Genomic DNA, 144179 nt, shown 5'->3' with positions numbered 1-144179 from the left:
TCTGAGGCTGCCGCACGGATGTCATCAGCCACAGCCTCTGCGGGGAGCCCTTGTCCCCAAGGACCCAACCCTGCAGCCTCTGTGGACCCTGGAAGACTCCAGGGATCTGAGAGCGACTCAGGATGTAGGTGTTGTGCACACTCCCTGGAAACTGTGCGCACACCAGCAGGATGTGCTTCTGATGGTCGTATACCAACTGCCCGTTCAGTGAGTGGAAGTCCTTGCGGTTGATGAAGTCCACTGAGTGTAGCAATGGAGACCTGAGTGCCACGAGTGCAGTCTATTGCACCCTGCACCTGTGTGAATCCCGAGATCAGGGCGAATCCAATGGCCCTTGCATCCTGGCTGTCCCAGTCCCGGGCGAAATGCATAAAGTTGTGTGCCATGGAGAAGATGGCACCTGTGACCTCATGGATGCATTTGTGGGTGGTGGATTGTGAAATCCCACAGAGGTCACCTGTGGAGCTGGTGACCTATGGTCACCTGGTGTAGAAATTGAGTGCCGCAGTCACTTTCACAGCCACTGGCAGTGGATGCCCTCCATTTCCCCTTGGCGCCAAGTCCTGCAGTAAGTGAGCCACCAGCTCCCTAGACATGCGCAGCTGTCGGCGACACTGGTTTTCAATCAACTGCAGGAATGGCAGGCAGCATCTATAGACCCTGGGAGTCGCTAGGTGCCGACCAGCCACAGCTCGCTGTTGCTCTTGGGCAGCGTGTGCAGGAGCCCTGCTGCTCCTTCTTCATGAGGTTTCTGATCCTGCCTTTGCACGGCCATGAGCCTCACACTCCTTCCTCCATCTTCTACAGTCTCTGTAGGCCATCAGGCATACAGCTAGGTCACCAGGATCCACAATCCTGACCTGGTCCTCCTGCAGCATGAGAGAGAGAGAAAGACATGGTTATCATGGGTGAACTTAGCACCTTTCCTGGCCCTGTGTAACTGCCCCTTAACGCTTTCCAGAGAGTGCTGGTCACCCCTCGGATGGCCAGAGTGCGTTGCCTGACTGCCCTGTCAACCTGTGACATGGGGGACACTGGTCCACACCGGGATGCTGAGATTGCAAGGGGCTGTGAGCACCACCAGCAGTGACTGATACATGGCCAGTGCTGGCGAGATTGTACAACGTGTGCAGTCCAATAAAGTGGTGATGGACTTGAAGTCTGAGCCGGTGGAGTGGGGGGGACAGAGGGGCAGGGTAATGTGTGGAGTGCTTAGTGACCCTTTGGTGCCTCCGCATTGCTCGCATGAGCTGACTCCAATTACATCGTTGTGGCTGCTCCTGATCTGTCTCAGTTGCAGAGGCCTGGTCAATTTATACAGGTGTCCCTAATGCGTGGCCACTTCCCTCGCCTGCCCCCCACCTCGATTGCCTGTACGCAGGATGCAATGCCAGAGCAGCACTTGACCACCCCCACTCCCCCTTCAGTCGTCACCTCAGAGGCTGGCCAGCACTTGCCCCCCAGACACCCCCCCATTCCCCAGCAGCCGCCGGTGGGACCAGGCATCAGTTGCCCCCGCCCCCGAGGCCTGTAAACAGTGGGCGAGCTGTGGAGAACGCTGCTGCTCGCTCACCTCAGTTTCCCCAAAGCGAAGGCCCCCAAGTGCGCGTCGCCCATGTGCTGTTGTGGAACACGTCGGAATGTTTTCCCACCGAGGTGGACGGACAATACGGTGGGGTTTCTAGTGCCTGGCAGGATGGCCTTTTAATTATATGCTAACGTATTACAATTAGCTCCCCGCCAGCCAATGGTGGAAAACCCAGCCCACCGGTCACGATCTGTCAGCACGTTGTCATGAGGTGGGTCCTGCCATATCTTCCGTGCACACCACCTATCATGCCCACCGCCAGCGGGCTTGGAAAATTCCACCCTATACTTCAAACATACTTCATTAGTTAGAAAGTTCTTTGAGATCTTCAGTCCTGTTGTGAAAAGTGCAATTTAAATGTAAAGTCTTTCTTTTCAGATTCTCTTTTATATCAGCTGTTTCTTTTGGCCCCTTACCTCTTTGCCTCACATTTCCTTTTTTGCTTGCCCTCTGAACTTTATACATTCAAGTTGGTTCTCACTTGTATTATCAACCTGACATCTCTTTCTGCTTCAGCTCACTCTCTCTGTATTGTCATCCAGGGAGCTCGGACTTTGGTTGCCCTACCTTTCCCCTTCATGGGAATGTACTTCGACTGTACCCAAACACACACACACTTCTGTAAAGGCAGCCATTTCCCCATTACAATTTTGTTTGCCAATCCACAATTCTAATTTACCCAGGGTAGATCCATTCTCATCTCACTAAAATTGGCCCTCCTCCAATTTAGTATTTTTTACTCTAGATTGCTCCTCGTCCAACTTAAACCTTAAGATACTATGATCACTCTTCCCTAAAGGTTCTCCTACTGACACTTGATCCACCTCATTTCCCAGAGCCAGATTCAGCAACACCTCCTTCCTTGTTGGGCCAAAAAACTTACTTCAAATTCTCCAAATCACACTTCAGAAGCTCTTCCCCATCTCTGCCCTTTGCACTATTATGACACAGCTGATGGTGAAGGCAGAGTTGTTCAAATCCCAGAGAAAATTTTGAAACAACTGTCATAACCCATTTTTGCAATTTGTATGTTGAGATGCAGGCTTTGAATTCAGTAGTAATAAGACCGAGTCTCAAGGGTTTGTTTATAAAACTAAACATTTATTAATGCAAGATTGTAAGTATATACATATATCTACAAAATTACTATAATAACTACAAAAATTCCCTAATTAATCTCTCAGTTACACCCCCATTAAAGCAATAGTAAATCTCAGATTTAAAGAGAGACCTGGCAAAGCACAACCTGGACAGTCTCATTCAAAATGAGTTTCTTTCAACTTTGGGTCCTTGCAGACAGCAGCTCGGGGCTTACAGACTGGAGGCTCCTCTCACTTGTTGAATCTTAAAATGCCTCTCTACCTTACACAATCTCCTTTATACATATCTTTCTCTTTGAACGTACATTTTCCATTGTATCACTAGGCTTTTAACTTTGTCTCTTCTAATAATAACATCCTTTCATTCCACCAATTTTATTAGTAAGCTGAAAAGAAACAAACACATTGCTTGGCGTCTTCTAGCCAGGTGTGAGATTTCAATCGCAATTTTGAATGGTTTAACAAATGCAAATTTACGCTTTACCTTCTACCCTCCTTACATTTATCTAATTAACATCTCAAAATACTATACATCAAAGCATCCAGATTAGCTGGCTTTAATCCAATTATGACACACATAGACACAGACCCCGCTAGAACTCTATTTTAAAATAATTTACAATAACATTATATCTTCTTAACACTATTACTATTGAAGTCTATATCAGGATAACTAAAACATCTATCATCACTACTCTAGTTCTTGCACTTCTAAATTTCCCTGTAAATTTGCTCCTCTGTATCATTTCCGCTAGTTGGTAGCCAATAAAATATATTGAGCAGGGTAACAGTTGTTTGTATCTTAACTCTAACCAAATGGATTTGTCCTCAACTGATCCAAGACATCCTCTCTCTCCAGCACTGAAATATTCTACTTTAAATCAATATTGTCATTCCACCTCCTTTCTTTCCTGAATACCTTGTAACCAGGAATATTTAGTACCCAATCTTGCTCCTTTTGAGCCCAGTCTCTATCATCTTATTCCCATTTGGCTATCTGCGCCTGCTGCTCGTCAACCTTATTTACCACACTTTGTGCATTTACATAAGTAAACAGTAAACCTAATTCAGACTTTAAATGATCCCGTTATTAGATAAGCCTTAAACTTATTGAATGGTTTACTCCTGTTGAGTCCAATGCTCCTCCTTAGTCTGACCTTCCTATTTCTAATAAAACTCAGCAGGTCTGGCAGCATCGGCGGAGAAGAAAAGAGTTGATGTTTCGAGTCCTCATGACCCTTCGACAGAACTTGAGTTCGAGTCCAAGAAAGAGTTGAAATATAAGCTGGTTTAAGGTGTGTGTGTGGGGGGCGGAGAGATAGAGAGAGAGAGAGAGAGAGAGGTGGGGGGGAGGATGTGGTTGTAGGGACAAACAAGCAGTGATAGAAGCAGATCATCAAAAGATGTCAACGACAATAGTACAATAGAACACATAGGTGTTAAAGTTAAAGTTGGTGATATTATCACCAACTTTAACACCTATGTGTTCTATTGTACTATTGTCGTTGACATCTTTTGATGATCTGCTTCTATCACTGCTTGTTTGTCTCTACAACCACACCCCCACTCCACCTCTGTCTCTCTATCTCTCCGCCCCCCACACACACCTTAAACCAGCTTATATTTCAACTCTTTCTTGGAGTCGAACTCAAGTTCTGTCGAAGGGTCATGAGGACTCGAAACGTCAACTCTTTTCTTCTCCGCTGATGCTGCCAGACCTGCTGAGTTTTTCCAGGTAATTCTGTTTTTGTTTTGGATTTCCAGCATCCGCAGTTTTTTTGTTTTTATTCCTATTTCTAATTCTAGTGCTGTCTCTCTCCATCCTTTGGTGCACCTAATTTCTCTTTTCTATTGCTATACCCTAGTTCCCACCACCTCCCAAATTAAACCTCCCCAACAGCACTAGCAAATCACCCCAAGAGGACATTGGTCCTGGGTTGATTTAGCTGCAAGCTGTCCAGCCTAAATAAGTCACACTTCCCTCAGGATCAAAGTCTGATCTTACTGAATCATAAGATTCTGAGGAGGCTTGACAGGTTATGTGCTGAGAGGTTGTTTGCCCTCATGGGGCAACTAGAACCAGGGGCACATTTTAAAAATAAGCAGTCTCCTATTACGACAGAGATAAGGAGGCATTTCTTCTCCGAAAATCATTAATCTTTGGAATTCTCTTCCACAGAGCAGTGGAGGCTGGCTCAATGAATATATTCAAGCTTGAGTTAGACAGATTTTTGACCTGCAAAACAGACTCAAGGGTTATGGAGGACCAACAGAAAGTGGACTTGAGGCCACAATATCAGCCATGATCTTACTGGATGATAGAGCAGGCTCGAGGATCTGCTCCTGCTCCTATTTCTTATGATATTGAGAACCAGTCTAAAGTCTCAGAATATGAAGCCCTCCTGCACCATCTCTCCAGCCATACATTCATCTGCTCTATCTTCCTATTTCTATACTGAACAGCATGTGGCATTGGGAGTAATTTGAAAATTACTACCTTTGAGGTCCTGTTAGTCTTCAAAAACATGTCTGCAGGACCTTATCCCTCTTTCTACTTATGTCTTTGACATGGATATGAACCAAGACTCAGTTGCTGCCCGCCCTCCATCCCCCAGAATATTCTGCAGCTGCTCAGTGGCATCCTTAACCCTGACACCAAGCAGTCAGCATGCCAATCTGGATTCATGTCAGCAGCCACAGTAACACCTGTCTGCTCCCCTAACCATAGGGCATCCTATCACTATTGCTTTCCCAATATTCCTCCTGCCCACCTGTACAGCTGATGCCATGAACTTGGCTCTGGCTGCACTCCCAGATGGGCCATCACTCTCACTGAATATTTGTTGGAGAGTGAAACGCACTCAGAGGACTCTTGCACTACCTGCTTGGTCCTGCTAGACAATCTGGCAGAAACCTCCCCCCTACACACCCTTAAGCTGTGGTGTAATCACCTCTCGAAACATGCTATCACTCAGCCTCAGAAACACCAGTGATCCCAGCTGCTACTCAAGCTCTGAAGCCTAGAGCTCAAGCTAGCTGCATAAATAGTTGTCCAGGACATAAGAAGCATCATGGAGTTCAGACATGGAACAGGATGTGCATTCCATGGGACTGAAGTCCTTAAATAAACACACACCAATCAGCTCAGCCCCTTGTGCTAACCTCACATTTTATAGGTTAACTTAATTCATTTTATGTATGCATCAGATATTAATTTAATGAAAATGAGGAACGCTTTAATGTTACAACCTCTCTTTAGTTAATTTCAACTTTATCCCAATAGACCAGATTAATTGAACATGGATTGTAATTATGATAAATTGTATAACATACAATGTAGAAAAATGTTAAAATTTGAGAGTTGTCAAATTTTCTTACTTTTAGTTTTATGCCAACTATTTTATCCAGCTTATTTTATAGATTAATTAAATGCTTTCCAGTAGGCTTAGCCCATCACACCACCTGTTGCAACATCACTATGGATCTTTTTCCCCCCATTATCACTCAAAGACTCAGAGGGAGAGACACAGACCGTGCTCTATCAGCACTCCATTCCCTGCCTTGGCGACCACCCCCATCCCCAGTAATAATGACCAACCTGTGACTGCTCCCAGCCATTGTTCAGCTCTTGGCCTCGTCCTGTATGATTACTCTGCTCTTGGCCTTGCCATCTCACTTTCCTCTATCAGAGTTCAAAACAGCAAGTAGAACTGACTATTCTCCTTCCATTTCAAAAATCTAGTTATATCCCTTACCATGGTATCTACGTGGCAACATAACATTCAGGGTCTTGATATGCAAACAACTTTATTCTCCTGGCTGGAATTAACCATTATGGTGTTATTCTGCACTTCACTGGCCCCTTCTCCAGCCACCACTTGCTCATGGTTGCCTTCCAAGTTGCGATTGTGTTCAATGCACAAGAGGAAAACAAGATTTTTGGAGGCAATTTGATTGATCCTGACTCGTCAGGAGGTTCCAGTAGCTACATCCTGGTCAGCCCTGCAAAATTGTTCTCGCTCAGCCTTATAAATGCCAAGACCATGCAAGAGTTGAATATTGTTCCTATGACAAGGCAGCTCTAATGTCCCTTTCCTTCCCGGACAGAGTACAAAAATAGGCAGGTTTTTAAAAAAAATTAAAATCCATTACTTCTAGCATCTAGATGGTTCCAATTTTTAAGAGATCAGGATTTGTTTTCTGCCCCTACAAAGTTGATTATTTGAAAATAGACCATGATCAGATGCCAAACATTTCCTCATCATCCTTCTGCCGTGTTTCCCGCATCATAGTACATGCTGGATAGTTGTCAATTAATATGAAACAAAAAAATTCTGATAATTTGAAGTCAATGAGATGACCAAACAATGCAAAAACTGAATAAACAAATAATTTGAATTAAATAACTTTGAATTAACCGTGAACAACTAATTCACCACAAAGAAGGAAAATGTTGCCTCTATTGGTACTTAAAAATTGCATACCCTCCTACCTGAAACAGACCACCTATTTCCTAGATGTCAAAACGAAGTGTGGCGGGGATGTCAGGTATATGGACAGTAAGTGCTACAAACATGATTTTCAAAGGGCTACAGCCCCTTTCCCACATTGATTTCCTCAAAATGGCCAACATTTACAATAAGTACCAATTTTCAATATGCAATTGTGAATTATGTCCCTGCACTTGTAGTATCAGCCAAAAGTTCTCAATAATTTAACAGAATTATACATCACACCAATAGAGGATAACCAAGGGGCTGTTAAGGGTGAGGAACTTGCAGAGGAAGGGACTAAAAGCTGACAAATCCAGAAGACCTGACTGCCTACTTCCTAACAGAGGTAGCTGCAGAGATAGTGGATGCACTGGTTACGATTTTTCAAAATTCCTTAAATTGTAGAATGTTACCAGTGGATTGGAAGTTGGGGAGAGGGGGGTAATCTCATTGAAAAATACAAGAAACAGAAAGGGCTTGATAGGTAGACAAGGAGACTGTTTCTCCTTGTTGGGGAATCTAGAGCACAAGGGATATGCCTCAAGAATGTTGTGAATCTTTGGATTTCTTTATTTGAAGATTGTGAATGCCCCATTGTTGAAAATATTTAATGTGGAGATAGACAGATGTTTGGTCTCTTTAGGAATCAAGGGAGATGGGTAACAGGCAGGAAAGTGGAGTTGAGGCAGATCAGCCATGATCGTATTGAACGGCAATGCAAACTTTGGGAAGCAATATGGACTACTCCTGCCACTTATGTTCTTAAACGTAATGGCACACAAACATCTTTTCTCAAAACAATGCAATGAGCTGTTTTAATGTATGGTTACAAAACAATTGGTTTAGTACAATGGCCCTTCACCTCCAGATCCAGTGTCTTAATCTAGCACAGAGTCACACTATGACTCAACCCAATTCTTCAGACACAAACTAAAAAGCCACTAGTTCGGTACAAATAATCTCACTTAAAGAACACAGTATCCATGGAGAACATTAGCAGATACTTCATGGGCAAAGTACATTGCAGACAAAAAGAATGAAGCTAGTTTTATTACTGGTAATTTAGAAGTGTTGCATCCCTCAGTGCCAACTTATTCTGGCAATTCACTTTAAATTTGTGAACCATAGCTCACCTCATGTGGTTTCCTCTTTTTTCCAAGAGTTCTTCAGGGAAATGCAGCTGTTGCTGGTCTCTGCTCAGACACTAGGTGAAACTCTCTGATCCTGAACATGCCTTGTATAAGGGATTTCCCAATCTTGTGGCAGTAAATGTTTCTCATCACCTTCACCCCAACAATTTTTTTGGGGGGAGGTGGGGCTGGCCATTACAACAAAATCTAATCAGCCAATGCACAAAACAAAACACCAAATCCCACCTCTTCAGTTCACTTACAAATGCTAACCAGTATACAAGCTCAGTCTTAAAAACTGGGAACAAAATGATTTCCTAAGGCAACGCAGTAAAAGTCATCAAGTTGAAAGTTCAGTTGAACTACATACTTCGTTAGAAGGTATAACAATGGCAAAGCAGCTATGTTGAAATGCCTCGAATCATGGTACTTTGATGCAGGTTTGGTTTCAGAAAGAGATAAGTAACAATTCTTTATTACACAATGTTTACTTTATTTATAATTGCCAAGAAAACCCAAATCGATCATTGCTACATTAAAACTCATTAAAACATTTGCATTTAGTCATACCATGTTCCCAACCACTATCTAAATAAGGGGGCAAAAGCTACAAACAGAAGATTTTCTTCATCCCATTTTGTGGTATATTTTTGTCAACCTGGTATAAACAATTAAAAAACATTAAAAAAAGTTACGTTCAGTGTTGTTCTATTTATAAATTTACAAAAATGTTATTACCAAAATGTCTAATCCCCCTTTCCCTGCTGCACATATTAACTCAAGTCCAGTCACAAACACATGCTGCCCCAAAATAACTGTAGTTTCTTCAACTACACAAATTATTTTTCACTGGTTTCATCTGTAATCTTAGGAAAACCATCTTCCATAGGTTTAAAAAAAACCTGTGATTCACATTAGTTTGGTTTCAGAATTACACACTTTTTTAAAGTCTAGACCTTGTAACGTTCTAAAAAAAATCTCAGTAATAGTATAAAAAGCCCTGAACCAATGCCATGTGTACAAAAAGAAATTAACAAAATATCTAAAATACAAATTACTGAAATACAAAAATAGTTTGAATTTCTAGATATTAAGTTTAATGTAGGCAGCGATGAGTTTTTGAAGAAAAGTTGTCTTGCAAGACGTTCACATTACTGCACAGCTCCTGTCAGCTGCTCTTGGGTCTCCCTAAAAAAGGACCAATACAAGTTTAATATTTTAAAGTACCAGTTTTTGGTGGATTGGTAAAATTCAGAACAAGTCCATTCTTCCTAAATTATGATTTTACTCATCCGGTTTTTACTATTTTGATACTCTCAGCAGTAATACAATGATTTGCATTTATATATCCTCTTTAAAACAAAAAAGGCTGGTCTTCATTAAAGCATAATCGATCTAATTTGAGCCAAAGACACATTAGGGTGGGGGCGTAGGGGCAAACTAAAAGCTTGATCAAAGAGTTGGGTTTAGGTGGGTCATAAAAGGGAGCTGCAGAAGCGTAGGGGAAGAATTGTAGAACTCAGCTGAAGGGATGAAGATGCCAAAGTTGGATGATCGCAGACTGGATTGTGAAGGTTGCAAGATAGCAAGCAGATTAGGCAGTAGACAGGCTTGGACACAAGGGTGACAATTTTAAAATTGAGGTCCTGGGAGCCAACGTAGGTTAGGTAATATAGATAATAGGCAAGTGAAACTTTGTGTGGGATAAGAAACAAGCTGAAATCTGATGAGCTGAAATTCATATTGGAGTAAAAGATTCAAATTTGTGTACTATGTTAGCTTCCTTGTTACCACATTACAATTATATGGTCAATTGCCAGGTGCTACAGGAAAGTTATGGATTCATATAAATATTTCCATTAGTAACTGATCTATTTTCTCATTCAAAAGTTTCTATGTGCAGTCATTTTCATTCTTTGAACACAGTTCAAACGCCCAAACAAGGAGTTCTCCAAGTGACCTGGCCAGCTTTTATCCCTCAACCAGATTAACTGATTATTTATCTCACTATTTGAAAGATCTTGCTGCACAAAAATTGGTTGCCTTGTTTGTCTATATTTCAAAAGTAATTTGTTAGCTTTGAAGCAGTTTGGGACATCAAAGAACTTGAAAAGAAATACATAAAAGCAAATACACTTGGAAGCACAGTGTACAGTGAAGCTAGTAATAACCTTAAAAAGGACACAGACAGACTGGTGGAATGAACAGACACATGGCAGATTAAATTTAATTTAGAAAAAAGTCTGAGGTGATGCAATTTGATAGGAAGAACGAGATCAGACAATACAAGCTAAATGCTACAACAGACCTGTGGATGAATTTCTAGAGCGTACATGAAATAGTTTTTTAGTCCAGTACGTCAAAAGAACCAACTAAGGAATAGGCTGTCCTAGAGAAGGGGTTACTTAATGATCTTGTTGTGCCCGGTCCTTAAGGGAAGAGTAATCATAACACAGTTGAATTCTTTATTAGAATAGAAAGTGAAGTAGTCCAATCTGAAACTAGGGTCCTAAATCTAAACAAAGGAAACTACGAAGGTATGAGGGGTGAGTTGGCTTCGATAGATTAGGGAACTTTATTAAAAGGCATGACAGTAGATAGGCAATAACTAAAATTTAAGGAATGAATGCAGGTATTGCAACAGTTATACATTCCTTTCTGGTGCAAAAACACAACAGGAAAAGCAACCCAAACATGGCTAACAAAGGAAATTAAGGATAGTATTAGATTCAAAGAAGAGTCATATAAAGTTGCTAGAAAAAAATAGCAAGCCTGAGGATTGGGAGCAGTTTAGAATTCAGAGGAGGACAAAGAGATTGATCAAGAAGGAAAAAAGAGAGTATGAGAGTGAACTTGCAAAGAAAAATAAAAGCAGACTGTAAAAGCTTCTAAGTATGTAAAAAGAAAAAGATTCATGAAGACAAATGTAGGTCCCCTCCAACCTGCAACTGGAGAATTTATAATGGAGAACAAGGAAATAGCAGAGCAATTAAACAACTACTTTAGTTCTGTCTTTATGGAAGAACACACAAATAATTTCCCAGAAATGCTGGGGAACCAAGGGTCTAGTAAGGAGGAATTGAAGGAAATTAGTATCACTAAATAAAAAGTGGCTGGAGAAATTCAAGGTACTGAAAGCCAATAAATCCTCAGCATCTGATAATCTATATCTCAGGGTACTAAAGGTGGTGGCATGGAAATAAAGGATGCATTGGTTGTCACTTTCCAAAATGCTATAAATCCTGGAATAGTCCCAGCAGATTGGAGGGTGGTATATGTAACTCCACTATTTTAAAGAGGAGGAAAGGAGAAAACAGGGAATTACAGACCGATTACAGAAATAAATAAATAAATAATTTTTTAAAAAGTCTACAAGAAGGGAAATGCTACAGTCTATTATAAATGATGTGATAACAGGACACTTAGAAAATATTAACCGGATTAGACAAAGTCAATGTGGATTTATGATAAGGAAGTCACACAAGAGGTTAGTGTGCAAAATTAAAGCACATGGGATTGGGAGTAATATATTGGGAATGAATTGAGAATTGATTAGCAGACAGGAAACAGACTAGGTGATGTACAGAGGGACCTGGGTGTTCTTCTATACCACTCACCGAAAGCAAGCATACAAGTGCAACAAGCAATTAAGGTGGCAAATGTTATGTTGGCCTTCATTGCAAGGGGATTTGAGTACAGGAGTAAGAATGTCTTATTGCAGCTATTCAGGGCCTTGGTGAGACCATACCTGGAGTAGTGTGCACAGTTTTGGTCTCCTTACCGAAGAAAGGATATACTTGTGAGAGGGATTGCAGCAAAGGTTCACCAGGCTGATGCCTATAATGGCAGGGTTGTCGTATGAGAGATTGGGTCGACTTAGCCTGTATTCACTGGAGTTTAGAAGAATGAGAGGGGATCTCATTGAAACGTATAAAATTCTGACAGGGATGGCTAGACTGGATGCAGGGATGACGTTCTCTCTGAGTGGGGCATCTAGAACAAGGGGTCACAATTTTAGAATATGGGGTAGGCCATTTAGGACTGAGATGCAGAGAAACTTCTTCTGAGGGTGGTAAACCTGTGGAATTCTCTATCACAGAAGGCCATGGAGGCCAAGTCATTGAATATATTCAAGGAGGAAATGTATAGATTTCTAGACACTAAAGAAGTCAAGGGTTATGGGAAAAGAGCAGGAGTATGACATTGAGATAGAGGGTCAGCCATGATCATATTAAATGGCAGAGCAGGGTTGAAGAGCTGAATGGCCAACTCCTACTCTATGTTTCTAAGTGGGAGCATGTGCACAAACCTTTGAAGGTAGCAGGACAGGTTAACAAAATGGTTAATAAAGCATATGGAATCTTGTGCTTTACAAATAGAGGCAGAGTGTACAAAAGCCAGGAAGTTATGTTAAATTTGTATAACACACTAGTTCGGCCCCAGTTGGACTATTATGTTTGATATGGGCACCACATTTTAGGAAGAAGGTGAAGGCTTTGGAAAGGGTAAAGAAAAAAAAAACTTACTAGAATGACTCCAGGAATGATGGATTACAGTTATGTTAGATACAGCATGAAAAACTGTTTCCAATGGCTGAAGCGTTTATAGCCAGAAAGCACAAATTTAAGGTGATTGGCAAAAGAATCAGAGGCAACATGAGGGAAAACTTTACTGATGGGTCATTTACAATTTGGAATGCACTGATTTGAGCAGTGGAAATGGACTCAATAGTATTCAAAAGGGGATTGGATAAATACTTGGAGAAAAATTACAGGAATATGGGAAAGATGCAAGGAAGTTTGTGGAGCTGACTGGGTTGTTCTTTGAAAGAAACAGCACAGACCCAATAAGTGAATGGCTTCCTTCTATCCTGTGCTATTCTATGATTCTATTAAATAAAACACGTTGGTTTGGAGCCAGCATATCAGACTGATAATAGCACATATACAGTCCTCTTCTGAAGAGAAGGGAATCACATTCAAGTAGCTGATATAGAGAAAAGCTTTTCTCAGTGGTGAACATTTTCCAGATTTATTGGTCCTCCAATTACACAAAAATTAAAATTCACATTCAGGATCTGCGTCAGAACTGGTGTACGATTGCATTAACCACTTCCCTTTCGCAAGTATTCACTTATTCAAAAAGAAACCAAATGTTACAGAGGATTCACAATAAAAAGTTAAAAGGAAATGAAGCTCAAGACATTTCAGTCCACATGCATAATGCCTGGATGTATAGACATATGTTGTCTTAATTTTTAAAAAAACCTTTAAATGCAAGTTTTTGCTTCAATTGCAGACATTCCATCGCTAATGTGACCTAGAAGCTTTCAAGCTCCCACAGCTAATTTATAACATGGCATCTGCCCACAAAGTCTCCCTGCACTTTGTCTGTGATACAAATGTCAATTGTTAGATCAAAACATACCTGTTGATGGAAGAGGTCTTCATCTTTAATCTCAACTTCTTCCTCCTCCTCCTCCTCCGGTACAGTGGTTGTGAAGATGGTGGTTCTGTCAGCCACCTCCTGTAAAACACGAGAAATCAATTGCTGATGAAAGTTAAACCTAAAACTGTGGCCACTATTCTATATGCAGTGTGTGTTTTCTTAAATATAACTGCACATTTTAATCTTTACCCTCTGTGAATTTTAGATAAAATACCCCAGAACTTTGACCTCCCATTGCTTAATGCATCCAGCTGTTAGTTACTGAGACTAGGATTTAGTTACTGAGACTAGGATTTAGTCAGCATTCAAATTATAATAAGGGGGAGTTATTTCAGCCTCCATAGCTGCTGCAAATTTCAGCACTTCTCGTAATAAACTATACATATGCAACGAGCTCCCTGACATCCTTTCTTTCTGCCAGTATGAAAAAAAATACCATTCAAACCTATGAAACATGCTCCTAACATAATTTAAAGACTGTTACAGCATTAATTTTGATTGCTTGGAACTGGTAAGAGAGATATTACTGGCTAGGTACCACAGACACAAGGTTTAAGTACCGCTTTCCCACTGATTGAAAGAAGCATTACCTCGCCCTGAGAATTCTTGAGAACTACTTTTACATCTGCCCCAGTGCCCCAAGCATTTTGGTTCTTCCAGATGAGGTTGGCAGGAGGCGCAGAGGTCACACCAGCATCAGCAGCCCAGATCTGCAGTATAACAATTATTGAATAAGCAACTTTTACATCAGGCTATCACACAATCCTTAAAAATGAGTCAACCTCATGGCAGGGACATCATTGGAAAGTCTCTACATAACTATTTGAATTAAGCAGTGGGTATCATACATCAAGGTAACTTTTTTTGGCAAACTGTGCTTGACTTCGTCCATCAGCGGCAGTCACACAGGTAGTGTACAAATTTAAGACTTCAAGGCTGCTGGAACTTGGAAGCTAAGAACAAAAACATACATGCAAACCTTTACATCTAGAGTTCAGCGCTTAAATTGATTGGTGAGAGTTAGGAAGCAGCTGAGGTTCCACTTCCCAACTGACAGATTAACTGTTTGGGTACAGTACAAAGTTAATCATGAATTGTTTATTATTACATCACTCGTAAGAAACTTTAATTACTATTGCTAGGTTGACAAGTATTAAGTCAATCACTGAACCTATGAGTGACTATCTCTCTCTAACACACGCGCGCGCGCACACACGCGCGCGCGCACACACGCGCGCGCGCACACGCGCGCGCGCGCACACGCGCGCGCGCGCACACACGCGCGCGCGCACACACGCGCGCGCGCACACACACGCGCGCGCACACACACGCGCGCGCACACACACGCGCGCGCACACACACGCGCGCGCACACACACGCGCGCGCACACACACGCGCACACACACACGCGCACACACACACGCGCACACACACACGCGCACACACACACGCGCACACACACACGCGCACACACACACGCGCACACACACACGCGCACACACACGCGCACACACACACGCGCACACACACGCGCACACACACGCGCACACACACGCGCACACACACGCGCACACACACGCGCACACACACGCGCACACACACGCGCACACACACGCGCACACACGCGCACACACACGCGCACACACACGCGCACACACACGCGCACACACACGTGCACACAAACAAACAAATGTGGGTTGGGAAGGCAGGAAGAGTCTCTTGGGTCAAGAAAATCAGCTGGATGATGAATAGAAGGCAGTTGTTCTTATGTGGCTGGCTCAACACCCAAAGTCTAAACCAGATAGATCTGCAGCAGGTGCAGATCAGTGATGAGGGACTAGGATTCTTCCCACTTGGCTGCAGATAACCCTGAAAACTAATGCCATAATAGGCAAGGTGAACCTATTGGACAAGAAGAAAGTTCACTAAAGTAGGGATCCCACCTTTGCTCATGCCATACTTCTCTAAGCTTAAGTGAGGCATGGCCCTCTCCAGAGAGAGCGTAAGCACTCCTCAGACAAAGAGGAACTGCACGTTAGTCATCTGAAAGACTAAAAAAAAAGGGGAAGGGGAATTTAGGGGATCAATTACTGGAAGCATTCTTGCATTAGGAATATTAACACATTAATGATTAATATCCAGCCTCCTGTTATGAAAACTGTAGATTTTCTTGTTACAGGGCACATGCAGATCACTTCTTTCCTAAACCAACTCTACAAACCAGTCTAATTTCAGCTCCCAGAGAAAATCAGCACTCCAGCCCCCCCAAAAAAATCAGACTAATCATTTCAGCAAGGGTCACTGGATACCAAAAGCAGGATCTAGGACCCTGGCTGATTTTTCTAGCTCAGCACATTGAAGCTGACGCTGTTGGTCCCTGCCACAACCCCCAATTGAGATGAACTAACTCTCGGACCTGATGCTAAACATAACACCTTCCTGGTTTTTATGGGGCTGTATCTCACTTTAAACAAGCACCTTTATTGAACTTACTGTGGTAGTTTGTGCAGCTTTCAACACTTACTGTAGTAGTCTGTCCAGCTTTCAACACATACTTTGGGGTAAATTTGTAAGAGGCAGCTGCATCACCAATATTCCTGGTCAGCTCCCAGCCACCCATCAGTTGATCCTGTTCAAGAAATGTTTGAGGAAATAATAAATTTTAAAAATCAGCACACCTAAAACTTAAATAATTTGAGGAACCCTATACTTAATTTTGTCTCCACTCATACCTGCTCAGAATTGTTCTTTAGGCGAATAAATTTGCCATCTACATCCACTTCCTCAATGACAACATTCCCTGTGGCAGAGGCATGATGGGAGATACTAACACTGCTGCTGGCCTCAGATTCCTCAACATCAACACGCTTTCTCTTCCCGCGAGTTGTGCGGACACTGCGGCTGGACGTCGCACGAGAAACAGTCACACGGGAAGATGGACTTGGTGACAACTTCAATCTGAAAGGTTAAGAAAACTAGATAGGCAAAAAGTCTACAATAAAAGGGACAAATTCCTACAATTTACATGTTTCACAGTCCCTCAAGTTAAATTGTTGCATAGTTCAAATAGCTTGTACAAAGTCGGAATTTTAAGAAAGTCATCCAGAAAATCAAATGAAAGCCTTTACCCAAAACATTAACCAATGTTATTGAGACGCTGTTGTGTATTCCAACATTTTGTGGATATAAGTAATCTTGATGTATAGTATTTTGGGTATTGAAACTCAGCTCAAGATATTAAGTGTTCCTCATGCCTCAGGAAATGACTGATGAGGGGGTTAGGATCAGATGATGTCAGCGCATATACATTCTGGTGTGCCCAACTTGCATACATGCAGGTGGTTCGTAAAATTGAGGTTTTGAATCATGATAAACCACTTTTACTATTTGACTCAATAAAATCATGTCCTAGAGTTACCGGCTCCAAACAAAGGGAAAGGCATCAGGAGGTTTTCCCCACCAGAATCCATAATAGTTTGTAAAGAGTGACTAAATACCTTAAACAAAAAAAGGCTAGAGAGAAAATGAACAGTTTTCGGAGATTAAGCACAGACTAAATGGCCTCATTTTGCCATAAAATGCTATTGACAAATGTTCTATGAGCATTAAAATTTAAGTTCCTGGATAATCTAACATAAATACGGAAATATATTTTAAATGTCTATCTTTCTCAGATGACAAACCAAAAAAAAAAGCCCACCTCATATTTGGATTGCCTGATTGATTAGCAATCCAATTTTATTGGATTTTTTTTTTGCCAGTGAAACTCCAATATAAGAGCAGCACAGGGATAGCACTTTGTACTAGGGGAGGTGATGTCAATGGGAGATGATGTCAATGGGAGATGACATTTTGCAGAGCTATAAAAGGTAAATATCAGATGCCACAGCATGGCTGTGTTCCAAACAGCATACTATATCCTTTACATTAAGCAGAGTACTGTGCACTCATCTTTTAAAATCTATTGCTTATGTGCATATTGTAACTATTATCTACTGTAAGAATCATATTCAATATAAACAGATCCAGCAACAAGACAGACATGGCATTGCAAGTGTATTGATATAGGCTATGGTTGTCTGAATACTGAACTATATCCTTGCCATTTGCTTTAACATTACACTGTTTCCCATAATTGAAAAATGAAAAGGGAGAGAGGAGGCTTTGAAGTGCTTATTCACAAGGATGCAGGATTCGAATTTAATCTACTAGAGACATGCAGCCAGGGGATGTCAGTAAGGGAAAGTAAGGGATAAGGATATGGGCACTGTAAAGAGAAGTGGTATTTGCAAACTGACATTGCAAACTGGACATTGGACTTAGGTCTGGAGAGATCAAAAAAAAGTGGATAAAATGTTAAAATATGATCTTTCACAGAAGCTCCTTAAAAATTAAACTTAAAAATACAACATTTCAAATTTTATCAGTCCGAAGATCACCTCTCCTCTTCACCCTCCAACAGCTTCCTGTACGCACTGATTTCCATATCCAATGCTAATTTAACATCCAAAAGATCTTCATATTCATTTAGTTGCTGCTGCATCTGTGCTCGGATCTCAACCATTTCTTTCTCCTTTTCCATCAGCAGCCTGCGATTTCCATCCCTCTCTTTTTCCAGAGCATCTTCCAACTCCTGGACCCTTTCCTGCCAGGCTCTAGCCTACGGCAAGGAGGCAGGATGAGATTAGAATAGTTTAAAGCATTTAAAATTACTGATTATATTTTTAAATTCAATTAATAAATTTGCTTACATCTTTTTGCATGCTGAACAACTGACTGCTGAGACTCTCTATTCTCATCGAATTTTCTTTTAGCTCCTCTTCAGCTGCCTTGGCTGACCTGGTGTTCATCTCTGAGGCAAGCCTTGCATTTTCAAGCTGAAAAACACATACTACTCAGGAAATTTCAAAATCTGCACTTCCTCAAAATGGTTTACAGCTGAGTCTCCTACACAGTTATGATGTCAATTTACCCTACATTTGAGTACCATTATTAGATAGTTATAGAATATAGAATTTTGAGGCTGAAGAGTTTTAAAACAAATTACTAATAATCTGAAGGGCAATAAGGATACTGAGTTATTGCTAATAATTAGTTGAACTTTTAGAAATAAAAAGTAGAGATTTTCCATTAAAAAATTTAAAGTTAGATGACTAGTACTTGCAACTCTTCAGAATTCCTTCAGTTTAAAGCATTATCACGCTTGATCTATTTCTAATTACTGGCCATACAAGTACTGTACACCCAATCTACATTTTGCATGTTCCTACCAGACCAAGGTTTTCTTTCAAACTAATGATACACAAAGAAAACTGTGAACCGCTCAGTCACACCCATCATTGCTTCTTGACAGTAGGAAAATGCTGAAACCTATTATTAGGAAAGTGGCAATTTAGAGAATCATTGACTAATCAAAGGGAAATAGTCTTTAACAATGAGGGTTTGAGAGTGAGCTAATAGGATGGATAAGGGGAACCAGAAGATTTGCATTTTCAAGAAGTTCCTCTTGTTCCATTAACTAAAAAGTGCTATACAAATAAATAATAATAATGATGAAGTATTGTACTAAAACATCTCAAAGCACTTCACAGGAACGTTATCAAGCTAAAATTTTGACACCGGAACACGGATTTAGGACAGGTTTTCAGAAGCTTCGTCAAAGAGGTTGGTTTAAAAAGGACCATTTCAAAAAGGAGAGAGATTTAGGGAAGAGAAATCCTATGCAGCTGAAGGTACAACTGTCAATGGTGGATGCGCAAGAGGTCAGAATTGGAGGCATGCAGAGATTTGAGGGGATTGTAGTAGGCTGAGATTGGGAGGGACAATGCTATGAAGGGATTTGAAAACAAGGGTGAGAATGCTAATAGACATCACTGGACTGGGAGTCCAAAGACAGAGAGTTAGCATGGGCAATAGTTTGGTCACGGATAGCAGAGTTTTAGATGACTTTACGTTTACGGGGGATGGAAGTTGGAGGCCAGCCCAGGACAGCACTGCGACAAGAGTATAGGGGGTTAAAAAACACATGATGAATGAGTATTTCAGCAGCAGATAAATGAGGCAGGGATTGAGATGGGCAATGCCACTTAGGTGCAAGTAGGCAGTCTTAATGAGGTAGAATGGGACATTAGCTGCAGGAATTAAAGTAAACAGCAGTAAATAAACAAATCAAAACACACTGTTCAATCCCTGTATCTCTTAGCTATTAAGTCAAACACAAATATTAAAGACATTCTGAAACAACGGTCAATAAGATATTTCCACATGGACAGAAGAAAAGTCACATATGAATTTGTTCACATCTCTTCCAGTTTTTTGATGTTGCAAATGCAGCCATTTCTTGGAATGTAACTGTCTAGAATCAGCACCACCTACAGGTCAGTTATCACAGAGGAACACAAAAAAATTGTCAGTGAACAGCTTTTGGTCAAGGTTACTCGAAGCTGCAGAGTGAAATTTCATCATTACAATTAGTGTCACAACTCACTGGGGATAGTGCACTGCAGTATCAAGCCCCACACTTCCGAGCCGCAACAAATGTGAAAAGTTTGACCAAACCACCAGAATTCCCCAATTCTACCTAACTGTTTAATTTAGGTTCACAGAATATGACCACCAGGTTTGTAAAGTTAAATAACTGTTTATTGAACAAATCGTCTTTAACTCTACCCCTTTCTGGCATGCACAAGGCATTTCCTCAAAGAAAGCGGTTATAGAGATATATGAGGAAAAGGGATTTTAGATGTTTTCTCTTGGCAGGCCAGGAGCTTTCTACATTGCTCTCACGTGAAACCTTGGTCACCTTGTCAGTAGCCAATTAAAATGCTGTTGTCAGGCAGCTCTCTTGGTCCAGGAATCCTTTCTGGCATCATCCTGTCTTTCATGGCACACTGTTCCAGGACTGCAACGTTGTATATATCTCTCATCCTGTTCCAGTGGACAAATCTCTCAAACTGCAGCCATTGCAAACCCAATCCACGGTCCAACAGAAATAAAGATATATTTCTTACATTAGTGAGTTCTGATGTAAATATTTCTGTACAAGCAGGGCCATTTCCCATTTATATAATCTTAGTGCATGACAGAAACGTAATTAAAATTAGCATAGCACTCACGTTTGAAAAAAGTAATGGTAAAATGGTAAAAGTAATGCAAATGGTAAAATCTAGGGAGCAACAGATTCATGAATGTAAGCACATAGGTATTCAGAGGTCAAAAGTGCACGTTAAAAAGAGCTAGAAAAAGGACTGGTAGTTTTTCTGTTTCATACATAAAGATAGAATTTGCATAACACGCATTGGGAGTACTGTAAACAGCTCTGGACAGGCCATCATATGAAGGATATTAAAGCCATAGAAAGGGCGGTAAATACTGACTAGAACAGTTCCAGGGCTCTGAGGTGAAATTCAACATGAGGAAATGGAAGCTTTTATGCCCACTAGGAAAAGATAGTTATACAGAAAGATCAAGGGTAGTTTTTTTTAAAAGCTGTGGATAGCTTTGAGAAGTAAAAACATGATTCTTAAACCTAGGCAGTGATCTTCCTTGAATTATCAATTTTTGATGCACTGGATTAGTCTTCCCTGTACAACACCAGTAATTGGTGGAGGGGAGGAAGGTTTTTATTACCTTATCGTGGAAGTTTTTTTCTAGTTCATCTTTATAGATTTTCACTTGTTGATCATGTTGTTCTCGGAGTTCCTGTAGAGCTTTGGCCAGCTTGTGCTCATATTCAACCAACCGACCTGTATCCACCTCAACCAGACGAGTCTCGTGTCTCTTTCTGGTTTCTTTGATTTCCTGGAGTCATAGAAAAGAGCCACAACTATATGGAGTAGTGAGACTAAACAAATACTGAAGTTCACACCCTGAAGATTTTCCAAAAACACTTACTTCTCTTCAAAAATACCTACTTAACATGATTTAGAATAGACATGGATGGAATCTGAAAAGAAAATAATTGAATAAAATAATACACTACAGGACATTACTTACTCCAGATGGAGTGCAAGGATGCCCTTCCTTAGGAAAGGAGGCCAAAACTGCACACAACTCTCCAATTGCCAAGGTCTTATACAATTTTAGTAAGACTTCTTTGTTCTTACACTCCAGTCTTTTGTAACTAAAGCTAACATACCATTTCCTTTCCTAACTGCTTGCTGCACCTACATGATAACTTGTGATTCAAAGCCACACAGGTCCCTTTGAAAGCAAATATTCCCAGACTCTCAACATTTTAAAAACATATTATTTTATATTTTTTTCCTACCAAACTGGGTAACTATATATTATGCCACATTGTATTCCTTCTGCCATGTTCCGGCCCACTCAGTCAGTCTGTCGATAGCCCTCTGCAGCCTCTTTCATCAGCAAACTTGAATATGTTACATTCAGTCCCCTCATCTAAGTCATTCATATTAAAAGTAAATAGCTCAGGCCTGAGTTACAATCCATACAGGACCCTGGCCAGTTATTTGCCAACCTCAAAACGTTTTGTCTATTCCTGCTCCCATTTTGTCCTTTAATCAATCCTAAATCCCTGCCAATGTTGCCCCCCCATCCCAGTCCTAATTGTGTGGCATCTTATTAAATGCTTTTCAAAAAATCAAATATACTACATCCACTGTCTCCACCTTATTTTAGTAGATACATCAAAATTTGAAATAGATTTCTCAAACATAACATCCTTTTCTGATTTTCTAAGTGCCCTGTTACCACATTTTTTCTAGTATTTTGCCTAATACTGATGTGAGAAAATGGGGAAGTAAGCTAGTTAGCCTCTCTACCTCGTTTCTTAAATAGCATGGTCACGGTTGCTGCCTCTTTATGCTTGGGAGTGGTTCTAGAACCTGAGAAATTCTGGAGGATCAAACCCGACGCATCCACTGGTTTTTGCAGCTAGCTTTTAAAACTCTCAAGATGCAAGTCATCAAGTCCAGGCAATCTGTCGCTACTTAAGCCACAACAATTTCCCCAGTACCATTTCTTTACTTATACTGATTTCTAAGTTCTTCATTCTATACCCTTAGTTCACCATTATTTTTGGAATCTTTTGTTTCTGTTTTCACAGTAGAAGACAAAGTTTTGTTTAATGCCTCCACCTTTTCCCTATTCTTCATCATAATTTACCTGCCTCTGCTTCCAATGGCCCAAGTTTTCTTTCACTAATCGCTTCCTATAAAAATGTTTGCGGTCTAGTTTTACGTCTGTTGCTAGTCTACTCTCATTCTTTTTTCTTTCCTTATCAATATTTTGGTCCTCCTTTGCCAAATTCTAAAATCCTTTCAACCCTCAGGCTTACTACTCTTTTTAACAAAATAAGTTTGATCTACTGCTGTTTAACACCTCACGTTAGCAACAGTTAGCCCACTTTGCAGGCTTTTTTGCCTTTACGGAATGTACGTTTGTCGCAAGTTATGTATTAATTCTCTAAATGCTAGCCAGTGAATGTCTACTGTCATATCTTTTAACGTAATTTTCCCATCTATCTTAGCCAACTCATACCTGCATACTTCACTTTGTTTAGATTTAAAACCCTAGTTTCAGACTTGCCTAAAGCAGTTCAAACAATACAAAATTCTAACATTATGGTCACTCTTCCCGGCTTCTTTACTACAAGATTATTGATTAACTCTTTCCCAGCTCATAATACTAAATCCAAAATAGCCCGTCCCTAGTTAGTTTTCTAGCATGTCAAGAAAACCATCTTGTATGCATTCCATGAACTCATCCTCCTTACTCTTACAACACTTTTGCAGTATTACTCTTATTATATACAACTCCAATTTTATGATTTATACTCTGCCCTATATTACAACTATTGTAGAGGAGCTTATAAACAGCAATCTTTTCTGACCATTGTTGTTTCTTAGCTCCACTCAAACTGATTCCACTTTTTGATTTTCTGAGCTAAGACTCTGTCTTTATCAAGGCTACCCCTCCTTTTCCATTTTGCCTCTCTAAAAGAGAAGTATCCTGAGACATTTAGTTCCCAAACTTGGTCATTCAGCAACCACATCTTCACAATTTCTACTAGATCAAACGTATTTCTGTTTGCATTATTAATTCATTTAAATTGATACAATGCTTCAAGCAAATATAGGTTTCTTGAGCTTTGACTTTTTCTAATTTCCCCGAATTCCTACTTCAGTCACTAAGTTCACACATTTCCCCTCTTCTCCCTACAGTGCACTACTCATTTTTCTCCTTCTGCCAGAACTCCAATCCATGATTTAAAATTAAACCTTTACCTAAACCCCTTCTGCCAATTTCTCTGTCCTTATTCTCTTCACCCAACACAGTCTCAATATCACACAAGATCTAAGGTTTCAGTCACTGACAAAGCCACTTCTGACCTTCAACTTCCTTAATGTACAGAAAAGTCAGAAAATTGCATGACAGGTCATTTGGCCCATTGACCTGTGCTAATTCTAGTTCTTCAAATGGAGCTATTTATACTAATTGCACTTAATAGGATATGGGAAACAAACAAACAATGAACTTCTAATTTTTCCAATTTACTTAACATTATAGGCCTAAAAATTCCTATAGAAGGTTTTCCTGTCACACTAACACCAACAAGATTGACAGGATAATAGTAGTGCCCTCAAAACAGTAGTCATCATCCATTTCTCCTTCAAATCATCCCATTTCAAATTTTAGTTCTATATTTGTCTATATCTCAAATCTGTTTAGACTGGCTTGGAAGGTCAGTTTGGAAGAGTCCGAATACTATTATTGGCCTCCTCCCTTTCTTCCTCCATATGTTGTCCCCTAAGCAGCATCATCTTTAAGAATGAAAGTTAGACCTGTGCTCACCATATCCAGTTCTACATCACCACCAACCTCAATAAGTAATATGCTGTCAGATTAATGGTTAGATATCAAAAGTGGCCAGAAACTTCCCAATACAGACAACACAAACAAGCCTTTCCCTACTCTGGCATGTTATTGCCTGTTCCAGGGGCAATATTCTAGACTGTTGCGAAATAGTTAATTTAAAGGCAGGGTGGGATTGTGTCCATACTTCACCACTTACGGTAGTTCCATTTCAGCTGCTGAAAGTTATCCATATCTTTGTTACCTCCAGATTTGACTATTTTAATTATTTTAGATTTTATTTTAATGATCTGTCTATAATTTGTGTTATGAATTTTGATTACTTGTTCCATTTATATCGCCATCACAATTCGAGACCTGCCACTACATTTTTTCAATAAACCAATTACCTGTCAATTCTGTTCCACTCCTGTCAAAGACTCCCTCAACTTTAAACCCCAATTCCAACCTCTGCCAGCTAACTATTCAGACATAACCCAATGTGCAACTTTCAAATGGTATTGCACTCAGCTGAACTTCAAATCTTGTATCGTATCACTGAGACAGTCCAAATTCACTTTTGAAACCTGTAACCACTTTTATCTCATTCCCCCATTCCATTTAAAATTTCATCCACTCCTCATTACTCCCATTGCTACCATCATCCCCAAAAGTTTCCCAGGCTTCACCCAACATGAACTACAATTTATCAAAAATTTAGTTGCATGCAACCTATTCCATACAAAGCCCTTCCACTTGCACATCACCCCTGTGCTTTGCAGCCTTCATTTGATTATCACTTGCCTCCCTAGTTCAATACTCTGAATTCCAAAACAAAAATAAAAGTACCTGGAAAAACTCAGCAGGTCTGACAGCATCTCCAGAGAGGAATACAGTTATCCACAGATGCTGTCAGACCTGAGTTTTTCCAGGTATTTTTGTTTTTGTTTTGGATTTCCAGCATCTGCAGTTTTTTGCTTTTACTCTGAATTCCAAGATTGAAGTCTACTAAAAATCACTCCATAGCTTTATCCCTTAAGTTTACAATGCCCGAGCCCACACTCTTGCACATGACCTCTTGGCGTTCCAACTTTGGCCTCCCCACTTCATCTTCAATGTTGCTTTTCAGCCATCTTGATCATACACTGAAATGCTCTCCCTAAATTCCGCACCCAATCCCCTAACCCCACCTTAACACACTGCAAAACATAGCCCTTCAGCTATTCATTAGTCATCTCCACTAATTGTGCTACCAATGGTCAGCTTCAGTCTCCTTTTCTTCATCAAGCATCAGTTATTTCATGAAAAAGGCACTATAAAGATGCAAATAATAGCTCATCTGTTCAAGGATCGGTTACTCAAATACATTGTCCGATGATCTCCCCCTTCCACAAACCTCAATTAATCCAGAACGCTATTGCTGCATATCTTTCTTTTGCAATCTTCACTGGCTCACTATAAGCTAGAGTCTTAACTTCAAATTTTCTCATCCTCAAAAGTGGCTCCCTGGTCTCACTGTTAAGTCTCACTGAACCTTCTCCATTTCTCCCAGCAGACATTTGCTTTGCAACAAACTCCATAACTGCTCACCTTTGCCCCTTCTGCTGAGGTAAACATTTTAACCAGTAAGCTCATGTTTACTCTTCAAAACTACTTTGTCTCTGGCCCTTTCTCCAAAAGTTTTAAAGACCTCTGTACTTTCTTCCCACTAAACTTTCTTAACTTGCCAAGTTCCCCAATCTTCCCCTTGTTCAGAAATTCTATGCAAGATGTGCAAGCTATAATAACAGGCTACAAACTAAAGATTTCCTTAATCCCTTAGCACAAGGAGGGTAGCTTTAGGGCTGCAGGGAGGACGATTATACATTAATTACAACCAACCATTTTAGGAAAATGGCTCCTATAACAAAAAAATTAAATCCAGTAAGACATTTCATTCAATTTTGTTCTGTAGGCAAAAAGAAGTAATTATCATTTGACATTCAATAAATGTATGTTGCCTAAATAAAATTCATAATTAACTTGACAAGCCAAATCAGAAGAGAGGCACATTCTTCCAATGTGCAAATTCAAAGATTAAAATTAATAAGTTTTATTCACAGGCTGAGTTTTAGGAAGTGTTGGCTGGTAGTTTGACTGATGCTGTGGCCAAAAACCATGTCCTAAATGGTCTCCACCACAGTTCATTCAAAAGATTATATTTTTGAGTCTGAAATTATTACAAAGGTAAGCTTTACTGGCAATGGCCTTTGGAACTTTCCTGTTCATTCTATAGGTATGAATCGAGGGTGTAAGAAATTGAGACCCAAATTGATTTCCTGAACCTTACAGTTTTTGGGTGATTTAAAATAAGTTTCCTACAGCAGTTCCCTCCTATATATCTCACTTGAAATTGTTGCCTGGAATTAGAAAAATGGTAATGACAACAGCCCAGGGTTGCAGGATTTTTGGCTGTAAACTTTCAGCGTTTTCCACCATTACCCCTCTGAATTTGACCACAACTTCAGGACTTTGTGCAAACACAAGTATAGATTAACTCAGTGATCCTGAATTTACAGTTTGTCATTTACTGCTCAGCAAAAGACTGTGCTGTGAACATGCCCCCATGCCCCCAACATGCTGGCAGTGGAATCAAGTAATTAGCAATAACTTCCCCTTTTTCCACTCTCCTATCACTGTTACAAACCCCAGAAAAGTCAAGTCTTTTCAATGAACTGCAACTAGGCTTATTATTTAATCACCATTTTATAATTGCTGCTGATCTGGCCCTCAAAAGAAGTGGAATGATATTAAATCTCCCCATGATTTATCACTAGCTGTTTTTTTGTTCATATTTCAATCTCTACCTTTTCTTTGTGAGGAAGTATGTCCCAACCTTTACTTTGTTCTCTAATTTTTTTTTAAAAAGTGGATTATCAGTATTTCTCATTTCTTGGTGCTGTGTCAGTGAAAATTCTTTAATGTGATTGGCTAACCAGACAAGGTTGATGACATCACCGCAGCACAATGCTGGGAATTTCCATTAAATGCTACACGTCGGCACAGATCGCTAGTACCATCCATGCAGCTTTGAGGCCAGCTATGATTGCCGCCGCTTTGCTGCTAACTGCAAATTATGAATCAATAAACATCGAATTCCATTTAATTGCATTCTTACCTCCTCATATATATTTTTTCTAAACTCCAGTTCCTCTGTGAGGCTCTGACATCGATTCTCAAGATCGACTCGCAAGAGGGTCTCTTCTTCTAGCTGTTTCTTTACAGCTGCTAAGGAAACTTCCAGCTTCAAGAAAGAGGGATTTTAATTACATCATTTTCAAGAATTCAATTCTATCTTTAATATGAAAAGACGCTACTCATCCAGTCTATTCAAAAAATTGCGACATTATTAGATTTTAGGACCATATTTGTTATAATAGCATGGCGTCTGCAACATATGAACAGTGAAGACTTCTGGGGGTAAGAGTCATTCCTTCGGCAAGTTGCATTAGTAGAAACTTCTCCATGCGGAAAGTTATTAGAGCTTGGAGTGATTTATTACAGGCTGTTGCATCTTTCACAGGAGAACACAGAAAAAGACTAGACTATGGGGAAAAGAGTAGAGTAGCTGAATTAATTTTGGATTGCTCTAGTTAAAAACCTGAACAGACAGGTTGCATCAAATAACTCGCTTCTGTGCAGTAAACTTCCATGGTGAGGCATTCCCTATGCTTCCATTTCCTTTAATATTTAAAATTATGAGAAGGTTTTAATAGAATGGATACAGGGAGAGAATGTCGCCTCTTGTGAGGGAGAATATCACTAGGGGCCATCAATATAAGATAGTCACCAAGAATTTGGAAGAAACTTTACCCAAAGAATGGCAAGAAGGTGGAACTCATTACCAGAGGGTAATGAGATAATTGAAGCAAGTAATATTAGGTACATTTAAGAGAAAGCTAGACAGACATTTGAAGGAGAAGGGGTTACGATGGTAGATTTAGATGAGAAACGATGGGAGGACGCTCAAGTGAAGCAAAAACACTAGAATGAACTGGTTGGGCCAAATAGCCTATTTCTGTGCGATATACATCATGTAACCATATTTTAAATACAAAAGAATTTTATATTAAAGCATCATCTATCAGTTCACTAAACTTTCCTACCCTTTGATTAGTTCGTACAGATCAAGCTCATATGCATCTGATGAAATCCAAGGACAATCGTTTGCATCATGGTTGTTCAGCATTCTACATAGTTATCCTAGTAAAAGGATGATTTATCTTGGCAACCAATGTTTGTCTGATCAATTAAAGAAACACTCGGTTAAGGGACAGTTTAGAACAAACTGGAACCTGCGTAACAACAACTATGGTACTAGGTTTTCACTGAATATCTTTTAGAACAGTGGCATAGGTCATCTGACAGTAACATACAGCACAATTATTTTCAAATAAGACAAACTGTATAATGATTTACAAACAGTTAACCTGGGAGAAACCTGTTACCTTTTCATCTTGAGTAGTAGTAGTTTGTAATTATTTGGGGCGGGGCAGAGGACTGTACATGAGTGACAGCTGGAGGTGGGGATAGTGAGCCAGAAGGCAAGGAGTGCAGTGGGGTTACCACATGTGATGCAAAGTGGGCTGGCTATTGCTACTAGAGGGGAATGCAGGGATACCAAGTTAGAAAAGCTATTGCAGAAGAGCACTATAGGATATCTTATGAATACATAGAGTACTGGATAAAACATCCAGTGCTTTCCAAGTGAAGATGGAAAAGTATTTTAGACCTTTCCTAAGCCACAGTATCAAGATTAAAACAAGGAGAAAGGGAAGAAATGGCACCTCTCCAAACAAAATTTTGACGGAGAGAAAAACAGCAGCCTGGTAGAATTACAAGGACTTTTCAGTCCAACAGTCACAGTGCTACCTTTGAAAGACGAGCCTGCAAATCCTCAACTTCCTCCTCAAGGGCTTCCTTTCCTCCCAGTGCAGTGGCGAGGCTAGCCTCCTTGGAGTGAAGCGCAGTTTCAAGATCTTTAATGTGAAGTTGGGCCCCATGAAGATCAGATTCCTTCTTGTTGTAACTGTTAGAATACCAAAAAATAAATATTCAAACTTAAATTTCCTGCCAAGTTAACTAAGGTCGGATCTAGTGATTGCCCACAGATCTTAGAAACAGCAATTGGGCATCGAATGCAATAAGTTTTCCTTAAAGGATGGTGAAGTTAGTTATGATCAAATAAAGTCATACCACATGAAAAAAAAGGAAAAATTCAGCAGTAATGGCAACTTACAGTTCAAGAACCACTTTGCCTAGAATTACTCTACTCTTGGCTCTAATACAAAGAAAACGCCACATGCTTCAATTTGAGAGTACATTTTTAAATTCAATGATTTCCTTTTACTTTACAAAGCATTAAAAATTCATGTATTAGAGAGTTTCCTCAAGTTTCAACAAAAACGCATTTCCAAATAAGAGAATGGAAAGAAAAACACACAAAAGAGGAAGTACATTCTTAAAGGAGAATTAAAGTAACTTGAATGTGAAAGCCACGTCCTTTTAAGTTCACCATTTAGTACTAACTTAGCAAATAAAATCAATAGCACAAACAATCCAGTCTTTTGATCCTATAAGCCAAATCACAAACTCACAAGGCATACCAATTCCATAACGTGCAAGTATTAACCAAGAATTCAGTATTTGGAAATAGTCATATTTTAAAATACTACCTTAAAATATACCCAATACAACAGCTGCAAACAGAAGAGCTTTGTACATGGACCTAAACCAGATGCTTCAAAAAAAGGGATGAAAGATTCATGATGGAGACCAAATCCACAGACAATAATACAGATGATTGCGCCCACCAGTAACCCTCAACACTCCCCAAAGTGTATGCAGATTCAGTAGGGGTCATGCATTTTTTTTTTTAGTTTATTTGTGGGATGCAAGCATCATCACTGGCAAGGCCAGGATTTGATGCCGATAGCTAACTATCTTTGAGAAGATGGTGGTGGGCCACCTTTTTGAATTCCTGCACTCGCACGGATGTTAGGAAGGAAGCTCCAGGTTTTGACCTATTGACAGAGAAGGAATGACAATATAGTTCAGAGTCAGAATTAAGTTTGGCTTGGAGGGGAACTTGCAGATGTGTCTGCTGTCATTGTCCTTTAAGGTCAGAGGTATGGAAGGTTCTGTTAATGGACACCTGGCAAGTTGCTATAGAGCATTTTGTAGATGGTGCACATTTCTGCCATTGTATGCCAGGGAGTCAATGTTGAAGGTGGTGGATGAGACACTCAGACTGTTTTGTCCTGAATGGTGTCAAGCTTTGCTTTAAGTGTTGTGGGAGCTGCAGTCATCCAGGCAAGTGGAGAGTATTCCATCATACTCTTGACATGTGCCTTGAAAATGGGGAGTCAGGAGAGAAGTAACTTGCTGCAGAATTGTTACCTTCTGGCTACTGTAAACACAACATTCATATGGCTGACTCAGTCAAAGTTTCTGGCCAATGGTAACTCCCAGAAAGCTGACATTTGAGCTTCAGTGATTGTAATGCCATTGAATGTCATGGGGAGATGGTTAGATTCTCTCTTGTTGAAGATGGTCATTGCCTGGCACTTGTGTGGTATGAATGTTACTTCCCATTTGATGAAGTAGCTGAAGACGGTTGGGCCCAGGAAGCTACCCCGAGGAACTTCTACAGCGATATCCTAGAGTTGAGGCAAATTGGACCACAACAACTACAATCATCTTCCTTTGTGCCAAATATGATCCCAGCCAATGGAGAGTTTCCCCCTCTTCCCCACCCACCAATTCCTGCTGACTTCAATTTGCTAGGGCTCCTTGATGTCACATTCTGTCAAATGCTGCCTTGATGTCAAGGGCAATTACTCACCTCACCTCTGAATTTCAGCTCTTTCAATGTTTTAACCAAGGTTTTAATGATGTCTGGAGCAGTGTGGTCCTGGCAGAACCCTTCCGAAGCATCAGTAAGCAGGTTACTGTTGAGTGAGTAAGTGCCACTTGATAGCAATGTCAATGACATAGCTATCTACTGCTGGTTCTGGAGCTCAAGGCTTTAGTACCATAATGGGGTGTTGTCAGAGCTTTGCTCTATTGCGTACTGCTTCTATCTTTTGGCATGCACATGTTGAAGCTTCACCACATTTACACTTTATTTTTATGTATGCCTGGTGCTGCTCCTGGCACACACACCTGAACTCTTTATTAGATCAGAGTCGGACCCATGGCTTGATAGTAATGGCAGAATAAGGGATATGCAAAGCTGTGAGGCTACAGATTTAGGTTGAATACATCTGCTGAAGGCCCACACCATTTCATGGATGCCCAGTTTTGAGCTGCTAGATCTGTTCTGAACCTCCTTTAGCACAGTGGTAGTGCCACATAATACGAAGGAGGGTGTACTCAGCATGAAGGACGTTGTCACCACAGGACTGTGTAGTGGTCACTCCTACCAATACTGTGACGGGCAAGAAGTGTCAGCAATAGGTAGATTGATGAAGATGGGATCAAATAGGTTTTTCCCCCTCTTTGGGTTCCCTCACCACCTGATTCAGGCCCGTCTGGAAGATATGTCCCTCATTAGCATCATTTCTAAATGAGCTGACTGTGTATTGAGCTACTCATGATGATGGATAGTGAACCCCCCACCCCTGCCCTCCCCCCCTCCTAAGTACATCTTTTCCCTTGCTACCCTTAGTACTTCTTCCAAATAGAGTTCAACATGGAGGAGAGCCAATACATCATTTGAGGGAGGGCAATAGTTGGTATCAGCAGATTTCCTTGTCCATGATTGACCTGATGACATGATACTTCATGGAGGTCTGGGGTCAATGTGAAGGACTCCTTCCTGACTGTATACCCTTGTGTCACAACCTTCACTGTCCTGCCAGTGCAACAGGACATACCCAGTAGTAGCTGGATAGTGAGAGCATCTGGGACCTTACAGCCCATGTCAGGCTGTTGCTCAACTAGTCTGTGGGAAATCTCACAATTTTGGCACAATCCCCAGACGTTCATGAGGAGAATTTTACATAATCAACTGGGCAGGGTGTGCCATTGTTGTTTCCTGCACCTAGATCGATGCTGGGTGGCACACCCAGTGTGGTTCCTTCTCAACTTTTCTGTAATGAATTGCTACAACTGAGTGGTTTGCTAGGCCACTTTAGAAGGCAGTTAAGAGTCAACTACATTTCTGTGGGTCTGGAGTCACATGTAGGCCACACAGGGAACGAGGCATATTTATTTCCCCGAAGGTCTTTTGCATGGGTCAGTGTGCAGAAAAGCCATTGTAGCACTAATATTAGCAACCATCTGCCTCAAACCAAAAAAAAAAAGATTCAGCTAGCCAGCCAGCCACTTGTGGAAGTGATGAGTTTGTCCTGGCCCTTCCCCAACCCTTGGCAATGCTACATTCAGTTCTGCAACCTAAAAAAAATCAATCTCAGTATCAACTCTATTTTTTTTGCCCGTCAGTGGATTCCGAGTCAGGCAACAGACCCACATCCATGCTGGAAACCGCTATAACTCTTCTCTCATGCACAGGTTGCCACTATGTTGCATCCTCCATGAATAACACAAGCCAAAAATAAGTTCCACAAGAGTAATTTTGACTTTAGATTACTGTAAAATTTCAATTCACTCTCTTATGCATCACTCCCAACTTTCATTTAATGAAATTTTAAAGATGAAATTATCCAACCTCCTCCAAGCATTTATTGTAGGGAGCTCACAGAAATTATGTAGCTTAAAAGGCAAACAGGAACCTCCCAGAAAAATCTAAGATAAATCAAGAACCCCCCATTTACCTGTGGTTCTGCAAGGTTCCAACTAAAATTAAAAGGTATGAGAGCACTCCATAAAATGTGGTCAGTATGCAATGACCAGCTAGAAAGTGTTTAATTTCAGCATTAAAAGCACAAGTCATCTCACTCAAAATACTATTTTATTCCTACAATGTGGGTGTGTAATTAGTACAGAGAAAAAAGGTAGTGGGGTATAGGGCTTTGTTCTTGTTATGGAAGAATCTAAACTTAAAGTGAATACTGGTCTAGCCATCTCACTCAAATCACTTTTCTGAATGATTGGAAATGCCCATTTAGTTCTTATATAGATCAATTAAGATTTTGAAGCAAGGTATAGGAGCTTCATGTTGATTGACAATTCAAGTAAGGCTATGAAATTACAAATGCATATTAGGCTATATATTCCAACAACTTATGGTCAACTTCAACAATAAGATGTCAATTCTTGGGCATAATAGATTTTTCCTCAAATTTGCTGGAGCAGAATATGCTGCATCGCAGCTCAGCTGCATTTTAAAGTAGCGATGTCTAGTCTGAAAACAATTTCAATTTTCCCCAGGTTATTGCCAGCTGATTTTAGAGTGCCAAATCCATAAAATAACTGCTGAAATAAGGTCTCAAAATCAAACGTTGATCATCAAAACTCAGTAATTTGAGTTCCATGACATGAATAGCCTCGTAAGAATAGAAAAGTAAAGAGAAGAAAGTTAATGCCTCACAGGAAGAAACACCAGAACATTGGTTTGTTTGTACTGAATCTACCATTGCTGGTACTAACAGCATTTTAACAAGTCCAAGCGAATAGCACCCATTAAAACTTCTAATTCCCATGCTGTTGGATTCCAGTCAGCTTCTTAGAAATGAATGAGGACTGACAGAATGGCCAACTATTTTCCATTAGTAAAGATTTTTTTAAAAAGCAAACCACTTTCCATCAGTTGTGGTACCATCGTAGGTTAATGAGATATTCTGTTGTCATCTGACTGAATGTATATTTCCAAGCAGTACAGAATAGCCAAACAGGTTCTATAATCTGCAAGATATGGTTTGCGTGTTTTTTTTAAACCATACTAAAAACAGATTAACTGACAATGAATCTGCAATTATGATGGATACATTTTATCAGTGATGTGAGGCATATTGAACTATGAGCAGCAGTAATTATAATATTGTATTTTACCACCTCAAAAGTACAAAATTCAGAACGATTAACCACACTTCCTTCCTTATAATTTTAAAAAAACCTATTTAGTGATAGATTTAATGGACACATGGCAGTTTGTGGTCAACAGTTTTATAAATTCAAGTTGCTGCTGAAGAGGTAAACAAAGATAAAAGAATATCCTCAAAGTTAGGGGGTCACAGTTTAGGAATTTATGGGATTAAGCATCATAGAATTATTAAAAAGCTAGGTGGTAGAATGGGAGTGAATTAGCACACCCACCTTTGACACTCAAATTCAAAAATGGGTGGGTTCAAGTCGCCATTCTTAATAACTCAAGAATTTGTATGAAACAAATGGCATTTGGGCATTCTTATCCAGCAGTCAGGTAGGAACAGGGCTTAACAGCACAGAATAACCCATGATTCAGCATATTTAAGAGTCCAAAAGAGTGCAGTAGAAAAGTGAACATTTAAATTGCACAAGCATTTGAAAAGGGATAGAAAGTGAAATTTTGATCACTAAAAAGTATCTGCACCACATGATCCAGAATTAAAAACAATTAGGCAGCTAACTTCTTAAAAAGGACAGCTCCAAAAGAAAAAGAATTCACATACAAACACAAACAGTTGACTTATTTGATGGTTAAAATCTTTAGCAAGCGCTCAAAACAAATTTCAACAAGCTGTACTACTGAAGCCAGTCATTGCAAGTTGCCCAATAGCCTGTGTCATAAAAACAGAAAATGCTGGAAAAATTCAGCAGGTCTGACAGCATCTGGGGAGATGCCCTTCAGAAGGGTCATATAGACTCGAAATATTAACACTGTTTCTCTCTCCACATATGCTGTTAGACCTGTTGAGTTTTTCCAGCACTTCGTTTTGTTTCAAATTTCCAGCAGCCGCAGTATCTTGCTTTTAGTCTATGGGTCATGTTTTGCAAGAACCTTGCAGCAGTGCAGTATATTTCAATGCAATTCCCCCCTCAACGGTTTTCCCTAGGATACTCACCTATGTACAACTCGCTCCCAGCCTTTTTGCAACATTATTCCAAATGTAAATTAATGGAAATGAAAACTAACCATCCAGCCAAAGAACATTTAAAAACTGGTGGATCCAAATCAGCTTATCTATGAAACAAATCACTTCCTTCCTAGTTCTGCAACCAGCCTGTCCATCTAGCACTCTTGCACTGTCAGATTTGCCAATATAGGCAAACTAAAAATTGCCACTAAGAGGCCTGCGATCTCTGCAGCAGGGTTAGGTCTCAGGAATATGCAGTGAACACAATACAGTTTTAGAATAATTTCTATTTAACTGATCTGGTAATTTAACTAATTACATGCATTTATATAGCACTAGTAAAAGTTCAAGGCACTTTGCAGCAATATCAGACAAAATACATAGGGGGATATTACAACAGGTGACTCAAATGCTAAGGAGCATCTTACATGAGGAAAGGAACAGAGGTTTAGGGAGGGAATTCCAGAACATGGGACAAGGCAGCTTAAAGCACAGTCAGTCAATGGTGGACTGATTTGAATCAGGGGTGCACCAGAGCAGCACAGAGCTGGCTTGTAGGGCTAAAGAAGTTAGAGATAAGGAATGGGAAAGGTTACAGAGTTGAAAACAGAAAAAGGAGAATTTGGTCGAGATGGTGCAATGCTTGGTTTGCTCATTTTTGATTATGCCAAGTCTGAATCTTCCGTTGACATCACTAAGCCCTTTCCACTACAGCTAATTCTACAAGCTTACTTTCAATGTGCAGTATTATGCATTCATCTGTATTGTACTTCATCAGTCACTAACTCACTCATTTGTGTATTTTAATTAGCTTGTTTTGTAGGTCCCTAACTAGACTGGTTCTTCCCCCAGTTTATTGTCCTCTACTTAATTAATGTTTGGTTTCCAAAGTCATTAATCTAGATTAGGAACATTAACGACTTCAAACCACAATCCAAAGATAATCCATTCAGCAACTACCTGTCTGGATATTATTTTGCAGCAAGCACCTAATATTTTCTTTTAGCCAATTTTGTACCCACACCCAGGTTAAGGCTGCTATGCAATGTTGCTGGAATTCACAAGCAACTTTATTTAAGGAATTTTTTTTACTATCTACAACATGTGGTTTCCACTATACTATCTGGTTCACCAATGCCCTTCAGGGAAGAACTTTGCCATCCTTCTCCAGTCTGGCCTACATTTGACTTCCAACCCACAGCAACACAATGTGGTTGACACTCAATTGCACTCAAATGGGTTAGCAAGCCACCTTCGAACTTCAACCACTTCAAGGTGGTTTTCACTTCTAAAACCATATTAGCTTTTAAAGCATCACTCTCACACATAACAAATTTGGGAAATAGATTCTATTTTCCTCCTACCAGATACGATAAAAGGAGGAAGTATTCTCATATTTCCCAAGTGAATAATTAGATAAAGCAAACGCTTAATTGGTTATCAAGTTTTGCTTGTATCTTAAGAGTTCTTCCAACTGCCTGCTTACTATTAGTACTTAAAAAACAAAAATGATAAAAACAATCTGAAAACTTTGGTTCTTCTCTGGTTCATCTCGTCTAAAAGCCAGTTTAGCAACTCTGAGTGGCTCCAAATCATCTCAAAAATGCAGTTGCATGTTACTTCCAATAGTGAGCTTTCTGTACCACAAACTCAAATAATGCAGCCAGTAAAACCAGCCTAACACTACTAAATAAACAAAAATGCTGGAAACACTCAGCATCTGTGGAATGAGAAACAGAGCTAACTTTGCAAGTCAGTTATCTTTAATCGGAATAGACAGGGATTATGTAGTGGTCACTCCCATACCTAGTCATGGACACATGCAGCTGCGACAGGTGATTGGCCAGGACAAGGTCAAGTAGGTTTTTCCACTTGCTGGTGTTCTCACCACCTTCTGGCAGATACATCCTTCAGGGCTCAGTCCACTGGTGCTTTATTCTTTCATGGGATGCAGGCATCACTGGCAAGGCCAGCATTTGTTGCTAAACCCTAATTTCCCTTGAACTAAGTGACTTGCTGGACCTTTTAAGAGCCAACCACATTGTTGTGGGTCTAGAATCACATGTAGACCAGACCAGGTAAGGAAGGCAAATTTCAATTCCTAAAGGACGTTAATGAATCAAATGGGTTTTTATGTCAATAATAGTTGGCATTGTCAATACTGCTGAGATTAGATTTCAATTCCAGATTTATTAAATGAGTTTTGAATTCCACCAGCTCTCTTTGGGGGATTTGAACCCATGGCCCCAGAGCATTAGCCTTGGCCTCTGGATTACAAGCCCAGTGACAATATCACTGCGCCTTTTGTCTCCCTGTAAAAGAGACTACCGGGCCACTTCTGGTGATGTACACTGGAGTCCACCCCCCCCCCCACCCCCCCCGAGTACTTTGTTCTGCTCTCGTTACCCCCAGTGCCTGCTCAAAATGTTGTTCGGCATGGAGGTGCACTGATTCATTAACCCGAAGGGAGGACAGAAAATAATAAGTAGGCTTCCTTACACATGTTTGCCCTGATGCTAAGACTTCATGGGATCCAGAAACAGTGTTGGGAGCTCCCAGGGACAATTCATTCCAGCTGTAAGCCAGTACTTGTCCTGATGAACTGTGGGCTTATTTAAAATAATGGTGGAATCCTAACCCCAAGAAATGGAAATAGCAAAGTCAAAGAGAGGAAGAGTCAGGTATGGACCATGTGAAGATAAGGGAGGGGGAGGGCTGGAAGTTTGAAATTGTTGGTTTGGGGGTGGGGAGAGGGGGGAATTGTGCAATTCTTGCACTACACAGTCATGATGTAATGGAAAGGTTAGGGAGCAGTCTGGAGAAGAACAGGAACAAAAAAATCCTGCAAAAAAAAAAAAAAACAGGCATAGCCAGGACCCATGCAAGTTCCTATAGGGACACATTTTATTTGAAGGAAGTGAGTGGAGTTAAAGGACAAAAGGCAATCCTTCAATACAACAAACTCAGCCAACCAGGTGGTGGTGGCGGAGGATGAGGACTGATTGTAACTCTGTTCAAGGAAGAATGGAAAGCCCACCATCAATCATGTTAGGTGACAGAGGTGTAGAGGGGCTGGATATCCCAGATGATAAAGGAGACACCTGGGGTGAAGAAACTGCTAAAAGTAGTGGGGGGTGTCAGAAGATGGCTGTAGATGGGCAGAGACTGTACAAGGAGGGAAAAAAAGCTGAGATAAGAAAAAAGATTTTGCCTATTCTACCTGACTGAAAGTATGGGTCTACCAGGGCAGTCCTTTTTTTTTTGTGGATCTTGGAGGAGGTAGAAGCAAGCTGTGCAGGGTTGGTTGTGGGGGTTGCGGGGAAAACCATGAGGTTGAAGTTCGTGGCTGGAGGTGGGTGGTGACGACCTCCAGAGGTGAGAACAATGATGGTCTGGGAAATGATGATGGCAAGATGTTCAGTGGTCAGGTTCTGATGTGGGGGAGGTCGGCTGTGGTGTCAGAGTTGGTAGGCAGCCTCCACAAGATAAAAGATCTGTTTTACAAACAAAAATGCTGCCTGTCAACACTTCAAAAAATAAAATAAATATCAGGGTTGAACCTGAGAGAATAGAACTGCAAATTCAGAGGGAGATAGGTTAGAGGAGCAAAGGGAGCAGAGAAATTGAGGCAGCCAATATCAAACTGGCAGTTCTCCCCCCCACCCCAACCCCACAAAATAAGATTGGAGAAGGTTTAAGAGGCCAAAGGGAGCCAGGTACAACATGAATTCTGAAGACAAAATTACACTTGCATACCTCTGGACCAAAGAAATGGTTGCAGAAATGAAAGAACTCTGGGTTCTCAAAATTCATTGAGGTGGAGATTTAAGGGGATGAAGCCAAGATTTCTATTGAGCTTTTGAGCTCCTAAGTCTCTGAACTTTTCAAGGGCTGAGAGGGAAGGTCAGGGGGGATAGTAAAAACATGGCAAAATGACATATGGAAGGAGGGATGGGTTGAGAGGAGAAAAAAAAAAAGAGAAGTTCATTCTAGAGGGGTGTTACTATCCAATAGTTGAAACATAAGCGTCCTGGACACTGGATGAAGTGCAATTGCAGACTAAGACAACTCTAAAAGCAAGTGAGTCAGTCAGTCTGAAGGCGTGAGTGCATGCATGTGGCAGTGTCTGGTACTGAGCATCAATCTCAGGAAGTAGCATGAGCAGCGGTTTAAAGGACAGCAAATATGATGGAGATAGGTATGAGATAATAGGCGGGTGGATCAGTAACATGAAAGGGTGGAATTTTAATTAGAACCCATGTGGATAAGTTGTTGACACAAGAGATGGGACTGTGCATGATCAAACACAGGAAAGGAAACAGAAAGCAAATAAAAGTAAAGGTGAGACACAAACAGAAATCCCTTCAGACAGACAAAGTGGGCATTCCTGGAAGAGCAGCAGTGAATCAAACACTAATACAAAGTCAAAATACTGCAGATTCTGGAAATCTAAAATAAGCAAAAAAAAAATGAATACACCCAGCAGGTCAAGCAGCAACTATTAATATATTTTTTGCAAATTTAGAAATAGCAATCCAAGATCTGGATTCTGCTCCAGAAGGGTTTTAATATTCAAATTGGAATGAATATGATACTGGGAACGAGGGATGGGTTAAGAGGTACAGCAGATGCTGATTGGCAATGTCCAGATATTATGCCTGGTGTACCAGCCAATTAAGTTGCAGGAAAGAGAACACCAGTCATAACCTGCCCACAATTTCCAAGGTGGTACTTCCTGGACTATCACTGTGTGCCAGGATCAACTGCAACAATCAGTCCTCATTATTTCTGGGGGAAGTTAAAGCTTCACCAAAATGGTACTAATGTACAATGTTTGACTTTCACACAAGATAACATTGATGAATCAAATGTATAATTTGTTTCTTTCCTCAAAAATCACAGTTAGCTGTTAGCCCATCAGCATATTCCAGATTTTTAAACTCCTATGGAAAGAAAAAAAGGAGGAACTGACTATGCTTTCATGCACCAAAATGTTCATATTTTAGTAGATACTAAATAAGGAGAATGTAAGTCCTTTGGAAGTAGAAAGAATTTTCACTTGACCTTAGTGCTAACTATTGCAATATAATCTGGCTTCTCACCACCTACAACATTCCTTGCATACCACTGTGCATTATTCTCAGTATAGAACACATACAAGTCAAAATCAACACAATATTGAATAATTGCAGAATTACAATCCATACTCATATGGGAAATGTTGTGCTTGTAAAGTTCACAGTATCCTTTAGTGGCATTTGTACAATCTACAAGTTGGAAAGGTTTGTAAAGGAAAAATAAAGCTAACAGATACAATAGAACTAAGGCTTATTGCTTGTACTATTATTCACTGTATAAAGAAAAAATTAAATTTACTATCATTTCAAGCATGCTTCAGAGGCAATAATTTTATGTAGGTGAATGCAGCAGTCATTTTGCAGACAGCAAGATCCCTGAACGGCAGCAATGTATATTAACTGGCAATTGACAAGTGCTGATTGAGGGAGACAGTCGTACAGAACAGGAAAACTCCAGATGGAAACTGGATCCATTGTCAGTCCCTCAAAACAAGGATGACGTCAGCCAGGCTTCACTGTTGCTCAAGTGTCTCAACCAGCCAATCCTGCAGCCACAGGTCTTTGGGCAGAGAGGAGAAAAATTGCCCCGAAGGCGGCAAGTGAGCCAGGGTTCTGCTTTCTCTCCTTCCGCTTTCATCACTTCTGCAGAGTTTAAGCAGTCCCTTTCAGCTTGCTGGATGAGGCGCTACCAACATGGCATGGTTTGTGGCAAGTTCTTCTCATGCACTGTTCTTCTCATTCAATTTGTTCCCTTTTCAATCTGGCCTTCAGCTTGTCCTTAAAAACACAAAGTCCTCCTTGAGATCAGGTGCCATCCTTAAGTTGAGAGAAGAGGATCTGCTTCAGAAGATTGTCATGCAAATGCAGTGTCCAGAGCAGCAGAGCCAACTTTGTATACTCAGTTATGGTGGAGGAATTGGTTTTGGTGAGGATGCTGTAGGTACTTCACCAGTCCTCCACTTGATTTTGAGTATCCTGCAGAGACACCGCTGGTGGAAGTTCTCCAGCACTCAGCAGATCCTTTGGTAGCTGACCAAAGTCTCACTGCCATATAGAAGAGCGGTGACACCAACAGGGTTGTAGACAAAAGCCTTTGTCCTCTTATGCAGATCCCTGTTCCTGAAGACTCGGTTTACAAACTATTGGGAGGCTGCAGTGGCACAGCAGATTCTGTGCTGGATCTCTTAAATGGTGACCTTTTGAGAAAGGTAGCTGTTGAGACATGAGAAACGTTCAATAATCGTCTCCCCTTCAACAATAATTGGAGATGTAGCTGCTTGTCTGGGGTGGGGTTGGGGGGGTTGGTGGTGGTGGTGGCTGGAGGAGGATATTGGCCTTGCTGAGGTTTTATGGGTTGCCACTTTGCTCCTTAGCTACATGAAAACACTATTAACCATGTGATTGCTGGTGTAAAAGTGGTCAGAAGGCTGGCAAGCAAAATCAGAACATTTAATATTGTACACAAAATTAAGATAAATGTTGCCAGAGCATGTACAGAATGTGTTTAAAAAAGTTAACGATTTGTCAAATAAAATCAGCTTCAAGTGCTCAGGCATACACTGCACTACAGTCAGGAAGCAATTAACTACCATGTTTCTTTTGATCAAGTACTTCGATACAATTGCACAGAATGGTGGCAAAAGCCAAGTCAGTCTTAGCTTTTGCATCTTTTGAAAGGATTTAATAAAAAGCTGTTCTTAATGACCTCCAGGAACCAAAGCTAACATTCAATTTGACAATTTTACGCAAGTTTTATTTTTGGAGAATTGTAATTTTTGTCACTACCTTAAACTATAAAGTGCAAAAGGCAAGACAGAGGCCTCCTCTGTTGATTTGATTGGTTAGTGACATGCAAGTCATAACCAGACAAGCCAGTGGGGGCCAAAGAAGAGAAGGAACACCAAAACTTAATTTGTGCTTAATTGAGTTACCACTTTAAATTCAGCTTTCAAATCATGCATATTCTAATCAGCAATGGAAATACTTTTGCCAAGATGTTACAAATAGCTCCTAATGTTAATTATTCCCACAAGTTGTAATGGATAACATATCAGTCATCAACAGGAGGATAACAACATAGTTTGAGTACAACTGCTTTAGTCAGTACACTTCCTTGGATAGAAAGGATATTATTCAAACATCTGTCAAATAAAGCAGTTGGCTCTTTTAACTTGCAGCTGCTTTACCCCATCAACATTTGACAAATTAAAAGACAAAAGAGCACTATTATTTTAAACCTGGTTTAGTGTTACAGATATCGGACTAGTTTGAATTAAAACAGTGTATAAATTATTGCTGTGCTAAAGATCTCCACCCCCAAAAGAGGGGACAGCTGAGATTACAGCTAGACTACAAGCATGCCAACAGCTTGCGGCGTCCACCTGTCCGTCAGTAGTCTTGAATTTCTTTGCCTCATGCACTTTTTTAAACATCTGCCAGCTCCTATTATTTTGCCATACAGGAAAGAAAACAAAAATATTTTTATTACATACATTTTCCCCCTACCCCTACCAAAATATAACAAGACAGACCTGGGCTTGCATTACTTTTACACTAGCACACTGATACATGAAGAACTGAAAAAGATACACAGGTCGAGTATCCCTTACCTATAAATCCAGAAACCAACCACACCCAAAAAAACCACACTTTTTATTGAACCTCATTGATCTCTAGTGCAGGAAGTCCCTGACCCAAGCCAACACGAACCTCACCACCCGCGGGGTAACCTGACCTTTCGCAGGGTAAGTCTGGCTCTTGGTCTGCATTTCAACACTCTGCACCTTCTTCTACAAACAGAAATGCAGATAGAGCCAAAGGCAGGAACTTATTACAGGTACCCTGTATTTATCATTCAGTGATACAGCTTACTTATCGAGCCATTTTATTTACTTTAGACTACATTAGCCTAAGCCTAGGCTAGCTATAACGTAAGTTTGTAAGTGGTATCTGAAAACCAGATTTATCCAAAACGCGACCGGTCCCAAGGAATTCAGATAATGGATACTCAGCCTGTAATCCTTTTGCGTTTGTGTTTAAGTCTCTTTTCTTCATGCAAAATTACTGGGGACCATTTTTAGTTTTGCTCCGTTGACCAAACTCTGACACACAACTTCACTCAGTAATGAGGACAATCTCCGAAACTCAGATCAATTCCAATTCAGTGGATACCAGTTTTCTCAAATCAATGCCTCTCCCCTCACTCAACTGGATGCAGCAACAGGCAGAGAAATAACTTATCAGCAGCAAGTTGGGCCTCCCCATCCATAGAGACCTTTAAACCACACCTATCCCCCCCGCCCCCAAACTAAATTTGCCATATGGCTCTAGGCAGCAGCCTCTGGACACGAATCAAACACCATAACATTAATGAAACCCTGAAGAAAGCTTGAGCAGAAAATACCCTTCCAAATAAATATCATCTCCAACCCAACATCTCAATAACCAGGCTCCAATCTCGCCCGGAGCATGTGGACAACCCTCAACAGAATACAGACTGGACATGTGACCACATGATGCACAGGTGGCACCTCAAAGCTTCACCTGGCTGCGACTGCAGAAACCATGACCAAACCATGTTTGAGAGCGATGCCCGGGAGGGAATTGGACTGGTTAGGGAACTTGACATTAAAAAACTGTGACGACAGCTTCTGCTCCTAAAGACGTACAAAAGAAAATGAGAGCGCCAGGGACCACCGAAGCCAAGTTTCCATCACTGCACCAGTAACCTTCTGAATTTTGTCTGCGTGGCAATTGAGAAATTCGAGAAGATCATTTCCCATTGTTTTTATTGAAGAATCAAGATGATACTCATGACATCCAGAATATCAGGCTGTACACTGCATAAAACATTTAATCACTACTGCTATTAACAAATGGATAAACTGCATACAATTTTAATATATTGCTTATAACACATACTGCAAAATTACATTAAGTCAACTGTTTACAATCAAATTTCATGTAGCACTTTCCCCATTTTTGAAAATTTGCACTATGGCACCAAGTCCTGGAAATCATGCAATTACATACACCACACCATAATTTGCTAGGATATTCTAGAACATTAAAAGCAAAGTATTGCATTTCAAAAACAAAAATAACTGAAAAAACTCAGCAGATCTGACAGCATCTGCTGAGAAGGATACAGTTAACGATAGAAAAGAGGTGAAATATAAACTGGTGGCGGGGGGGGGGGGGAGAGAGAGAGAGAGAGAGAGAACAGGTAGAGCTGGATAGAGGGCCAGTGATAGGTGGAGATTGCCAAAAGATATCATGGACAAAAGAGGTGTTGACGGTGATAATATTAGCTGAGATATGTGCTAATGATGACATTAAGGGTAAAAAACAGGACGAGCAAGTGACAGATAGCCCTAGTGGGGCTGGGGTGGGGAGAAGGGATCGAAATAGGCTAAAATGTAGAGATAAAACAATGGATGGAAATACATTTAAAAATAATGGAAATAGGTGGGAAAAGAAAAATCTATATAAATTATTGGGAAAAAGGGGTATTGGAAAAGGGGTGGGGATGGAGGAGAGAGTTCATGATCTAAAGTTGTTGAATTCAATATTCAGTCCGGGTGGCTGTAAAGTGCCTAGTCAGAAGATGAGGTGATGACCATAGCCAATTAGGCCACTACAAAATAGTACCAAAGGACTCAACCAGTAAAGTATGTTGCTTAGGGGTAACAGTTATCGGCTTATGCTAAGAACTTGACAGAAATAATAAATTTCTATTGTGTCACATGTTCCGATTTCACCCCCCCACCCCCACCCCAACCCCAACCACCTGACTGATATTTTTAATGACTCAAATTTTGCAATCAGAAGTGAAACAGCAGCACTCCCTGCTGACTTTGAAGAAAGTTACCCATAAAGATCTGCTGAATTTGTGCTGTGGTTTTTCCCCTTTTCTGACAGATGCTTAAATCTGGCACCAAGTCAAGGGAATGTCTTGCTGTGCAGTAAGCACCCAATCACATTGAACCATTTACATACAAACTAGGAAGTAAAATGTTTAAATGTTCAGATAGTGTAATAATTTGATTATGGCGCAAGTTCAAAAAACCTTTAATTTTGTAAAATGTGGATTTCTTGTTAAAAGCTGAGCAATTTGACACTCCACAAATAAGATTAGTTTCTCAGTTGACAGTGTTTAGCAGTAATTATGAATTTACTATGCAGTTAAACGAGTTACACCTCATTCAACAAGGTGCAGCTTTTTCAGCAAGAGTGATTTTGCAAGAATGGATATTCTCGATTTCCAATTGATTGCCGTCTGAAAGGCATCTTAACACATCCTTTGGATGCATCACTGACAGCAACTTATGGATTTGGGCATTGTTTTGCACACGAGCACATTCCAGAAGTTGCTGTCAGATTTAGTGGAGCGACGGTGGCAAACACTGACAGTTGTCATGATCACTGCAAAATGCAGGCCAAAATTCATTGAGCCTATATGCCAAGTATGGTTGCAACCAGTACCCAAGTATGGGCAGGAATAATTTGCAGTGCAGGAGATAATGCTATGCATGTAGGTGCCTTCTTGGAGCTAATTTTTACCATTAACATGAACTCAAATTAAACCTGACCATGCTGTCTGCAAATACTGCAACCTACCCCACATTACCAGATCGAAGTAATGATTCTCAAACATATCCCCATTTGTTCCATTCTATATCAGGCCCCAGTATCTTGTGTCAGAAGGGTCCGATTTACTGCTAGGCTTACCGAGGCATCAAATAACTATTTTTCCAGCAAATTGGGCTGCAAATTCACTACTCAAGAACTGGGGAGTGTAGGAGTCTAGTTATCATATTTGGTGCTAATGTCCTCTTTGCATCCAGTTCCAAGTCATGAGATGAGAAGTTTTGGGAGTGGGAGCCTTCAGTAAAGACTGGGGTAATGGGTAAGTGGACCAGGTATGTGACAGGATACAGGCAGCACAGTTTGAAGACTTGGGAGTTTTGGAGGTTAGTCAGAACAATATTTGAAATCAAATCTAGAGACAATGAGGCATGGATTAGTTACCAATCAGAAATTGCTCAATTGCCCCAAAAAGGTGACAAAAAAATGTAGGGTTAATAATAGCAGAGCAGTTCTATTTTTTTTTAAAAGCCACTTCACTTGTCCTGTAGAAGCTGGATTAACCCCAGAGAATGAAGAGGAGAAAAATTGTTCAACATATCACAGCTAACCAAGAAATACATAAAGCAGTAACCACTCAAAGCAGAAAAAAAGTGATCTCTAGGAAGCACTGAGTAACACCATCTATTCCTTAACAATTAAACCACCATTATGCATCAGTAAAATTACAGTGCAGTAACTGGCTAATGTACCAAGGGGGCTGGAATACAAGGGGGTGAAAGTTATAGTAAAATTATAGAAAGCTCTGCTTAGATATCTGGAGTACAGATATCCTGGTTTAGAGCATGCTCTAATAAGGTGATTTTGTTTCACAACATTTCAAAATAAGAAAACTTCCCCAAATAGTGCTGCCGGTCACGTACCTTGATTCTCACAAGTGCACATGCATCAAAAAAATACATTTAGTCAGTTATTGCTGCACATGTTTGTGATCTCACTACAATATCCAAAGTCATGGCTATATCACCTTATTTAAGTGCCATCTTGAGAGGCTAGGTATTATGGCAGCGGGATAAGAAGCTCTTTAATAAAAAGCAAAATACTGCAGATGAAGATCGGAAATAAAAACAAAAAGTGATGGAACAACTCTGTTCTTAACAGTCCTATCAGGCTATAAACTTTAACTGTTTCTTTCTCCACAGATGCTGCCAAGCCTAAGTTTTTCCAACACTCTTTAGTCCACTTCTAAAATTTTAGCCTGCTGCCCAAATAACTCCCATGATGTTGATAAAAGATCAAAATTTGACCCTTAGCTGAGCACCAGATCTGCCACACCACCCTGACATCACGGGCCACTTTAGGGGTGGACAAAATTTACACCCACCCAGGCCTATGCAAAATGGCTGCAGATATCATTTTGAGCAAAGACATTGCTTTCTCTGTCCCTGCCAGAAAGCCCAACTCTACTAGATCCCTTGGGGTTCAACTTCCAACTAAGTTTACTAGGCTAACACCAGGAATGGGTAGGTTGTCTTATGAGGAAAGGTTGCACATGTTAGGCTTGTATCCAATGGGAGTTTAAAAAAGTAAGAGGTGGCTTGATTGAAACCTTTGAGATCCTGAGGGGTCTTAACAGAGTGGAAGTGGAGAGGATGTTCCCTCTTGTGGGAGAATCTAGAACTAGGGGGTCGCTATTTAAAAATAATGGGTCACTCATTTAAGACACAGATGAGGAAATGTTTTTCTCCGCGAGTCGAGTGTTTTAGGAACTCTCTTCCTCAAAAGACAGTGGAAGGTCTTTGAATATTTTTAAGGCAGAGCTAGGTAGATTCTTGATTAACAAGGGGATGAAAGGCTATCAGGGGTAGGCAGGAGGTTACAATCAGATCAGTCACAATCTTATTGAATGGTGGAGCAGGCTTGAAGGGTCAAGTGCCTACTCCTGCTCCTACTTCGTATGTTTGGTAAATCACTTATCGCCTTGCATCAAGTTTGAAACACTGTGGCAAAGTTAAGTATGCACTTGACGTAAATACATCAACTCCCACTCATATCGGAGGGAAATATTTTAAAAAGTAGCTTAATTTTTTTAAGCCTATTTGAAAAATGTAATCTGAAAATACAAGCATTAACACTTTACCTCTCTCTCCAAAGGTACTATCTCAGGTTCATGATCTTTCATCAGAACTGGGTCAAGTAAGCCAGTTCTGATAAATGGTCATCAACCTGAAACATTAACTGCTTCTCTCTCCACAGATGCTGCCAGACCCAAGTGCTTCGAGCATTGTCCATTTCTATTTCAGATTTACAGCTTCAGCAGTATTTCACTTTTGTACAAGCATTACCTTGTTGCACTGAAATAATACTTTACATGTATCGTATTGCACGCAAACCAGTCAAATTTGCAGCAAACCAAAAGGACAGGGTGGAAAGAAAAGCAGCTGAATCTGACAGTTGTCAGGAGGGTTAGCTAAAATACATTAAAAGCAGACCAGTGAAATTCAATGCAGTTAAATTCTGCATACTGGAGGTAAAATGTGAGCATTTACACAACCCATGAAAGGTGAAGTAACTAACAGCACATGAATAGGTCATTAGCCCCTCAAGCCAGTTGCCAGTGACCTGTGATTTAACTCCAAATATCTGCCTTGAACCCCTTCTCTTTCAATATCTTTGGGGTAATAAAAATGTGTTTTTCTCTTTTAAAACTAATTAATCTAGCATCAATTGCCATTTGTGGAAGAGATTCCAAACCTGTGTAGAAGTCTTTCCTAATTTCACTCCCGAGAGGTCTGGCTCTAGGGTTTAGACCAAGGGCCCTACCCAACCAGCAGAAACAGTTTATTTCTCCAGCTAATCTATCAGGTCCCCTTAATGTCTAAACCTTCTAAATTCTAGGGAATACAACCCTCATTTGTGTAATCACTCTTTGTAATTTAACCCTTAAGGTCCAGGTGTTCTGGTAAATCTACGCTGCACTCCCTTAGAGCCAAATCTAAAAGCAACATACCTAGGGATGTATCACTGCATTAAAAAGGGTGCTAAATGCACATAATAAAAGCTAGAAAAAAGACAGGCATGGTGTGCTCGTATAGTATTCCTACCTCCATAGAGACCGATAATCTTTGAAAAGAAATAGCTATAACAATGACAAGACTTAATGTTCCAAGAAACAGACCAAAAATACAACTGACTAAACTATAAATTGCCCACAAAAAGTTTAAAACTACAGAATAGAACTTTTAACAAACGAAAAAACACCATCAGGTAGATGTTACAATGCCTTTTAAATAGATACTCAATTCTCCCAGAATCAGTCCAAAATGATTCTTAGCTTGAGGGATAACTTCCAATCTTTTTCTTTCCCAACCAGAAACGCTAACCTCCAAAGCTGCCTATCACAATGAGAGTTTTCCTGGAGGCTTCTCCTAACTAAAGCTAGGCTAATCTTCCAACCTCGTTTTAACCCTCCATGAAATTGGTCTTGTCGATTTGGGCTTGAGCTTCCACCCAAATTCCAGCACAATGAACCAGAGACTTTTGACATCTAGATGCTCGCAGACTAACTTGTGATATTCAGTGATATTTATAAAAAGCCTGTAACCCGATATCACAATGACTTTCTCTGTACCCTTCCCATCTCAAAGTAAATTACCATGGTAACATGAATCACATAGGCCTTGTATCCAGGCAGAGGTGATGAGAGCTTAGTCCTTTCATCTTGGAAGTAGAGGGACAGTTTAAATAACAACCACTTATGAACAAATGAAATTGGAGAAGAAATAAGCCATTCAGCCCCTCGAGCCTGCTCTGTCACGGCTGATCTGTTTGTGTTGAGTTCTACATTCCCATTTACCCCCAGTAACGGCAAGGAAATCATCTACCCCGTCTTAAAAATATTCAGTGACCCCACTTCCACTGCCTTCTGAGGCAGTGTTCCAAAGACACACAACCCTCGAAAAATTTCTCCTCATCTCTGTCCTATAAGGACAACCCTTAATTTGATAATAATGTCTCTTGGTTCTGGATTCACCCACAAGAGGAAACATCTTTTCCACATCCAACTTGTCAAGATCATTCAAGATCTTTTATCTAGTAAACTCCCTCTGAACTGCCTTCAATGCATTCACATCCTTCCTTAAATAACGAGATCAAAACTACACGCAGTTTATCGAGAAGCAGTCTCACCAATGCCCTGTGTAACTGAAGCATAACCTCCCTACTTATGTTCAATTCCTCTTGTAATAAAGGATTACACTTCTTGATTACATCCTGTATCTGCATACTAACTTTGTGACTCATGCAGGAGAACACCCTGCACCTTGGAATTCTGCAGTCGTTCTTGGTTTAAGTAATACTCTACATTTTTATTCTTCCTGCCAAAGTGAACAACTTCACATTTTCACACATTATACTCCATCTGTCAGATTTTTGCCCACTCAACTTATCTATATCCATCTGCAACCTCCTTTTGGTCTTCTTCACAACATACCTATCTTTGCATAGTCTACCTATTTTTGTTTCATCTTCAAATTTAGCTACCATGCCTTCACTCCCCTCATCCAAATCATTGATGTAAACTGTAAAAGGTTGAGGCCTCAACACAGACCCGTGCGGTACCCCACTTGTCTCATCTTGCTAATCAAAGACCCATTTATGCATAATCTGACTGGCTGGCAGAAAACAATCTTCTATCCTGGCTAATGTTACCCCCTACACCATGGGCTTTTATTTTCCACAATAACCTTTGACGCAGCACCTTATCAAATGCCTTCTGGAAATCCAAGTCTACAGGCTCCCCTTTATCCACAGTGCATGTTACTCCTTCAAAGAACTCTAATAAATTGGTTAATCATGATTTTCCCTCTCACAAAACCCATGCTGACTGTTCCTGGTTACTTTGTGTTTTCCTAAGTGCCCAGCTATATCCTCTTTAACGACAGACTCTAACACCTTCCCCACAACAGGCATCAAGCTAACTGGCCTAGTTTCCCATTTTCTGTCTCCCTCCCTTCTTGAATAGAGGAGTTATGTTTGCTACTTTCCAGTCTGATGGAACCTTTCCAGAATCTAGAGAATTTTGAAAAATTAAAGCAACGCATCGACTCCACTTCTTTTAAGACCCTAGGATGAAGTCCATCTGGACCCAGAGACTTGTCAGCCTGCAGCTCCATCAGTTTGCTCAGTACCGCTTCCCTAAAGATTATAATTTTACCAATTCCTCTCTCCTCCACCTCCTGATTTATAGCCATTACTGGAGTGTTTTTATACCCTCGACAGTGAAACAGAAGCAAAATATTTGTTCATTTCATCCACCATTTCCTTATTATCTATTAACTCCCGATTCTCACTCTCCAGGTGATTAACACTCACTTTATCTCCTTTTTTTTTTGTTTAAATACCTGTGGATACTCTTGCCATCTGATTTTACCTTTCTAGCTTGCTTCCTCTCATACATTTCTTTCCCCAATTAACCTTTTTGTCATTCCCTGTTCTTTATATATTCCCTGTTCTTTATTTTCTGACCAATCATCTGACCTGCCACTCAACTCTGTGCAGTTACGTTACTTTTCCTTAAGTCTGATGCTTTCCCTAACTTCTTTAGTTAACCACAGATGGTGGGTCTTCCCTTTAGAATTCTTTATTAATAATTTACCTACTGAGTATTTTAAAAAATCCCTTTAAATGTCTGGCACTTCTCTATTGATTTATCCCCTAGCCTAGTCTCCCAGTTAACTCCCAGCTAGCTCAGCTTTTATGCCCACATAGTTGCCCTTATTTAAGTTTAAAATACTAGTCTTACACCCGCTCTTCTCCCTTTCAAACTGGATGTAAAATTCAATCATATTGTGGTCGCCGTTACCTAGGAGTGCCTTTACCCCGAGGTCATTAATTAATCTCTGTCACATTACATAATACCAAATCTAATTTAATCTGCTCTCTGCTTGGTTTCAGAAAGCGCTGCTGTAAGAAACTCTCTCAAAAGCATTCTATGAACTTCTCATCCAGGCTACTATCGTCAATCCAATTTTTCCAGTTTATATGTAGATTAAAGTCACCAATGATTATTGCTACCTATTTATCACAAGCACCCAATATTTATTTTTGTATACGTTGTCCTACATTGTGGTTACTGTTAGAGGGCCTGTAGAAAACTCCCACTAGTGACTTCTTTCCCATAGAACCATAGAACACTACAGCACAGAAAACAGGCCATTCAGCCCTTCTAGTCTGTGCCAAAATATTATTCCGCTAGTCCATAACCCTCCAGACCTCTCCCATCCATGTATCTATCTAATTTATTCTTAAAACTTAAGAGTGAGCCCGCATTTACCACGTCAGATGGCAGCTCATTCTACACTCTCACCACTCTGAATGAAGAAGTTCCCCCTAATGTTCCCCCTAAACCTTTCCCCTTTCACCCTAAAGCCATGTCCTCTCGTGTTTATACCTCTAACTTTATGTCCTCTAACTTTCCCCTACTATTCCTCATCTCCACCCAAACCAATTCTACATCCTGATCTCCTGCACCAAGGTCTTCTCTAACTATCGCACAAATGCCATCCTTGATTAACAGTGCTTCTCCTCCACCTTTACCTAGCTTCCTATTCTTCTTGAATGTCATATACCCCTCAATATTCAGGGCCCAATACTTGTCATCCTGCAGCCATGGCTCCATAATGGCTATCATTTTTATTTACTTCAATTTTGCTATTAATTCATTTACTTTGTTATGAATACTACACGCTTTCAGATACAGAACCTTTAGTTTTGACTTTTTGTTACCTTTGTGACATCTAGTCTTGATTGTTAGTGCATTCTTAGAATTTTTTCTTCTATCCCTTCCTGCCATTCTCAGACCCTCATCTCTCATATTACTATTCTCCTCTCTCACCTCGTCTCTACCTTCTGATATACCACATCTTTCCACATTTGATCCTTTGCCCCCCACTATTTAGTTTAAAACCCTCTCTACTTCTCTAGTTATGTGGTTCACAAGAACACTGGTCCCAGCACAGTTCAGGGTAAAAACAAAAACAGAATTACCTGGAAAAACTCAGCAGGTCTGGCAGCATCGGCGGAGAAGAAAAGAGTTGACTTTTCGAGTCCTCATGACCCTTCGACAGAACTTGAGTTCGAGTCCAAGAAAGAGTTGAAATATAAGCTGGTTTAAGGTGTGTGGAGGGGGGGGCGGAGAGAGAGAGAGAGAGAGAGAAGTGGAGGGGGGGGGGTGTGGTTGTAGGGACAAACAAGCAGTGATAGAAGCAGATCATCAAAAGATGTCAACAACAATAGAACAAAAGAACACATAGGTGTTAAAGTTGGTGATATTATCTAAACGAATGGGCTAATTAAGAATGGATGGTAGGGCACTCAAGGTATAGCTCTAGTGGGGGTGGAGGGAGCATAAAAGATTTTAAAATATTTAAAAATAATGGAAATAGGTGGGAAAAGAAAAATCTATATAATTTATTGGAAAAAAAAGGAAGGGGGAAACAGAAAGGGGGTGGGGATGGAGGAGGGAGCTCAAGACCTAAAGTTGTTGAATTCAATATTCAGTTCAGGGTAGGCCATCCCAATGGTACTGCTCCCACTTTGCCCAGGTCTAGTGCCAGTGCCCCACAAAACAAAACCCACTTCTTCCACACCAGTCTTTGAGCCACATACTCATCTCTCCAATTCTACATACCCTATGCCAATTTGCATGTGGTTCAGGTAATAATCCAGAGGTTATAACCTTTGTGGTTCTGCTTTTCAATTTAGTACATAGCTCCTCATACTCTCTATGCAGAACCTCTTTTCCAGTTCTACCCATGTCATTGATATCTTCTTGGACCATGACAGCCAGATCCTCCCCTCTCACTGCAAATTCCTCTCCAACCCTCAACAGATATCCCAAACCTGCACTAGGCAGGCAACACAGCCATCCTGACTCTTGCTCTTTGTCGCAGAGAACAATGTCAATCCACCTCACTATACTGTCCCCTACCACTGCATTCCTTTTGCTCCCTCCCCCACCAAATTGTATACCATTTTACACTGAGGAAGAGAATAGACCTTAGCCACTCACCAAACAGCTAGCTGCTTTCTCTATAGCAGAGCAAGAACCATTCCTACAGGATAAGGAAGATAGGAAAAGGAAATGGACACAGCCTTCCCCCCCACCCACCCTCCCTCCCTCACCAAATTACAGGTCTGCACTTAGTGCCCTCAGCTGCACTAATTTGCCTTGGCTGCACTAAACAGGCCTGTATTTATATCCAACTGAACTGGAGCTAGAGTAACCAGATTCGGTTAACTAATTAACTACTCAGATCTCACAGTAGACAGTGAGTTTACCCTGTCTCGACTGCAAGAAAAAAAAAACAGCCTGCTTACACAGTACTTTCTAGTTACTGCTAATTAGAGACTAGATTGGATTTTAAGAGTAAAATTCAAGAACAAAATTAACTCTTTAGACTCTCACCAGACTCCAAGTCTGCACTCAGTTTCCTGAGCTGTGCTCTGTTTGCCCACCATACAACCCAACGTTATTTACTGGGACTTGAGACCCTCAGTTTATTCACTGTTAGCTCGGGCTGATGCCATTGTGTCCAAGCAAAAACAAGTTGCACCTTCTTCCCAGTAAAATAATCTGGGGGCCCCCTTTTTATCTCTTAACAATCAAACCACTCAAGGTTTGCTGTCAGGCAGATTTCAGGTGACTCTCTTCCCTTTATCTGAAATTAAATACGGTCCCAAAACAATTTTTTATAAACCTCAATTTAACAATAAAAGGTGATTCCAAAACACTTTTTGAACGATGGTGGTGATCTTCATATTGTGATCACAAGTTTGAACAGGCTTTGGAGTAGGTTAGTACAAGGAAAAACATTTGAACCATTTAACTAACAGCTAGGTGTGAGATATTGGGTGCAGGAGCAGGAGTCTGTATTGATGCCTAAACAAGCTACAATGTATCTAACAGCCTCCCTTTATTTGCAACTCCTGTGGGAAAGATGGGAAAAGAGCATTTGATCAATGACTGAGGGAAATAAAGTAAACACATGAGAAAATAAACACCAGCCCCTTGCGATTTCACAAAAATCTCATTCTTTTCAAGGACTGGGAGGGGGGCGCTTATCGTAGAAATTGTATTCGTTTGCCTGTTAAGTAAAAAAAAGGTTTCATCCGTTAAATCAATCCAAAATAAAAATGGCAGATAGCCATCACCCCTCTCCAAAGAGCTTCTTTGTCATCGATACACACTAATTGGTCAGCCAGCCTTCTGACCCACACAGCACGGTATAACAAAAAAAACAGGGGGGGGGGGGGGAAGAGGGTGGAAAAGGTTACAATATAACCCGACGTGCAAGTTTGTTCTTATTCAAGACATTTCAGGAAAGTTGCCATTTATTTGGCTTTAAAACTGTAACCGTTGTATCCCTGCGTGGGGTTTCGCAGGGAACCAGCTCCCGGCTGAATGGAGCAGCTCTTTGTCTGTACAGCGGCTCTCCCACGCGACAGATGGCTGTTGTCCAGCTCACACATTCACTCACCAGTTCCCTCAAAACGCACATTTTTTTTTTTAAACTACATTTACTACCGACGTTTCATCGTTAAACAGTACAAAAACAAACTGACTGCAGGGTGGGATATTCGTGAAAGAACTGAGACTTCAGAGGCTTTCCCTCGCCACCAGGAAAGCGCGATACCCGCCTTCAAGCCCATATATGGTCAGCCCGTGTTAGTAACTTGACAAACTGGTCCATTCAACCGGCGCCAATTACACCCGGTAGACGATTAAATGTATTTTTGCCTTGCATAAGTCACCAGAATCAGCTTTAATTAAAGATTCGGATTTCACATCAGACTGCACAAGATCTCTTGGTTCAACACAAGTTCCTACGTGACACGTTAACCATCTTGGGAACTCTGACCGCATCTGCACACTGGTTTACTCGGAAAAAGGTGGGAATTCCGTACACTGTAAAACGCGCTCAGCAACAAATCGAGCAACTCTACATCTCGTGATTTATTCCCCGCGCAGTTTACCACAGATATTCGTCCGACCACCGACTCCACTCTTTTATAAACAGGATATAGTAGGAAATATATTGATGAAATTAACTTAATGTGCCTGAAGGAGATGTCGGTCTACTCAAGCATGAAAATCAACCCTAAAAATCACTGCACACAGTCACAAGAGGTCCAACCGTATGTAACAAATATATTGGGAGATATGAACCACGGTTTAACGGGGATTTTATCAAAACGCACAAATCTCGTGAAATAAGATTTTTCCTCCTCGAAATTCTTGCTCAGTACTGTATAGTTACAAATGTACACATTTTAGCCTTGAACCCATCACATGCAAGGAAATGGGAGAGGAGGAGGGGGGGAAAGAGAGAAAAAAAGACAGGTAGATTATTGCGAAATCCTAAAGTACAGATTTAGTCACCTAAAAATGACATTTTACCGATTTAAAAAGAAAAAAATTACCCTGAATTTCAGTCACTCTTACTTTTGCAGCACGCTGTCGTAGTCCCCGCGGAGTTTGCCCAGCTCTATCTGTAAGCGCGCTCTCTCCTTGGCGGTCTCATCCAGAGACTGGCGAGCGTCCGCCAGCTCATTCTCGTACAGGTTCCTGATGCCGGTCAGCTCCCGGGTGGTCACTTCTTCCCTCTCGGAGATCTGCAGCTGCAGGATACTGTTCTCGGACTCCAGCGAGCGCACCTTGTCGATGTAGACGGCGAGCCTGTCGTTGAGGTTCTTCAGCTCCTCTTTCTCCTGCAGTCGGGAAATGCGGGTCGGACTCAGCGGGGAGCTGGCTGCACTCCGGCCGCTCGGACGGTGCTGGCTCTTCGGAGTAGCCATCGCCATAACTTACATACAACTGTTTTTTTTTTCTCTCTTGTACAATGAAGTTCAAAAAAAATGTGAACTAGAATTATATATTTTTTTTAAATAAAACCCCCAAAGCAATACGAGAAGCGCCAACACCTGATTTATCTTCCTTCTCCTTGTGCCTGCCCGCGCTTCCTTTCCACAGCTACTGGTTCCCGCTGTTAAAATGGCTCCTCGTTTGAGATACACAACGTGACCGTCTGCAGGCCAATTGTACCGCGAGACTAGACCGGGGTCTTCACAACACCATCCCACCAGTTTGAAAGTTTGGAAAAGTATTCATTTTCCTCCGTAAATTACGACATAACCGCGTGTATTTTTTTTTCTCCCATAAACTAGGATAAACCAGGAGGCATCTGTTGTGAATTGCTTAACACTTGTAAAATCCAGCCTGATCGTTTGAGGGCATTTTTTTTTCTCTCTCTTGGAATCAGTGCTGCTGCGGTGCGGTGATTACTGTAGATGGTGGAGCTGCTTATTCAATTATACGGGCCCTGTATCACCTCATATTGAAGCTTACCCACATCAGGATAATGAGATAATAGGTTGACTGGGAGGGTGAAAGAAGTTGAATAGATTTGTCTAAATTATTTTTAAGCATGATTTAAGTTCAGATTTTTTTTAAAGTGATGTTAATTCGAACAGTTTCTCACCTGTATTTCCCGTGCTGACGATAAAATATTGTTTAGGTCGTATGTAGAACGTCCTATTGTGAATGCTTACACCTTTAGATTATAGACAGGGTCAATGATTATTAGTAAATATTTGTTTCTTTTCATAAATGCCGCGAACGCTTGAAATTTGAAAACAAAGGGCTGGAAACACTCAGCAGGTCAGGCAGCGCCAGCGGAGAAACAAAGCAGTCGACGTTTTCACGTTTAAACTTAATCTTTCTTCGCAATGTGGTTTGTTACGCTGCTCAGGTATTGGCAGATAAACGAGCCACTGCTCAAAATCATTAGTTACCATCCAACCTAAAAAAAAGTTTCAATTTCAATCTAGTGTATGGGACCATTTTCTTTGATTTTAGGCAAACCTTACGCGCATGCAAGGCAATGGATCGTATAAACCTGCACTGCTCTTCTGTAAGATGCAGTACGAAACAGCTTCTTAGAGTCAGATTTTTTTAAAACTAGGGCAACTCTTTGATATACCATTGGCACCACGTGAGATTAAAGGCCAAGTCTATAAACTTGCCTTTATTGAATTTATATTTAGCGTACAAAATTAACAACAGATTTATTTCAATGTTTATAAGAGCACGTAAGTACCGTATTCAAGTTCCATATGCAACTAATTGCAAATATGTGAAATAAGAGTGTGGATACGAAATAACGAAGCGGATCATTTGACTACAAGGCATAAATTTCGCATAAATCTTCACTGCTGGTGGATCTCCAAATGCACACATTATTTTGAACAGCTGTTTCACAGCTTTGTGTTATGTGTTACTTGTATACATTATTAAAGTGAGAATATTTCAAGTTTATGCCATAACAAAACACGAGATTAAAAAATATCACCCATTCCAGACACAGAAAATCGAACAAAATGTACTGTACTAAACCATTTTGTTGCGCAGAATAGTAAACAAAGCATAACATTGAAATCTAAAATCCTAAACAAGGCATAAAATATTCCTTAATCTGTTATTTTAATAAGCATGCTAGTCACCAGCGTTTTCAAACAGACTTAATCAACTTTCCAAGTTCACCTTTTGAGGTTTAACTATTCCATGAATGAGAAAATAATTACCAAATTCTGTTAGGAAAAACTGAATGGGCTGAGCTCTTTTTTCTAGAAGAGTAGAGCAAGAAGTGAGGTTTTATAACATAAGAAATAAGAGCAGGAGTAGGCTCTTTGACTTTTCTGGAGCCCACTCCACCAATCAACTAGATCTTCTAACTAATCTTAACCTGATCTTCTACCCAAACTGCATCTTCCTGTTCTATTCACATATCACTTGATTCCAAACATCTGTTGATCTCTGACTTGAATTACTCAACACATGAGAATCCACATTTCTCCTAGTAGAGAATTTTTAAGATACAGAATGAAGAAATTTCTCCTTATCTCAGTACTAAAATGGTCAACCCCTTATCTTGAGACTGTGTCCCCCTAGACCTGGACTCCCCAACCAAGGGAAAAATCCTCCCAGTGCCTGCCCTGTCAAGCCCCTTAAGAATGTTATATGTGTCAATGAGACCACCTTTCATTATTCTCATTGTTTTTGGTCCCCACACCAAATTCCATTCCCTAGTTACAGTCTCCATCCCTTTCCCTGGCAACAGTCTAAGACTAAGCCAGTCCATTGCAGCCTTGGTGTCACATTTGATCCTGAGATGAGCTCCCAACCTCGTATTCTTGTCATCACTAATATTGCCTGTTTCCACCTCTGTAATATCACTCAACAGCACCACAGTCCCAGCTCATCTGCTGCTGAAACTCTCATCCATATCTTTGTTACCTCTAGGCATAGCCAAACCAAAGCACTCCTGGCTGTGCTCCCACAGTCTACCCTCTGTAAACTTGAGATCCTCCAAAACTCTGCTACCCATGTTTTAACTCTCAGCAAGTCCCATTCCCCTCTGCTCGCTGACCTACTTTGGCTCCTGGTCAAGCAATATCTTGATTTTAAAATTCTTATCCTTGTGATCAAATTCCCCCATGGCCATGTCCCTCCCTATCTCTGTAATCTCCAACCCCACAAACCTCTGAGGTATTATAATTGCTCCACCACTGGTAGCCATGCCTTCAGTTGCCTGGGTCCCAAGCCCTGGAATTCCCTCCCTACTCTCCAATTGTTTACCTCATTTTCCTCCTTTAAGGCAATTCTTAAAACTTATCTGTTTGACCAAGCTTTTGGTCACCTGACACTTTTTCATGGGATGCGGACATCTCTGGCTAGGCCATCATTTATTGCCCATCCCTAATTGCCATTGTTCACAGGGCATTTAAGACACACATTGCTGTGGATCCGGAGTCACATGTGTGTCATACCAGGTAATGAAGTCAGATTTGCTTCCCTAAAGGACATTAGTGAACTAGATGGGTTTTTACAACAGTCAGCAATGGTTTCGTAGTCATCATCAGACTTTTAATTCCAGATTTTTTATTGAATTCGAATCTCACCATTGGCTGTGGACCCAGGTCCCCAGAGCATTACCCTGGGTCTGCTGGAATATGAGTCCAGTGACAATACCACTATGCCACCACCTCCCCTGAATTATCCTTATGTGTCTCTATTTTATAATGCTTATGTAATGTGCCTCAGGATGTTTCATTACATTAAAGACACCATATAAATGTAAGTTGTTGCTATAAACTCTAGGGAATATAGACTTAGTGTACTCAACTTCTCTGTGTTAGACAATCTCTCATTTACAGAATCAATCTAATGAACCTATGTTGCACTCCCTCTAAGGGTTGTCCATCCTTCCTTGGGTAAGGAAACCAAAACTGCACATAATAATCCAGGTGTTGGCTCACCAAGGTCCTATGCATTTGTAGTAAGACTACTCTACTGTTATACTCCAATCCCTGTGCGATAAAGGCTAACATTCCATTTATTTTTCCTAATGGTTGGTGCATCTGGATGTTAACTTGCTGTGATTCATGTTCAAAGGTTCCCAGGACCCTCTGGATATTGACATTTACCAGTCTCTCAACATTTAAAATGTATTCCTCTTTTCCATTTTTCCAGCCAAAGTGGACAATTTCACATTTTACAACATTACATTCCATCTGCCATGTTTTTGCCCACTTACTTAATCTGTCTAAATCCTTTTGCAACCTCTTTATAGGTCACTTTACCACCTAATTTGATATCATCGGTAAACTTGGACACCTACTCGGTTCCCGTATGTAAGTCACTGATATACACTGCAAGTAGCTATTGTTCCTTACCATAGCCCATCAGTCACAACCTGTCAACCACAAAATGACTCCTTTATTCCTATTCTGTTTTCTGTCTGATAACCCAATCCTCAACCCATTCTAATATATTACCTCAATCCCATGAATCCTAATTTTGTGTAATAACCTTTTATGTGACTCTTTATCAAATAACCTTTTGAAAATCCAAAGACACTAGAACTCCTATTTTCCCCTTATCTATCATATTAGTTATTCAAGAAGGCCCTGCCTTCTTAACCTCATCGCTCACTTGAGGTGTGGTGACCCTTAAGTTAAACTCACCACCAGTCGTCTTTTTCTAATGACAGAGCAGCCTATGGTCCTCTGAGACTATGGCAACTTTCATTTTTTTTTCTTTCCTTGACATACTGATCTAGAAAATTATCTTGAATGCATTCCATGAACCTATGCTCTGCACTAGTATTACAAATTTGCTTTGCCCATGAAGATTATAGTCCTCCTTGTCACATGCACCTCTAATTTCCTTGTTTATATTCTGTTCAACACTACAATTACAGTTGTGGGCCTTTAAGCTACTCCCACCAGTGTTTTTGGCTCTTGTTGCTTCTTAGCTCAACCTAAAGTGATTGTATACATTGATTTTACAAACTAAAATCCTTTCTCTTTATTGTCTTTATCCCATCCTTTATCATCAGGACTATCCTCCCTTCTGCATTTTGCCAAGTGTTCTAGAATGTTTAATTTCCAACCTTGGTCACCCTGCAACCATGTCTCTATAATGGTTATTACATCAAAATCTTTCATTTCCACCTGGGCTATTAATTTATCTCTTTTGTTGCAAATGCTTCAAGCATTCAAATATAATGGTTCTGGCTTTCTTTCCCATTGTTCTCTAATATCACCTAAATCTCTAATGCCCTTTTTCCATTTCTAAGCTTGCTTTCCTTCCTGATTCATTGTGCTTACTTTAACTGGTGGAATTTGAATTCAATAAAAAAAGACAATCTGGAATTAAAAGTCTAATGATGACCATGAAACCATTTTTGATTGTTGTAAAAACCAATCTGGTTCACTAAGGGAAGGAAGTCTGCTGTCCTCACCTGGTCTGGCCTACATGTGACTCCAGACCCACAACAATGTGGTTGACATTTAAAAGCCCTGTGAACAAGGGCAATTATGGATGGGCAATAAATATTGTCCTAGCCAGAGACACTCATATCCCACGAATGAATTAACAAAAACTCAAATTACAATTCTGCCCTACAGCCTCAACATTTCTCTTATTGTTTATGAATTTATCTTTTCCTGAATAGTCTTACCAGTTCGCCCCTTTATCAATTTAAAAATTATGAAGGGGTTCCATTGGGTAGCTGTTGAGAACAAACGCTTGTGTCTTTCTTGAAGCCACATCCATAAGCACTCAGGCAAGACTCCTGCAAAATTTACTTTGATGGATGAGCCACTGTATACACATTTCTGAAAATTGTCTGTTTTCTCAATCCTCAAGTGACCAACGTTCTGGGGAGAACAAAGAAAACACTTCAAAGACACTCTGAAGTTCACCTTGAAGCATGACGGTATTGACCTTAAAGACTGTGAGGAATTTGCTACCAATAAGTCAGAATTGTGACAATGTATCCATCAAGCAGCATCTTGCCTCAAGTCCTACACCTTAATGATGAGGCAGAGCGACAGCAGAGAAGGAAAGAAGAAAATCCTGCATCGTGGATCCCACTATCTTGTGGGACATCCTGCCCCATGTGCCCAAAGATCTGTGTGTCGATAATCAGCATGCACAGACACATGGAGACCCATGGCAGAAACTCGCGACCCTCATGGCATCATCCTCAAATCAAGGGACAGCTGAAATGACAGCGTGGAGAAGATGTTTCCACTTGCGGAGGAGTCTAAAACTCGGGACCATAAATATATTTCAGTCACCAATAAATCCAATAAGAAATTCAGAAGAAATGTCTTTACTAAGAGAATGGAATAGTTGAGGCAAATTGCATAGATGCATTTAAGGGAAAGTTGGATGTCTACATGAGGGAATTACAGAATCTCAGAATTGTTACATTGCAGAAGGAGGCCATTTGGCCCATCATGTGTGCACTGGCTTTCTGAATGAGCATTATGACTCAGTGCCATTCTCCTGCCTTTTCCCTATAACCCTGCACATTGTTTCTATTTAAATAATCATCTAATGTCCTCTTGAATACCTCTCTTGACCCAAACCACTCGCTGTGTGAAAAAGTATTTTCTCACATCACATTTGCTTCTTTTTAAAATCACTTTAAATCTCTTTCTCGATCCTTTTCTGAATGGGAACAGTTTCTCCCTATCTACTTTGTTCAGCCCCCTCATGATTTTGAACACCTCTATCAAATCTCCTCTTAGCCTTCACCCCAAGGAGAACAGCCCCAACTTCTCCAATCTATCTTCATAACTGAGCTTTCTCATCCCTGGAACCATTTTTGTAAACCTCTTCTGCACTCTCTCCAATGTGTTTACAAATTCCTCCTAGGGTGTGTCACCCAGAACTGTACACAATACTCCAGCTTGAGGTCTAACTAGTGTCCTATACAAGTTCAGCATAGCCTCTTGCTCTTGTACTCTATGCCCCTATTAATAAAGCCTAGGAAACTCTATTCTTTATTAACAGGTCTCTGCCACCTTTAAGACTTAGGCACGTATACACCCAGGTCCCTTTGCTCCTGCACTCCCTTTAGAGTTGAATCCCTAATTTTATATTGTCTCTTCATGTTCTTCCCACCAAAATTAATCACCTCACACTAATCTGCATTGAACTTCAACTGCCACCTATCTACCCACTCCACCAACTTGTCTATGTCCTTTTGAAGTTCTGCACTGTCCTCCTCGCAGTTTACAATGCTTACAAGTTTTGTATCGTCCACAAACTTTGACATTTTCCCCTGCACACCAAGATCTATATCATTAATATACATTAGGAAAAGCAAGGATCCCAGTACAGACCCCCGGGGAACTCCACTACAAATCGTCTCCAGCCTGAAAAGTATCCATTAACCATTATCCACTGTTTCCTATTACTCAGCCAATTTTGTATCAATGTTGTTACTGTCCCTTTAATTCCATGAGCTATAACTTTCCTCTGTTGTATGGCACTGTATCAAATGCCTTTTGGAAGTCGATGTACACCACATCAAAGCATTACCCTCATCAACTCTCTCTGTTGCGCCTTCAAAAAACTCCAGCAAATTACTTAAACATGACAAATAAATCCACGCTGGCTCTTCCTAATCAACCCACATTTTCCATGTGACTATTAATTCTATCCTGAATAACTGTTCCTAGAAGCTTCCCCACCACTGAAGTTAAACTGACTGGTCTGTAATTGCTGGGCTTATCCTTACAACCTCTTCTGAACAAGGGCCTAATGTTTGCAATTCTCCGGTCCTCTGGCACCTCCCCTGAGTCTAAGGAAGACTGAAAGATTATGCCCAGTGTCCCTGCAATTTCCATTCTCACTTCCTTCAATATTCTTGGGTGCATCTCATCCAGTCCCAGTGCCTTGTCAACTTTAAATATGACAGTTTAACCAATACCCCCACCTTACCAACTTTGAACCCTCTTGGTGACAGAGTTTCCTCCTCTGTCACCATAGCCTGGGTAGAATCTGCTTCTCTAAAGACAAATGCAAGGTATTAATTTAGCACCTCGGCCATGTCCCCTGCTTCCATCTGTAAATTCCCTTTTTGGTACCTAATCAGCCCCACCCCTCCTTTTACCATCCTTTTACTGTATATGTGCCTGTAGAAGACTTTGGGATTCCCCCTTATGCCGGCTGCCAGTCTTTTCTCATAATCTATCTTCACTTCTCTTATTTTCTTCTTCACCTCCCCTCTGAACCTTCTGTATTCAGTTTTGTTTTCAATTGTATTTTTACCTGACACCCACCACTTTTCCTTCTTTATCTTAATTTGTATCTCCTTTGTCATCCAGGGAGCTCTAGATTTGTTTGTCCTACCTTTCACTTTAATATATCTTGACTGTGCCTGAACCATTTCTTCGTTGAAGGCAGCCCATTGTTCAGCTACAGTTTTTCTCACCAACCTTTGGTTCCAGTCTACTTGGCCCAGAACTGTCTTGCCCCATTGGAGTCCACTCTCCACCAATTAATTATTCTTACTCTGGATTGCACATTGTCCTTTTCTATCGTCATCCTATACCTTATGATCACTGTCTGCTAACTGTTCCCCCTACTGACACTTGATCTACTTGGACCACCTAATTTCCAAGAACCAGGTCTAGCAGTGCCTCCTTTCTTGTTGGACTGGACACGTACTGTAGTAGAAAATTCTCCTGAACACAATCTAGGAACTTTTGCCCCTCCCTGCCCTTTATACCACCACAATTCCAATCTATATTCGGGTTATTAAAGTCCCCCATTGTAACTACTGTATAATGTTTGCACCTTTCTGTAATTTTCTTGCAGATTTGTTCCTCTACATCCTTCCCACAGTTGGTGGACTGTAGACTTCACTAAGCAATGTAATTGCACCTTTTTTGCTCCTTAGCTCAAGCCAAATTGATTCTGTCCTTGAAACTTCTGGGACAACCTCATTCTCAACACTGCAATGCACTCCTTAACCAATACAACTATCCCTCCTCCTTTTCTTCCTGCCCTTTCTCTTCTGAACACCTTGTACCCAGGAATGTTTAACATTCAGACCTGCCCTTCTTTGAGCCAGGTCTCTGTTATCGCCACAACAACAGGCAAGAATAGAAGGATATGTTGATAGGGTGAGATGAAGTAAAGTGGTGGAATCTCATGTAGTGTACAAATACCTGCATAGATCTGTTGAGCCAAAAGGCCTGTTTCCATGCTGTAAAAATTCTATAACCTGATTTCACAAAGGATGAGCAATGAAATGGAGTATGATGTAAAATCAGAACATATTTGAAATGTGCAGTTGGATGATCAGTTTCTATAAAGAGAAAAGAGATGCTAGCAACTGGTTCTAATGAAGGATCTCACTTGAATCTTTAACCTGACTTTTCTCTTTATAGATACTGATAAACTTGTGTATTTCCAGCATTTACTTTTAATTTTGATTTCTAATATTTGCAGTTCCTTTCCTCTTTTCTTACATGAGTGTTACATGCAGCAAGATCTACAAACTTTATAAATCTATCATAGAGGGACCCATGTGGTGTTTGCCTGAAATGAGTCATTAGAAATTTATCCATTATAATAAACATTTTCCTTTTTGTATTTTTCTTCCCCAATTTTCTGACCAATTTCCCTGAGAACTAATGGCAGCTTTCTGGTACCTCACCTCATCTAAGGAACTATTCTTCACATGTGAGCTTTGATAGTGAGTATTGTTAGGACATTTTAGTATCAAAACTATCATTGCCAATTCTATTTCTACTTTCTTCCTCTGTTGACAGACATGCAATTTCACCAACTGTCACTAAATGGCAACAGAAATCTTGGATAATTTACTTTCTCCGAGTTAAGGAACACAGGGACCAAATTTAGCACCAGCTGCCACTCTGCCTCAGATCATCCAACTCATGTATTAAAGTTTTGACTCTCCTGGTTTGTACTACTCTGACAGATCACCTGACCTTCCTTCTAAGGCAGTCCTTCAGGATCGAGGATGATTTTCTCTCACTTCAGTTTGATGGATTCTGAGAAGGCTGATAAGTCCAATGCATGATCATCATACTCAGCCGCATGCAGGGCGGATGGTGCTTGAAGGATTGGGGTAGATGAGTTATTTGGAGGTTTATATCTCTGTCCAATGCCTTGACTTGACCTCTGCTAACTCCTGACAAAGTCCTTCATTATGTTTGGTGCCTTCCTGAATGAACCTTCCCTATTTTGGTTGGTCACAAGCCAGGACTCCCATGAGTCAGCAGGGATGCTTGACCTTTCACAGATGCTTTGAAGACATCCCTAAAGTATTTATGTTGTCTGCCTGGGAGTCTCCTGCCACGACCAAGTTCTGAGTAGAACAGTTGCTTTGGGAATCTGGTGTCATGCATATGAACGACATGTCCTGTCCAATGGAGCTGGTTTTGAATGATTAGCACCTCGATGCTTGGCATATCGGCTTGGGAATGGACACTGCTTTTGGACCGCCCTTCTGGCCATCGGATTTGGAGGATCTTGTGAGGCACCACTGATGGTATTTCTCCAATGCTATGAGGTGTCTAATGTAGGCTGTCCAAGTCGCCAAAGCATATAGGAGTGCGGGAAATACTGCTGCTTGATAAATCATAACCTTAGTCTTCAAGGTGAGATCCTGGTCCTCAAGTACTGACCTGACCCATTTAGCCATCAGAATACTATATTTTGACATATTTAGCTATAATACATGTTTTAGTATTGGTATGAATTTGCTCAGTGTTTTTTCATCAAAACATGACTTGGGCTCCATGATAGGAGTTGTGTCCTGTTGAAGCCAACAAAATAACTTTATGAATAATTAGAATCGCATCGCTGTTGAGCCCACAATTTTTAAATATTAAGCATTTAAATGAATAATGGTACTAATTATTTGTTTATGTAATTTTGACACAAATATAATGCCAAGTTAAATATTTTTCTTGTGAACAACTTGTTTTTTTTTAAAATCAGGCTTTAGTTATTTATTCATTCATGAGCGTTCTGCCGAAGGCAGGTCTTTCTGATTGTCTTCATTGTCTTCTAATGATTCATCCTGAGCTGCTTTCTTAACAGATTTTCAGTGGTGGTTTGCCATTGTCTTCCATCCTCAGGGCTAGGGCGAGGTGGCAGGTTCCAAGTTTTCAGCTGGAAAGGGAATCAATCCGCGCTGTTGGCGTTATTCCAAACCACATGCTAGCCATTTAGTCAATTGAGCTAAATAATTGCAGATAATATTAGCAGGTACTATCTGAATTTAAGTAATAAAATGCTAATGGTTGTTTAGCACTTGCCGCTTACCTATGCGTAATGTTGTTAGATAACTAATTGAGACCATTACTGAGCCATTAAACATGGAATCTCTTCCTTATAGCCTTAACTCAACAAGTACAATAATTTGCATTAATACAGCATCTTTAAAATAGAAAAATTTCCTAGGTGTTTCACTGAGGCATGAGGAACAGGGATTCTAATCCAAAGGAGAGATTAGAAAGGACAACCAAAAGCTTGGTTAAAGAGGTCAGTTTTAAGCAGGTTCATAAAGGAGGAAAGAGAGTTGGAATAGCTGAAATAGAAAATGTCAGAGTGTGGGATCTAAGCAGCTGAAAGCATAGCTATCAATAGCAGGCACAAAGAAAGGGGTTGCACAGAAACCTAGAGTCAGAGGAACAGAGAGTTTGGAAGGGATTGTATGGTTGGAAAGAGTCACAGAGATAAGGGGACAAGATATAATAAAGGACATGAATTTGCAATGTGAGCTTTTGAGGGATCAGGAGCAAACGTAGAACAGGGAGGATAAGAGTGATGGCCAAGCAGATCTTGTTGCAGGATAGGTATAGGCAAGAGGATGAGCTGGTGTTTATAGAATAAAATGGAAGATTAGGAAGGAGAGCATTCAAGTAAGAAAGTCTGGAGGTGATGCACATATGTATCAGGGTTTCAGCAGCAGATTGATTGAGATAGTAGTGGAGGTGGGCAATGATACAGAGAGGGGCTGTCTGTGATAGAGTGGATATGGGGTCAGAAACTCAGTATCGGGTTAAAGAGCTGGACTGCAAGGTTGCAAGCAATCTGGTTCTTTCTAGTAAGGGGAGTGGAGTCATTGGGATTTGTGGCAGATTGTGACAAGGCTTCAGTGTTCCCAATGTTTAATTGGAGGAAATATAGTAAAGCCACAAATCATTCCCCTCGCCTGAGACAAACTATATTCAATGTTTGATGTTAATCATTCTGCTTAATTTTATTATATCCTAATTTTAAAATCTATTATCATAAGTACTCTGCTTTTGTACTCTGCAGGGCCTTTTGATAGACAGCAAAAATAGGTGGGAAGGCAAGTGGTGAGGATGACACAAAGAGGCTACAGAGGGATATAGAAAGGTTAAGTGAGTGAATGGGCAAAAAAGTGGCAGATGGAATATAATGTGGGAAAATGAGATGTTATGCACTTTAGCAGGAAGAATAGAGGAGTTGAATCTTATTTAAATGGAGAAAGACTGAAGAAGGCTGCAGCACCAAGGGATTTGTGAGTCCTTGTGCATGAATCCCAAAAAGCCAACACACAAGTTCAACAGGTAATAGAGAAGGCAAATGGAATGTTGGCCTTTATTTCAAAGGGAATGGAGTATCAAAATAAGGAAGTCTTGCTAAAACTATACAAGACATTAGTTAGACTACAACTAGAATACTGTGAACAGTTTTGGTCCCCTTATCTAAGGAAAGATATGCTGGCATTGGAGGCAGTCAAGAAAAGGTTCACTAGGTTGATCCCGGGTATGGAGAGATTTTCTTATGAGAAGTTGAGTAGGCTGGGCCTGTACTCTTTGGAATTTAGAACAATGAGAGGCGACCTTATTGAAACATATAAGATTCTTAGGGGGCTTGACAGGGTAGATGCTGAGAGGTTGTTTCCCCTTGTGGGAGTGTCTAGAACCAGAGGCTATAATCTCAGAGTAAGGGGGCACCCATTTAAAACAGAGATGAGGAGGAGTTTCTTCTTTCAGAGGGTAATTATTCTGTGGAATTCTTTACTGCAGAGGGCTGTAGAGGCTGGGTCGTTAAGTATATTCAAGGCGGAGATAGACAGATTTTTAGTCAGTAAGGAAATCGATGGTTATGGGAAAAAGACAGGAAAGTGGAGTTGAGGATTATCAGATCAATCATGATCTCATTGAATGGTGGAGCAGACTCGATGGGCCAAATGGCCTACTTCTGTTCCTACGTCTTATGGTCTTCTGTTTCCTTGCTACAGCTGCTAATTACCATTTTGGAAATCCTTTAAATGGGGACAAAAGTTACCATTTGGATGAGCTATTGTCCCTAAACTAATGTGAACTCATTTCAATTATTTTTGGAATATAAACAGAAAATGCTGGAAATATTCAGCAGGTCAGGCAATAACTGTGGAGAGAAACAAAGTTAACATTTCAAATTGATGATGACCCTTCATCTTGTCTTCAGTAGGCTAATTATGTAAAGTTAGTGTGGAAATTTGAAAAATTAATTTTAAAAAAATAACATTTTCTATTTGTCTTTCACCACGTTTGAGAGGCACTCTGAAATATGCCTGAGATTTGACCTTTGACCAATATCATGAAAGACGGGACTGAAAATCTGTGAGTTCTGCATGTTTGATTGAACATTTAAGAATGAGAGTGATTTTTGGATTACTGAGAGGATGAACAATGCCATTGTCTAGTGCCTATTCTTTGCAGTTTGTTGGTCCTGCCAGCTTTGATGGTCAGACACAATAGATTGATATGTAGTAGGCTCTTTCATCTTCTGATTTTCTGCTTGGCATGGCTGTAGTAGTAGGGATTTTCATCATGTGTCTTTTCATTCCCTTCCTCCCTGGTTTTAAAGTTCTGGCCTCAAATATATTCTACTGAAATAACCTGAATGTCATTATGCAGTTCTTTCAATGGGGGTACCTTTTTTGTTTGACAGGGAGAAAACTTGTAAGTATTGTACTTCACAAAAGTCTCAGCTGGATGTACGCTCAGTGCTGGGGTTAAACACAATATCCCAATACAAATTGTCCACTAATATTCTGGTGGGGGCTTTGTTTCCCTCTGCCTCTTGTTAATTACATTTGAGTGTTCACATATGTTCAGTCCTAATCCTAGAATATGAGTTTAATATTTCTGAAAAAAGAGACAAGCTGTCAAAGCTTTTTGCCTTGTGCTCATGAGAACAATTTTGCAAGAATAACAATTGTAAAGGGAACAACAATTTGTACTTCATGAAAAGAGAGTGCTGACTGGTTGGCAAGTGGACTCTGATTGGCAGAGGCATTGACATGGAGAATGCACTAGGGAACAGTTAACTGCCAAGTTTTTGCTTAAATTCAATCCAGGCAGGACAACTATGATTGGCCAAGGCATTGCCATGGAGAATGAACCAGGGAATGGCTGTTCCCCCAAGTTTCTGTTTAATTGAAAAAGGTGCAACACATGGACATGCTCCTTCTGGCTGCAAAGGACAGGGCTGTGTGTGTGGATATATGTAGCTTCCAGCACACATATGTAAGCTACACTGCAAGCCCGTCTGATAATCTTAGATTGACTGTCAGTGTAATCCTTAGCACAATCAGGATTGTTTAGCAAGTTTTGTCCAATCATGGAATCACATTTTATGTTGAACACTATATTTTGAGGTTTACAAGCACAGGCTGGTTGGGTATGTCAGTACTTTGCCTCTTGCAAACAGCCCAAGGGATATGCGGTTTGATAATGATCCACCAGTAATTGGGACATACAGCCTACATACCTGGCAACACGCTGGAACTGAAATTCATATGCACATTACTCATTTGTGTGACAGACAGAAAGTCTTATTGGCTTGATGACAACATCCTGTTAATGGATAATACCACTCATCTTGCTACTGCATAGTAGCAACGTGAAACTGCTAGTTTCACCTGTTGCTCAAATTTTTTGAAACATCTTACCCCTCCAGGGTAATCTAAGGTAGACTGGGTACTTTTCAGGACCGAAAGTGAAGGCCTTAGGCCCATTCATGAGTTTGTACGATATACAGGAAGCAATGATCTGATTAGGGTAGCTATTATACTGCAGAGTGGCTTTGATATGCCCTATATCAGCATCAAGGTTACACAGTGAGCAAATGACTCAGGCCTGATATATGACGTTGCTGATAAGGCCAATCTTATAACACATGAAACTGTAGGAATCCTAATGAATATATTGACCAGTGAAAGTAGGCTTGTGATAAGACAGTAGTACAGAAACAATTAGCAAATTTCTCAACTAGCACATTGAGGAAAGGGACCTCATTTGACCGCTCCATTTCAAAGGTGAATTTGAGCGCAGCATCGAGCACATTAAGGTGTGCAAGGGAATTCTTACAGGCAGCTGGGGATTCAAAAATAGCAAACGCATCACCTACATTATCAGAAATATGCAAGGGGTAGGAGGTTAGGTGTCATTCCATCAAAGACGTGTTTCTTGTGGAAACTGACAAAGATGTTTGCGAGAGCTGGGCTTAGAGGGGATCCCATGGCAACACCATCTATTTGGGGATACATGGTGTTATTAAAACTGAACTCAACTGCTGAGTTCATAAGTTCAATGAATACAGATTCAGACAATGGCGGTGCATCTAGATCGCCATAATATAGTGATGGAGTGCAAATGTCTACGACTTCCTTGAGCATTACATTGGTGAATAGGTTAGCAATGTCAGACGAGCGCATGAACATAGCATTGCTATCGATATACAAGTCCTGTACGGTCTTCTCAAATGCGATGGAATCCTTCACCGTATTTGCGGAAAACTTGCTCGAAAGTGGTTGTAGCAACTTACCCAATTCATTGTGCAGAACCAGGCATAGATAATTTAGGGTGTAAAGGGACATCACTTTTGTATCTTGGGCAATGCACACATATGTGGATGCAGTGAACTGTGAGGATGGATCCCATCATATATACCACCTGGCAGCTCTTCACCCTTACACTAGTTCAACAAGCAGTTTATTGGTAAGTGCTACTTGATGCCGTTACTGGTGATTCCTTCCATCACTTTCCTGATGATTGAGAGGATGTGATGGAGTGTTAATTTGTTGAGTTGGATTTGTCCAATTGTCTATGTTGCAGGGTAAATACCTGCACTATAGCTATATAGGTAGAACAGCTCGGCTAGGAGTGAGGCTAGATTGCATCACTTCTGTTGCGAGGGCACGTAGCCTTCACCAATGTAATAAGTATAGATTTAATAATGAACCTTTTACATTTGCTGCAAGTGGTCTTCCATATGGAGGAATAAGGATTCATTAATTGAGGGAGGTCAGTGGGTGGCAATCAGTTGCAAGTTTCCTTACTTATGTTTGACTTGAAGCCAAAAGACTTCATGGGGGTCTGGTTTCAATGTTGTGGGAGCCCAGGGAGACTCTCCCATAAATACCACTGTGCCTCTATCTCTAGTAAGTTTGTCCTACAGGTGGCTAAGACATACCCAGAGAACTTGATTGAAGATAATAAAAACAAAGAGCTGGAAATAGTCAGCAGTGCTGGTAGCATTGTGGAGAGAGAAACAGATTTAACATCGAGTCAAATATGACTTCTTCAAAAATACCTCCTCTCCATATTTAAACTGTGGCTGACCCTAGTTCTAGATTCCTCCATGAGAGGAAACAGCCTCTTAGCATCTACCCTGTCAAGCCTCCTCAGAATCTTATACGTTTTAATAAGATCACCTCACATTCTTCTAAACTCCAGTGAGTATAGGCTCAAGCTGCTCAACCTTTCCTTATAAGACAAACCCTTCAACCCAGGAATCAGCCTAGTGAACCTTCTCTGAACCACCTCCAATACAAGTATATCCCTCAAGTAAGATGACTAAAACTGTACACAGTACTCTAGTTGTGCTCTCACCAATGCCCTGTATAACTGTAGCAAGACTTCCCTACTTTTATACTCCATCCCCCTTGCAATGAAGGCTAACATTCCATGTGCCTTAATTACTTGCTGTACCTGCATTCTGATTTTTTGTGATTCATGTATAGAGTTACCCAAGTCCCTCTGTACCACAGCATTCCACAGTGTCGCTCCATTTAAGTAACATTCTACAATATCGATCAAGCTCTTAACAGGATTAACCAAATGTTGTTGAGGAAATAAAATGCAGAGTGGTTAGATAAAACCTTTTACTTTTGGGGAAAAAATAAAAGATAGCTATACAAGACCTAACATGCATAGTGTTACTTCTTGTTAGCTATGCAGTATTTCTTAAAGAACTGACAGCTTTTATGACTTTATTCCAAACAAACATTGCCAAAGAGACAAATTACATGCATTCAAAACTGCATTTATTACAATATTTAGATTACACTCCTATGGGGAAAGAAGGGACACAGTGGGGAAGGAATACAAACAAAGTGCAGCACAAAGTACAAAGTAGTTAAGACTAGTACAAGAATTGTAAATTGAAATCAGTGCCAATGTGCAGTTTTATTAGTTGTGTACAAAAGGAAAAGATACTTTAAATTAAATATCATATTTGGTAAAACAATATACTGATCAGACCATTTCCATCCAATTTATTAATTTTCTACATAAATAGAGCTTTTATATTACAATAACTTCTCCATATATAAATATTATACATATTGCAAATGTCTAACCAGTAATGGCTTCTTCAGATAGTTACAGCTCAACATTTGTAACCATCTTGAAAGCTGCAGTAGTATTTGAAGTAAAAAAAATGTGAACTCTTGCATTTCTGCAATGCACATGGGTACGATCATGAATGTAGAATAAACAACACTGAGGATCAGCATTTGAAGAAAAGTTAATTCACAAAGCAAGTTACTTCTCTTTCAAAACTCTCAAACATCAATAAAATTGTGAAAAACTTAAATTGACTCAAGTTGCCGTCGCACTTTTTGTTCAGCACGTCTATCTAGGGTCCTTTGTCTAAACATAACAATGATGGCAAAAATTACCCCCACCAAAACCACAATTCCTTCGAACTTCCAGAACTTCAGCTCTTCCATTTCAACTGAACGACAGCTGCAAAGAGATGGAAGTGAAAAAAAAACACTAATTAAAAGTAACGTTTAATATATATTTTATTAGGCAATTTCCTGGGTTCAACATCGAGATCTACAAGGTTAATGAAACATACAGCACTGAGTTTTATACATAATTCAAATACAAATTGTAGATGATATATGATAGGTTTCAGTGCAGCACATTTTTGTATTTCACAGTACAGTAAAACAATTTAAAATAAACTTAGCAGTGATAAACAAGCTTAAGTATGCGGTACCTATACCTCTACAGTATAACCATCTTAAACATAGTGCCCCATAAAATCCCTGGTTAACCATGAAAAACAGCCTTTTGCCCCTCTGCAGAATCTGCTAAGTACAGATCCCAAAAGCAGCTAACAACCCAAAGCCATAGAATTAGCCCGTTCAGACATCTGATGTTGTACAAGGCTGGGAATAACCTTACGACAACACCTTTACTTATGTAGCACCTTTAATGTAATAAAACATGCTAAGGTACTTCACAGGAATGCAGACTAAAATTAACACCAAACTGAAGGAGGAGCTACTAAAGATGCATGACTAAAATCATGGTCAACAAGACAGATTTTAAGTAGTAAATTAAAAGGAGAGTGGTGGAAAGGTGTAGAGGATTAGGGAAGGAATTCCAGAGCTTGGGCAGCCGAAGGTACAACTGTGAATGGTTGGGGGTAGGAAGTGGATGATGTGCCAGATGTGGAGGAGAACTGCTTTGGAAAGTTGAATGAATTTACAGAGATAAGGAGAGTGGCAAGGCCCTCAAGAGATGTGAAGACAAAAAAAATCAGGGCGTTGGTGGACCAGGAGCCTGAGTAAGTTTGCAAGCACAAAGATGACAGGTAAGTAGTAACTCATGTCAGTTAGGACACAAGCAACAAAACTTTGGATGAGCTCATGTTTACAGAGTGGAAGATAGAAGGCTGACCAGGAGCGTACTGAATAGTCAAGTTTGGAAGTAACAAAAGCATGGATGAGAGCTTCAGCAGTATTTCGGTAGAGGCAGGGATGGAGAGGGGTGGCATTATGAAAGGGAAATAGTCAAGTCTTTGAGATGACGATACGAGGTCAGATGCCCAGCTCAGGGTCAAATAGGGCATCGAGGTTGAAGACAGTCTGGTTCAGCCAGAGACAGTGACCAGGGGGAGATGTGGAATCTGTGGCTAAGAGATGGAGTTTGTGGCAGGGGCTGAACAAAATGGCTTCACTCTTCCTAGTCTTAAACCAGAGGAAGCTTCAGCTCGTCCAGAATTGGATGCCAAACAAGTAAAGTTGTGTTTGACAGAGGCAGTGATAAACCAGAGTTGGATGTCACAAAGCACACCGAACAACATGCAAACATGTTCAGCATGAATGAATTCCAAATCTTGACATAAGAATGATACCACCTCGGTCAGTCGGTGGCACTGCAAGGGATCATGAAATTTCAACATCAAGTTGACAAGTTCTATTCTGCACTGTTGGAGGCATTCTTCTTGTACAGTCATAGGGGAGGCAGTGGCATAGTTCTATTCTGCATTAATATTCCAGAAACCCAGGGTAATGCTCTGCGGACCAAAGTTTGAATCCCACCATAGCAGATGGTGGGCAGATGATGGAATTTGAATTCAATAAATACTTGGAATTAAACGTTTAATGGTGTCATGGTCATCATTGTCCATTATTGTAAAAACCCACCCGATTCACTAATGTCCTTTAGGGAAGGAAATCTGCCGTCTTTAGCTGGTCAGGCCTACATGTGACTCCGGGTCCGCAACAATGTGGTTGACTCTTAAATGCCCTCTGAAATGGCCTAGCAAGCCACTCAGTTGTATCAAATCTCTAAAACAAGTCAGTAAAGAATGAAATCAGACAGATTAACCAGCATTGACCTGGGCACTGGAAACGGCAATGACAAACTCAGCCCTGTTGACCCTGCAAACATCTGGGGGCCTGTGCCAAAATTGGGAGAGCTGTCTCACAGACTATTTAAGCAACAGCCTGACATAGTCATCCTCATGCAAACATGCATTACAAATAATGTCCCAGACACCACCATCGCCTGCTGTCCCACTGGAAGAGGTGGTGGCACAGTGGTACAGAGTCAGGAGGGAGTTGCCCTGGGAGTCCTCATGAAGTCTCATGGCATCAGGTCAAACACGGGCAAGGAAACCTCCTACTGTTAACCACGTACCGTCACCCCTCAGCTGATGAATCAGTATTCCTCCATGCTGAACACCACTTGGAGGAAGCACTGAGGGTGCCAAGGGCACAGAATGTACTCTGGGTGGGGGACTTCAATATCCATCAACTAGAGTGGCTTGGTAGCACCACACAGACCAAGCTGACTGAGTCCTAAAGGACGGAGCTGCTAGACTGAGTCTGTGGTAGATGGTGAAGCAACCAACAAGAGGGAAAAACATACTTGACCTCATCCTCACCAACCTGCCTGCCACAGCTGTATCTGTTCATGACAGTATCGATAGGAGTGACCATTGCAAAAAGACGAAGTCCCATCTTCACATTGAGGATACCGTCCATCGTGTTGTGTGGCACTATCACTGTGCCAAATGGCATAAATTTCAAACAGATCTAGCAATTCAAGACTGGGCAACCATGAGGGCCATCAGCAGTAGCAGAATTGTATTCACCCACAATGTATAACCTCATGGCTAGGCATATCTCCCACCCACTCTACCATTACCACCAAGCCAGATGATCAACCCTTGTTAAATGAAGAGTGTAGGAGGGCATGCCAGGAGCATCACCAGGCATACCCAAAAATGAGGTGTCAACCTGGTGAAGCTACAACTCAAACAGCATAAGCAACAAGTGATCCCACAACTAATGAATCAGATCTAAGATCTGCAGTCCTGCTACATCCGGTTGTAAATGGTGGTGGACAATTCAACAACTCGCTGGAGGAGGAGGCTCCACAAATAACCCCATCCTCAATGATGGGGAGCCCAGCGCATCAGTGCAAAAGATAAGGCTGATGCATTTGCAACAATCTTCAGCCAGAAATGCTGAGTGGATAATCCATCTCGACCTCCTCCAGGGATGCCCAGAACCACAGATGCCAGTCTTCAGCCAATTCAATTCACTCCACATGATATCAAGAAACAGCTGAAGGCACTGGATACTGCAAAAGCTTCGGGGCCTGACAATATTCCAGAAAAAGTACTGATGACTTGTGCTCCAGAAATTGCCGCGCCCCTAGCCAAGCTGTTCCAGTATAGATGCAACACTAGCATCTACTCGACTATGTGGAAAATTGCCCTGGTGTGTCCTGTACACAAAAAGCAAGACACATCCAACCCAGTCAATTACCATCCCATCAGTCTACTCTCCATCATCAGTAAAGTAATGGAAGGGGTCATTAACAGTGCTATCAAGTGGCACTTACTTAGCAACACCTACACACTGACGCTCAGTTCAAGTTCCACCAGGGTCACTCAGTTCCTGACTTCATATAATTTTGATTCAAATATGGCCAAAAGAGCTGAACTCCAGATGTGAGGTGAGAGTCACTGCCCTCAACATCAAGGTAGCATTTGACCAAGTGTGGAATTGGCCGGTGGGGGAGGGGGGGGGGGGATTCTCTGCTGGTTTGAGTCATGCCTAGCACAAAGGAAGATGGTTGTGGTTGTTGCAGGTTAGCCATCTCAGCTTCAGGACATCAGTAGCGGAGATCCTCAGGATAGTGTCCTAGGCCCAACCATCTTCAACTGCTTCATCAATGACCTTCCTTCCATCATAAGATCAGAAGTGGGGATGTTCGCTGATGATTGCACAATGTTCAGTACCATTTGCGACTCCTCAGATACTGAGGCAGTCCATGTCCATACGCAGCAAGACCTGGACAATATCCAGGCTTGGGCTGACAAGCAGCAAGTAACATTCGTGCCACACAAGTGCCAGGCAATGACCATCTCTAACAAAACAGATTCTAAGCATTTCCCCTTGACATTCAATGGTATTACCATCGTTGAATTCTCCACTATCAACATCCTGGGGATTACCATTGACCAGAATCTGAACTGGACAGGCCATATAAATACTGTGGCTATAAGAGCAGATTAGAGGGTAGGAATCCTGTGACAAGTAACTCATCTCCTAACTCCCCAAAGACTGCCTACCATTTACATGGCACAAGTCAGGAGTGTGTGGAATGCTCTCCACTTGCCTGGATGAGTGCAGCTCCAACAACACTCAAGAAGCTTGAAACAATCCTGGACAAAGCAGCCCGCTTGATTGGCACCCCATCCACAAACATTCATTTGCTCCACCACCAACACACACTGGCAGGAATGTATACCATCTGCAAGATGCACTGCAGGATCTCACCAACTCTCTCAGATAGCACCTTCCAACCCACAACTGCTACCATCTAGAAGGACAAGAGTGGCAGACACATGGGAACACCACCAACTGGAAGTTCCCATCCAAGCCACTCACCATTGTGACTTGGAAATATATTGCTGTTCCATCACTGTCGCTGGGTCAAAATCCTGGAACTCCCTCCCTAACAGCACTGTGGGTGTACCTACACCAAATGGACTGCAGCGGTTCAAGAAGGCAGCTCACCACCACCATCACCTTCTCAAGGGCAATTAGGAATGCGCAATAAATGCTGGTCTAGCCAGTGATGCCTACATCCCATGAATGAATAAATGGAAAACGCAACAGAAAACATCTTGGAGATATTTCACAAACATGTAATAGTTTTCCAAAGAATTGCATTTGCAGGTTTTTCCTCCAAGAGCTAATCCATAAATATATTTTACCTATACCAATATAGAATTCAATGTGAGATAATTTCAATGATATCAACTGTATCAAATCATATGGATTCACTGCATCATGGGATAGTTACAGCACAGGAGTCTATTTTGGTCCATCGTGTCTGCTGGGTCTTTGCAAGAGCAACATGCAGCTGCATTTGGGCACCCCTCCTAATATCTGCCTCTTTAGCTCCGCATCAACTGATTTGTTATTGCGTCACTGTGAAGCACCATGGGTGGTTTAGCTATATCAAATTGAAAGTACTTTAAAAACGCAAGTTGCTGGTGTTGTCGGCTCCAACTTAAGATCTTCTAATTTTCTTTATATACAAGATTGTCAATATACTGCTTGTTTTCAATTAATTTTTCTTAGCCGACAGGGTCACAATGAAACTAGGCCATAATACCACAGCTCCAAGTTTATTAGGGCTTCCCAACATTATACATCCATAATGATAGCGGAAACATTTACAGTAAACTCAAGCACACAAATGCAACTGAACACCTAATGCAGCTCCCCTGCAAAACTTTGCTCACATTTTTTTCCTCTTGGAATTCACTTCAACTATGACAAAGGTTCCAGTTAATTATTTATCAGATCGTTGACCAAATTTACTAATTAAGTATTAATTTAACAGCCATTTAATTTTGTATTCTAATCACAAAGCAAAAACTCATGTTTTTTTTTGATGGATTTAAGAAAACATGCTACAATTTTCTTCCCTCACTTACTTTCACTCATCTCTTTAAGCACACACATTTGCCCACAGGTAAGAGAGCAAAATAGGTAGATCACAGAAATTAGCACAGTTATCCCATCAGTGAAGCAATAATAAACTTCAACCTAAAAATCAGTTTAATTTAAATAACTAATATAGTATTTAACATTGCCAGAAACCCATCAGTTTTCTCACCAATAAATGAAGGCATTTAAAATTGTGAAGGGGCTGAAGAGAGTAGACCTAAAGAAGATGTTTCCACTTGAGAGTCCAAAACTAAGGGTCATAAATGCGAGATAGTTGCGAATAAATCCACTCAAGAACTCAGAAGAAACTTCTTTAACCAGAGAATAATGGAAATGTGAAATTTGTTACCACAAGTGTAGAAGTATAGTTGAGGCGAACAGTAAAGATATATTTAAGGGAAAGCTAGATAAGCAGATAATGGAGAAGGGAATAGATATTTAAGCAGGTAGGGCGAGATGAAGAGCGGTGGGAGGAGGCTCAAGTGGAGCATAAATGGTCATAATGGTCAATATAATACAGAAGATGCTGATAAAATTCAGCAGGTCTGACAGCATCTGTGGAGAGAGAAATAGAGTTAACGTTTCAAGTCCGTGTGACTTGTTCAGAGCTAAAGAGAAGTATAAATATGATGAAATTTATATTGTTTCAGTGGGGTGGAGCAGGTGAAGTTGGATAGAAGGTCAGCAATGGTTGGGGGTTAAGGAGAGATTGACAAAGAACTCATGGACACAAGACAAAGGGACTGTTAATGGTATTGTTAAGGGCTAAAGAAGGTGCTGATAGTGGCATAAAGTTAAGAAAGCAGAATGTATTAGTAGCAGAACAAGGGTCGGCACTCAGTGAAAGAACATAGAACAAGTAACAGATGGCCTTTATGGGGTTGGGTGGGGCAGGGTAAGGGGGCGGTGATTGTGGGAGAAAGGATAGAAAAGGGATAAAACAATGAATAAATGAATGAAAATAAAAATATGATAATAAAAAATATTTCTTTAAAAAAGGGGTGAGGATAGAGGAGAGAGCTCATGGTCTGAAGTTGTTGCACTCAACGTTAAGTCCGGAAGGCCTAATCAGAAAATGAGGTGCTGTTCCTCCAGTTTGAGTTGGGCTTCACTGGAACATTGCAGCAGGCCAATGACGGACATGTGGGCATGACAGCAGGATGGTGTGTTGAAATGGCAAGCGACAGGAAGGTCTCGGTCATGCTTGTGGGCAGGCCCAAGGTATTCCACAAAGCAGTCACCCAGTCTGCATTTGGTCTCCTAAATGTAGATGAGATGACATTGGGAGCAGCAAATGCAGCAGACCAAATTGAAGGAGGTGCAAGTGAAGCATTGCTTCACCTGAAAGGAGTGTTTGGGCCCTTGGACAGTGGGGAGGGAGGAGGTAAGGGGAGGGGTTGCACCTTCTGCGATTGCATGGGAAGGTACCGTGGGAAGGGGATGAGGTGTTGGGGGTGATGGAGGAGTGGACCAGGGTATCCCGGAGGGAACAGTCCCTACGAAATGCTGACGAATGAAGGGGGGTGGTGAGGGGAAGATGTGTTTGGTGGTGGCATCATTCTGGAGTTGGCGGAAATGGTGGAGAACGATCCTTTCAATGCGGAGGCTGGTGGAGTGAAAAGTGAAGACAAGGGGGACTCTATCATGGTTCTGAGAAGAAGGAGAAGGTGTGAGGGCAGGGGCGCGAGAGATGGGTCGGACACGGTTGTGGGCCTTGCCTACCACAGTGGGTGGGAAACTTCAGTTAAAGAAGAAGGAAGACATAGCAGAAGTGCCGTTTTGGAAAGTGGCATCATTGGAACAGATGCAACGGATGTGAAGAAACTGAGAGAATGGGATGAAATCCTTACAGGAAGCAGGGTGTGAGGAGTTGTAGTCGAGATAGCTGTGGGAGTCGTTGGGCTTGTAATGAATGTTCCATGTTGTTCTTTCACAGAGTGCCGACCCTTGTTCTGCTATTAACACATTCTGCTTTCTTACCTTTATGCCACTATCAGCACCTTCTTTAGCCCTTACCACGACCATTAACACTCCCTTTGTCGAGTCCATGACATCTTGTCTTGTGTCCAATGACATCTTTGTCAATCTCTCCTTAGCCTCCACCTATCGCTGACCTTCAATCCAGCTTCACCTGCTCCACCCTCCTTAAACGGTATAAATTTAATCACATTTCTATTTCTCTTCTGCTCTGAAGAAGCATCACACGGACTCGAAATATTAACTTTGTTTCTCTCTCCATAGATTTTTACCAGCTGAGTTTTACCAGCATTTTCTGTTTTTATTTCAGATTTCCAGCATCTGCAGTATTTTGCTTTTAGTCATAATGGTCAAATAGTCGAAGGTTGAATGGCTTGTTTTTGTGCTGTATGTTCTATGTAATTACATGTAATTTCCGTAACTTTAAAGGGTTGACACTTTCAGAGATACATGGGCTGGAGGGAGGTGAATGTAATCTGTGAATACACAAAGGATTTTTTTTAAGAAATGTCCTGGGAAACAAAGTGAGATTTAATAAAGTCAAAGGCAAACATTTATTGAAAAAGCTAAGACTATGCATTTGTAAATTTGCAATCTTGGTATTCTGTTCAAATCCAAACTGAGCTTCCATACCTACATCTTCTCAAAGGGCATCAAATCCGCTCCATTACATCTCCAACCCTAACTCTGCCCATCTGCTGCTGGAATCTCTAAACCTGATTATCCTTATGTTCGTCTGGCCAGTCTCCCCAACCTCCACCTTGTATAAACTTTAACTCATCCAAAATTCAGTTGTTCATACCCTATCCCACACCAAATCCTGGTCACCCATTGCTCCTTTCCTTGCTAATCTACTTTGGCCAAATTTAAAATGGTCATCCTCATATTTAAATTCATCCACGTCCTTACCTGTTCCTTTCTCTGTAACATTATCCAGCCCTACTATCAGCACAGAACACTCTGACTTGTGCAAGCTGCCTCCCTCCCTCCTTCCCTCCACTAGTAGCATGCTTTTTGCCACTTAGGGTGGAATTTTACAGCAGCGGGTTTTCACATTCCCACTGAAGTCAACTATTTTCTTCTCTGCCGATGCTGCCAGACCTGCTGAGTTTTTCCCGGTAATTCTGTTTTTGAATAAAAAGAGGGAACTACTAAAGAGAATGAGTGAGTGTTCTTGTATGGGTACAAGTAGAATGTTATAGACTTTACTAAAACATTCAAACTTGTCAACAAGCAATATAGGAATTCAGACTTTGCTCCAAACAAGATAAAAATATCACGTATGGATGCTAAATGTGAATGCAAATAGGATTGGTTTCGCCATTCCAACCTTATGTTCTAATGCAGACAGAGAAAGAAATGACAGCCAATTGGTGGACAGCGAGAGCTACTATGGTCCCAGTTAAAGGTAACAGACAACCCAATGGGGAAATCACTAACTTGCAAGTGAAGTGTAACAAACAGAAATACACAAAACTTCACTTGTTTTTGTTTCTGAACTAATTCAATGCAAGTATCGGATATTATTTATTCCCTGAAGATAATTTGGGATTTACTGATTAAGTAGATCTTTTCAATGTCAATAATTTCTTACTTAAGACAAACAAGGAGTTCCAGTGAATTCTGGCTTGCCTTACCTCCTATACTTATGGTCTGATGTACACTTTACTTCTTCCACAAACCCAGTAAATGTACATTCCACATGCACCGTCTGCAAAAAGTTAGATAATAAATCATAGAACAACAGCAAAAATATACATCAGGAATTTTTTTAAAGATATAAAACGCATGGGCAGTTAACCATGTCAACACTAGCTATATGATGGATTCTTCATTAATTTAGAATTTGGTTCTTCAATAATATGGCTGATTTGCTTCAGATGTGCAAATTGTATCATTGCTTCAGTGATTGTGGTATTATAATTATATATATTCTGTCTTTAATTTCATTATTAGTTTCACCAGGATTCATCAAGATGGTAGAATAAATTGGGTCGCAAATATTTCTAAAACACATTCAGCAGAAATAAGCTCAATTCTAATGGAGCAATTTCTCAAAGATAAGCTTTTTTCTCCTCCTGCTCCTCTTGCATTTTCTTCCCATAACCAAAAAGAGAAATAGAAAAGCGTATGTGTAAATTTACTCAGCTAGACTCAGGGCCTCATCCAAGATGACAAAGTGAGGATTGGGGGGGGGGGCGGGGGGGGGGCGCAGTTTGAATGGTGGGTGGCAGGGGGAGTGGCCCTCATAATAAAGAATAGGATGGAATAAAAAGAGTAAAGAGAAAGGACTTTAGCTCAGAAATCAAGATATAGAATTAGTTTTAGTAGAGCTAAGAGACAACAGGGCCAGGGAACACTGGTGAAAATGGTTATAGGGTCCTAATGGTGGTTGCAGTGCTGGACAAAGTATCAATCAGGAAATTAAAGGCACATGTAACAAGGGCAATTGAGTAATCGTGCAGGACTTGAACCTTCAGATAGACTGGACAAACCAAATTTGCAGTAAGAATGTGGAGGACAAGCTCATGGAATGTATTCTAGATAGATCAGTATGTCAAGGGAGCAGGCTATTTTGGATCTAATATTGTGTAATAAGACATGTTAATTAATAGCTGTGTATAACTGGAGCCTCTCGAAGATAGAATTTTGTTTTGAGCTTGAGGATGATCTGGTTAAGTCAGAAACTCAGATCTCAAATCTGAACAAAGTAAACTTTATTGATATGAAGGAAGAGTTGGTCAAAGTGGATGAGGAGAGAGTTTAGCTTTGCCATATCATCTCATGTGACTGTGGCAAAGATAAACACTCTCTCCTCATCTTTGTCAACAATTCTGCAATCTTTAACATAGTTGATGATATTATCCTTCTCTGACACCTCTCTACCATCATCCAGCTGGTTGGCATTGCATTTTGCCTGGTATCATTCTTATCTGTCTAATCGTAGTTAGAGAATCATCTGCAATGGCCTCTCTTCGAGCACTGTAAACTCTGGTGTCCCCTTTTTGTCCCTTTGTCCCTCCTATTTCTCATCTACATTATGGCCCTTGATGACTTAATCTAAAAACTCAGCTGACATCACTCAGCTCTCCCTCACCACTACCTCGTGACTCCTCCACTGTTTCAAAATTAACTGACTACTGTCTGACATCCAATACAGAACAAGCAGAAACATCCTCCAATTAAATAAGGGGAAAACAAAGTCAATATCTTAGTTCTCCACTACAAACTCCATCCTCTAGCCACTGATTGCATGGGCAGAATTTTCAAATGATGTGCGGTGATGTCGGGTGTGCATCACGCGCCATCGTGATATTTCAGTGGATGGGCGCGTGCACAGTGATCTCCGATGTGTGCCCGCCATTAATTAACGGGCCAATTAAGGCCCTCGAGCCAGTAATAGAAGCCGATTTTTCGGGGCCCGTGTGATCTTCAGGTCGTCGCATGTCCACAACGGGCAGGCAGGTAGGAGACATTTTTATAAACCTCATCCACGGACGGGATAAGAGGGGTGAGTGGGGTCGCAAGTGTTATTTGTCAGATATTTAATGCTTAAACTTACTGCTACTTGCCTGTGTGAGCAGGAATGCTTCAAAACTCTTCACTGCTGCTTGGACAGGAGTAACAGGCTTCAGGTTAGAACTCTGGAGTAAACATCATTTTTGGGGTCTTGTTGTTTTCAGGAAGCCTCCCTTACCCTGGAAATGAGAGTTGTGCTCTCCATTGGAGGCACCTCCTCTGAGGATGAAGGGAGGGCCAGAAGAGGGGAGGAGACCAGGAGTCCATATTCAGCCTCCAGGGGAGTCACCTTTGGGAGGACAGGCACAAGGGGTGCAGGGCCAACAGGACGTGCAAGGTGGAAAGGGCTGCAGAAGACAGCACTATCCTGCTGCCAGGGTATACAGGCGGCGAAGCAGCTACCTCAATATGTCTGAGGTGCAGTGCCGAAGGAGGATCCATCTCTCAAGGGAGACAATCACCTCCAATTGTCAGATGATAGGCCCTGAGATCTGCGCCTGTGTGGGTGGGCATCCCATGCCAGTGGTGTTGAAGGTCACGGCTGCCCTCAACTTCTATGTTTCCGGCTCTTTCCATGCGGAGTCTCCCAGTCAGCCCTCCACACTTGTGTCAAGCAGGTGACAGATGCTCTGTTCAGGCTTGCATTGACTTTCATTCACTACCGCTGGAATGCCAGCCAGACAGAGCAAGCCAGAGGCTTCGCAGTGATTGCTGGCTTCCCCAGTATCCAGGGTGCAGTCTTATGCACACCTGTGGCCATCAAGGCGCCAGCAGGTGCCTTTGTCAATATAAAGGGATTCCACTCCTTGAATGTGCAGATAGTGTGTGACCATAGGATGCAGATTCTGCAAGTCTGTGCAAGGTACCCAGGCAGCTCCCATGATGCTTACATCCTCAGGCACTCACAGGTGCCGAGGCTCTTCAGTGCTCCAGCCCAGCTGGATGGATGGCTGCTGGGGGGACAAGGGCTATTCCTTCAAAAGGTGGCTCATGATGCCTCTCCATCATCCAAGAACAGAGGCCAAGCACCGGTACAATAGGAGCCACACCTCCACAAGGGCTGTGGTAGAGAGAACCATCGATCTTCTCAAGATGCACTTCCAATGCCTGGACCGTTCAGGGGGTGCATCCAATACCCCTCAGATCATGTGTCACTGATAGTGGTTGCACACTGCACTCTCCATAATCTGGCGTTGGAAAGAGGGGACGCAGTGGAAGAAGAAGATGTAGACACAGATGCTCCGGCTGCACATGATAACTCCAGTAGTGAGTCTGAGGATGAGCACACACACAAGAATGCTGAGGGGGCAGACGTTGACCTGGGCATCCTCTAGGGAGGCAGGGACACCCAGGAGGCTTTAATCCAGCGAACCTTCAGCTAGCCCACTACAGATGGACCTCCAACATACACCAGGGCTGCAGGCTCCATACTCGATACCTGAGAGCATCATCTGTCTGTTTAGGACCATTAACAATGTGCCTTGTCAATAAAGCTCAATGGCAAACAAATCACTCATAACATCATGGTTTCTCATCCACCTGCAGAAGCAAGGAATCACCCTGAGCCCTGTTCACATATAAATATTTAAATGAATTAACAAAATAAAGCAGAAAAGAAACTGACTGCAAAGGTGTTCAGCATCACACCAACTTGTCATCAACAGCGGGGCAACATAAAACCACCAGTGAGAAGCCCGTGGTGTGCCTAAGGTGCCTTAAGCTTATGCTTCCGGGTGCTACATTTAGGTGCTGCTCCCTCGCTGGCATTGGCATTTGAGACAGCCTGCTCACTGTGCTGTCCTGTTGGCCTCGATGAACTTGACGGGCGTCCTCTGGCCCGTGGAGCCTTTGATGGCCCCGCCTGGGAGGGAGCTGCCAGTTCCATCGCTGGCATCTCCCCAGTCGCCGCAGCCTCATCGGATCCCCCTGTCACTGACAGAGGGGCAGAAGAGCTGCTACCCTCATCCGGAGTGCCCTGAGAGGAGCCCGCAGAGACGACAGAGGTCGCTTCGGACCTCCCTGCTCACCATTGATGGATGGGCACCCAGCTAGGATACTTGGTGCCCAATCTATCTCCCACACTGGCACCGACCAGCTGAGGTCAATGCCTCTGTGAGGGCTTGCAGGTCCAAGCGCAACCGCAGGAGGCTCTGATTGTTCTCCTGGAGGAGCCTCTCCATGGGAGTGGCCACTCTCTCAGTGGAGGAAGCATGGTGCTCGGCATGAGGTTCATTGTATCAGTGATGCTCCGCGTGAACTCCTCCAGCACGGAGACCATACCATGCATTGCCTCATATATCTCCACTAGATCCTCCCTCATACCCTGTTGGACTTCCAGCTTCTGCTGCCTCAGGGATGACTCCAGAGGCACATCATCAGCCACGAACTGAGCATGTTCCTGGTCCTCTGCAGTCTTCCGACTGCCGGCGCCATGGATGCTCTCTGTCTCTGCCTGCACCCCAAATAAGGGGCAAGTGTCCTCACTGCTGTGCCCCGGGACACTAGCCGATGATCTAATTCTCACCGAGGTGCTAGTATCTACGCTGGTGCCTGCCTGGCAGAGATGGTGTGATGCTGGTGATTCTAATTGTTCTGGGCCCTCAGTTGTTAGAGGTGGCTCCTCTGCCTCCTCCTCTTGGCTCTGCTCCGGTGATGCTGAAAGGGAGAACAAGGACATTTGATTAGGTCAAGTGGAGACAATGTCAATGTGCATGCTGGCCTCTGGATCTGTATGCGTTCATCCTTCAATAATCAATGGTCAACCCATGTTGGAAGCTTAAATCACTGAACATTCAACAGTGGGATGGCTGCTGGGGCACAGTTGGTGACCTATATGCACGGCAATCTTACCTCCCCCAGGCACCCCAGTCTCACCTCCACCAGTGGACCTGGGTGCAAGGTGTCTCTCCAGCTCCACTGCCTCCTGCTTGTATCTGGTGATTATGGCCAACTTGGCCTGGCCTCCGCTAGTCTGCATCCACTTGGCAGCTTTGTGTGCAGTCTTCTCCTGAAAAGGAGTGAGGAACATTGATTAATCCACCCTGACCTGGATTCCCATCACATCCCTGCCATCCCCACCTGAGTGGGACAATGCAGGACTCCAGTGAATCGTGACGCCGCAGCTGCCACACACTCAGACCGAGAAGCCAGGGCCGACACCCCTTGCCCACATGCTGCCTCCATCACATTTGCCATGACACAGTTTAACCTTGCAAAGCAAGGATGCACAAGCATGTGGAACACCAAGGGCAGCAGATGGGTGGGTCCCCTGCCACTTGGAAGCTCCCCTCCCAGCACATCAGCAGCCTGGCTTTGACATGTTTTGCAGTTCCAGCACTGCACCTTGGTTTCAGTCTACCACATGCTGCTGGTGCAGAACCCAGCTCAGCACAACCCTCTCAGGGTGAACTAGGCATGGGCAATATCTGCTGGCCCACTCAGTGAGGGACACATGCCGTGAATGATTCAATGCTGTAAATGCACTCAGAGTTGGGAGGGGGCTGGGGGGAAAGTCTACCTGCTGTGTTATTGCTAATGCCAACATGGTACTTACCCTTCCTGAGCACAAGAGGTCATTGAAACACTTGTGGCACTGGACCCAGGTGCGTTGCACCACAAAGTGGGAGCTAACTATGTCCGCCACCTCCTCCCAGGCATGTTTGGTCGGTTGGGAAGGGGGTGGGGGATGGATGGATTCTCCCCCATCTTTCTCCCTGGCAACATTCTGGAGCTGAACGAAGGTGTTTGCAACCTTGGTGTCATATTTCATACCAAGTGAGCTTTCAACCAGAAATATGTGCCAGCACTAAGACCGTCTATTTCCACTTCTGTATTGCCTAAGTCTGCCCCGCCTCAGTTCAACTGATGCTGGAACCTTCATCTGTGCCTCCATTACCACTAGACTTGACTATTTCAATGCACTCCTGACCAGCCTCTAACATTGTATCCTCTGCAAACTTGAGGTTATGCCAAACTCTGCTGTTTGTGTCCTAAATTGCAACAAGTCCCATTCACCAACCACCCTTCTCCTCACTGACCTATATTGGTTGCTAGTTATGAAATGCCACGATTTTAAAATTGATATTTCGGGTTTTCAAATCCCTCCAGGCCTTTGCCTTGCCTTATTTCAGTAATTTCCTCCCGTCCCACAACTGTATAAGTTATTTGCATTCCTCTAACACTGGCCTTTGAGCATTCCTGATTTTAATTGTTCCACTATTGGCAGTTGTGCCTTCAGCTGATAAGGCACCAAGCTCTGGAATTCCCTCAGTAAGCCTCTATGCTTCAACCTTTCTCTCTCACTTTGACCAATTTTTTTGTCATCTATCCCAATATCTCCTTATGTGGCTGAATGTCAGATTTTGCTTTATAACACACTTGTGAACCACCCTGGGATGGTTTACTGCAATAAAAATACTATATTAATACATGTAGTAGTTGTTGACAACTGATGATCAATGTCAAACAGTTAAAGAGTTAATTCATAATTTGCAATGAATATACATTCCCCACGAAGAATAAAAGCCTCATCGGAGAATGAAGATCCAATTGTGGCCAACAAGTATTTAAAGATAGTATTAGATTAATTGAAGAAGCTTATAATGTTGCCAAAAAGAGTACTACATATAAGGATTGGGAGGATTTAGAATTTAAAGGATGACAAAAAAATTGATAAATTGGAAATAGAATGAGAGTAAACTAGCAAGAAACATATAAACAGATTGCAAAAACTTCTATCAGAATACAAATAGGAATAGATTAATGAAAGTAAAGTTAGCGGTAGAAGCAGAACAGATCATTGTGGTGAACTATAGACCAGCTAGCCTGATATCAGTAGTAGGGAAAATATTAAAATCCATAATTAGGATGATGATAACAGGGTACTTAAAAAATCATAATAGGATTGGGAAGAGTCAACAGGACTTACTGGAGCATTTTATGGCTGTACCCAGCAGGACACATAAGGCGAAGCCAGTAGACATAGCATATTTGGATCTTCAACAAATTACAATCCAATATATTGTTATTCTGCACAATTCACTAACTAGTTATGAAGTGACATTGAGAGCAGGTTGGTTAGTTCCTGGTATATGTTGTCCATATATCAAAGACACAAGGGTAATAAATAAATGTCTTAGTTATTTTTAATAATGTTATCTTAATTAATATAATTAATGTTTGTAAATTACATGCACACAATACCTTTTCATAGTCACTGCATGGAGTGCATTCTCTTATAATGCTGAATTCTTCTTTTTCCCAGCAAGGTCTTGGTTGCAAAATACTTGCTGTTTAATTCATAAAGATAATAAAAATCAAGTCTGGAATGTTAATATGATTTTTTTTCCTATAAACTAATGTTTAAATATGTTGTAACTATTGACATTTTAAAATAAGTTACCTTCAAAAGTTACATTTATTTTCCCTGAATTAATTCATCTCAATTTTTTCATTGTTGCAGTTAACTAGTAAAACTCTAGAAAGCAAATATATCATCTTTTGGGTGTATCCAGTGGTACAGGATATTCAGTGAACAAGCACAGCCAATGTATCCGTGATCCCCACAAGACAGGTAATAAACTTATGGGAGTGGGTGGAGAATAGCAGGGGAAGGCACAAAGCAAAGATCAAATACTTTCCCAGAATAAGCAAGAAGAAAAAGATGACAATTGAACTTGGACCACACTTCCACACAGAATGACAACCAGCTTCAGAGAGCTGTTAGATCAGGTAAGTCTTTCCCTCAATGGGTCCTTGAACTACATTATACATAACATACAAATCATGTCTTGACTTTCAACAGAAATATCAATGTATTTGTAGCCTATCAAGTCAAGTGTCACATTAGCACTAAGCAATTTAGATAGTGCAAGAAAAACAACAAAGATAATTCACAAATTCCTCTTCATGCCCAGTCATCTTTTAGCTCAACATCACACTACCCTTTCCTTTCACAATGTTTCTAATCTTCTTACTGTAATTAATAACTGCCTACTGATTCCTATTAGGAAACAAGAAACAGCTCTTTAAAGACATATAGACTATTGAGCTAATCGGATGAATGAGTGAATTCCAGTTGAAAAGGCTCCAGATGGCTTTGTTTCCTGATACATCTCAAAATTTAGGCAGGCTTGACTATTCTAGGACCCATACAAGCAAGCTTTATGTAAGATATTATGGTTTTTGAAGTGCTACATTAACAATCTCAAATGTGCAGCAGTCTGGAAATAAATTGTTTACCTATTCATCGATCTCTGTAAAACTCTGTGTACATGTGTGACCCTCAATTTAATAGGGGAAAATCTACATTATTGCACTGCAATTTCTTGTAACCAAGGCCAGAACAGGACTGAGTTATTTATGTTCTTTCCAAAAATTACTAGCTAATAATCTAATTCATCTATACACATTAGTATTTTAGTAGTAAATCAAGACCACAGTTACTCAAGTTCAATTTATTTTAGGTGTAGTTTTTCATTATGCTTTTGCACATCAAAAGCATAAATGAACCTGAATTAACTTACCGGACATAAGACCTGACCTCAACAGAGTGGCATATTCAAGAAAGCAAATCTTAATGGGCAAGACTTTTGTGTCTTCGGGCGGGCCCAGGAGCGGTCAGGAAACAGTCCGCTGCCGGCGATCGGACCCCAACCGCGATTTCACACTGGCTGGCTAATTAACAGTGCTGAATGCTCTGAAACACGTGCTGAAAGGCTCAGTGCTGCCGGGGGTAGGGGCAGGAGGAGGGTGAGCGCTGAAGTCTGCGCAGGGGACCGTACAACGAGAGCTCCCTGGAGGCAGGGGGCTGCTTCAGGGACCTGAAGAATTTTAAAATCAAAAATAAAGAGTTGGAAATTCTGAAAAAAATTGTCCCCACATAGGACTCACTCACATGAACATACACATAATGAAAATTATGTAAAAACATTTTTGTTTTTAATAATTGTCAGAAACCTCATCTCGCCCGTGGAGCAAAAGCTGCCTGGCTGAGTCACCTGCCCACCAACATCAGGACGCTGGCCCGACATCATCGCACCCTATTTTACGCCCGATTGGGTTCTGCCCAATACGTTTTAAATGATTTTCAGGACTTGGGCATTGTAGGTAAGGCCAGGGTTTATTGCCCAGCCCTAAGTGCCTATAATGGGGTGGTGGGCCGTCGCGCAAGTCCCTGTGGTGAAGGTGCTCCCATAATGGAGTTAGGTGGGGAGTTCCGGGATTTTGACCCAATTTTGATGAAGGAACGCTGAGAAATGTTCAAGTTGGGATAGTGTGCTATTTGGTGGGGAACTTTAGGTTATGTTGTTCCTTCTATATTTGTTATTTGCGTTTAAAAGTAGTGGATTCCTGATTCCCCAAGCGTTTCCATCATTTAAAAGGCTCAAGTCAGCAGTGTAATGGAATACTCCCCATTTGCCTGGATGAGTGCAGCTCCAAATGTCATTCAAAAATCTTGACACCATCCAAGATAAAGCAACCGGCTTGATTGTAACCCACCCATCACCTTAAACCCTCACTCTTTCTGCCATTGCTGCAGTCTGTGCCATCTACAAGATGCACTGCAGCAACTTGTCAAGGCTTCTTTGAAAGCACCCCCCAAATCTGCAAATTCTTCTGCCTTTTGTGAGCTCCCCTCCAAGTCATGCAACATCCTAAGTGGTTCTGTGTTACATTTTGTTACATAATGCCTCTGTGCAGCACCTTGGGATTTTTTATTACATTAAAGGCACTATATTGCTGTTTCTGGATTAAAATCTTCATATATTTCATCTAACAGCACTGTGAGGACAGCTTCCTCACACAGACTTCAACTTTTTGAGGAGGCATCTCACCACCACTCAAGAGCAACCAAGGATGGGCAATAATTGCTGGCCTTGCCAACACGACATCACATGAATGAATAAATAATAAAAAAATGTCGGGGAACTCACGTTCAATTTTCTGTGGCCAAAAACTTGTATCACTGCACATTGTTTTTAATAGCAGTTAGGATTCGGTACTTAAAGACTCTTTTTTTCCTCTAATTTCAAAAATGAAAAGCAAAGCTTTGATACAATTTGTAAATTTGATCATGACGGTACTTACTTGTATTTCTTTCTGACTGCAATGGAATAGCTTCACAAACCCTAGAAGAATCCAGACAATAAATTCAACAAAAATACAGCCATTATATAATCATAAGTGAACTGATATGTTGCACATTTCAGTTTTAAATTTATCTGAAATCAAAAGAAGTCATTAAGATGGATTCCTTCTTGAATGCAGTATGTAAAATTAAAAATATTGTATGCATCAGTAAGCTAATTAAAATGGTACTTTCATCAATTTGCGCTTTGAGCAGAAAAAGTGTTCTGGTAACACAATGTGACAAGTAATTCATCAAGTACAACACTTTCAAGAACAATTTAATCTGGTAATGGTCCAGAAGTGAAACTCCTGACCATTTTTCCCCTTACTAGCCCAGAAGACGGGAGCCAGTTGTAGCACACAACTCTGTCTTAATTGAGATGAGCTACATTATTAAAGAGCAGGAAAGGAATCTGGGGCATTCTGTTCTGTATTGATTACAGCTATCCTAGATGATACCTTTATCTAATAAACCATCGGTTTAGCAATTTATACACCTGTGCCTGTCGTTAGTTGGGATCATGAGCTGCAACAACAGCTTGCAATTCTATGTTTTCTTTAACAGAGTGAAAACTCAAGGCACTTTGTACATTTTCTGTGGAATCAAAAGGCTGCAAGCCTTTACAAATGTCATACTTCAAACTCTTAGAAGGGTGCTTCACTTTCCATTGCCATGCCCACACTCAGCCAAGTGGACTAAAGCTGCAGCTACAATTTCCCAAAGTCCCAAACTGGAGGTGTTCTGCAAGGACCAGATCAATAGATTTACTAACATAAAGATAAATTTACTAACATGTCTGTTCCTAAAACAGCACTACAACAAAGGGGCAAATGCAGCACCTTAAATAAAATATAACCATCAAACAATGCAACAAAGGGCTCTTTGGGGTCTAGTGAGGCTCAAATGACACATCAAAATTGCTTTAAATAGGTTATTTTCCAATTGTGCAGTAATTTTAGCAGGTTAAATTTGTTGGCAAGGCCAGTCAAACTCAAAACTCGACTCTGCACATAAGCTTTTTACCTGAAAGATGTGAACATATTCCATATTGTACACAGATAAACCAGAAGATACACCAACTCTGCCAACTGCAACATATTTTTTCCTTCTCCACTCTTGGCACCTTACTTGCTGCAATAAAACAATAGGAATGTTAGGAAGTGCATTTACCCACTTGGAAAAAAATCATGGCTCACATTTGATAGTGATCTAATTATAAAAACAATACACTTCAAAAGATTCCAGAAATAATGCCTGGGAGAATGAACACACTCTGTAACCTAATAGAGGTGTTCAAATGTCAGATGAAAGAACACTCAACTTTGTCACCTGAACCATAAAATTAGGTTAGTCTGAGTATCTCATTCCAGTTATTGTAGGTAGTAAACTTTTTTAAAAACGTACAACAAAACATTCCTCTTACTTTACTTTAAAAAAAGGAGTCTTCCCGAGTGTCAGTGGAGTGCAGGATAGTAGGAGGGTCCTTTACTCATCTATATCAATACAACTTTATTGAAGAATAACTTATACCACTTTGCAGACGCAGAATATATTGTAATAATGGTTTCCTGGGAGTAACCATATAGCAGTCACTTAATGAAATTAGTTAATGTAATAAACTCAACCTGTTTCACATTGGATTTGACATAGAAATTAGATTACTATTTGGAAGTCACTCCCATGAATCAGTTCTATATTAAAAAAAATAAAAACAGGTGCAATTGCATTTTGGTTCTGTGTTTCACCTGGATTTGGAGAAAATAATGTACCAAATAGGGGAGGAAAAAATCACCTTTATATAGCATATTTCAATACCTCAGAACCTCCCAAACACTTCACAATCAATTAATTACATCTGAAATACTGTCACTTATTATGAGCCAAGTGCAGCAACCAGTGTACACTTTGGTCCTACAAACAGTAATGAGATAAATGATTAATCTGGAAAAACTCAGCAGGTCTGGCAGCATCGGCGGAGAAGAAAAGAGTTGACGTTTCGAGTCCTCATGACCCTTCAACAGAACTGTTGAAGGGTCATGAGGACTCGAAACGTCAACTCTTTTCTTCTCCGCCGATGCTGCCAGACCTGCTGAGTTTTTCCAGGTAATTCTGTTTTTGTTTTGGATTTCCAGCATCCGCAGTTTTTTTGTTTTTATCTTTTGTTTTTTTGTTTTTATCTAAATGATTAATCTGTTTGGTGGTGCTGGATAAACGTTGGCTGAGACACCAGGCAAATGCCCCTGCTCTTCTTAAATATTGCCATGGGATATTTAACATCCACCTAAAACAGACTGAGTGGGCTGCATTTAATGTCATGTGAAATATAGGACCCCAAGCAATGCAGCAGTGGCTAAGTACTGCCCTGAACCTGCAGCTGATATAAAATGCTCAAGCATTGCATGTGGTCACATTTCAAGAAGCGGTTGTCGCCAAACAAACTTTGACTTAGTCAACAAACTGAATAGTAACAGAGGATTATACTCACAAAACAAATAACTCAACCCAAATTGAGCTGTAGATTACACCTTGCTCTTTGTATGCAGATTGCTTTACATCCATTTGTCACAAATGATTTGCAACTTGGAGCTGCCTAAATTAAAAAAAAGCCTCCCTACTTGTCACAATATCATGGTCCTGAAACTCAACTCTTTGTTCACATAGATAGGATTTTAACACAGCAGAAATATGCATATTTTATATAAATATAGGCAGCTTGTTTTCAAATTCTAGCTTGTGCTAACCCCCACCCACCCCCTCTTGCAGATTCCCAAGCCTTCAATGCACTCTTTAGCCCGGCCGCACTGTGTTAACTAGGGAAAAAAAAAGCAGTATCTGCTATTCAAAGCAAAACACTATCAGTATACAGTAACATAAGTCATGGTAAGTCAGATCCTTGTGGACCTCGGAGACTCCAGTTTGGGAACTCATGACCTGTATGTTTGTGCGAGTGAGTGAGGGAGGGAGGGAAATGGAAAAACAAGATCCCATTCACAGGGACAGACAGCCCAGTTCCCTCGAGTTGAGAATACACCGAAAGGCCCCCCATGGGCCCCAAACTTCCCACCCAAACTTTCCCCCCCCCCAACTCCAGGAGTTTCACAATAAACTAAAACACTCAAAATACAATCAGACGTGCATTCTGGCTTCAGGTCAGCGCGATGTTTCCCCCCTGAGTGGCACAGTGAACAGGAGAGAGAGAGAGAGAGAGTAGCTGGGGTGTGACAGGATCAGGGTGCAGTGCCTGGCTGGGTAGGGGGTATCGGCCTGAGGAGGGAGGCTGGGGTTAGGATTAGGGTTTTACTCACTGCCCCAGGGTGGGGGTGGGGGAGGATTTGGGTTTACTCACTGCCCTGGAATGGGGCATGGCTGAATTTACTTACTACCCCCCACCCAAGAGTGGGGGGCATTGGGTTTATCATTACCCCGGAATGATGGGGATTGAGTTGGGTCGGCTCACTCATCATCAGTTTACTCACTGCTGCTGCTACCGCCGCCCCTCCTCCTCCTCCTCCTCCTCCTCCTCCGCTCTGCCGGCCACGCCCCCAGAGCTTGTGACCTCCAACCGCCCGCGACACAATCAGACGGGAGCGGAAACAGCCAATCAGAGAGAGCCGATTGGGTCTGTATTTGCATAAGGGGGGGGAGCGGTACTTAGCGTTGAAGGACGGCATCGTTAACCAATCCAATTCGAGAGTTTCCTGCGGATGTTGGCTGGTTGCCGTCCTCTCCCTCTGACGCCGTTGAAGTGGGATGGCGGTTGCTAAGCCGGTTACTCAGCGGTTGCTAGGTGACGACTGACTGGTAGGCCCTCCTCCCCCCGCCCCCGTCCCGGTGCAGTGTCATCCTGGAGAATTCTGTCGGGGAAATCAGTTCCACGGCACGATAAGGGAATGGGGAATGTAAATGCGAAAGTAGAAGACTGGGGATGCTGCAAATCCGAACTATAAAATGCTGGAAATATTTAGCATCTGCAGAAAGATGATCCAGGGGGTCAAAGTTCACTAATGAAAGGTCATTGGCCTGATGCATGAACTCTTGCTTCTCTCTTTCTAACGCTGCTGCCAGACCTGCTGACTATTTCCAGAATTTTCTGTTTCCATTAAACAAAGGTAATGTTTTAGCCCCTGTTAGCCTGTGAACATTAGGCCAGGTCTTCCCGTCTCCAGGTGGTCGTACCTGGACGTACCCCGAGGATCCACTGGAAATCTCGACACAAGGCCCCCCACCACCGTATGAATTTGCTCAGGGACTGTCAACTTCCGATGAGCAATTTGCCTGCATCAGGAACCCTCCAAAAAAGTCTCTAACTCTTTTGAGTTAGAGTCAAGAGACTTTGGACGGTTTTGATTCACTGACCTAGTTACACGTCTAACCCCTGTGGGTAATTATTTCTGTGACACCTTCCCCCACCCTCCCCACGACTCCCCACCGGCTCCTCCCCCGATGCCCATTCCCACCCCCCACCCTTGGACCCTCCGACTTCCCCGGACTCTCCAACTCTCTCCACTGCCCCCCAACTCTCCCCTGACGCCCCCCCCCACCCCCCCCCCCCCCCCCCCCCCCCCCAACCAATGCTCTGACTCTCTGAACCCTCCAACTCCCCTTGATCCCCCAATTCCACCCCCCCCCCTCTCCCCCAGCCCTCCAACTCTTCCCCACACCTGACTCTTCCCCACCAGCCCTCCGATCCCCCAATCCTTCAACACCAACCGACCCTCCCAACCCAACCTGACCCAACTTCACCACCCTACCCATCCTACCTCACACACTCATTCACTAACACATTTGTAAAGCTATTTAAATGTCTCAAAGCTTTTCACTGTGTTAACGAATGAAAATACGGTAGCTAGTGCCGTTAAAAAAGGGGCGTGGCGTGGCTTGGCTTCTCCCCGACCATCCTGCCGACGAAGGGGTCCAAGAACAGGCGCGCTCCGCATTTCTGAAGAGGTTTGGTTCGGAAGTCCGGTCCCAAATGCTGAGCTCTGGCATTGTGTAAAAATATAGCAGCAGAGCGGCAAATCAATGGTAATTGCCACTCCCTAGAAGATTTGGCCCAAAATATCTCAGAAACAATGGATGAATTTCAACAAAACTTGGTGCACATTTAGGGTATAACCCAAGGAAGAGTTGATTAGGTTTTGGCGATGATGCGGATCCAGATCCAGATCCTAGAATTTTTTAAAGGATCCATTAACATTGGGAGATAGGACAAATTGACCAATTTTTTTTTACAATGTTGTGGGTTGTTTTACTTAAAATGCTGCTAATGGTTTTAGAAAATTGTGGATTGTCTCAGCTGCCGTTGTGGAGTTTATCACAGCTGTCAAAATGTGAGCAGAGTCTTCAGAGCAGGTTGTTGGATGTGGATTGGCCTGGAGCCGCCTCAGAGATGGAAGCTCAAAATAAAAAGATATTTTTTCAGCTTTGTGGTCACAAAGCATCAACCAGATAGGGAAAAGCCTCAAGGAAGAACTGCGTAATTGTAATAACATTGAATTAACACAGTATGGTGGAGGAATGCACTGCACTGAGTGACCTCTTCGCTTATTATTAATGTAAGTACAAGCTGTTATCTAACTGTTTTCCTTCCGTCAGGCTTTTGCTCTTTGCTGCGTACAATTCACAACTCCTCAGATACTGAAGCAGTCTGTGTTCATATGTAGCAAGACCCTGACAACATTCAGGCTTGATTTGATAAGTGGCAAATAACGTTCTCACCACACTGCCAGGCAATGACAATATCCAACGAAGGAAAGTCTAGCCACTTCTCCATGACATTCAATGGCATTACTAGCACCAGACCCCACCAGGTTAACATACTGAGTGTAACGATTGACCAGAAACTTAACTGGACCAGCCACATGAATGCTACAGCTACAAGAGCATATCAGAGGCAAAATATTCTGCAGTGAATAACTCCCTCCTGACACCCAAAATCTTTCTACAATCTACAAGGAACATGTAAGGAGTATGATGGAATATTCTCCACTTGCCTAGATGAGTGCTGCTCCAACAACGCTCAAGAAGCTCAAGACCATCCAGCACAAAACAATCCACCCCATCGGCACTCCATCCACCACCTTAAACTCTGTCAACCACCAATGCACTATGGCTGCAGTGTTTACCATCTACAATATGTCCTTCAGCAATTTTCCAAAGTTCATTTGACAGCACCTTCCAAACCCGTGACCTCTTACCACCTAGACGAACAAGAGCAGCAGACATGTGGTAACACCATCACTTCCAAATTTCCCTCCAAGTCATACACTATTCCGACTTTAAATATATTGCTGTTCCTTCACTGTCGCTGGGTCAATATCCTGGAACTTCTTCCTTAACAGCACTGTGAATGTACCTACAGCACCCAAATTGCGGTGGGGTTCAAGAAGGCAGCTCAAGGGCAATTTGAATCCATTGATCAAGTCAGATGACTCTGAGTGGCTATCTATTGCACCATTTTAATGTCCATTTTTAAAAAGGAAAGTTAGTTCCAGAAGATTCCAAACATTATTATTCATGTGTCAAAAATGGCTGGAGGAAGTGCTGGGAATCATGCAGGGTGAATCTATCCTGGGTAACAGTGAGCAATGGCAAAGCATAGACTGTGCGGTTTTTGGACTGGAGGACTTGATGGAGGAGACATGGCCTATATCCACTGGGGTTAGGAGGCCCTCCATGCTCAAAAGATAGTGTGAACAAATAGCCATGGAAATCAGTGCCAGGACTTTAGTCCCGAGTCCTGGAGGCAATGTCATTGTTCAATGACCTCACACAAGTGATCAAAGTCAGTGAATGCATCTTCAAATATCATATTCTACCAACTGTGCCACTATCCTCAGCTACCACCATCATTCACCTACCAATCCCCCATCAATCGGGAGTCATACCTAACACCCTCCCACACTTAGGATTGCTGCAAATCTCATACAACTTGTACACAATGCCAGTTATTCAAGCATACAAATACATCATCAAAACAGGACAAGGTAGGGCCCAATCAAAACAGCAAGGGCTAACAGGAAGAGGGCAAGTGTACCTGAATGTCCTAACCTTTATAAAGGAGAGACTACTGGCATTTTTGAAAAGGCAATTGCTGAGCTGTGGCCAGTGAGGCTGAATCAATTGAAGATTACACCTAATCCTTTTCACATTCCCGTTTCCCCTTATCCCACAGTATCTTCTGACTTAGAAGCTGCAGATGTACCTCTGACTTCCCAGCACCCACTCCCCTGTCCCTATAGCTTTACCCTGTGCTTTCTCCTTTCACCCAAAAAGTGCAACCCGGATAGGTAATGAAGACACACTGGCACTCTATCTCATACTTGCTCAGATACTGATACTGCGCACACTTTAAAGGAAGGTAGAGAGGTGCAATCTGCATGTGGTGAGACCCTGGACACAAGTGTACTGCAGACAGTGCATAGGGCAAGGATTGCACACATGAAGGCACACATGAATTCTGCTGCAGAGATCTTTGATAGGGCAGCTTATAGAAAAAGGCTGATCGGTATACATAACAAAATATTGATGCATTGGGAAGCCTACCAGAAATCACATGTTCAGTGTGAATAGAATTGTACAGCACAGGCAGAGACCATTTAGCCATTTGAGTCTACACCTGATTTGAAGAGCAATCCAGTTTGTCCCACTCTCTAAAGCTGTGCATTTTTTCTCCTTCAATTCCTAATTCCCTCTTGAAAGCTACTATTCAAACTTTCCACCACCCTATCAGGCAGTGCATTCCACATCCTAACCACTCATTGCATAAAAAGACTTTTCCTAATATTGCCCTGGTTCTTTTGCCAAACATTTGTTCCCTTTCCCATCAACCACCACTGGAAACAGTTTCTCTTTATTTACCCTCTTGATGATTTCAAACACCTCTACCAAACTATCGGTTAGCCTTCACTGCTCTAGGGAGAACAGTACAGTTTCCCCAGTCTGTCCAAGTAACTGCAATGCACCATCCTTTGAACCAGTCCAGTATATCTCTGCTGCACCTACTCCAAAGTCTTCACATTTCTCCCAGGTGCATGAAGGAGTCCAGCATCAGCTTGGCACATGGCTTTGCGCAAAACTAAGAGCCATCCTTTCTAGCATGGAAGTGGTGGCAAGCTCCATTAGCAAACATGTGGATGCAACCATGATGCAGCTTTTGATGGCTGAAGTCTCAGGTTTCATTGCAGCACAAGCATCTTCCACCAGAGGTCTAAGTGCTGCAGCAGACGCTCAGATCTCCCATCAGGGCTGTGGATACCAGTGTTCAAAGGGACTTGCGTGATGTCACAGCAATTCATCAATTTTTGCTCCAACAGGGAGTGTTAGGATTGCTGAGGTGCAAGCCCAGGCAAATGCCTACAGGTCTGTTGCCCTCTCAGAATGACAGCATTTGTGCTCCTATCCCTATCCCTGCCACAGTACCAGTGCCCATGCTGATGTCTGTCAGTCAGCCCAGACTGCTGCCGTGCATACCTCTTTTTCTCTATTACATAGGAACATGTGAACAAGGAGCAGGAATAGGCCATTCAGTCCCTCAAGCCTGCTGTGCCTTTTAATAAGATCAGGGCTGATCTGATAGTAACCTCGAATCTCCATCCCGTCTACCCCTGATAACCAATCACCCCTTACTTACCAAGAATCTATCTGCCTCTGCCTTAAAAATATTCAAAGATTCTGCTTCCACAGCCTTTTCAGGTGGAGAGTTCCAAAGAGTCACAACCATCTGAGAGAAAATATTTCGCCTCATCTCCATTTTAAATGAGTGACCACTTATTTTTAAACAGTGACCCCTAATTCTAGATTCTTCTACAAGAGGAAACATCCTCTCCACATCCACCCTGTCAAGAACCCTCAGGATCTTATATGTTTCAATCAAGTGGCTGCTTACTCTTCTAAACTCCAGCGGATACAAGCCCAGCCTGTCCAACCTTTCCTCATAAGGCAACCCGCCCATTCTAGGTATTAGTCTAGTAAACCTAGTGGTCTCCGTAGTGTTCTGAATAACTGAAGCATAACTTCCCTACTTAGGTATTCAATTCCCCTTGCAATAAATGATAACATTGTATTAGCTTTCCTAATTACTTGCTATACCTACATACTAGCCTTTTGCGCTTCATGCACAAAGACACCCAGATTCCTCTGCATCCCAGAGCTCTGCAATCCCTCACCATTTAGATAATATGCTTCTCTTTTATTCTTCATGCCAAAATGGATAATTTCACATTTAACCACATTATACTCTATTTGCCAGATATTTGCCCACTTTCTTAACCTATCTATATCTTTTTATGCCCTATTTACAACTTACTTTCCTACCTTTTTGTCATCAGTAAATTTGGCAATCGTCCCTTCATCCAAGTCATTTATATAAATTGTAAACAGTTGCAGACCTAGCATTGATCACTGTGGCACACCACTCGTTACATCTTGCCAATCTACTTATTTATACCTACTCTCTGCTTCCTGTTAGCCAGCCAATCTTTTATCTATGCCAATAGGCTACTCCTTATGCCATGAGCTTGGATTTTCTGCAATAACCTTTGATGTGGCACTTTATCAAATGCTTTCTGGAAACCTAAGTCCAGTACATCCACCAGTTCCCCTTTATCCACAGAACATGTTACTTCTTCAAAGGACTCCAATAAGTTGGTTAAACATGATTTCCTTTTCACAAAATCATGTTGACTCTGCCTGATTACGTTGAACTTATCCAAGTGTCCTGCTATAGCTTCTTTAATAATAGCTTCTAACATTTTCCCTATGACAGATGTTAACTGACTGGCTTGTAGTTTTTCCGCTTTCTTTCTCCCTCCCTTTTTGAATAATGGAATTATATTTGCTATCTTTCATTCTAATGGGACCTTACCCAAATCTAGGGAGTTTCGGAAAATTAAAACCAATGCATCAACTATCTCACTAGACACTTATTTTAAACCCTGGGATGAAGTCCATCAGACAAGGGCACTTGTCAGTCAGCAGCTCCAACAATTTACTCAGTACCACTTCTTTGGTGATTATAATTTTCCTGAGTTCCTCCCTCCCTTCTATTTCCTGATTTATAGCTGCTTCTGGGATGTTACTTGCATCCTCTATAGTGAAGACTGATGCAAAATACCTTTTCAATTCATCTGCCATTTCCTTGTTTTCCACTATCAATTCTCTGTGCTCACTTTCTATAGGACCAATGCTCACTTTGTTAATTCATTTCTTTTTAAAATATTTATAGAAACTCTTACTATCTGTTTTTACATTTCTGCCTAGCTTTCTCTCGTACTCTAATTTTTCCCTCCTTATTAATCTTTTAGTCATCCTTTGCTGTTCTTTATATTCTGTCCAATCTTCTAGCCTTTCAACAATCTTTGCACAATTATATACTTTTTCTTTAAGTTTGATACTAACTTTAACCTTTCTAGTTAACCACAGATGGTGTGTCCAACCCTTGGACTTTTTCTTACTCATTGGAATGTATCTATTCTGCGTATTCTGAAATATCCCCTTAAATGTTTGCCACTTTGTTTCTATTGACCTATCCCTTAACCTAATTTGCCAATTCACTTTAGCCAGCTCTGCTTTCATGCCTTCATACTTGCCCTTATTTAAGTTTAAAAACATAGTCTCGGACCCACTCCTCTCTCCCTCAAACTGAATGTAACATTCAATCATATTATGGTCACTACTACATGGGGGTGCCTTCACTGTGAGGTTATTGATTAATCCTTTTTGGTTGCACAATAAACATGCTGTTCTAAGAAACTATCCTGAAAACATTCTATGAACTCCACATCTAGGCAACCTTTGCTAATCTGACTTTTCCATCATTGGACGTGGGATTTGCTGGAAAGGCCAACGTTTGTTTCCCATCCCTAAATTCCTTTGAGCTCAGTGGCTTGTGGGCTATTTCAGAGAGCATTTAAGAGTCAACCACATTACTGTGGGTCTAGAGTCACATATAGGCCAGATCAGGAAAGGACAGCAGTAACCCCTCTGGATTACTTGTACAGTGACATTATGAACTCTGCAGGAGGACATGCCAAGAACAGCACCAGGCATACCTAAAAATGAGACGTAAACCTGAATCTACAACATGGGGCTACTTGCATGCCATACAGCATAAGCAGCAAGCAATAGACAGAGCTAAGGAATTCCAAAACCAACAGAACAGATCTAATATTAAAGCAAAATACTGCAGATGCTGGTAGTCTGAAACAAAAACAGAAAATATTGGAAAAACTCAGCAGGTTTGACAGCATCTGTGGAGAGAGATAAACAAAGTTAACGTTTCGAGTCCATATGACCCTTCTTCAGGGCAGATCAGAACAGATCTAAGCTCTGCAGTCCTGCCACATCCAATCCCAAATGGTGGTGGACAATTAGAAACTCACTGGAGGAGGAGGCTCCATAAATGTCCACATTCTCAATGATGGGGGAGCCCAGCGCATCAGTGCAAAAGAAAAGGCTGAAGCATATGCAACAATCTTCAGGCAGAAACATCGAGTGGATGATACATCTCAACCTCCTCTGGAGGTCGCCAGCAGCACAGATATCTGGCTTCATCCATTTGATTCACTCCATGTAATATCAAGAAACAGCTGAAGGCACCGGATACTGCAAAGGCTATGGGCCCTGACGATATTCTGGCAAAAGTACTGAAGACGTGTGCTCCAGAACTTGCCATGCCCCTAGCCAAGCTGTTTCAGTACAGCTACAACACTGGCTTCTACCCAGCAATTGTCCAGGTATGTCCTGTACACAAAAAGCAGGACAAATCCAACCCAGATAATTACTGTCCCATCAGTCTACTCTCCATCATCAGTAAAGTGATGAAAGGGGTCATTAACAGTGCTCTCAAGTGGCACTTGCTTAGCAATAGCCTGCTCACTGACTCTCAGTTTGAGTTCTGCCAGGGTCACTCAGCTCCTGATTTCATTACAGCCTTGGTTCAAACATGGACAAAAGAACTGAACTCCAGAGGTGAGGTGAGAGTGACTGCCCTTAACATCAAGGCAACATTAACTGAGTATGGCATCAGGGAGCCTTGGCAAAACTGGAGTCACTGGTAATCATGAGGAAAACACTCCACTGGTTGGAGTCAAACCTAGCCCAAAGGAAGATGAATGTGGTTGATAGAGTCAATCATCTCAGTTCCAAGAGAGTACTGCAGGAGATCCTCAGAGTAGTGTCCTAGGACAGCCATCTTCAGCTGTTTCATCAATGACCTTCCTTCCTTCATAAGGTCAGAAGTGGAGATGTTCACTGATGATTGCACAATCTTCAGCACCATTCGCGATTCCTCAGGTACTGAAGCAGTCCATGCGTCGATGCAGCAAGACCTGGACAATATCCAGGCTTCGGCTGACAAGTGGCAAGTAACATTCACCACACACAAGTGTCAGGCAATGACCATCTCCAACAAAAAGAATCTAACCATCACCCTTTGATATTCAATGGCATTACCACTGCTGAATCCCCCATTATTAACATACTGGGGTCTAGCACTGACCAGAAACTGAACTGGACTAGCCATATACAGTGGCTACAAGAGCAGGTCAGAGGCTAGGAATCCTGTGGCGAGTAACTCAGTTCCTGACTCCCCAAAGCCTGTCCATCATCTATAAGGCACAGGTCAGGAGTGTGTTGGAATACTCTCCGCTGGCCTGGATGAGTGCAGCTCCCACAACACTCAAGAAGCTTGACACCGTCCAGGACAAAGCAGCCCACTTGATTGACACCACATCCACAAACACTCCACCACCAACGTATAGTGGGAGCAGTGTGTACCATCTACAAGATGCACTGCAGTAACTCACCTAGTCTCCTTAGACAGCATCTTCCAAACCCACGGCCCTACCATCTAGATGGACAAGGGCAGCAGACACATGGGAACACCACCACCCACAAGTTCCCCTCTGAGCCACTCCCCCTCCTGACTTGGAAACATATCGCCGTTCCTTCAAATGTCACTGGGTTAAAACCCTGGAACTCCCTCCACTGTGGGTATACCTACACCACATGGACTGCAGCAGTTCAAGAAGGCAGCTCACCACCACCTTCTCAAGGGCAATTTGGCATGGGCAATAAATGCTGGCCTAGCCAGCAACACTCTCATCCCATGAATGAATTTTTAAAAACTACTCCACCATCTCCCCCATATCTAGGTTGTGCAGTTCAGAGCCAGGCCTTCTAGTCCCAGAGGTGCTTGAGGTTATCATTCAAGGCCATCTGCAGACTCTCCCAGTGAAAGTCGACAGTCTTGTACCTAGAGTCTTGCTGCTTTGAGAGTAGCATTGCATAGAAGCACTAGGACAGGCAAAGGCTTACAGAAGACTGACACTAAGGGAATGGACAAGGCTGATTCATTTACATTGTATGTAATATGGAATGATTTCATTTAAAAATTTGGTTTGGAATGTTTATTTTGTGGTGGATTTTATCTTTGCCTTACGACAATGATGTGATTGTCATTGACAGAGGGAAAATAAGGAGTGTTGGTGTATAGGATATTTTGTTGGTACCTCACTCATAGTAATTCTTCACAAAAAGCCCAGAAAGGAGCTGTCTAGATTGCCACTTTTCCACTATTTGTAGAAGCAGAAGAGGTGGACAAAAGACAAACCGTTTTACAATCTTTAAAATTCTCCAGGCCTCTATGAAGTTTTGAGTATACAAGTTTTTTTTAATATCAGATCCAGCAACATTGTGTGAACAAATTGGCACTTAATTTTATTAAACTTAAAAAGTCGATTCTGCTGCCAAAGGTTGACACACTGAACTTGAAAATCTTATTGGAGCTTTGCAAATATATTAGTTTGCTATGGTTGTGATTGAACGGGTGCTGAAATTCTGCTCCACTGGTTACAGCGAAATGGTGTGTTACCTAAGAATGCCCATTAAAGACTCATTCTGCCTTAAACTATGGGGACAGTTGTGTTCACGTTGTCTGGTTAGGCCGCCTGTGCCTGCAATGGTGCTTCAATGGTCCTGATCCATTCTTGTAAGGCAGAACAGTCTGTAATCATTTCCATTGAGGTGCTCTATTCTGAGCCAAAAGAAAAATACTTATTGTAGTCTTCAGCTCTGAGAAAGTCATTCTGCTGCCAGACAAAAGATAATCGATTCACTCTAGGATTGAAAACTTTAGTCTGGTAGTTTGTCTGAATTTTTGGATGCAGACGGTCATGATGAGTGACATGTCCACAGCTGTTCAGGTTGAGGTGGCAGCGCACAAAATTAATATATCAACCTCTTCTGAATGAACATGGTGCGAACTGGTACACCTCCAGTACTGATCTCTGCCTCTTAAAGCTGCGAGCAAGCTCTAGGACAGCAGGAAGCCCCAGCAGTATTGCTTGCTGATCACATGGTACAGGTAGTCTGCTGTTTCTTAAAAGCAAGTTGTCTCTCAAAGGGAAGCTAGACAAATAAATCGCTGAATATGAACACAAAAGTGCTGGAAATACTCAGCGAGGTCAGGCAGCATCAATGGAGAGAGAAACAGAGTTAATGTTCCAGGCTGTGACCTTTCAGATTTGAGAAGGTAATTCTGTTTCTCTCCACAGATGCTATCTTTGTTTCTAGCATTTTCTGTTTATATTTCAGATTTCCAGCATATGCAATATTTTGCTTTTGCAAAATTGCTGCAGTGAAAATTCTTTGAAACTGAACACCATCTCAAGTCTTGGAAACTGAATTACCCTCTCAAGACTGAAAGGTCACAGCCTGAAACATAAACTGTTTTTCTCTCCACTGATGTTGCCTGACCTGCTCTGCTGAGTATTTCCAGCATTTTTGTGTTTTTATTTCATCAATTTATTTGTCCAGCTTCCCTTCGAGAGGCAGCCTACCTTTAAGAAACAGCAGACTATCTACCATGTGATCAGCAAACAATACTGCTGGGGACCCCTGCTGTCGTCGAGCTTGTTGACAGATTTAAGAGGCAGGGGAATCCAAAGTGACAAATTATGTGGCAATAATGGTGCAAGTGGGCAAGAGAGATGCTAAGGCCATGTTGGAGGTGAGGAGACCCTTAAGGAAAATGCTCAGAATGGAGTGGGAGCAGGTCAACTCCCAGAATCTGGATTCGAGGATCTGACAGAGGTCTGTTGACCACACAAGCGTGTTCACAGTCAGTGAATACATCTTTACATGACATCTCCTATCCATCACAATGGCAATATCTGACACTGTGCAATGCACCACTCTCCCATAAATCACCCAGCAGCATTTTCTGGCACTTGGGACTTACGGCTAACATTCAGATACTTGACCTCACCCTCACACCACAGTTGCCACCCCCACACCCACCTCTCACTCCCTCCACATATCTGCAGCTATTTAGCTGTGGCAGGCACATCATCCATACAGAGTGCTGCACAACAATTGACATACTGCCCTCTCTCTTGCAGGACAAGATGGCAATAGAAGGGATCAGAGCAGAGTGGCAGGGGACAAGAACGCCTGCATCTCCTGAGCTGTACAGCAGAGATGGCTCTGTGCATCATGGGTCCAGCTGTGACTGGGCCCGCAACATTTATGGTTGCTGACAACATTGAGAATTATGGCACCTTCCTGTCCTATGCCCCTTCTCAACTCCGAGCACTACCTCATCCTGCTATCTGGCATGATGATTAAGCTGCAGATGATGTGACAGGGACCTTTTAATTCCCACTCCACACACTTTTCCTCACACAATTTTTCCCCTACTGAGCTCCTGCTTTCAGACACAAGAGCTGCCACCTGCCCAGCCACAAGAACCCTAGGAAGAAGGGAGAGACAAAAGCAGCACAGCACTGATGAAGAGGCCCCATCACTTGATCTGTTGCAGCATCAGCTCAGATACTGGTACTGCATTTATCTCGATGGTTACCAATGAGTTGGGATCAACTCATGGTGAGTCACCAGGCATAAGCAGGCTGCAATCAGCCTAGGGTAAAAAGATGCTTTATTTGCCAGCTCTCTGGTGGACAAGGCAGACAAGTACTGCTGCAGAGGACTCCAATGAGGACCTCAATGACATAAAGGAGAACACTGATGGGCATACTGAGATGCTGGATACACTGGCTGACCTGCTAAGCAGCCCCTTGCCAATGTCAAAGTGCATAGAGGAATCCGACTCCAGCTTCGCAGAACTTGCTCTACCTGATGTCTCTGCTCCATGTCACTGTCATCTTGCAGACACAGAGAACTGACACTGGAGGCCCCAAACCTATTGCCGCATTTGTGTGGGCAGGTACTCCTCTGCCATCCCTGTGAAGGTGCAACAACACTGTCTGGCAGATGCAAGAACACACCAAAACACCTCCAAAAACACTCCAAGTACTTTCAGACACATTCAATTTTTGAAACTTTTTCTATAGTAATGTACTTGCAATCAGGTTGCTTAGTCCTTTAAATAATGCTACTGCAGGGTCCATCTTGCTGCTTTAAGCATCTTTTTTCAAGAATAGACAAATGTGAGAATTGCAGGGACCTCCATTGTCCAAATTTGGAATCCCAGGTGTCATATCAACCGGTGACCTATATGATGTAAGAACGGTGCCAATTCAACATACCCTTGGAGAATACAGAGCACAGTACACAGGGCATGACTGGCATACAACCTGACCCAGGAACCATGAACCCAGGAAAGCTAGGTATGCCTTCATGGCACCATTTGAAGTGGTGCTACACATATGAATTTTGCACCTAAGGTCTTTCAAAAGACCTGTGTGGGACCCACGCCAGATCTCAGCTTGTAAGAGTTCTGTTGAGGCCTTTTAAAAGTGGAATGGTCAGAATTCCTGGCTCACCCATGTTTGTTGCACTGCACAGCCAGGTTGACATATGGGGCAGGATTTTTTGAATGGCTGAGTTTCCCGCCCTGCCACCTGAAAAGTCAGTGGGGAATGCATTGCCACCAATACAGGCTGCCCCACAGCCACTTAACACCCTGAGGAGCATTAATTGGCTGAAGACAGGACTTCCGCCGCTCACTTGTGTTATGGCACAGAGGATGGTAAGTACTGAGCTGCTCAAATCCCAGAGGGAAACTTGAAACAACTACCACAACTTTTTGCAATGTATACTTTATTTTGAGATGCGTGCCTTGAATTCAGTAGTAATGACCCCACCATGACTTAGAGGTTTTTACAAAAATAAATTAAACATTTATTAATAGAAGAAAAAATTTTAAGCACATATATAGGTTTACAAATTACTACTATAATAACTCCTAAATCTCCTAATTAATCTCGCTCCCAGTTACACCTCCGTAATGGCAACAGTAAAAACAAATAAATTTAAACAGGCCCAGGCAATGCACACAATACCCTGGACAGTGATATTCACAGTGAGTTTTCTTAACTTTGGTTCTTGTAGACAGCAACTTGATACCTCGAGGCTGGAGGCTCTTCACTTGTTAGATCTTAGAATTCCTTTTCCTTATACATAACTTCAGTTCCTTTATACATGTTTAATGTAAATCCCATTGTTCCAAAATGTCTTTGCAATTTCACTTTTTCCATAATATAAATCTTTCCTAGAACTCATATTATCAGTAATCTTTGGGAAAAATAAATACACGGTTTGGCTTAGCCTCTTATGACTAGGTTTAACGCCTCACCATCTCTTTGAAATTCACTACTCTGGTTTATCTAAAAATGCAAATGTTCTTCACATCTCACTTTCTAAAACTTAAGCCATGTTTACGTAGTTAGCATTTCAAACCTAGCTTCTCCTCTGATAACCCAACAGCTCCAGATTAGCTGTCTGCAATTCAATTAAAACCCCACAAACACAACCAAACACAGAGAAACAAATCCAAACCCCATTATTAACCTACCTTTACAATAAATCACAATAATATTATGAAAATTATTGTATTTTCATGACACATGGGAGGAAGTTCCACCTCAGAAAGCAGACTGGCCGGCAGCTCTGTAGTTCCAGCAATGCCAGTAGCAGCAATGACCAGGACTGGGACTGCAAGCAGTCTCCATAGTCCAAGTCCGGTAGTCCAGGACCAGGTAAGTGCAGCAGGGAGGGTAGTTGAGGCCTGAGGGAGGTGGGGAGAAACAGGGTTGGGGGTTTTGCTGGAGAGACCAGGGAGGGAGGGAGAACTCGTGGGGGGGGCAGAACTTGAGGCGGGGTACTCGATACAGGAAGGTAGCCATTGAAAAAGGCCCACCTGCCCGCTCTTGCCACGTGAAGCCTGAGCAGGGTGACCTACCAGACCTTTCCCCACACCTGAATTCCTCTGCCTGCCTCAGAATTGTCCCTGGTATCCTTGGAACATCTGTCCATGACCCTGTCATCCATCAGAGGCTTATGAACTTTCATGTCCTCTTCCTCAGGCTCATCCCATTCATCTTCATCTGAGGATGAGTGTTGCTGCTCCCTGTCGTTCCAATGCAAGGATTTGCCATAGTGCATGGCCACGTTATGCTGTGCACAACATACCATGACAATCCATGAAAACCTCTGTGGTTTATACTGCAGAGCCGCTCTGGACCTGTCAAAGCAGTGGAAGTGTATTTTCAATGTATTAATAGTCCGTTTGATGATGGCTCAGTTGGAGGTGTGGGCTGTGTTGAATTGCTCTTCTGCTGCACCATGGAAACGCCTCATTGGCGTTATCAACCAAGTCCAGAGGGGATAGCCCTTGTCAACCAGGATCCAGTCATCAGTCAAGAAAGGGTCTCGAAAAACTCAGGGAGCTGTGACTTCTGTAAGGTATATGAGCCATGACATCTCGTTGGAAAGGAGCAAACATCTGCATGATTGTTCATCTGTGGTCGCAAACCAGTTGGACAATTATAGAGTGGAATCCCTCATGGTTCACATTTGCTGCTGGCTGTGCCCAGGGAGATCTGATGGCAACATGAATGCAATGAATTACCCTTTACACCCTAGGGAAACTAACGATAGCTTCAAGGCCCATGCCCTGACCATCTAGCTGTCATCATCTGTGGTGAACCTGATGAACTCATTGGCAGGTCACCATCTTAATTTAATGCACCAGATGTCAATCATGTTGCCTTGGAGTCCTGAAAGCAGCCTGTAGTGAAAAAGCTGAGCACCTCAATCACTTTGAGAGCTCCAGGCATGGGATTGACTCCAAATCCATGTGACTACAGGTCTTGCTGCAGAATCCAGGAAATTTCAATGACCACTTCCCGGATCAGTCTCACGGGTTTCTGGCATTGCTTCTCAGACATCTGGAGGCATTATATCTGCATCCTGAAGACACGCTGACACAGCAGTGACCATCTTCTTCGATGCCTTACCTAGATGGCTACCTCCTAACTACTCTCCCCTCCCTGGTGCTGCCTGGTCCTGGTCATGTGGCCTTAGTTATGGACTGGCAAGAACCCTCCTTTGTTACATCCTCTCCTTCTGCTCCTGAGGTTAAAGGAATATTGGGAGTATGAGGCCCATAGGTATTCCACCAAGTGAACTGTGTGCAAAAAGGTAGAGAAGCTGTGTATACTTGGGTTTCATCCAGACAATTGCTGAGCAGTGAGATTTTCCACTCTTCCTGTTGTCCACACCCAAAACTCCATCCATCCCACACTGACCTCCTCCCACTTGGATCGGAGCTCTTGAGAGCTACAAGTAAGTTTTTGGATAGACATACATACATACAAATTAAGAGTGGGAGTAGGACACTCAGCCCTTCGAGCTTGCTCTGCCATTCAATGAGATCATGGCTGATCTGATTATACCCTCAAATGCACATTCCTGCATACCCCCGATAACCTTTCATCCCCTTGCTTATCAAGAATCTATCTATATTTTTGCCTTAAAAATTTTCAGAGACTCTGCTTCCACCATCTTTCCCAAAGACTCAATCATCTGAGAGAAAATATTTCTCCTCATCTCTATTTTAAATGGGTGACCCCTTATTTTTAAAGTGATCCCTAGTTCTAGACTCTCTCACAAGAGGAAACATCCTCTCCAGGACAAGGACGGTCAAGACCTCTCAGGATCTTATATGTTTCATCAAGTTGCCTCTTACTCTTCTGAACTCCAGCGGATACAAGCCCAGCCTGTCCAACCTTTCCTCATAAAACAAGCTGCCAGATCCAGGTATTAGTTTAGTAAACCTTCTCTGAACTGCTCCCAACGCATTTACATCCTTCCTTAAATAAGGAGACCAATACTATACAGAGTACTCCTGATGTGGTCTCACCAATGCCCTATATACCTGAAGCATAACCTCCCCTCTTTTGTAATCAATTCCCCTCACAATAAATGATATCATTTTATTAGCTTTCCTAATTACTTTCTCTACCTGCATACCAGCCTTTTGTGATTCATGCCCTAGGACACTCAGATCCCTCTGCACCTCAGAGCTCTGCAATCTCTCACCATTTAGAGAATTAGCTTCATTTTTTAATTTTTCCTGCCAAAATGGACAATTTCACACTTTCCTACATTATACTCCATTTGTCAGGTCTCTATCCACTCACTTAACCTATCTATATCTCTTTCTATCCTCCTTGTGTCCTCTTCACACCTTACTATCCTATCTATCTTAGCAACCATACCTTTGGTCCATTCATGCAAGTCATTTATATAAATTGTAAAAAGTTGTGGCCCCAGCACTGATCCCTGTGGCACACCATTCGTCACATCTTGCCAACCGGAAAAATACACATTTATGCCGACTCTTTGTTCCCAATTAGCTAGCCAATCTTCTATCCATGCCAATATGTTACTCCCTACAAAATGAGTTTTTATTTTCTGCAATAATCTTTGATGTGGCATCTTATTAGATGCCTTCTGGAAATCTAATACAGTACATCCACCCTTCCCCTTCTTCCACAGCATATGTTACACCCTCAGAGAACTCCAATGAATTGGTTAAACGTGATCTCCCTTTCACAAAAACATGTTGACTCTGTCTGGTTACCCTGAATTTTTCCAAGAGCCCTGCTATAACATCTTTATTAATAGCTTCTAATATTTTCCCTATGACAGATTTTAAACTAACTGGCCTGTAGTTTCTTGCTTTCTGTTTCCCTCCCATTCTAAATAAAGGAGTCACATTTGCTATCTTCCAATCTAATGGAACCATCCCCAAATCCAGGGAATATTGAAAAATTAAAACCAACGCATCAACTATCACACTAGCCATTTCTTTTAAGACCCTAGGATGAAGTACATCAGGACCTGGGGATTTGTCAGCTTGCAGCTCCAACAATTTTCTCAGCACCATTTCCTTGGTGATTGTAATTTTCCAAAGTTCCTCCCTCCCTTCCATTTACAGCTATTTCTGGAATGTTACTTATTTCCTCTATAGTGAAGACTGATACAAAATACCTGTTCAATTTATCTCCCATCTCCTTATTTTCCTTTATTTAATTCCCCAGACTCACTTTCTATAGGACCAACGCTCACTTTGTTAAATATCAATAGAAACGCTTACTACCAGTCTTTGTATTTATAGCTAGCTTTTCCTCATACTCTAATCTTCCTTCCTTATCAATCTTTTAATCGTTCTTTACTCTTTTTTATATTCTGTCCAATCTTCTGACTTGCCACCCATCTTTGCGCAATTATATGTTTTTTCTTTAAGTTTGATACTATCTTTAATTTTTTTTAGTTTTTAGTTGGTGGGTCCTCCACTTAGAATTTTTCTTTCTCATTGAAATGAATCTATTCTATGTATTCTGAAATATCCCCTTAAATGTCTGCCACTGCATCTCTACTGACCCATCGCTTAACCTAATATTTGCCAGTTCACTTTAGCTAGCTGTGCTTTCATGCCCTTATAATTGCCTTTATTTAAGTTTAAAAATACTAGTCTTGGGTCCACTCTCCTCTCCTTCAAACCGAATGTAAAATTCAATCATATTATGATCGCTGCTACCTAGGGGCGTCTTCACTGTGAGGTTATTGATTAACCCTTTTTGGCTGCAAAATACCAGGTCTAGTGTAGCCTGCTCTCTGGTTGGTGCCAGAATGTGCTTTTCTAAGAAACTATCCCAAAAACATTCTAAGAACCCTTCATCTACGCTACCTTTGCCCATGTGATTTTTTCAGTCTATATGTAAATTAAAATCCCCCTTGATTATCACTGTACCTTTCTGACAAGCTCCCACTATATCTTCTTTTATCATCTCATCTTTACTCAATCCATTTTTACATCCTGGTTTCCTGAACTTAGGTCAGCTTAGATCATCCCTCTTTAATGTGCTAATAACATCAGTAATTAATGGAGCCAAGCCTCCAGCTTTTCCTAGCTGCTTGTCCTTCCTAAATGTCACGTACCTTTCAATATTCAGGTCCCAATCTATGTCATACTGCAGCGTGTCTCTGTAATGGCTTTCAGATCGTTCTTATTTATTTATATTTGCATTCTCAGTTCATCTTAGTTTTGAATGCTATATGCATTCTGATACAGAGCCTTTAGTTTTGTCATTTTATTATTTTTGTAACTTCTAGCCTTAACTGCTGAGTTACTCTTAGATTTGTACTTATTGTACTCTCTGTTCTTTCATTTCACAGTCTGTTTATCATTTCCTACATTAATACCTTTCTCTCTTGTCTTTTCTCTACTCTTTGATATACTACATCTTCCCAAATTTGATCCCTTTCCCCCAGTATTTAGTTTAAAAACCTCTACTTCCCTAGCTATGCAGCTCGTCAGAACACTGGTCCCAGCACAATTCAGGTGTAGACCGTTGAAACAGTACAGCCTCCACTTTCCCCAGTACTGGTGCCAGTGCCCCACGTACTGGAACCTACTTCCCCCACACCAGTCTTTGAGCCACATTTTCAACTCTCTAATTTAATGTGTCCTGTTCCAATTTGCATGTGGTTCAGGTAATAATGCAGAGGTTAATAACCTGGAGATCATTACCTTTAAAGTTCTGTGTTTTAATTTAGTGCCTAGCTCCTCATACTCTTTATGCAGAACCTCTTTCCTAGTTCTACCTATGTTGTTGTACCTACATGGACCATGACCACTGGATCCTCCTCCTCCCACTGCAAATTCCTCTCCAGCTTTGAGCAGATGTCCCAAACCCTGACACCGGATAGGCAACACAGCCATCAGGAATCTCATGCATTGTTGCAGAGAACAGTGTCAGTCCTCCTCACTATACCATCCCCTACTACCACTACATTCCTTTTTGCTTCCCCCACTTGAATGGCTTCCTGTACCACAGTGCCATCGTCAGTTTGCATATCCAACCTGCAGCCCCCACTCGCACCCAAACAAGCTGAGAGAGCCTCAAAACCTGTTGGACAATTGCAAAGGCTGAGGCTCCTGCACTCCTGCCCTCTGGGCCCTCTTACCTGTCTCAGTCGCAGTCATACCCTCCTGTCCCTGACCACTGACCAAATCAGAAGACCCTATCCTAGGGAGTGTGACTGCCTCCTGGTACAAAGCATCCAGGTAACTTTCCCCCTCCCTGATGTATCGCAGTGTTTGCAGCTCAGCCTCCAGCTCAATGACTCTGAGCCGAAGCTCCTCGAGCCACAAACACTTACCACACACTGACATCCAGGAGTTCCCACATGCTGCAGCCTTGATACATCACCTGCACCACCATCCTTAATGCGTTTTAATTAGTTACTTAATATTATTCGCTTATTTATTTTCCTTTTTCATATATTTTATTAACTTTACCAGCAGTTCTTATACTACTTACCACCAGCTCGTATATTTTAAACCCAAGGATTGGAATACACCTTAACCACTTGCCAGATACTCACCAAACAGCTAGCTCCTTTTCCGGTAGCTGAGGAAGAACTAAATCCTAAAGGGTGAGAAAAGTAGAAAAAGCAAAAGGTAAGGAACATCTCCTTCCCATCTTCAGTGAACCTCCCCACTCACCAGACTCCCAGGTATGCACTCAGTTCCAAAGTTGCACTTGTTTGTCTTGACTGCAGTAAAGAACCCTGAATTTATAGTAAACTAAACTGGAGCTAAAGAAGCCAGATTCAACCAGTTAGTTAATTAACAACTCAGCTCTCTCAGCAGTGTGTTTGCCCTGCCTAAGGCTGAAAGAAACTTAGGGCTGAATTTTACCTATGTCGGGGGGGCTGGGTGGGAGCAGGTGGGGGTGCCTGCGATCAGCTGTGCACTGCCATTTTACGCGGGCGGGCCAATTAAGGCCCAGCCAGCGTAGTACGCGCTCCATAGTGCTCAGCACTACCTGTACGGGCAAGGGGAGGAGGGAGAGTCGGGGTCTGTGCTCTTTTGCACATGCGTGCAAAACAGCGCAGCAATCTCCCTGAGGCACAGAGCTTCCTCAGGGACATTAAGTGGATAATAAAAGTTTTTAAATAATAAAGTAAAAAATTATTTAAACACGTCCCCTCACAACACAGTGTCATATGAGCTGGGATATGTTTGTGAAGTCAAGAAAGTTTATTTATTTATTTCATAAAAGCTTCAGGAAACTTCATCCCGCCCGTGAATGAGGTTTCCTGAAAAACGTGAAGGCCACTTGGGCTCTTTGCCTGCCCGCCAACCTTGAGGTTGGATGGGCAGTGTTGTTAGCAACTTTAATTGCTTTTTTAATGGACTTTATTGGCCATTGACAGTTCAACAGGTGCACAACCACCTCCAGCGTATGCCTACCGAACAAAATATTGAAATGACGCATGATGATATCAGGGCGCACACCCGACATCATCACCCGTCATTTTACCCATCGGCGTCTTGGGCCTGCCCCCTGACGCCAACGGCAATATTCTGCCCTTAGTCTACTTACACAGTACTTCCCAGTTACTGTTAATTACAGATTAGACTCAATTTTTCAAGAACAAGATTAACACTTTAAAATCCCCCATTCACCAAACTCCCAGGTATGCACTCAGTTCCAAAGCTGCACTCATTTGCCTTAGCTGTACTTAAGAATCCTGAATTCATTGTAAACTGAACATGGCTAGTAACGGTATGCGAGTCACCATCAATTTGTCATCTTCCACTTTGTCTCCGTCACCCTTGACCATTACCGTGTGTACCCTTCCTCTGTAACCCTTGAACCTTCCCCATCATCCTGGACCCTGTCATCGTGGAAGTTGACACGCCATCTCTTCCCCCTGAGCCTACCCTCATCCTCATCGAAATTCCTCCTCTGATCCTAGACCGTCCCCACATCATCATTAGAGTTTCCGTTGGATCCTGTGATCTGCCTTATGAGACCTTTGAATATCCCTACCTCAGGCTGGACCTATCCTACAGAATCAAACTCCCCACTGTGGCTGTGAGCGTTCCCTCTGCCAACCAGCACCCTGACTTTGACCCAGGACCCAGATGTAGACAGTACTGACGCCACCCTATAGGTCCCTCGTTTGTTTTCTTCACCCACCCCTCCTACCGCACCCAAGATGCTAGGTCCTTCCCACTGCACACTTTCACATCCCAACCCCGCTCATTATCCTCTCTGGAAGCCCTTTTTCAGTCCTCCATACCTCCACCCAAATATCCCCACCGTCCCTCACCCTGACTTGCTCTTGCCAGTCCTGACCCTCCATCCAAGCGACCACCCTCCTGCTCTCTTCCCTTGTGCCATAGAATTCAACAAAGACAACTGCCCACATCAGACACAACTGCACAAAGCCAACTTTAAGCGAACGTGAACCAGGTGTCATGAGATTCCCATGTGCTGCTGATTCTATTTTGAAGGTAGGACTCAATTTCCAAAAGTTTTAAGAAAATGAGTATTCACGGCATGCAAATGTATCACAAATAGGAACCCACCACAGGACGGCGTGAGGCTCGATCCTCAACTGCCATGCTTTATTTTTCATTCTTAACCTACTGTCGTAATTTCAACAATTCGGCTCCCGCATCACCCCGCCCATCGCATTTCCCACGCACAGACTCATCATTAAATTCCGCTTTCAGTGTGCACCCACCAGCTGGAACCTTTCCAGTAGCAGATATCAGCTGCTGATAGTGTCCAATCATGGAAAGCCAGGAGCTTATAAATATATTTAAATTGCACTCCTACAGTGCAACTGGGTGTCCGATTTGAACCACAACTGGTGCTGTGAAGGATTCCCAGAAGTTAGGATGCATGGCGACAAAATGGAGGTGTGAGTTACTGGATCCTTTTTTTATTCATTCATGGCTACTAGCCCTCCCTGCAGCCAGTCATATGATGACAGTATCGATGTATTCCATTATTCACACAATGAGTTGAAGCAGATGTAATTTACTTGCTGCACTCCATTCTCTCAGGTCCAACCCTGACATTGTCATCAAACCTGCTGACAAGGGTGGTGCTGTTGTTGTCTGGTGCACTGACCTCTACCTCGCAGAGGCTGAGTGTCAACTCACAGATACTTCCTCCTACCCACCCGGACCACAAGCCCACCACTGAACATCAAGCCATTGTTTCCAGGACGGTTACTGACCTCATCTCCTCTGGAGATCTTCCTTCCAGAGCTTCCAACCTCATAGTCTCCCAACCTCGGACGGCCCGCTTTTACCTCCTACCCAAAACCCACAGGACTGTCCTGGTAGACTGATCGTGTCAGCCTGTTCCTGCCCCACGGAACTCATTTCTTGCTTTCTTGACTCCATTCTCTCTTCCCTTGTCCAGTCCCTTCCTGCCTACATCCGTGATTCCTCTGACACCCTACATCATATCAACAATTTCCAGTTTCCTGGCCCCAACCACCTCCCCTTCACCATAGACGTCCAATCCCTCTACTCCTCCATCCCCCACCGGGATGGTCTGATGGCTCTCCGCTTCTTCCACGAACAGAGGCCCAAACAATCCCCTTCCACCACTACTCTCCTCCGTCTGACTGAACTTGTTCTCTCACTGAACAGTTTCTCCTTAAACTCCTCTCACTTCCTTCAAATAAAAGGTGTGGCTATGGGTACCTGCATGGGCCCCAGTTATGCCTGTCTCTTTATAGGGTATGTGGAACATTCCTTGTTCCAGTCCTACTCCGGCCCCCTCCCACAACTCTTTCTCTGGTACATCGATGATTGCTTCGGTGCTGCTTCATGCTCTCGTCTGGACCTGGAAAAATTTATTAATTTTGCTTCCAATTTCCACTCCTCCATCATTTTCACATGGTCCATCTCTGACACTTCCCTTTGCTTCCTTGACATCTCTGTCTCTATTTCTGGTGATAGACTGTCCACCAATATTCAATACAACCCTACCGACTCCCACAGCTACCTCAACTACAGCTCCTCACACCCCACTTCCTGTAAGGACTCCATCCCATTCTCTCAGTTCCTTCACCTCCGTCACATCTGTTCTGATGATGCTACTTTCAAAAACAGTTCCTCTGACATGTCTTCCTTCTTCCTTAACCAAGGTTTTCCACCCACGGTGGTTGACAGGGCACTCAACCGTGTCTGGCTCATCTCCTGCGCATCAGCCCTCACACCTTCTCCTCCCTCCCAGAACCATTATAGGGTCCCCCTTGTCTTCACTTATTCCCCACTAGCCTCCACATTCAAAGGATCATCCTCTGCCATTTCTGTCAACTCCAGCATGATGCCACTACCAAACACATCTTCCCTTCACCCCACCCCCGGCGGCATTCTGCAGGGATCATTCCCTCCGGGACACCCTGTTCCACTCCTCCAACACCCCCGACACCTCAACCCCCTCCCACGGCACCTTCCCATGCAACCGCAGAAGGTGCAACACCTGCCCCTTTACTTCCCCTCTCCTTCCCCTTTTCCTACCTATTTCCATTATTTTTAAATGTATTTCCATCCATTGTTTTATCTCTACCTTTTAGCCTATTTCGATCCCTTGCCCCCACCCCACCACACTAGGGCTATCTGTACCTTGCTCGTCCTGCTTTCTACCCTTAATGTCACCTATTAGCACATTCCTTAGATAATATCACCACCTTCAACACCTCTTTGTCCTTTTGTCTATGACATCTTTTGGCTATCTCCATCAATCACCGGCCCTCTGTCTAGCTCCACTCGTCCCACCCTGCCCCCCTCAACCAGTTTATATTTCACCTCTTTTCTATTTTTACTTAGTTCTGTTGAAGAGTCATATGGACTCGAAACGTTAACTGTGTTCCTCTCCGCAGATGCTGTCAGACCTGCTGAGTTTTTCCAGGTATTTTTATTCTTGTTTTGTAATTTACACACAATGGAGGAGTGTTTGATACCCCATCAACATTCCAGCTATGGTTACCCTCCTGAATGACTTTATTTGAAATCCCATCTTCTTGGGGCCGGCAGGTCTGGAAGCCATTGTCATTTTAAGTCTCTTCCATTGAAACAGCGAGGGATAGTCAGCACCTGGGAAGGCCATTAGCATTTTAACTTCGCAGAGATATGTTTATACATGTCTCTGTCCAACCAGAAATCACCAAAGAAGTCACCTGACTCTCCTGGAGTCCATTTTGTGAAGGTACAGTGTCTGTATTCCATATGCTTTTAAAAGTAGTGTCCATCTCCCAATAAAGTTTATGGACATATGACATGACTGTAACAATTCTCAATCCACTTTTGTTCTTAGTATGAAAGAAGATTTGGGCTTGGGTATGGGGAGCTCAATATCAAATATCTGATTGCCATGTGCTTGTACCCAGGAGTGGTGTCATTGCTTTCAGGAGAGGAAGAGAAAAATCAATTTTAAAAAAGTGAAGAAAGAGGAATTGAAAAAAATGCCTGATGGATAAATTTAGTAATAAAAACATCTCTGTTATTTTCTCTGCTAAAACATGGGTATAAAGGTAAAAAATATATATGACTGTCATTTTCTACTCAGCCACACCTCCCACAGCCCCCATTACCATAACCTCCTGGCCCAACAGTGTCTCCAGTTTGTCTGCCTTCTTTCCTCATTTATTTGAGAGCCATTGTGATGTCAGCAGTGGCCCCATTTTCCATTGCACTTTACTGCCCAAGGTGTCTGTTTCCCTCAGCAGCTTGCTGGGTTAATGGAAGTGAGGCCTGAGGCCCTGTATTCAAGGTACCTCAGGTCTCACCATTTAGTTGCTGGGATTGTTCCCTGAGCAATCTGCACACCCGCATTTCTAGACCCAGGTGTGATGTACTGTCATAGGTGATGTCTCTCAGATGAGCCATTAAATTGAGGACCTTCCCAGACATGTGGGCACAGAAGATGCCAAGGCACTATTAGAAGAGTAATGAAGTTCTCCCAGGACCCTGGCCACCATTTATTCCTTCACCCACAATTAAATGGAATTGTCCAATCATTATCTAGTTTGTTGAGTGGAAACTTGTTGCAACTTTCTGCTGCATTTTTCGACATAGCAACAATGATTGCATTCAAAAATAATAAATTAATGAAGTACCGTATGATATTTTGGGAATGTGAAAACGGTATATGGATTCAAGTCTTTCTTATAATATAGAGTATTTATAGCACAGGAGGAGGCCAGTTGGCCCTTCGAGTCTATGCTGGCTGTCTGTAGAGCAATCAGTCCATCTAATTGCCTCACTCTATATATATATTTATATATTGTATATCTATAGAAACTAGGAGCAGAAGTAGGTCATTCGGCCCTTCAAGCCTCCTCCACCATTCAATATGATCATGGCTGATCCTCTATCTCAACGCCATGCTCCTGCTCTCTTCCCATACCCCTTGACGCCTTTAGAGTCTAGTAATCTATCTGCTTCCTTCTTAAATATATTCAGTGATTTGGCCTCCAAAGCCCTCTGTGGTAGAGCATTCCACAAGGTTCACCACCCTCTTAGTGAAGAAGTTTCTCCTCATCTCAGTCCTAAATGGCCTACCCCGTATCCTGAGACTGTGACCCCTTGTTATATTTGCTTTGTTTTTTCCCATGATTGATTTGTGAAAGTGCCTCTACAATTGCCAATGAGGAGTAAAAGCAAAGAACAGCAAAATAATATGTTCAATATTCTTCATTGTCATTTTTCTGGAATGAAATGTGTAATCCAGAATGCATTTTTTTCAAGTGAATTATACTATGTATGTGAATGCGTAAATAGTGATGGGTCGTCATTTAGTTTAATTTTTACCTTTTTAGTACCTTTTTAGCCCCTTGCTTGTTTTCTTAAGTTTTATTGATGTTCCAAATAAAATTAAATTTTCATTTAATTTGCCCCAACTTCAGGGGTTGATGTTTTACTGTCACGGAAGCCAGGTTGTTGCATAGTGGGATAACACCATGTAGATGTTGTGTTCTGCATTTGGTACCAGGATAAGGATTAATGTTGTCCCTTTTCTTTTTAAACAAAAAATGCAATAAAAATACTAGTTGGCCCTGTGGCTTAGTGCATCAGTGCAAGAATGTTGGACATATGAACAATAGTAGAGCATTAGGCCTATCATATCTCCTTGATTTTGTTGCCCAGAACGAAAAAGCAGTAAAAACTGGGAAATAACAATACTAGTCTGAACTGCTTATTCCTCCTGGGTAGGTTTTTTTTTAAGGCACAATTCTCTACCTTCCTCCATATCTCTAATACTTTTATATTCCAAATGAGTATGGGGAGATGTGGTGGTGTAGTGGTAATGTCACTGGACTAGTAATCCAGAGGCCCAGGCTAATGTTCTGGTGACATGGGTTCAAATCCCATCACAGCAGCTGGTGGAATTTAAGTTCAGTTAATAATCTGGAATTGAAAAGCTAGTTTCAGTACTGGAAACCATACTCAATAGTCATTTAAAAAAACCCCATCTGGTTCACTAATGTCTTTTAGGGACATTATGTTGAGGCTGACAGATATTTTTCTGATTTTGTGTTCCTGGTGAGGATTTTTGCACACCAAGAATTGGGTTTTATCAGCCCTTGAGGGAATGGGAGGCAGGAGGACCCACAAAATAGGAGTGCCTGTCACCTTCCCACCACAATAGTATTTTCCCAGTGGCGGAGACGATGGAGTGTGGCCCACCCGCCCAGAAGCCAATGTTATCAATCAAGTGGCCAATTAAGGGCTTCTTCCCACCAGCGCTGTCATTTAACCAGTGGCTGGTGGGCCCTCTGCCATGTGGCAAGGCCACCTAGTGAATTCTGGCAGCCTCTCTGAGGGCTCATGAGGAGGGCCACAACAACTAGCACCCCCCATCCCACCACACCCCCCCACCACTTCCTCAACTAACAACCACCCCACTTCACCAGAGCCTGCCAGACTCGCCTCAAGTGACCGCCGACACCACCCATCTTGTTCCAAGGCTGACATTCATCACTGTGTCCTCTCTCCTGAGTGCAGTCCCTTCGATTGGCAACTTTTGGAGGCAGGCTCTCGTCTTTAGCAGGGATGTAAGCCCCAAAGGCAGCTAATTAACTGCTAGATGGTCTAAGTTGTGGCCTTGCCTCCACCAAATAGTTGCCCCCGGCTTTCCAGCTCATCGTCCAGGCCCCATTGCACTGACAAAATTCAACCCAACACTGCGCACCAGAAATTCAGGGGTGAGTTACATAGAATTTTTCCACTAATAATTTAAATAGTCAAAAATCATGAACAGCAAATATCCAAATTTCCAAAATATATTGCCAATGAGCAAGGTTCCCCACCAGGAGCATGAAATTAGAAAATTAAACCTTAGTTGTGTTTAAGTTTTCACCTCTAAAATTCATTCTCATGATGATGTTAGAAAGAAACATTAGAAGTTTTGTCAATTGCAAATTATTGACTAAATTGAATCGTCAATGTTATTTTAATTGCTCTTGATTTGCTTATGTTGAATCCCTTTTATTCAATTCACATAAATGATGGAGACACTTCAGCAATTGAGTTAATGCTACAATTTTATTGAGACAGTGATACGCTTATTTATTCTTTCCAAGCATGGAAGAAATATCATCTAATGACTAGCAGGCCCAGAAATACCAACTACCTCTTATATGTTGGCCAAAGAACACAGGAATGTGGCTCAATCAGAAAATATCTAGGTGCGAGATCTGCCCCAACGACGTATAATAGTGCCCCCGTACTTGGAGAGATGGGAGGACATAGGAATATGAAGCACATTGCCTGGGGTCAGTTGGTTCATTTGATCCTGAAGGCAGAGTCTGTCCTCTCCATGGCAAAGCCGTTCACGTTTTTCCAAGAATAAACTCTCCTCCCCTTCATCATTTGGTACTCCACTTAATTTTTGATGCTGAGATGGGAACATAATGAATTAGTACAGAACATAATCAATTTTTTGATCATTACTTTAAGATTAACTTACAAATGCTTTGAAATCAATGTTCAGAATTTACTAACTTGTATAACGGAGAACTTAAGTTAATCAACTTGTGTTGTGAATGGATATGTATGAAGTCATTGGTTTTGAGTTGAGGCTGGGTTGGTAGCCCTCTCACTTGAGTTATAAGGTTTTGGGTTTAAATCCCATTTCAGGACTTGAGCACAATAATCCAGGTTGACACTTTTGTGCAGGGCAGGGAGTGTTCCACTGTCAGCGGTACCATCTTTTGGATAAGATGTTATCCAAAACGGGCACCGTCTGACCTCTCAAGTGGACATAAAAGATCCCATGACACCATATTGAAGAAGAGCAAGAGAGTGGACAATATTTGTCCCTCAATCAACACCATAAAAAGATTAGATTATCTGATCATTAACACGTTTGTGGGAGTTTGCTATGTGCAAATTAGTTGCCGCATTTCCTGCACTGCAACAGTGGTTACACTTTGAAAGTATTTAATTGATTATAAAGCACTGTGGGATGTCCTATGATTGTGAGAGGTATTATATAAATGCAAGCCTTTCTTTTGATAGGATTACTTCTTCCTCACTAATCCTGGGGATAATCTAATTGCAATATTGTTCTTTCCATCTAAAAATAAAACATGCTGGCAACAGAAAGCCTTGTACATATTTAGTATCTTATCATTTCGCTGATGAACGAACATCTCAAAGTGTTGCATGTAGCAATGAATTAATTTGAAATATTGTTATTTAGACAAACAGCAACCATTTGCACATATACAGCAACTGAAAGAAATTGTCATGGGAAACATTGGTCCATGGAGATGAATAGGTAATGGAGTCAGTTAAGGCCCAATTAAGGGCCATTTTCCCCCAGTGCTGCAACTTTCCTGGATCCGCTCACACAAGAAACTGCCCTTTTCCAGGATAAGAAGCAGCGTAATGGCCAAGGAATGCATAACTGCAGGCGGTGTCATGGATGTTAACACTGCACTTCAGGAAGTGCCGAAAACTGCATACATCCATGATTGCTTGTATTGTGGTCTCCAGGAAGCTGTCAAGGTGCTGGACAAATGACAGGCTCACTTGTGTGTCCTGGCAGGCAATTGTGATGAGGCACAGTATGTTAAATTGGTAGAGGCACTCTGTGCTGAGCATCAGATCAACCTGATTAAGGTTGATGACAACAAGAAACTTGGTCAGTGGGTAGGCCCTGTGCAAAATAGACCGAGAAGGGAAACCTCGCAAGGTTGTAGGCCACAGTTGTGTTGTTGTCAAGGATTATGGCAAAGACTCACAAGCAAAGAATGTCATTGACAACTATTTCAGAGGCAAGTGATGTTTCATAAATAAAAACAAAAATTAAAACAAAAATTCCCAGTATTACATGGGGTCCTCTGCTGTGTTGGGATCCCAGCTATGCTGTGGAGGAGGCCTCTCGCCAGGAGGTCAGTGGGCCAAGGGTAGCTGAATTAATTGGCAGCATCACGGGCCGCAATGCTGATAGAGAGCGGCTACAAGCTCTCTTCTGGAGGGGTCAACCTTCCACCCTGAGGTCACTTACTTTGTCATTCTTTTCACCACTGAAGAGGGAGGGCTTTGTATGCACCTCATTTTGAGGCGCCTCCTGGATCTCCCTCTTTTCCAACAGCACTCACCTTTCTCAGTGGTTCAACCATCTGGCGCTCCTGCTTCTTTTCCCACTCATCGTCCTTAGTTGGATGGCGAACATGGAGGTGAACAATTAGGAGGCTACCTCATGTAAAGTTGCTCCAACAGACTCATGGGGGTTATGTGCATGTTCTGAACCTACATATGGTTCAGACGCTAGGGTTCTAATTCCCACTGGAAAATTCAGCCCCTCCTTTCTGGACTGAAACATTCAAGGATTTTATGGGGTGGTGGGGGTCTTGCTAATGGGTTGGGCAGGAACCTACTTTTGCGGTCAGCGGAACCTGGGCCACATCTTGTCCGTGGTAACAAATTAAGTGGCTGTCACTGGGGCTGCCGTCTCTACTAAAGATGGCAACCCGCTCCTAAGAGCAGCCAGATCAAGCAGAGGGCCTACAGCACAGCAGCTCCCACAGCACCACTGCTAGAGCTGCACCTGTAGGAACAATCAATGGATGGGAACCTTAAAGGCAAGTAAGTGGGGTCTGGGGATGCTGGGGCCAGTCAGGCAGGTCTTGATGATGGGGCTTACTGAGGGCAGGTGGTGCAGTTGTCACGGGGGTGGCCATTGCAATTGGCGGCCTTGTCATGGACCCGAGAGTGTCTAAAAGGAGGGAGTCCTATCCCTGGAGACTGCAAGGAGGCATCTAGGGTTTTTATTTGATGGTGTCCTCACATGGCGGTGGGCCCATCCAAGCACTGGTAAAATGCAAGAGCTGGCAGGAAAAGTCCCTTAATTGGCCACCTAAGTAGCTCAATTAGGCTCTGAGTGGGTGGACTAATTGCCACCATTCTCACCATTGGGAAATGATGTGGTGTTGGGAAGATGACAGGCATACCACCCATCACCTTCCCACACTAGCGTTCATGTCTCCCAGCCCATCCCCAAAAGGGCTGGTAAAATCCGGCCCCAAGTTTGTATAGTCTTTCTGACCTTAGGATCAATCCTGACTCTAGGATCAATCCTGTAATTATTCCCCTCTTTTTGTTCTAGTGAAATAATGTTTTACTGTAAGACACTATATAATCGCAGTAATTGTTGTTATTGCTTAGCTTCACCTGCTGTTCTTTCATATAGACCTCACTTTGTTCTCTGATCACTCCTTCGGTACCTTTCTTCATTTTCTTTTAGCTATCAAAGTGAGGCCTTTGTTTTTTTCTCCTTTTGGTAATCTGTCGTATCAAACTCCCCAAAACAGCACCAATTGATAATGAATTTGTTAATCTTTCTGAAAGAGGCCCAAGAGATGGCCAGTGTAGATTTGGAAATGTATCAAAGGACTTCTACTTTAAATAAACGACACAATCAAGGATCCCCAGAAACATGGGTTCACTGATTCTCATTGAGATTGTTGCGAAAGTCCTGACAGCAGGGATTTTCAGCTTCATGTTAAAGCTATTCATTCTGCAATATTACATTAAATTAACCTCCCCATAGGAAAATTGTAAGTCTTCAATCATAAAAACAGTTCACATTGATTAACCATACCTTTAAAATGAGCCTCCTGTTTTTCATATCCTGTTTCCATGGCATTACATAGCGCCTTGGAATACAAGGATGGAGGTCTGAGAAAACTGGGATGTGAACAACTTCACAACTGGAAAAGATAAATTAAAAAAGAATATTTTCAGTTCCAGTTTTGCTTAAGACATTCTTTACCTAAAAAGTAATATTTAAAGGAGCTAGTATTGCAATTCCATACCATTGGGAAACAGATGGCAAGTATTTTTATTCTTATTTATTGATAATTAACTGTTGTTATTCAACAACTATCCGACAATTATGTAATTATTTTACAGTAATTGAATAAGTCAAATTCTATTTTCTAGTCATAGGGGTTTACTGGAATCATTTCCCCTTATTTCATTTTTTTTTGGTGAAACCTGTAAATTGGTGGTCTTGAATCAAGTGGTCTTGAGTCCAATATGAAGAAGAGTTATTGGACTCGAAATGTTAACTCTGTTTCTCTCTCCACAAATGCTGCCAGATCTGCTGAGATTTTCCAGCACTTTCCGTCTTTATTTCAGATTTCCAACATTTGCAGTACTTTGCTTTTATATCTATTTTGTATGTTCATCTATAACTTGTGAGGATATCATTATGTTTCAACTGCAGCCTGTATGATCCATCAGCATCTCCCAAAAGAGGGGAGCTGTTAACAGGCAAGAAGACTCAAAATTGAGTAAAACACTGCCATAAAAGTCAGAATATATAATAAATAAATAAAACTGATAGTCTCAAATGATGCAAAGCAATAAACTCATTTTGGGATTCAACTCACAGTTATATACTACTACAGATTAGCTCTCACAGTCTATGAAGTTGCCTGAACTCCTTAATGAGATTGATACAACCCAGTTATTAATTATTTCAGATAAAATTATATTAAAAATCATTACAGATATGCTGCCAGGACTGCAACATCTACACAATAGCCATCACAATATAATAAGGTTTAAGGTAAACATTGAGAAGGACATAAGACAAAGACCAAAGTAATGGGAAAAAAGTCGATCTTAAGGGGACAGGAATGGAACTAGGAAAAACAAAGTGGAAAAATTTGCTGACATTAAAAGTCAAGAACAAACTAACCCATGATGACGCACCCTGGATAAATAAAGAAATAGAACAAAACCGAAACTAAAGAAAAAGGCATACGCTAAGAACATCAATAAAAAGGAAAGGATGATGAATACAAGATTACAAAAGAAACAAAGACAACAATTAGGAAGGCAAAGAGAAGTTACAAAATTAAATGATCGAGCAATACAAAAGAGAAATAGTACAATATTGGTGTAGACACCTAAACAGCAAAGAGAAAAAAGAGAATCTGGGTAGGGCTACTAAGCATACAAAATTCTTACAGGTCTCGACAGGGTAGATGCAGGAAGAAAGTTTCTCCTGGCTGGAAGGTCTAGGGGACAGGGTCTCAGAATAAGGGATAGGCCATTTAGGAATGAGATGAGGAGGAATTTCTTCACTCAGAGGACAGTGAATCTTTGGAATTCTTTAAAAAACGGCCGTGGAGGCATAATCATTGAGTATGCTCAAGACAGAGATTAATAGATTTCTAGATATTAAAGATATTAAGGGATTTGGAGATGGCTTGGGAAAATGTCATTGAAGTACAAGATCAGCCATGATCTAGTTGAATGGCAGAACAGGATTGAGGGGCTGAATCCCCTACTTTTGCTCCTATTTCCTATGTTTCCTGAGTGTTGCATGCAATAAACTCTCAGGCAATGGCACCAAAACGTTAAGAATATTAAATAATGACATTGCCTTGGCATTTATGAAGAGACTAACATGACATGTTATAATGCAGAAACAGGCCATTTGGCCCAACAGGTCTAGATTGATCTTTAAGCTTCACATGAACCTCCTCCCACCTCACTTCATCACAATCTATCAGTGTAACTTTCTAATCTGTTACAAAGGGAGGTTTTATAAGATTGCTTTCTTTTGGGACTGTGTTGTTAATTTAGGGTAAAATGATGGAATGAAGGCGTCATGTGACCTGTTTTGAATTCTGTTGACAATAAGCCTGGGTGGCTTGTGTGTTAAAGATCAAAGGGAAGCCCAGGTAGTTTTACTGGGAAGAAGGTGCACACCCTTAAACAATGACCAAAGTACCTGTGCTAATGGTGGATGGACTATTAGTCTCCAAAGTCCCAGGAATGTCAGGCTTTATAAATGGTTGTACTTCAAACTGTCTATTTAGTTTCAAGATAGAATGAGGAGTTTAAACTGGGACTTTAAAGGGCAGCCACGAGGAATTGGAAATTCCTGGGGGAGTTTTTGAACATGTGGTCATTGTCAGAAGAGTGTCTCATCTCATGGTTTGAACAAGAATTGGATGCCTCATTGGATAATTGGAGCTTTAGCTCAATTTTGATTGGATAATGTGATCTTGCAAATGAAAAACCTTGTCCACTTTGGAAAGAAGGTTATAAAAGATGATCCGGTGCTTAGCCAAAGTTAGCTGCTAGAAGAAATGATTGGCAGGTGGTTGACCGCTTGCTGTTGATCATATGTATGAGTTCTTGTAAAGTGATTGTTACTAATGGGTATAGTGTCTCTGGTGAATTGACATGGGTGAAGTGTATTGTTAACTATATCAATCAAATCTAAATAGTACCCTGAAAAGAAATTAGTGTTTGACTGTTGTCTCCTTATCTCTCGTATTCAAACCGCAGAGTAACCTGTCAAGGCTGTGTGACTTGTTTATAGTCATAGAATATTAAAGTCAAATTGGGAACTGTTTTCTCCTGAGTTGAAAAGATGGGTTTACATCTGATAGGCTGAATATTACTTGAAGAATAAATACTCTTATTTCTTTGAAATCTGCCTGTTATAATTGCAACATCTAAAATCGAAGAAAACACTTTCCTATCTACCAACCTCAAGGTCCTTGTTTAGGATCTAAACTTCATATCAATATTATAGCAGGTCCTTCCTTGACTCTAAGTTTATGCATTGGCATGTCAATTAGAGTTAGACTGTGTAGAAACACTGGAAGGTGTAGTCTATTATCATCTTCTTTGTCTATAAAATCAATGCTGATGTTCTGTTTTGATTCATCTGATAGCTTTTCTAAAATGTTTTCATTCAAATCTAGTGAATCTTCATTTTTAACACAAAGAATATCTTCATAATAATGTGGTATGAAATAATTGTCCCCACTGTTTTGCCACACCTAACCAATTCCATCATCTCATCCAACACCCCTATGCTATCTCCTCCCTTCCATGCCATCCATCCTTCCCATGCCATTCTTCTGATATCATACCTATCCCTGCCATCAATTCCATCTCATTCCTCACAGAAACAATATCTCAGACTAGGGTAATTTTGTTGTTGGGTTCCTGTTACCTCCTACTGTTTTTGTTCTCCATCAACACCCTGCTGCTGCCACCAACCATTGGCAGCTGCACTTGCATCACCTGCTCCAGTCCTCCACACGTGCAAAGTGCACCAGGCACCGCCCACCAAATAAGTCCACCAACAGACGCACTCTTTAAACTCACCAATAGACAGACAAAAACTGAGCATTATCATAAATGAGGCGTGAGTTGGCTAAGGTAGTTTGAGAAATTAGATTGAAAGCTATGATGGTAGATAAGCAATGGGGAACATTTGAAAAAACAGCTCATAATTCTCAAAGGACATATATTCCCTTAAGCAATAGAAAATCATGGAATAGTTACAGCACAGAAGGAGGCCGTTCAACCTGTCATGGCCATGCCAGCTCTCTAAGTGCCACTCAGCTATTTCTGTTACCCTGGCTTTTCCCTCTGGTCAGCAATTTCTTTTTTTTCTCCACAGGGAAAGTTGTCAAATTTTGGCTAACCACAGAAGTGAAGGACAGTATTGGATTAAAGGAAAAGGTTTGCAATGCTGTCAGAAAGAATAGTAAGCCTGAACATCAGAAGATTTTAAAAACCAGCAAAGGATGACCAAGAAGATGTTGTTATGAGTGACTTGTTTGTCATTGAGCTTTATTGAAAAGGCACATAGTTAATGTTGCTGACCAGGCTAATGTTGCTCTCAGGTATCAAGTATGAAGCCTGCAGCCCTGGCATGTGTTGGTGGTTCATCTTTGGTAGGCTAGATGAAGGAACATTGGATCAAAGCCTCCTGGGTGTTCTGGCCTCTCTGGAGGTTGCCCGGGTCAGTGTCTATCCCCTCAGCGTTCTCCTGAGAGTGCTTGTCCTCGGACTCATTACTAGATTCACTGTCTGCAGCCAGAGCATCTGCGTCAACATCATCTTCCTCCACTGTGTTCCCCCTTTCCAGCGCCAGATTGTGCAGAGTGCAGCATGCAATCGCTATCAGTGACACACGATCTGAGGGGTATTGGAGTGTGCCCCCTGAAAGGTCCAGGCATCGGAAGCGCATCTTGAAAAGAGCAATGGTTCTCTCTACCACAGCCCTTGTGGAGGCGTGGCTCCTATTGTACCGCTGCTCGGCCTCTGTTCTTGGATGGCGGAGGAGCATCATGAGCCACCTTTGGAGGGGATAGCCCTTGTCACCCAGCAGCCATCCATCCAGCCGGGCTGGAGCACTGAAGCGCCTCGGCCCCTGGGAGTGTCTCAGGATGTAGGTGTCATGGGAGTTGCCAGGGTACCGTGCACAGACTTGCAGAATCTGCATCCTGTGATCACACACTATCTGCACGTTCATGGAGTGGAAGCCCTTCCTATTGACGAAGGCACCGGGCTCACCTGCTGGCGCCTTGATGGCCACAAGTGTGCAGTCTATTGCACCCTGCATGTGGGGGAGCCCAGCAATCGCGGTAAAGCCCCTGGCTCACTGTGCCTGGCTGGCGTCATCTGAGCGGTAGTGTATGAAAGTCAATGTGCGCCTGAACAGAGTGTCTGTCACCAGCTTGACACAACTGTGGACAGCTTACTGGGAGACTCCACAAGCGACCTCTGGAAAGAGCCGGAGGCATTGAAGTTGAGGGCAACCGTGATCTTCAGCGCCACTAGCATGGGGTGTCCACCAACTCAGTTGGAGCTGATCTTAGGGCCGGTCATCTGATAGATGGAGGTCACTGTCTCCCTTGAGAGACGTAGCCTCCTTTGGCACTGCACCTCAGACATATTGAGGTAGCTGTATTGTTGCCTGTAAACGCAGGCAGCAGGATAGTGGCGTCTTCTGTGGCCCCGACCACCTTGCATTTCCTGTTGGCCCTGTGCCCCTTGTGCCTGTGCCTGTTCTCCCACAGATGGCTCCCCTGGAGGCTGAATATGGACTCCTGGCCTCCTCCCCCTTCTCGCCCTCTCTTCCTCCTCAGGGGAGGTGCCTCTGGCTGAGAGCACAATCCGCATTCCCAGGGTAAGGGAATGCTGTCCGATACCCGGCAAGCCCCAAGCGTTATGATTCCTCCAAAGTCCTGAACTGAAGCCTGTTCTTTCTGTCAAAGCAGCTCTGAAGAAAATTGAAGTTGTCCTGTTCACACAAGCAAGTGACAGTAAGTAAAAACTAAAGTTCTAACTACTCTCATTAACGAGCCCACTCACCGCTCTTATCCCGCCCGTGGATGAGGTTTTTAGAAGTGTGGCCTACCCGCCTGCACACTGCACCCGCGCGACGCACTGAAAATCATATGGGCTGCGAAAAATCATCTTCAATTGCTGCCTCAAGGGGGGCCTTAACTGGCCCGTTAATTAATGACGAGCTCGCCTCAGAACTCATAGAGCGTCCGCCTTCCGAAATATCGTGATGGCGCGCGGTGATGTCGGGACGCAGGCCCAACATCATCACGCGTCATTTTATGCATCAGCATGTCAGGTCCGCCCCCACACGCCAACTGGAAAATTCTGCCCCAAGTGTGTAAAAAGAAATTAGCAAAATTAATGTTGGTTCCTTAGAGACAGAGACAGAAGAAAATATAATGGGGATAAGGAAATGGCAGGTACTTAAACAAATATTTTATATCCATCCTCACATGTACCCCTTTGGAGTGTGACAAAGATTCACTGGATTGAAAACAAAAACAGAATTTCCTGGAAAAACTCAGCAGGTCTGGCAGCATCGGCGGAGAAGAAAAGAGTTGACGTTTCGAGTCCTCGTGACCCTTCAACAGAACTGAGTTGAAAGGTCACGAGGACTCGAAACGTCAACTCTTTTCTTCTCCGCCGATGCTGCCAGACCTGCTGAGTTTTTCCAGGTAATTTTGTTTTTGTTTTGGATTTCCAGCATCCGCAGTTTTTTGTTTTTATTTTTTTTTCACTGGATTGAATCCTGGGAGGAGGGTTGTAGTGTAAGGAGAGATCAAATAGAATAAGCCTATATTCTCTTGTGTTTAAAAGGATGGGAGGTGTTCTCATCAAAATGTATAAAATTCTTCAAAGGCTTGACAGGATAGATGCTGAGAGGCATTTCCCCTGGATGAAGAGATTATAACACAGGGGGCATAGTCTCAGAATGAGGGATTGAACATTTTGGACTGAGATAAAGCAAAATTGCTTCATTGAAAGCGTTATGAATCTTTTGAATTACCTACCCCAGAGGGCTTTGGATTCTCTGTCATTGAGTATATTCAAGACTGAGATCAAAAGGTTTTGGAGCATTAAGGGAATCAAGGGACAAGGAGATAGGATAGGAAAGTGGAATTGAGGTAAGTAATCAACCATGGTCTTATGGAATGGTGCAGCAGGCTCAAGGGGCAACTTCTGTTCCTATTTCTTATATTTTAAGAAGGTATATTTTTCAAGATGTCAGTAAGCGTCTTTCCTCTTTATCAGATTTGTTAGGGCTCTATTTATTTTCTGATGCAAGCTTCTTTTGAGGAGTTGCTCAGCAGGTTTAATTTACCCAACCTACATGCTGAAGCAAGGATGAATGAATGCTATTGTTTATTTAAATTTTTTCCTATTTAGATCAATTCTGTTGGTGCAAGACAAACTTAATTGGAATGTTCCTTATATGTTCTGTATTCACAATTCTGATAAGAAAATGCCAAACAATATCCAAAATAGTATAAGCAAACTGTTCTTGAACTTTAGTTTTGTTCCTTGCATAGTTGTCAGTAAGTTAGGCAAATATAAGCTTTTATGTTAGCAAATTTGGCAAAATGAGAGCCTTTGGCTGGCACATTGAATTTAAAGTGAGAAGCCAGAGCTGTAAGCAAGGAGGGGAGAAGGGATCAAATGTAGGAGGATGGGAGAGATTGGTGGTGGTAGTGGGCAAAGGTATAGTTTGTAAGAGGGGAAAATAAGCCAAAACCAGTTTATTTTCAGTGATCTAAATCCAAGTTTCAAATGCCATCTTCTGTTTCTGTGCCATCTACACATGCATACACCATACTCTATAGAGCAACAGCAATTGCCAGGGTGAAAAGGAAATCCTTATTTAAATAAAGAACTCCTTAAGACCATCGCTGGGTCAAAATACTAGAACTCCTTCGCTAATAGCACTATGGGCATACCGACACCACATGGACTGCAGTGGTGCAAGAAGGCAATTCATCACCACCTTCTCAAGGGCAAGTAGGGATGGGCAACAAATGGTGGCCCAGCCAGCGACATCCACATCCCGTAAATGAAAAATAAATTTGATGAAAAAGCTGCAAATAAATTATTCTGAAATTTAACACAGATCAATGTGATGTCTTTCACACTCAAGGAAAAATGGGTAACATTTATGCTCAATACAAGCTACAGTGCTAGAGGTTCAATCGCTTTTCTCACGTTTTGGATTTGGTGTTGGTTGCAACATCGATCTTTGAAGACCTCATGCCGGGTGTTAGTGGAGAATCTATATTCCAAATTTACTAAGGATTTAAAATTTTCTTATGTAGCTTTCTTCATTTCAACACTGCCCTGTTCATTGAACGCCCAATGAGATTTAAAATCGCAGGAATAAACTTGCTGGGTATGTGAATCATACACTATTATGATGTAAATATGAAGTCCTTTATGTTAGTTGCTTAGCAACAGGAATGGCCTGTGACCTAGACAATGTAACAGTGACTGCCAACTTTGGATACATATTGCTTTGAACAAGCAAACCACATCCATGAGAAGGTGCGCCCATTTCACAATCTGTGAAGACAAGTACTACAAACATGCCAATAAATTTCACAGTATGGCATCATATTTGAAAAACCACTTGAATTATACTACTAACTCTGTTGTTCATAAAAAATTCATTCATTCTCCCAATTCACCAAGGCTTCTTAGACAACACCTTCGAAACCCACGACCACGATCATCTAGAAGGACAAGGGCAGCAGATGCATGGGAACACCACCACCTGGAAGTTTCCCCCCCAAGTCACTCACCATCCCGACTTGGAAATATATCGCCATTCCTTCACTATCGTTGGGTCAAAATCCTGGAACTCCCTTCCTAATAGCACTGTGGGTGCCACATGAGCTGCAGCAGTTCAAGAAGGCAACTCACCACCATCTTCTCAAGGGCAACTAGGAATGGAAAATAAATGCTGGTCCAGCCAGCAAAGCGCACATCCCATAAATTCCTGTGTCGCCCCTACATCTATTCTGATGAATCTGCCTTGGCATCAGAGTTTCTGATGTGTCTTTTGAACTCAGCTAAGGTTGACTGTTAGGGAGACCCTTTATTTTTAAACTCTGCCCCCGAGTTCTACATTCTAGATTGTTTCTGACAGAAAGAAAGACTTGCATTTTTGATTTTTAAAAAGAGCGCAGAGAATGGGGACAGTTCATTTTAAAAAGAGTGAGATTGCATAATGAGCACAAGAGGGAGACAGCAGTGAGATTTCATAAAGAGTGCGAGAGGGAGAGAGCAGCGAGACTTCATAAAGAGTGCGAGAGGGAGAGGACACGACTATTGGTGAGTGACAGGTGAGTAAACACTTTATGTACAAAGTTTAGGGATGTCAGTGCAACCATGTGAAATGTGCATCCTACTTGATGTAGCAAGTTGTGCAGGTACAAAGTGCCCTCGTTGACTACATCTGCAGGAAGTGTCACCAACTGCAGAAACTTGTGCTCTGGGTTGCGGATCTTGGCTGGAGTCACTGTGGTGCATCTGCAAGGCTGAGGATTATGTGGATAGCACGTTTAGAGAAGTGGTCACACCGCAGCTAAGAAGTACACAGGCAAAGAGGGAATGGGTGACTGCCAGAGCATTTAAGATAAACAGGCAAGTAGTGCAGGAATCATCTGATTATCTCGATCTCTAACCGCTTTTCTATTTTGGATACTGGTGAGTGAGATGGTTCCTCAGAGGACTGTAGCAAGAGCCAAGTTCATGTCACCACATGTGGCTCAGCTGCACAAGAGGAGAGGTGGAGAGTGAAAGTGCTATAGTAGTAGGGGATTCCATTGTTAGAGGAGCAGACAGGCAATTCTGCAGCTGTAGATGGTATGTTGCCTCCCTGGTGCCAGGGTCAAGGATGTCACAGGGCAGCTGCAGGGTATTCTTTTGGGTGAGGGTGAGCAGCCAGAGGTTGTGGTCCATATTGGGATCAATAACATAGGCAGGAAAAGGGATGAGGTCCTGAAAGCAGATTTTAGGGAGTTAGGAAGGAAATTGAAAAGCAGGACCTCAAGAGCAGTAATCTTATGATTACTTCCAGTGCCATGTGCTAATGAGCATAAGAATAGTAAGATTGGGCAGTATAATGCGTGGCTGGAAAAACGGAGTAAGAGGGAGGGCTTTAGATTTCTGAGGCATTGAGATTGGTTCTGAGACAGGTGCGACCTGTACAAGAAGAACAGGTTACACCTTAACAGGACTGGGACTAATATCCTCACAGGGAGGTTTACTAGTGCTTTTGGGGAGAGTTTAAACTAGATTGGCAGAGGGATGGGAACCAGAGGGGAAATTTAGAGAGGAGAGGAAAAAAACAGGCAGTTGGAAATAGAGAAATATTAACTGACAAGGAGGATATATCAGAGTAGCAGAATATTTAGAAATACAAATCTAATCAAGCAGAGTCAGCATGGCTTCATGCAGGGGAAATCATGCCTAACAAATTAATTAGAATTCTTTGAGGAGGTAACAAACAGGATAGATAAAGGGGAACCATTAGATGTAATATATTTGGATTTCCAAAATGCATTCATTAAGGTACTGCACATAAGGTTATTTAATAAGAAAAGAGCCCATGGTGTTGGGGCTAGTATATTAGCATGGATAGAGGATTGGCTAACTAATAGAAGACAGAGAGTTGGGATAAGGGGGGCATTTTCAGAGTGGCAGCCTGTAACTAGTGGAGTGCCACAGGGATCTGTGCTGGGGCCTCAATTATTTACAATATATATTAATGACTTAGATGAGGGAAGTGAATGTACTATTGCCAAGTTTGCAGATGACACAAAAATGGGTGGGAAGGCAAGAGGTAAGGATGACACAGGAGTCTACAGAGGGATATAGACAGGCTAAGTGAGTAGGAAAAAACTTGGCAGATGGAATATAATGTGGGAAAATGTGAGATTATGCACTTTAGCAGGAAGAATAGAGGAGCTGAATATTATTTAAATGTAGAAATACTGCAGAAGGCTGCAGCACAGAGGGTTTTGGGAGTCCTTGTGCATGAATCCTAAAAAGCTAACATACAAGTTCAACAGGTAATAGGGAAGGAAAATGGAATGCTAGCCTTTATGTCAGAGGGAATGGAGTATAAGAATAGGGAAGTCTTGCTAAAATGATACAAGGCACTAGTTAGACCACACTTAGAATCGTATGAACAATTTTGGTCCCCTTATTTAAGGAAAGATATACTGGCATTGGAGGCAGTCAGAGAAGGTTCACTTGGTTGATCCCAGGTATGGAAGGATTTTCTTATGAGGAGAGGTTGAGTAGGTTGGACCTGTACTCATTGGAGTTTAGAAGAATGAGAGGCAACCTTATTGAAACAAATGAGATTCTTAGGGGCCTTGACAAGGTAGATGCTGAGAGGTTGTTTCCCCTTGTGGGAGAGTCCAGGACCAGAGGGCATAGTCTTAGAGTAAGGGGGCACCTGTTTAAATCAGAGACGAGGAGGAATTTCTTCTCTCAGAGGGTTGTCAATCTGTGGAATTCTATACCACAGAGGACTGTAGAGGCTAGGTCATTAAGTACATTCAAGACGGAGGTAGACAGATTTTTAATCAGTAAGGGAATCAAGGGTTATGGGGGAAAGGCAGGGAAGTGGAGTTGAGGATTATCAGATCAGCCATGATCTCATTGAATGGCAGAACAGACTCGACGGGCTGAATGGCCTACTTCTGCTCCTACGTCTTATGTTTTTATGGTAGTATTAAGGTAAATAGAATACTTGGAGAGTTTGATAGAACAAGAGTAAGCTATACTAAGTCATTAGATAGGATCAGAGCAAGGGGGAAAGTTATAAAGCCTAAATCAGGACTAATGTGCATGCATATGAATGCATGGAGTGTGGCTAATAAGATTGGTGATCTACTGGTACAGGTTGACAAATGGAACTACGATATTATTGTGATAACAGAGACCTAGCTCAATGAAGGCCAGGATTAGGTGTTAAATATTCCTGGGTACAAAGTATTTAGAATAGACAGGAAAGGAAGAAAAGGCAGGGGGGTGGGGGTGGAAGTAGCAGTATTGATTAAGGGTGGTATTACAATTCTGGAGAGAGATGTTCCAGAGGGGCCAAGGACGGAATCTCTCCGGCTGGAGGTAAGGAATGAAAAAGGTGCAATAACTTTGATCGGTGTAGTATATAGACCACCAACTAGTGAAAGGGATGTGGAGAAAAATAATTGCAAAGAAATTAGAGGCGTGCAAGAATTATAGAACAATTATAATGGGGGACTTCAATTATCCAAATATAGACTGGAATAGGAACAGTGCAAAGGGACAAGAAGGGTGAGTGTTCGAGATAATTTTCTGCAGCAGTATGTTTCAGGTCCAATGAGAGGGCAGGCACTATTGGACCTGGTTCTGGGGAATGGTTTGGCCCAAGTGGATCAAATAACAGTGGGAGAGCATTTAGGGGACAGTGACCATTGTATCATAAGGTTTAGGTTGGCCATTGAGAAGGACAAAGAGCAGTCCAGAGCAGGGATAATAAATAAGGGGAACGCCAACTTCGATAGGATGAGAATGCATCTAAGTCGAGTGAGTTGGAATCAAATGTTGGCGGAAAAGTTGGTGGCTGAACAATGGGCTACCTTCAAAGAAATAGTATTGCAAGCAATGTCAAGGTATATTCCCTTGAAGGGGAAAGGTAGGACAAAAAAATCTAGAACACCCTGGATGATAAAAGAGATAGAGGTGAAAAAGAAAAGGAAGAAGTACGAGGATGACAGATGTCAGGTAGAAAATACAACAGAGAATCAGTCTGAATATAGAAGAAACAGAGGGGGGTTAAAAAACTAATCAGAAAAGCAAGGAGGGAGCATGAAAAGAGAATAGCAGCTAATATAAAAGGGAATCACAAAGTCTTCTATATGCATGTAAATAAATGAGGGTGGTAAAAGGGTAGGGCCAATTAGGGATAAAAGAGGAGACTTGCATGTGGAGGCAGGAGAAGTAGCTGAGGTATTAAACATATACTTTGCATCTGTCTTTTCAAAGGAAGAGGATGCTACCCAGGCCGAGGTGAGAGAGGAGATAACTGGTATGCTCGAGAAATTTACAATTGAGAAGGGGGAGGTATTAGAAAGGCTATAGTTACTTAAAATTGATAAGGTACCAGGACTGGATGAAATGCATCCGAGGATACTGAAGGTGGTGAGAGTGGAAATTTCAGAGGCACTGGATAATCTTCCAGTCTTCCTTAGACACAGAAATGTTGCACCTTTGTTCAAAACTAGAGTACAAGGATAATGCTGGCAACTACAGGCCAGTCATTTTGACTTCAGTGGTAGGGTAACTTCTGGAAACTATATAAAAACAAAAAAACTGCGGATGCTGGAAATCCAAAACAAAAACAGAATTACCTGGAAAAACTCAGCAGGTCTGGCAGCATCGGCAGAGAAGAAAAGAGTTGACGTTTCGAGTCCTCATGACCCTTCGACAGAACTTGAGTTCGAGTCCAAGAAAGAGTTGAAATATAAGCCGGTTTAAGGTGTGTTGGGGGGGGGCGGAGAGAGAGAGAGAGAGAGAGAAGTGGAGGGGGGGGGGTGTTGTAGGGACAAACAAGCAGTGATAGAAGCAGAGCATCAAAAGATGTCAACAACAATAGAACAAAAGAACACATAGGTGTTAAAGTTGGTGATATTATCTAAACGAATGTGCTAATTAAGAATGGATGGTAGGGCACTCAAGGTATAGCTCTAGTGGGGGTGGAGGGAGCATAAAAGATTTTAAAATATTTAAAAATAATGGAAATAGGTGGGAAAAGAAAAATCTATATAATTTATTGGAAAAAAAAAGGAAGGGGGAAACAGAAAGGGGGTGGGGATGGAGGAGGGAGCTCAAGACCTAAAGTTGTTGAATTCAATATTCAGTCCGGAAGGTTGTAAAGTGCCTAGTCGGAAGATGAGGTGTTGTTCCTCCAGTTTGCGTTGGGCTTCACTGGAACAATGCAGCAAGCCAAGGACAGACATGTGGGCAAGAGTGCAGGGTGGAGTGTTAAAATGGCAAGCGACAGGGAGGTTTGGGTCATTCTTGCGGACAGACCGCAGGTGTTCTGCAAAGCGGTGGCCCAGTTTACGTTTGGTCTCTCCATTGTAGAGGAGACCACATTGGGAGCAACGAATGCAGTAGACTAAGTTGGGGGAAATGCAAGTGAAATGCTGCTTCACTTGAAAGGAGTGTTTGGGCCCTTGGACGGTGAGGAGAGAGGAAGTGAAGGGGCAGGTGTTGCATCTTTTGCGTGGGCATGGGGTGGTGCCACAGGAGGGGGTTGAGGAGTAGGGGGTGATGGAGGAGTGGACCAGGGTGTCCCGGAGGAAGCAATCCCTACGGAATGCCGATAGGGGGGTTGAAGGGAAGATGTGTTTGGTGTGGCATCATGCTGGGGTTGGCGGAAATGGCGGAGGATGATCCTTTGAATGCAGAGACTGGTGGGGTGATAAGTGAGGACAAGGGGGACCCTATCGTGTTTCTGGGAGGGGGGAGAAGGCATGAGGGCGGATGCGTGGGAGATGGGCCGGACACGGTTGAGGGCCCTGTCAACGACCGTGGGTGGAAAACCTCGGTTAAGGAAGAAGGATGACATGTCAGAGGAACTGTTTTTGATGGTAGCATCATCGGAACAGATGCGACGGAGGCGAAGGAACTGAGAGAATGGGATGGAGTCCTTACAGGAAGCGGGGTGTGAGGAGCTGTAGTCGAGGTAGCTGTGGGAGTTGGTGCGTTTGTAATGGATATTGGTGGACAGTCTATCCCCAGAGATTGAGACAGAGAGGTCAAGGAAGGGGAGGGAAGTGTCAGAGATGGACCACGTGAAAATGATGGAGGGGTGGAGATTGGAAGCAAAATTAATAAATTTTTCTAAGTCCCGACGAGAGCATGAAGCAGCACCGAAGTAATCATCGATGTACCGGAGAAAGAGTAGTGTAAGGGGGCCGGAGTAGGACTGGAACAAGGAATGTTCCACATACCCCATAAAGAGACAGGCATAGCTGGGGTCCATGCGGGTACCCATAGCCACACCTTTTATTAGGAGGAAGTGAGAGGAGTTGAAGGAGAAATTGTTCAGCGTGAGAACAAGTTCAGCCAGACGGAGGAGAGTAGTGGTGGATGGGGATTGTTCGGGCCTCTGTTCGAGGAAGAAGCTAAGGACCCTCAGACCATCCTGGGTGGGTTTGAAACATGAGGGGTGGAATTTCAGTTGAAATCCACGTGGGGTAAGTCGGAGACGGAGACAGTAACTGAGAAAGGAGATCTCAGTGTTTCGAACCCACCCAGAATTACAGGTATCTCCGGGACATAAAATGTTTCTCGGACTGCTGTTCCCGTCACATTCTGAAATCCACACACAGTGCCATGCGCCGCCATATGAACACACTCGACCTCTCCCTCCAGCAGCACCGCCGTACCCTTTTCCAAAGCTGCGCGTGCCCCCAGTTTCATTTTATTCTTCGGCTCATCTGACGCCTCAACAAGAAACTTTTTCTCTTTCTCTCAAGTGCTAAGGAACGCAAGCTCCAACAACTCATCGACACCAACACCCATCTAGGACCCTCCAC

At 42.0% G+C, this 144179-nt stretch overlaps 3 protein-coding genes and 1 pseudogene across 7 annotated transcripts; 1 reads left to right on the top strand and 3 right to left on the bottom strand.

Annotated features, from left to right (window-relative positions):
• Nucleotides 1–8783: 8783 nt before the first annotated feature.
• On the bottom strand, nucleotides 8784–57275 carry lmnb1 (lamin B1). 2 transcript variants are annotated; one of them, XM_041187032.1, is made up of 11 exons: nucleotides 56743–57275; nucleotides 29489–29645; nucleotides 27735–27860; nucleotides 21389–21559; nucleotides 18511–18636; nucleotides 18199–18419; nucleotides 16492–16717; nucleotides 16284–16388; nucleotides 14350–14469; nucleotides 13739–13837; nucleotides 8784–9499 (listed from the first exon to the last, which is right to left on the bottom strand). In XM_041187032.1, the coding sequence occupies exons 1-11, from the start codon at nucleotides 57099–57101 to the stop codon at nucleotides 9458–9460; spliced, it is 1752 nt and encodes a 583-aa protein (XP_041042966.1). In that variant the 5' UTR covers nucleotides 57102–57275; the 3' UTR covers nucleotides 8784–9457. The 2 variants fall into 2 exon arrangements, with proteins under 2 accessions (XP_041042966.1, XP_041042967.1); XM_041187033.1 differs by lacking the exon at nucleotides 56743–57275 and adding an exon at nucleotides 35563–35673.
• Nucleotides 57276–73964: 16689 nt separating this feature from the next.
• On the bottom strand, nucleotides 73965–97344 carry LOC121276893 (protein JTB-like). Of its 4 annotated transcripts, XM_041185509.1 has the most exons (8): nucleotides 97259–97343; nucleotides 96322–96426; nucleotides 94860–94967; nucleotides 93794–93834; nucleotides 90908–90993; nucleotides 83824–83897; nucleotides 82593–82662; nucleotides 74560–74684 (listed from the first exon to the last, which is right to left on the bottom strand). In XM_041185509.1, the coding sequence occupies exons 3-8, from the start codon at nucleotides 94931–94933 to the stop codon at nucleotides 74670–74672; spliced, it is 360 nt and encodes a 119-aa protein (XP_041041443.1). In that variant the 5' UTR covers nucleotides 94934–94967; nucleotides 96322–96426; nucleotides 97259–97343; the 3' UTR covers nucleotides 74560–74669. The 4 variants fall into 4 exon arrangements, with proteins under 4 accessions (XP_041041439.1, XP_041041441.1, XP_041041442.1 ...); XM_041185505.1 differs by lacking the exon at nucleotides 82593–82662 and having other exon boundaries at nucleotides 73965–74684; nucleotides 97259–97330; XM_041185507.1 differs by lacking the exons at nucleotides 82593–82662; nucleotides 96322–96426 and having other exon boundaries at nucleotides 73965–74684; nucleotides 97259–97344.
• A 28148-nt stretch (nucleotides 97345–125492) lies between these two features.
• Nucleotides 125493–136928, bottom strand: LOC121277344 (testis-expressed protein 43-like). The gene is made up of 3 exons (XM_041186703.1): nucleotides 136786–136928; nucleotides 129077–129185; nucleotides 125493–125863 (listed from the first exon to the last, which is right to left on the bottom strand). The coding sequence occupies exons 1-3, from the start codon at nucleotides 136830–136832 to the stop codon at nucleotides 125651–125653; spliced, it is 369 nt and encodes a 122-aa protein (XP_041042637.1). The 5' UTR covers nucleotides 136833–136928; the 3' UTR covers nucleotides 125493–125650.
• Nucleotides 126859–127255, top strand: LOC121276967 (annotated as a pseudogene).
• Nucleotides 136929–144179: the final 7251 nt, after the last annotated feature.

Source organism: Carcharodon carcharias, chromosome 4 (assembly GCF_017639515.1).
Source record: "Carcharodon carcharias isolate sCarCar2 chromosome 4, sCarCar2.pri, whole genome shotgun sequence".
NCBI classification, from domain to species: Eukaryota; Metazoa; Chordata; class Chondrichthyes; order Lamniformes; family Lamnidae; genus Carcharodon; species Carcharodon carcharias.
Note: the sequence above shows the minus strand (reverse complement) of the source record. Positions and strands in the feature narration are given on the sequence as shown.

Coding starts and splice junctions, on each gene's coding strand:
- lmnb1 (XM_041187032.1), bottom strand. CDS start 57,101: ATGGCGATGGCTACTCCGAAGAGCCAGCACCGTCCGAGCGGCCGGAGT. Junction 18,420..18,510: donor TGTTCAGCATGCAAAAAGAT/GTAAGCAAATTT, acceptor TCCTTGCCGTAG/GCTAGAGCCTGGCAGGAAAG. Junction 14,470..16,283: donor AAGCTGGACAGACTACTACA/GTAAGTGTTGAA, acceptor GTTATACTGCAG/ATCTGGGCTGCTGATGCTGG.
- LOC121276893 (XM_041185507.1), bottom strand. CDS start 94,933: ATGTTGCAGTTGGCAGAGTTGGTGTATCTTCTGGTTTATCTGTGTACA. Junction 90,994..93,793: donor GCAGTCAGAAAGAAATACAA/GTAAGTACCGTC, acceptor TGAATTAAACAG/CAAGTATTTTGCAACCAAGA. Junction 83,898..90,907: donor CATGCAGTGACTATGAAAAG/GTATTGTGTGCA, acceptor AACTTTTTGCAG/ACGGTGCATGTGGAATGTAC.
- LOC121277344 (XM_041186703.1), bottom strand. CDS start 136,832: ATGAGGTCTTCAAAGATCGATGTTGCAACCAACACCAAATCCAAAAC. Junction 129,186..136,785: donor ACCAACACCAAATCCAAAAC/GTGAGAAAAGCG, acceptor TATCTTTTCCAG/TTGTGAAGTTGTTCACATCC. Junction 125,864..129,076: donor ACAGGAGGCTCATTTTAAAG/GTATGGTTAATC, acceptor TTCCCATCTCAG/CATCAAAAATTAAGTGGAGT.